A 144,179-nucleotide genomic window follows, 5' to 3' on the forward strand; every position below is an offset into this window, starting at 1 on the left:
ATTTTTGACTACTAAAATAAATCAATAAATATCTACAATATCAGAATTAATTGAGACTGTATGAGCCAATGACTTTTTCTCATCAAGTAGGTATTTCTATTATAATAGAAGTATATTATTTATTCAGAATTATTCAGACAAGGTATGGTGGTTTATTATATCTGTGAACTTAACTTCTTTTAGCCTCCATTACACCTTCCTTTTCCTGTGAGATTCCTCCTCATTCTTGCAAAAATGACTTCAGTATTTTTAGATATTATACCTGTGTTCCAACAAATAAGAGAGAAAAGAGGAAATGCAGGAGTCAAAATTTACAAGTGTATTCTATAGAATTTACCAACTCCACCACTCCAAAGCTAAAAGCATGAGGTATATTTTGGCATAAGACATTGAGATTAAGAGCCAGATAGGTCACAGAGAATAATAATTGGACAACGATTTGAAGAGTTAAAAACAACCTTAAGATTTACCACAACTGAAATTCAGAAGTATAAATAGGGAGTAGAACATTTCACATTCTCTGAAATCAGAAATTAGGCAAAGAAATAGAAGTTAAACAAACCTAGGTATATTGACACCAGAGTTCAAAGTATATAAGAATGCAGTTATTTGAAAATAAAATAAATAAAGAATGCACCTAGTTATGTTTGTGACTAAGGAAATTGAAATATTGTATATTAAATAAAAATTCAAATTTCATTTTGTGCATTGAAAATGGAAAATAAATGTATGTGGTTCACAATTGTTTGTAAGGGGAAGTGATAACTTCAATATACTTGATAGCTTTTTTTTTTTTTTTTGCCAGTAAGAGTACTACTGTAAACATGTATTTTCATCATGACTGGAGTGTTTCAGAATTACAGTACCAATATCAGACAGTGCTCAAGCTGATTTCAGTTTTTAGAGCCATTTTAGATTTATGGAAAAATTGAAAGTAAGGTACAGAGATTTCCTGTCTATCTCCTACATTCCAATGTGCATAAGCTTCCCCATTATTAACATCCTCCACCATAGTGGTACAGTCTTTATAATTAATGACCCTAAATAGACACATCAAAATTGTCCAAAGTCCATAATTTATGTTAGGATTCTTTCTTCGTGTGCATTCTATACATGTATCCTTTTAAAGAAAATGTAGGCTTTTTGACAGGGTGCTATGATGAAGAGATCTCACCTGTGTAAGTGGTAAGGAGATTTACTTTACTCTAACTCGTCTGTTGAGCCACATGATATTTCATCTATCACAAAGATAATATGACTATATATGGACAAGAATGTCAAAACAAAACAGCCCAAGATTTTTAAAGCATATAAAATTGAATATGTTCTAAAATTACTATGAATGTATGCATGTGTGTACACATTCATATATATTTTTAAAAGGAATAATTAAAATTTTATTTAAATGAAATAGTTCACTGAAAGTCCCAGAAAAGTTTCAACTTCATAAGCACTTCATAAGATTTAGTTCACTTGTAAAGAAAAACATCAATTTTCTTAAACAACAAAAAAAAGTATTAAATTGTTAATACTTTAGTTAGAAACTGGCATTTCAGAAGTTACCAGTTCTTGAAATTTGTTGGTCAAGACCCTTTTTAAAAAAAATTAGTTGTAGACGGACACAATACTTTTATTTATTTATTTATTTTTATTTAGCGTGGTGCTGAGGATTGAACCCAGTGCCTCACACATGTTAGGCACTGAGCTACAACCCAAGCCCCAGTCAAGATTGTTTGACAATAATATTTTATGCAAGATTCCAATGTATAAAGTGTAAGAAAAACTGCTCCAACTGAAACAGAAGTCTCTGGAACTCTGCTTCCTGTCTCCTGGTCCAACCAAATTGAGGCTTCAGCAGCAAGTTTCCTTAAAGCATTATATTAAAGTAGGCCATGAAAATAAGTACACCTCTATTTTATTTTATTCATTTGCAAGAGTATCAAATGATTTTATTACAGAACTTAATCCCATTAACTCACTTAAAAAAAACCACAAACATGAGAAAAGGATAAACAAATCCAAGGCTCACTAGCCCTTGGAGGACAGGAGGAAACCCTGGACAGGGAACCCACATTTTTCTTTATGCCTGATATCTCTGTGTCCCTGCTCACTCCAGGCTTCCACTTTCTGTCACCTCTGAAAAGGGGAGAAAATTGACTAGAAGAATCATGGACCAGAAGGTCACAACCAACTCTAAGGATATCTGATGCAAAGGGCTTGTACATTGTAGTCTGTAACTTTGAGAAAGAAATTGGATGTGCACTGTCAAATACCTACTCCTAAGTTTTACTGCCCTTTGATACTGGTTATGATCTTTCACTGTAGCTTCTGTTTATCCCAGAACACAAACCCTCAAATACATGTGCAGTCTCCATGTTCAAGTATCAAGTTGTTGAGAACCACCTCAGTGGTTGTAGTGTGCATAAACTGTAGTGTGTACTGGGTGTCACACCCTAGGACAAGCAGGTCCAGTGGCAGCCCAATGCAAGGGGCACACATGAACAACATTCTCACTGCTAAATTTCTTCCTGTTCTATTTGGGCAGTGCCTCACATTCAAGGTAGAAATCTTGAGTGCCACCCCTCACCCCCTCCCCTCGCCAAATGAAGTCATGCTGTCATGGAATGGAGATCCAAATCTTCACCATTAACTAAACAGAGCTTTCCAAGGTGCCAGGAATATTCTTAGAAGTGTCCTGGGACAGGGCTGGCAGATCCTGGCTCTCTGGCTAAAAGGAAGCTCAGCACACCTTCTTTTTTTCTGGGCCTCCAGGAACTTCTTTGATCTGTGGCCTGAAGCTGTCGTTGATCTTTGGATTCACCTACTGAGAAACAATCCTGTCTACTCCTCCAGCATCCCAGACTTTCTTGAACCACATTCTGCCTCAGCCCATTTGGTAACTGGTTCTGGTTCATTGTAGGATTCCATTTCTGCTTGTCCAGATGTGTCCACACAAAATCATCTTTTTGCAGACTGTGGTGTCTGCTTCGGGTACCTAGTGGGCAAAGTGGTGTAGGAAACAGCTGCATCCCGTGGGACATTGCAGGAGGGAGGGCATGGCGAGATTGAAAATATGCCAGCGCCAGGGGTCGGACCTGGGTGCGGGAGCTGCCTCTTCCAGCCAATCAGCCGCTGGCTGCGTGTGTGGAAGCCCGTGCGTGGGACTGTGCCTGGAGGAGGCCCTGTTACAGAATCTGCGTGGGGGAGGGCGCTCTTTGTTTTCAGCGCAGGCCTTGGTCACAAGTGGCTAGGGTGGTGTGCGAAGGGTTGTCCCGACAACTTCCCCAGGTCTTTCGCAGGCTTGGGATGCCTCCCATCAGCCCCGCGCCTCTCTCGGGAGGCCCAGGTCGTTCCTGCTCAATCGAGCGCCCTTGTCATTTGGCTCTCCTTGCTCCATGGCAGAGCGCCACCCCCTGAACCTGAGGGTACCCGGCGGCTACAGGGGAATGCTGTGGGTGACCCAAGCGCCGGAGAATCTGGGCCCCAGCAGAGGTGGCAAGCGGCAAAGTTCGCTTAGGCGATTGGGGATGGTGGGCGCTGCTAGAGCTCCAGCCTTATCAGTTCTGGTCGCTGGCACAAGGTAGGTGGGCTCTGGAGACGGGTGTTGCCGGGGGACAGAAGGGCACAGGCTCAGGTTGACACCTGCTGGGTGGTTTTGGGTGGGCACAGACCGCGTGGGCTCCGGATTTCAAGCCCTGTCCCGAGGGCTCAGCATGGCGAACTTTGCAAGCGGGAGCTCCTGGGTGTCTGACTTTCCTTCTGAGTCACCTGATTGGGAGTGTGCATTGCTAGGTCTGGAGGCTGTTGATGGGTTACTGCAGTGTGCCTTTAATCCATGCAGGAATTGGAGGAGAGGAAAACTGAGCTGTAGAGGGAAAATACTGGGAAGAACACCTGGCATACACAGGGTTGTTTTGAGTATTAAATGGACAATGCCCTTTCCAAATACATAAGGAGGACTTTCAAATGGCAATCATTATTAGAGTCTTACAGAAAGATAAGAATGAGACTTGACATTTAGACTACTGAGGAAGAGGGAGAACATCAGTATAGGGCAAAGCAAAGTCAGAATAAGAAGGCAAGAGGAAGAATCGTGTCATTTTTGCATGTAGGGATAAAGGAGCTTTATAAAATACTTGTTGTAACTAGGAATGTAGCTGAGTGACAGAGTGCCTGCCTAGCATGTGCAAATCCTGTATTCAATCCCCACTACTGCAAAAACAAAAACAGGAAAACGAAGAGAAAACATATTGGTTGACACTGTCAACTACTGTAATCAGTTAGGCAGTGGTGTAGAGGATTGGGTTGTGGGAAAAAGAGATTAGACACTGTACTGAAATGATAGCAAGGCTGCTCAAACATGAGTAGAGTACAAGGGAAAGCTCCAACAGCAGGAGAGGCCTTAGGGATTTCCAGTTGGCAAAATGGACTGTGTGCATATGGAGAATGAAGGAAAGAATGAAGTTGGAGATAATTCCTTGGTTTGTGGCTTGGAAAACCCTTGAAACTAATTATTAGAAATACTTGATTTTACTTAAGATGAATATTTTGAAATGGCTGTCAAGAAACTTAATGAAATATTCTATCTGGATTACTCAGAAAAAAACATAAGCCATTAGAAAAAAATCCAGCAGGTATGTTAAGTTTAAATGACTAATTAGATTTTTTTCACAGCAAATCATCTATTTGAAAGGAACCTCCTGATCTGATGATCAATAATAATTGATTTTATTTATTTAATATATCCTTGTTCCTCGTGATTTAAAATATTTGAAAAATAATGCTACCTGAAAAGCGTGGACCTCTTGGTGATCCTTGTTCTCCTTTAGTATTCATAGGTCTTGTTATCTGGGTCTTTGGATTACATTGAGGCCCAGTGAAAAGATGATCATTGTTGTAGAGTAATTGAACTTCATCTAATTTTATCTTTTCTTTTGCATTGTATGGATTTTTCAGATAATGAGAAAGAGTATGTTATTGCTTGGGAAAAGAAGTCAACAGTTGAAGAGAAAGCAAAAGCAGATTCAGTTAAAGCTCCCACCTACATTTTTTTGTGGAGTCTGCAGTGATACTGATTTGGACAATGGAAATGGGGAAGACTTTCAGTCAGAGCTTCAAATAGTTCAGGAAGCTCAAGTAAGAATGTCTTCATTGTTTTCCTTTTGATTCCATTGACTTTGTTGATGTAGTAAGCAGTAGAATGTTCTTAGCAAATGGAAATGATGGGTGTGGCTAGCAGATAGAGTGAATCTAAGTAAGTGGAGAGGTATATTATTTATGAATTGGTACACTCAAAAAATAGGATATTAGATTTTCTAAAATTGAGCTATAGATTTAAGGTGCAGTGTCAGTCAAAATTCACCAGGATTCTTTGAAGATATAAATAAGCTGATTCTCAAAATTTCTATGGAAAGTTATGATTGTATGTTTGTTGTTATTGATGAACCCACACTGAGACATTATCATCCAGAGTTTTGAGTTTTTATCTAAAATGGATATCCAATTTTGTCAAATTTTCTTACTCCATCTATTGTTGCAATCATGGAACTTTTTATTAAATCTATGAAGAATATTGATTTTTGAATGTTCAGGAAACCAACATTGCATTCCTGGAATAAACCTCAATCATGGTATACTAATTATAAATTTTACATGAATTCAGGTTTGAGTAAATTTTGTTACAACTTTTGGATTTCTATTTATCAGGGGTATTGGTCAGTAGTTTTTTTTTTTTTCTGGCATGTATCTCCTGCCCTCAACATAGACATGTTCTCCCTCATTAACATCCTATACCATGGGGGCATATTTGTTACAATCATAAAACCTGTATTCATGCATCACTACCCAAAGTTTATAGTTTACATTAGGATTCCCCCTTGTCTTGTACTTTCTGTGAGTTTGGACAAATACTTAATGAATGATGTGTACACCATTAGAGTGTCCTACAATGTGATTTTACTGTCCTGAAAAGTCCTCTCGTACATTCCTGATCCCCATTCCTATCTGTCATTGATCACATGGTTGTTGGGCTGTGTTTATTAATATCTTTTAGATATCAATGGACATTTATTTATTTATATGCAATGCTGAGAATTGAACCCATTGCCTCACATGTGCCTGACAGGTACTCTATCCCTGAGCTACAACCCCAGCCCCTCTTTGGTTAATTTCTAGGTTTGGTTAAGAAGTTGATTTTGATCATCTTTGTTAATGTTTTTCTTGTTTTTAAGAAGGAGTGTATTTATAATAGCCCACTCTCTACCATTTCAGAAGTGACAAATTGACCCCTTTGTCTTGACCATCCTTTCTTTTTTCCTTGTTATTTTTCTTGAATCTGCTTTATCTGGTAAAAAAAAAATTAACTGAACCATATTTTTGTGTTTAGGTATATGTATTTGTGTGGTATGATCTTTTTTTTTTAACCACCTATATCATAATGATTTTCTTTGGACTGAATTTTGGCAGTTTCTTTAAAAATCTAATTGGATAATGTTTTATTGGTGTTTAAACAATTTACATTTTATTTAATGTAATTGTCATGGTTAGACTTTTATCATTTCCTTTTTAGTTGCATTTATCCCATTTATTTTTCATTACTGTTTTCATTTTTTTTAATTATTTCAATATTCTTCAGAATTCTTTTACATTTGATTGTTGTACCATTTTTGTGGTACTAGGAAATAAAAAAAGAGCTTTGTGTGGTCTAGGCAAGGACTCTATCACAGAACTATGTTACTGTTGCTTTTTAAACTTTTAGTTTCAGACAGGGTCCTGCTAAATTACCCAGGCAATCCTACTTCAGCTTCCTGAGTCATTTGGGGATTAAATGTGTGTGACACTATATCCCATTGGCAATTGACTGTTGTGTATTCAGTTTTCAACATTTAAACTTGCTATTGCTTAGCAGTTCCAGGAAATTGTGTATTCTTTGTTTGTTTTTTTTATTTTTACATTTAAAATCATATCATCAGTAAACATAGATAATTTTATTTTTTCCTTTCCAATCTTTATATGTTTATACCTTTTATTTCAGTGTGTCTCATGAATTTCTAATGTATCTTCTGATATGAAGGAACATTCATACCCTGCTATTGTTCTTAATAAGAAAGCTCTTTTCTTAATGTTAAATATTATGTTAACTGTAATTTTTTGGTAGATGTTCTTTATCAAATTTAATAGGTTCCTTATTTATAATTTACAGAGAGTTTTTTTATGGTGTTGGATATTGGCAAATGATTTTTCTGCAACTTTTTTTTTTAATGGGTGCTGGGGATCGAACCCAGGGCCTTGTGCTTACAAGGCAAGCACTCTACCAACTGAGCTATCTCCCCAGCCCCTGCAACTCTTAATATGAGCTCAGGATTCTTCTTTCAGCTGTTTTATGAGTACATTGCTGTAATCAGTTTTCACATGTTCAACCAGTCTTCCATCCTTGGAGTAAATCTTAGTTGTGTATATAATTCTTTTCATATATTGATTTTTTTCTCTCATATTTTTAAAAATTGGTGAATTATAGTTTGTGCATGATGGGATTTGTTGTATATTCATATATGCATATAATATATTAGTGTAATTTGGTTAATATCACTCTCCAGCAAATCCCTCCCCCCCACCTCCCAATCCTTGATCCCTTTTCTCTACTGACCTCCCTTTGATTTTTAGGAGATTCCCCCTCCTCCACTTTTTCTTTCTTTCTTTCTTCTCTAGCTTCTGCATATGAGAGACATATGACCCCTAACCTTATGAGTTTGCCTTATTTAACTTAATATAATGGTCTCTGGTTCCATTCTTTTGAATAAATACTGAGGTGTGGTATAGCTGGGTCATGTGGTGGTTCCATGCCTAGTCTTCTAAGGAAACTTTATACTGATTACCACAGTGATTGTACTAATTTGCAGTCCCACCAACAGTATAAAATATTCCTTTTTCTCTACATCCTCTCAAGCATTTATTATTATTTGTGTTCTTGATGACTGCTATTCTGATTGGTGTGAATGAACTCTCAGTGTAGTTTTGATTTGCATTTACCAAATTGCTAATGATATTGAATCTTATTTCTTATATTTGTTGGCCATTTGTATTTCTTTTTTTGAGAAGTGTCTTTAATTCATTTGCCCATTTATTAATAAGATTATTTGGTTTTGGGGTGTAAAGTTTGGATGTGGTTTTTTTTTTTAGTGTAAAGCCTTTAAATAGTCTAGATATTAATTATCAGAAGAGTAGCTAGCAAAGATTTTTACCCATTGTTTAGGTTCTTTTTTCATATTCCTAATTGTTTCCTTTGCTGGGCAGAAGCCTTTTAATTTGATGCTGTCCTATTTCTTAATTCTTGGCATTATTTCCTCTGCTTTTGGGGTCCTATTGAGAAAGTCATTGCCTGTGCCTATAAACTGTAGTGTTGACTGTGTTTCATTCTAGGAGTTGCAAAGCTTCTTGAACCCACAGCCCTTTTAACATGGGTGGTACCACTAGCTAGTACACCCACCTACCCTGATTTTTTGGGGGATTTTGTTGGATTTTGTTTTTGTTCTCATGAGATAAACTGGTCTAGTTTTCCTTTGTTGTAATATACGACTTGGGTATTAGGGTGATGCTTTCCTCAAAGGATGAGTTAGGAAGCATTCCCTCTGCTTCTGTTTCTTGGTAGACATTGTACAAATTTGTATTGCTTTTTTGAATATTTAATAGAACTCACTAGTGAAACCATCTGAATCTGATGTTTTCTTTTTGGAAGACACTATTAATTCACTGTCTTTAACATACATGTACAGGTCTATTGAGGTTATTTCTCCTTGTATGCATTTTGGTAGATTGCAATTTTTAAAGTATCAATCTAAATAAAATTTTTAGATATACTGCTGTGCATGATATTCTTATTTTTACTGTTAATGTCCATGATCATTAGTTCTGAGTCCCGTTTCATTTGTGATGTAATATGTGACTCCTCTCTTCTTGGTTAGCATGTGACAGGTTTTTCAACTTTTATTGATCTTGACAAAAATTTTTGGGTTTTGATATCTTTTTCTTTCATTTGTTGATTTCCCATTTCACTGATTTCTCTTTTTCAAATTTTTATATTTTATACTTGTAGATGAACAGAATGCCTTTATTTTATTTTATTATTTTTATGTGGTGTTAAGGATTGTATTCGGTTCTTCACACGTGCTGGGCAAGTCCTCTGCTACTGAGCTACATTCCCAGCCCCATTTCCTTGGTTTCTGATCTTTTAATTCTATCTACTTGGTGTAGGTTTATTTTGCTCTTCTTTCTCTAGTTTCTCAAGGTATAAGTTTAGATTTTGATTTTAGGTCTTTTTAAATTGATGCATTTATTGCTCTAAATGGTCCACATTCTTGATTCTATGGCACTTCTCCAATTTTGATAAGTTGTATTTTAAATTTTATTCAATTCAAAGTATTTTTAATTTCTCTTGAAACTTCTTTTTTGACATGTTATGTTCAATTTCCAAGTTGTTTGGATTTTTTCCAGTGAATATTTTTGTTAATGATTTCAAGTTTAATTCCATTTTGGTTTGAGAGTATGATTTGTGTTTTTTCCATTCTTTTAAGTGACTTCTTTTTCTTTTTTTATGTGATGCTGGGTAGCAAACCCAAGGGACTTATGCTTGCTATCCAAGTGCTCTACCATTGAAGCATAACACAGGCCCTAGCACATGGTCTTTCTTGGTAAATGTTCCATGTAAGCTTCTGAAGAATGTGTGTATTTTACTTTTGATGATGAAGTGGTCTATAAAACTTCCTTCCTTCACTATAGGTTTCATTGTAAAATTCCCATTTGGTTCTTTTTTATAATTGCTTCTTTACTGAGAAAGTCAGTTTTCACTTGAGTGTCTGTCCTTACTTCTTAGAATATTGTCATAATATCTTCTTTAAAGTCTGTTTTGCATAGTTCTGACACATGAGTCATTTGATGACCACTCCCTCCTCTGGTCAAAGAGAACTGGCTTGAGACTTTGGTGTGTGTGTGTGTGTGCCATTGGCAGTTCTCCTTCATTGAACCATTGTAATACAAGGCTAGGATATAGAAGAAACAGAAAAAAATTCCACATGGATATCACACCAGATTTCCCATCTGGTTCTAAGATACTTAAGTCTGCTATGTTTAGCCAACTTTCAGAGCTTTTTATAGAGTTGCTTTGCATATTTCAGTCCGGGCATCTAGTTGTAGGTTTGAGAAGAGAAAGGGTGAAGTGTGCTTATTACATCTTTCCAGAAGTCCACATCCTCACTTTCTTGTAAAACAGGTTATGTGATCCTTTTTGTAAGTGGGTATTTTTTATAAGAAATAGCAACTTTTTATTTTAAATTATTTATTTTTTTAATTTTTACAGACTACATTTTGATTGATTGTACACAAATCAATACATCATTTTGTTTCTGTGGTTGTACATGAAGTAAATTCCTACCATTCGTGTAAGCATACATGTACATACGGTAATGATGTCTGTCTCATTTCACTATTTTTCATATCCCCACTTCTATCATAATCTAAAGTCGATATAATCTAAAATTCCTCCATTCTTCTCTCACTGACCCCCATGACCCCCATTATATATCATTTTCCACTTATCGAAGGAAACATTCGGCCTTTGGTTTTTAGGGATTGACTTATTTCACTTAGCAAGATATCCTCCAATTCTATCCATTTATTTGCAAATGTCATATTCTTCTTCTTCTTTATGACTGAATTATATTCCATTGTGTATGTATACCAATTTCTTTATCCATTCATCTGTTGAAGAGCATCTAGGTTGGTTCCACAATCTAGCTATTGTGAATTGAGCTGCTATGAACCTTGACGTGGCAGTGTTATTATAGTATACTAATTTTAAGTTCTTTGGGTATAAACTGAGGAGTGGGACACCTGAGTCAAAAGGGGGATCCATTCCAAGTTTTCTGAGGATTCTCCACACTTCTTTCCAGAGTGCTGCACCAATTTGAAGCTCCAGCAGTGTAAAAGTGTGCCTTTTTTCCCACATCCACACCAACATCTATTATTGTTTATATTCTTGATAATAGTCATTCTAATTGGAGTAAGATAAACTCTTAGAGTTGTTTTAATTTCTGTTTCTCTAATTTCTAGAGATGTTGAACATTTTTTCATATATTTATTAATAACCTGTATGTCTGCTTATGTAAAATGTCTGTCCAGTTCCTTGCTCCATTTATTGATTTGGTTCTTTGAATATTTGGTATAAAGTTTTATAAGTTCTGTATAAATTTTGGAGCTAACTGCTCTATCTGAAGTACATGTAGAAAAGATTTTCTCCCACTCTGTAGGCTCTCTTTTCACATTATTGATTGTATCCTTTACTGAAAAAAAGCTTTTCAGTTTGAGTCCATCCCATTTATTGATTCTTGCTTTAAATTCTTGTGCTTTGGGAGTCTTGTTAAGGAAGTCTGATCCTAAGCTGATATGATGAAATTCGGGTCTATTTTGTCTTCTATTTGGTGCAGCGTCTCTGGTATAATTCCTAAGTCCTTGATGCATTTTGATTTGCATTTTATCTAGGATGAGAGATAGAGGTTTAATTTCATATTACTGCATATGGATTTATAGTTTTGCCAGCACCATTTGTTGAACAGGCTGTCTTTTCTCCATTGTATGTTTTTAGTCCTTTGTCTAGTATGAGGTGACTGTATTTATGTGGGTTTGTCTCTGTGTCTTCTCTTATGTACCATTGGTTTTCCTATTTATTTTGGTGCCAATACCAAACTGTTTTTGTTGCTATTGCTCTGTGGTATAGTTTAAGGTCTGGTATTGTGATATCTCCTTTTTTTTTTTTTTTTGGTGCTGGGGATTAGAACCCAGAGCCTTGTGTATGCAAGATATAAGTCAGTATTTAATGGCATAATATTTTGTTGCTTCTTCTGTGCAGAAATCCCAGAGTGAGGAAATAAGTAGCACAACTGACGTGTGTATACAGGTGGGACTGAAGTGACTGCAGCATTTTTCTGTAAATCTGAAGAACCTGATTCTAATACCAAACCTATTAGTTCATCATCTGTTACCTCTAGAACTGTGGACAAACCTGTAGATTTGTCTACTAGAAAGGACACTGATACAGAATCTACAAGCCAAGGTAAAACTTAATGTGTGTCTATAATCTTGTATTACATAAAAGTACACCTGTATGTTTGAGAAGACATGAAGGGGCATAAGATATAAGAAGTACTAAAAAGGAAAGTCATACTGCCTTGTCAACAAAGAAAAACATGTATCTTTATTGTTAGACCTGTGATTACAGGAATTACATAGTAGTGTGACTCTTGACTTTTTGCCTGAGCATAAAAGATAATAGTTTACTTACATGGTGACTTTCTTTGTGATAATGTTTTCATTTCAGTATTGTTTAATGGTACTAAGAATTGTAGCCAGGCATGCTTTAACACACCCACAGTACTTTTGATTTCTTATTTTGAGACAGAGCCTTGCTAAGTTGCTGAGGCTGGTCTTGAACTGGTGTTCTTTCTGCTTCAGCTTCCTGCGTTGCTGAGATTATAGGCATGCATCACCACATGTGTGTATATGTGTGTGTACTCTTAACTGATTTTGGTAGTAAGATGATAGTGGCTTTGTAGAATGAGTTTCAAAGAGTTTCTCTTTCAGTTTTATAGAATAATTAAAGGAGTATTGGTGGTATTTAACCAATCTTGTAAATTCAACTGTGAATTCTTCTAATCCTGGGCTTTTCTTTGTTAGGAGAGTTTATTACTGCTTTAATTTCATTATTTGTTGTTGATCTATTTATACATTTTATATCCTCTTGGTTCAATTTCAGTAGGTTATTTGTGTCTAGAAATATGTCCATTTCTTGTAGATTTTACAGTTGTTGGTTAGAAATTTTCCAAATATTCCCTCATGATCCTCTGGATTTCTTTGGTATCTATTGTAATATATCTCTTTTCAACTTTAGTTTTATTTAATTTGGAGGTTCTCTTTATTTTGGTTAATTTCACTATGGGTTTGTTAATTTTTTTTATCTTTTCAAAGAACCAACTTTTCATGTACATTTAGTCTCTGTTTTATTTCTGCTTTGATTTTTATTATTTCTTTGTACTGCTTTGGGATTTCTTTTGCTCTTGTTTTTTAAAGACCATGAGATGCATAATTGGGTTACTTATTTGAGGTCTTTCTAGTTTTTTTTTTTTTAACGTATGCACTTATAAAGTTTTAAACCTACTTCTTCTAATTACTTTCTCTGTGTCCCATAGGTTCTGGTGGGTTGCATTTCCATTTTCATTTGAGTCTAGGAATTTTTTTTTATTGTAAACAACTGGGATACATGTTGTTTCTCTGTTTGTACATGGCGTAAAGGCATACCATTTGTGTAATCATAAATTTACATAAGGTAATGCTGTTTGATTCATTCTGTTATTTTTCCCCTTCCCCCCACCCCTCCCACCCCTCTTTTTCCTCTATACAGTCCTTCCTTCCTCCATTCTTGCCCCCCTCCCTAACCCTAACTCTAACCCTAACACTAACCCCTCCCACCCCCCTTATGTGCCATCTTCCACTTATTAGCGAAATCATTCGTCCTTTGTTTTTTGAGATTGGACTTATCTCACTTAGCATGATATTCTCCAATTTCATCCATTTGCCTGCAAATGCCATAATTTTATCATTCTTTATGGCTGAGTAATATTCCATTGTATATATATATACCACAGTTTCTTTATCCATTCATCAATTGAAGGACATCTAGGTTGGTTCCACAATCTGACTATTGTGAACTGAGCAGCTATGAACATTGATGTGGCTGTATCTCTGTAATATGCTGATTTTAAGTCCTTTGGGTATAGGCCAAGGAGTGGGATAGCTGGGTCAAATGGTGGTTCCATTCCAAGTTTCTAAGGAATCTCCACACTGATTTCCAGAGTGGCTGCACTAATTTGCAGCCCCACCAGCAATGTATGAGTGTACCTTTCTCCCCACATCCTCGCCAACACCTGTTGTTGCTTGTATTCTTGATAATCGCCATTCTAATTGGGGTGAGATGGAATCTTAGGGTGGTTTTGATTTGCATTTCTCTTATTACTAGAGATGTTGAACACTTTTCTATATGTTTGTTGATTGCTTGTAGATCTTCTTCTGTGAAGTGTCTATTCATTTCCTTAGCCCATTGGTCAATTGGATTATTTGCATTGTTGGTGTAGAGTTTTTTGAGTTCTTTAAAGATTGTGGAGATTAGTGCTCTATCTGAAGTATGATTGGCAAAGACTTTCTCCCACTCTGTAGGCTCTTTCTTTGCATTGCTGATAGTTTCCTTTGCTGAGAGAAAGCTTTTTAGTTTGAATCTATCCCAGTTATTGATTCTTGCTTTTATTTCTTGTGTTATGGGAGCCTGTTGAGGAAGTCTGGTCCTAAGCCGACATGTTGAAGCTCTGGACCTACATTATCTTCTATAAGATGCACGGTCTCTGGTCTGATTCTGAGATCCTTAATCCATTTTGAGTTTATTTTCGTGCATGGTGAGAGATATGGGTTTAGTTTCATTCTGTTGCATATGGATTTCCAGTTCTCCCAGCACCATTTGTTGAAGAGGCTATCTTTTCTCCATTGCATATTTTTGGCCCCTTTGTCTAGTATGAGAAAATTGTATTTATTTGGGTTTGGTTCCGTGTCCTCTATTCTGTACCATTGATCCACATTTCTATTTTGGTACCAATACCATGTCATTTTTGTTACTATTCCTTTGTAGTAGAGTTGAAGATCTGCTATTGCGATACCCCCTGCTTCTCTCTTTCTACTGAGGATTGCTTTAGCTATTCTGGGTTTTTTATTCTTCCAGATGAATTTCATAATTTCTTGCTCTATTTCTGTAAGGTACATCATTGGGATTTTAATTGGAATTGCATTGAATCTGTATAGCACTTTTGGTAGTATGGCCATTTTGACAATATTAATTCTTTCTATCCAAGAACATGGGAGATCTTTCCATCTGGTAAGGTTTTCTTTAATTTCTTTCTTTAGTGTTATGTAGTTCTCACTGTAGAGGTCTTTCACCTCTTTTGTGAGATTGATTCCCAAGTATTTTATTTTTTTAGACGCTATTATGAATGGGGTAGTTTTCCTAATTTCTCTTTCTGAAGATTCATCACTTATGTATAAAAATGCATTAGATTTTTGTGCATTGATCTTATATCCCGCTACTTTACTGAATTCACTTATGAGATCTAACAGTTTTCTGATGGAATTTCCTGGTTCCTGTAAGTATATAATCATATCATCAGCAAATAGGGATAGTTTGAGTTCTTCTTTTCCTATTCGTATCCCTTTAATTTCTTTGGTCTGTCTAATTGCTCTGGCTAGAGTTTCAAGGATGATATTGAAAAGAAGTGGTGAAAGAGGGCATCCCTGCCTTGTTCCAGTTTTAAGGGGGAATGCTTTCAGTTTTTCACCATTTAGAATGATGTTAGCCATGGGCTTAGCATAGATGGCCTTTACAATGTTAAGGAATGTTCCCACTATCCCTATTTTTTCTAGTGTTTTGAGAATGAAGGGGTGCTGTATTTTATCAAAAGCTTTTTCTGCATCTATTGAAATAATCATGTGATTCTTGACTTTAAGTCTATTGATATGGTGGATTACATGTATTGATTTCCTGATGTTGAACCAACCTTGCATCCCTGGGATGAAACCCACTTGATCATGGTGCACTTTTTAATATGTTTTGTATGCGATTTGCTAAATTTTGTTGAGTATTCTTGCGTCGTTGTTCATTAAGGATTTTGGTCTGAAATTTTCTTTCCTCGATGTGTCTGTCTGATTTAGGTATCAGGGTGATATTGGCTTCATAGAATGAGTTTAGGAGGGTTCCCTCCTCTTCTATTTTATGGAATACTTTGAGAAGTATTGGAATGAGCTCTTCTTTAAAGATTTTGTAAAACTCGGCTGAGAACCCATCTGGTCCTGGACTTTTCTTTGTTGGTAGGCTTTTGATGACTTCTTCTATTTCATTACTTGAAATTGGTCTATTTAAATTTGTGTATGTCCTCCTCGTTCAGTTTAGGCAATTCATATGTCTCTACAAACCTGTTGATGTCTTCGAAATTTTCTATTTTGTTGGAGTATAGATTTTCAAAATAGCTTCTAATTATGTTTTGTATTTCAGTCGTGTCTGTTGTGATATTTCCTTGTTCATTCTTAATTTTAGTGATTTGGGTTTTCTCTCCTCTTCTCTTTGTTAGTGTGGCTAAAGGTTTATCAATTTTGTTTATTTTTTTGAAGAACCAACTATTTATTTTGTCAATTTTTTGTATTGTTTCTTTGGTTTCAATTTCGTTGATTTCAGCTCTGAGTTTAACTATTTCCTGTCTTCTACTACTTTTAGTGTTGGTCTGTTCTTCTTTTTCTAGGGCTTTGAGCTGTAGTGTTAGGTCGTGTATTTGTTGAGTTTTACTTCTTTTATTAAATGCGCTCCATGAAATAAATTTTCCTCTAAGTACTGCTTTCATAGTATCCCAGAGATTTTGATATGATGTTTCTTTGTTCTCATTTACCTCTAAGAATTTTTTAATTTCCTTCCTAATATCTTCTGTTATCCATTCATCATATAATAGCATATTGTTTAATCTCCAGGTGTTGGAGTAGTTTCTGTTTTTTACTCTTTCATTTATTTCTAACTTCAATCCATTATGATCTGATAGAATACAAGGTAGTGTCTCTATCTTCTTATATTTGCTAACATTAGCTTTGTGGCATAATATATGGTCTATTTTAGAGAAGGATCCATGTGCTGCTGAGAAGAAAGTGTATTCGCTCTTGGTTGGATGGTATATTCTATTAATGTCTGTTAAGTCTAAATTATTGATCGTGTTATTGAGATCTATGGATTCTTTGTTCAATTTTTGTTTGGAAGATCTGTCCAGTGGTGAGAGAGGCGTGTTAAAATCACCTAGTATTATTGTGTTATGGTCTATTTGGTTTCTAAAATTGAGAAGGATTTGTTTGACATACATGGATGAGCCACTGTTTGGGGCATAGATGTTTATGATTGCTATATCTTGCTGATTTATGCTTCCCTTAAGCAGTATGAAATGTTCTTCTTTATCCCTTCTGACTAACTTTGTCTTGAAGTCCACATTATCTGAAATGAGGATGCATACTCCAGCTTTTTTGCTGAGTCCATGTGCATGGTATGCTTTTCCCCATCCTTTCACCTTTAGTCTATGGGTATCTCTTTCTATGAGGTGAGTCTCTTGCAGGTAGCATATTGTTGGATCTTTTTTTTTAATCCAATCTGCCAGTCTATGTCTTTTGATTGATGAATTCAGGCCATTAACATTCAGGGTTATTATTGAGATATGATTTGCATACCCGGTCATTTGGTTCATTTCTTAAATTTTATTTATTTATTTACTTTTTTGACACATCTTGGTTCCTACTTTATTTGACAGTTCCTTTGGGATAATTCCTCCCTTTGCTGATTTGCTTCTTTATTTTTTATCTCTTCCTCATGGAATATTTTGCTGAGAATGTTCTGTAATGCTGGCTTTCTTTTTGTAAATTCTTTTAGCTTTGGTTTATCATAGAATGATTTTATTTCATCATCAAATTTGAAGGTAAGTTTTGCTGTGTATAAGATTCTTGGTTGGCATCCATTTTCTTTCAGAGCTTGAAAAATGTTGTTCCAGGCCCTTCTAGCTTTTAGGGTCTGGATTGAAAAATCTGCTGATATCTGTATTGGTTTCCCCCTGAATGTAATTTGGTTCTTTTCTCTCACAGCCTTTAAAATTCTGTCTTTATTTTGTATGTTCGGTATTTTCATTATAATGTACCTTGGTGTGGGTCTGTTGTAATTTTGTGTATTTGGAGTCCTATAAGCCTCTTGATCTTGATTTTCCATTTCATTCTTCAGATTTGGGAAATTTTCTGATATTATTTCATTGAATAGATTGTTCATTCCTTTGGTTTATTTCTCTAAGCCTTCCTCAATCCCAATAATTCTCAAATTTGGCCTTTTCATGATATCCCATAGTTCTTGGAGATTCTGTTCATGATTTCTTACCATCTTCTCTGTTTGTTTAACTTTGTTTTCGAGGTTAAATATTTTGTCTTCAATATCTGAGGTTCTGTCTTCCAGGTGTCCTATCCTATTGGTTGTGCTTTCTATGGCGTTCTTAATTTGGTTTATTGTTTCCTTCATTTCTAGGATTTCTGTTTGGTTTTTTTTTCAATATCTCTAACTTTATTGAAATGATCTTTTGCTTCCTGTATTTGCTCTTTTAACTCTCTATTGGCGCTATCATTCAATGGCTGTATTTGCTCTTTCATCTCATCATTTACTTCCCTGATCATTTTAATTATGTACATTCTGAACTCCCTTTCTGTCATTTCTTCTGCCATGCTGTCGTTGGATTTTATTGACGTAACATCTAGATTTGTTTGGGGCATTTTCTTCCTTTGTTTTCCCATATTGTTCAGGAATCAGTGGGTCATTAAGATATTGCAGATTTCCACTACTGACTTATAATATCCCTGAAGATTGCTAGTATATCCCCTCTTATCCTTCAGTAGCCTGCAGTCTTGGAGGAAGTTTATAATGTGGTGCTCCACAAGGAAGCTGCCTCTCTAGGGTTGGTGACCCTCAGGTGGGTTATATTCCCTGCTAGTGGGCAGAGGTGCCTCCACTTGTTGACCACTGGTCATCCAATGGGGAACTAGGCTGCGGGCTGAGGCAAGGCCTGTTTGTTCCTGTGTCTCTGGTTTTACCAACCTTGTGGGAAAACTTCACCCGGCGGGGAAGACTCACCCTGTGGGGAGGTCTCGCTGGTCAGTTCCCCTCCTAGAGGTTCCCCTCAATCTACAACTACCGCCTGGGCTGGGCTGTCTTCCTCTGCAACATTCTCAGGGGCCCAGACCTACCTCCTGGGCCTGGGAGCCTCACCCTTCGCAGACGAGTCTCCTTAGGCTGCCTCTCCTCAGAGAATCTGCCCGCAGTCATGGAACCTTCGCTCCGCCCCTAGGCATGTCTCGGTGTGGCTCTTCCAGCAAGAAGTCGCCTAGGTCCTTGGACCCTGCTCTGCACCTAATCGCCTGGCTATGTGGCCCCTCCTCTGAGCCGCCACCTGGAGCCCCGTACAATACCTCCGAGACCCAGAGATCCACCACACACCTTCTCCTCCGGACAGCCGCTGGATTTCTGATGCAGTCACTAGGAGTCCAAGCAACTCACTTCACGTCTCCTCCTCCTGCCAACCACCCGTAGCCCTAGGCAGTTACTCTGAGTCCAAGTGACCCACCCTGTTCCTCCTCCTCTTCAGGGTAGCCCCCAGGGTGTTCAGGAGCGGTCGCTCGGAGACCAAGCGACCCACCGCGCTCCTCCTCCCAGCAGGCCACCAGTGTTCAGGAGTGGTTGCTTTGAGTCCAAACAATTCACCACCCACCTCCTCCTCTGGCAACCGCCTGTGACTCTGATGCAGTCACTCCTAGACCAAGCGAACTGCTGCGCTTCTCCTCTTCCTCCAGGCAATCCCCTGGTGCTTGGAAGCGGTCCTTCTGAATCCAAACAGCTCGCCACGCAACTCCTCCTCTGGCAACTGCCTGTGGCTCTGATGCAGTCACTTCTAGACCAAGCGACCCACCATATTCCTCCTCTTCCTCCAGGCAGCCCCCCCCCGGTGTTCAGAAGCGGTCATTCTGAGTCCAAACAGCTCACCACGCAGCTCCTCCTCTGGCAACCGCCTGTGGTTCTGATGCAGTCACTCCTAGACCAAGTGACCCGCCGCACTTCTCCTCTTCCTCTGGGCAACCCACCCCCGGTGTTCAGAAGCAATCGCTCTGAGTCTAAACAGCTCGCCACGCTGCTCCTCCTCAGACAGCTGCCCGGAGCCCCAGTGGTTGTTCCGAGTCCAAGTGCTGTGCTGAGCCGCCTCCTCTACGATGATCCCAGTTGTTCGTGTTTACTGCTCCAGTGGGGGGAGGGCCATCTCGCCGAGCAACTCTACTTCACAAAGTTCCCTGCGTTCCGGGGCTACTTCCCCATCCAGGGATGCCTCCCCAACGGGAGAGACTCACCCTGGCGGCTTTGAGTTGGTCCCAAGTCTCTCACTATCTCCTCTTTTGAATCCTGCATCCTGGAGCAACATGAAATGCAGCCGCCCTCTAGTCTGCCATCTTGAAAACCCTCTGAGTCTAGGAATTTTAAATCTCCCTCCTGATTTCTTCAATGACCTACTACTCATTCAGAATTATAGTTTACAATCTCCATGTATTTGTATAATGTCTGCAGTTACTCTTGCCATTGATTTGTAATGTCCTTCTGTTGTTATAAGATGCAAGAAGAATTTCAACTTGTTTGTATTTGTTGAGCTTGCTTCCATGCTGAAAATATGGTATATTTTAGAGAAAATTCTGTATAATGAAGAAAAGAATGTGTTCTCTACACCTGTTAAATGAAACAGTCTGAGATGTTAAGTCCATTTGATCTATACTGTAATTCTAATGTTTCTCAGTTGATTTTGGTGGCAGGGAAGTTCTGGAAGATCTATCTCTTGGTAATATTAAGGTATAGAAATTATCCACCATTATTGAATTGAGGCTTGTCTCTCCCTATAAGTTCTGTGATATGTTTTATAAAGTTGGATTCTATGACATTGGTACATCTATATTTAACAACGATTATATCTTCTTGAGATGGATTATTCCTTTTTTTCAGAGTATAATGACCTACTTTGTCTCATGACTGATTTGAGGTCAGTTTTCTTGTATATAAGTCTGGTTACTCTTGCTGGCTTTAGGGTTCCATTTGATGGGAATTGCATTCTCCATCCTTTCATTTTCAGTTTATGAATGAATGTTTTTGGTAGTGAGGTGGAGTTCTTGCAAGTAGTAAGCAGATGGACCTTTTTTTAAATTCTATTAGGTAGTCTGTGTCTTTTAATTAGAGAATTCACATCATTTTCATCAAGGATTATATTGAAAATATATTGAAAGAAATATACTAGTTCATGTCATTGCTAGTTTTCTTTTGGTTGGTTTGAAAATTTTGTGTTCATTTCTTTCTTTCTTATTTATCTTAATTTTTTGTTGATTTACAAATACAATCATGTTTGATTTTTACTTGTTCCTCATTTGCTTAACTCCCCTTCTAGTGAGATCTATTCTTCCTTATTCTTTTCTGGTTGTGCTGTGTGGTTCCTCATCTTAGTGTAGGATTATGTATGGTTTAGTAGACATGAATACTTTTAATTCATGCTTACTTTGGAAAGCCTATCTCTTCTTTGATTCTGAAAGTTAAGTTTGCTGGATATAATAATTTAGCTTGGCAGTTTTGTTCTTTCAGGTCTTGAAATCTATCAGTTCATACCCTCCTGGCCTACAGAGTTTTGTTGAGAAATCTGCTACTATTCTGATGGGTTTTCCTTTATAAATTATTTGGTGCTTCTCTCTTGCAGTTTTTAATAGTCCTCCTTCTGTATTTTTAGCATTTTAACTATAGTGTTCATGGAGAGGTTCTATTCTGGCCATTTCTATTTGGTGCTCCATTATCATTTCAAGATTGGGAAATTTTTTTGTTACTTCACTGAATAAGTTTTGTATGCCTCTAACCTGTATCACTATTCCTTCCTCTAGAACTATGAGTCTCTTTTTTTATAGGTACTTTTTTTTAACATGCTGGGGATTGAACCTAGGGCTTTGTGGTTGAAGGCAAGCACTCTACCAATGAGTTATATCCCTAGCCCCAAGTCTTTTTTGTTGTTGTTGTTTAAACTAATTTTTATTTGCTCTAATTTGTTCTACATGACAGTAGAATGCATTTATATATTTTGATAGATCATACATAAATGGAGGTAATCTCATTTTTCTGATTGATATATTGCAGGATCACATCACTCATGCAGTCAATACATGCACATGAGGTAATAATTTCTGTTTCACTCCACTGTCATTCCTTTCCCCATACCCCTTGCAATTTCTTCACTCCCCTCTACCCAATATAGAGTAACTATTCTTCCCTATTCCTCCCTTCTTCTTGTGAATTAGCTTCTGCATATCAGAGAAATATTCAGCCTTTGGTTCTTTGGGTTTGGCTTATTTTACTTAGCATGATATTCTCCAACTCCATCCATTTACCAACAAATGCTATATGAGTCTTAAGCTTGATCTTTTTAATGTTGTTCCAAAGTTTTTATATGAACAAACTGTTTATAGTTTCTTGGTAACACTTACTTTTTAATAAGTCCAAATGTTCTAGTTCATTCACCCTGTGTTCAAACTCTGAAAATTTGTTTTCTGCTTGGTCTAGTCGATTGGTGAGACTTGGAACTGGGGTTTTTATCTTGACTTATTGAGTTTTTTATTTCCACAATTTCTGTTTGTTTTTTTCCCAGAATCTCTCTTTATTAAATGGCTCTTTCATATTGCATTGTCTTCCTTAATTTCACATCTGTTGAACTAGTGATCTCTTCCAGTATTATGTGAGGGTCTTATTAGTGAGTAGCCTTCTTTTTATATTATGTCATTGGATATTGGTTTTTTGTGTAGTGTTGAGAGTCATTGCAAATGGAGTTTGTGCTGTAGTTTCCCTGAAGTTCCTTAGACTGTGTTTGGTGGATTTTGACTCTGAGTACTTTGTCAGAATCCGAGGGATTTGCTTTCTTTGTAGGCCTTCTGTGAGTATGATATAGACAGTGGAGTATACAAAGTATACTTTAGATGGCTGTTTCTCTTAGCACTGTACAGCGTAAGAGGACTTGGGTGCAGCCAATGCTAGGGCCCCTTAATAGTGGCATGGTAACAATAGTCATGTTATTTCTCTGTTGTTGCTCAGGGACTGTAGAAATCTTCAGCCCACCCCTGTCATCTGTGCATACTTGCAGCCAGATTGTCTGATGGTTGCTTTTCTCCACCCTATTTTTATGTTGAAGGATCCACCAAAGTTTGAGGAAGACTCAGTCCTGGATAGACTAAGGTACAATTTCTCTCAACTGGGTCAGGGCTAAAGCTCAGTGTCATAACATCCACTGTGTTCCAGGTGCTGGACTTAATCTGTAGTGCTAGTTTGAGAGCAAAAAATGACCACCAATAACAACAAACAACTTGAAAGCAAATCATATATCAACATACAGTAAAAACATATAAAAAAGAACTTCTCCAACCCCACTAACCAGAGAGAAGAAAGGGGTACTCATAATATAGAATTGGTTAAAAATTAGACCTTAATGAAAGTAAAATTAATATTGAAATAGCTGGGCACAGTGACTCACACCTATAATCCCATCTACTCTGGAGGCTGAGGCAAGACTATTACAAGTTTGATATTAGCCTGTTTGTTTAATGATACTCTGTATTTCTTTCTTTCTTTCTGTTTCTTTCTTTCTTTCTTTCTTTCTTTCTTTCTCTCTTTCTTTCTTGCTGTTGATGGACAGAATGCCTTTATTTTATTTATTTATTTTATGTGGTGCTAAAGATCAAACCCAGTGCCTCACACATGCTAGGCAAGCTCTTTGTCACTTAGCTACAGTCCCAGCCCTGATACTCTGTCTTAAAAGTAAAAAAATGAAAGACTTATAGCTCAGTGGAAGAGCAACATGGAGTTCAATCCTCAGTACTGTGCAAAAAAAAAAAAACATACTGGATAAAATTTTAAAGGGAGGAAGCAGAAGAAAGAAGAAAAGTGAAAAGACAGAAAAAGGAATAAAATGAGAAAGTAGAGACAAGAGTAAAACTGCAATTAAATAATTAAAACATTTAATAAAATTGGATAAAAGTATTTAAAAAAAGGAAAACAAAACAACAAAGAAAAAATTAAAATGAAAGGAAAATCAAAGAATGTCATATTTTTCCTTGCCAAGATATTTAAGATGGAGACACTTCTTAACAAGACCTCAAATTTTTATCATTTGCCAGGTATGGGGATGTTGTGGGTGATGGTGGCAGTATGATGTGTTCCTTTTCAACTCCAGCTCAGGCAGGCCAAACCAGTTAGGGCAGTGTGTGGACTCAGTCAGCCTCTCCTTGCCCACCAGCCTGGGCTAAGACAAAGTTACCTGCAGCAGGGCTAACTTCATGCCCAAGGTCTCTGATTTTGCATCAAGAATGGGGTTGCAGCGATAGTTGGAACCATGCACCAACCTCTCAGCCTTCATGCCTGTGAACCAGTCTGGTTTTCTCACCCATGGTCCCAAGTTCTTCATTCTGTACTCTTGGGCATGTGACAAATATCCAAACTATAGAGGTTTGTTGTCTGCCTATGAGCATGGAAGACCAAATCAGTGGAATCTGCACTGGGGTAGGGAGCCTCCTGAATGAAGAGATTTACAAGTTCAAGCCATGGTGCTCCTGGACCCAGTCTTTTTGTAAATCACTCCCAGCTGCTGTCCCTCCTTTTCAAGAGATCCAACCATACATTTTATGTAGAAGTGTCTTCTTGCTTCTCTCTGCCTCATAGACCATATTTCCCACTGCCTATAATTCTCAGCAGTCAATTCGTGGACCCAAACTGACTCTCAGAGTGGACACCTGCTGGAACAGAGAAGAGGAGAAGACATTGGAACTTGGAGATATAAAAAATGCAGGGGTTTCAGATCTCCCATGCAATAAATTCAGACAGAAGGACCCATCTTTAGATGGCTCCTCATGGCATTGATAAATTTCTTGCAAAGTGCAGGGAATCTCTTCTCTTTTGATAGCTTGCTATGTAGATTCTGAGTTTCTTTTTATTTTAAAGCACCATATTTTGGGGTTTTGCCTGATCACTGGCTCCCTGTGTTTGCACTCTAGTACTTTTCTCTGTCCCCTACCTCAACATGCAGCTGCACAGCTTCCATTTTGGTTCAGTCTCGTAGAGCAGTAGGTAAGCCTTGAATGCCTCTAATCTACCATATTCAGGAGTTCTTGATTCCAGTTTTCTCTAAAGTTGCATTTAGGTGAAATACAGTTAAGAAAGCATTTGGTGGATGGAGTCTTATGTAGGAGGCTAGGATTAGATAATTAGTATGTGATGTTAGTATATCTTTTTAATTGACAGATGATTTGGATATCCACTTCTCTAGAGATAAAGTTGGTTACTTGAAATGTTATCCTGATGAAAGAAAACTGTACAACACCTTTTTGCAATTTATTCAAGCACTTAAATGTGAATTGGTAAAGTATTCTGAATTATTACTGTTATTTTTCACTCAGTACTTCAAGAAACAGAAAGGGAAAAGGGCAAATTGTTCTTGTGTTTCCTTTTCCTTGAGGAGATGAATAAGCAGTCTGGGGGCCCCCTTATAAGTTGAAGAGACTAATTTATTAATTTTTGCTGAGAATTTCTTATTAAAGCATAGACAACTTGTGTTTAGTGGCATAATGGAAAGGTAAATTATTTGCCTAATTTAAGAGATAAAAAATTACTTATGTGTGTATTCATCCACACATAAGGAAATGAAAACTGTTCTCTTTTCTTTAAAAAAGGAACTCAGAAAAAAACTGTAGTATAGGATTTGGGGGTGGCGACATTCAAGTCAGTGTCTATTGTAAATCCAATAATATTAAGCACTGTACATGAAGTAGTTGGGAGAACCATTGAAGGGAATGTAGTAACCAAAAATATATCATGCAATACTGTACTAAACAGGATGATAGTTTTATTAAGGAGATAATGGTGAAATGAATGTTCAATTAAATATTTAATAAAAGTTTGTGGGTAGAAAAAATACTGTGGGTATCAAGAAGAAAAAACATTTTGAAATAATGTAAAACTATAAAATGTGTGCATATACAAAATGACATGTTGAAATAAACAATTGTGCTTAAATATCTCTATATTATTAACATAACCATATATGGGAGGTTGAATATTTTAAATAAATTGCCTCCTCTTTTTCTCCTTAAATGAGTTGATTCATGTAAAGCACTTTGAAAATCACTGGATACATAGTAAAATTCTCAAATATTAACTGTTTTCATTATTGAGAGTACTCTTTCATTTGTCATTCACAAAATAATCAATTCAAGAGCAGGACATGAGGTAGATTTAATGTATAATAAGAAAAGTAGAAAATACTTTAATAATTTATGTTTATATAAGTGACATGGGTGTAATTCCAAGTTCTAATTTGAATGTTTTGGATTATGAAGGTTTTCACACCATTGGAATTTTTTCACAGTTCCTGTCTACAATATATCTAGAAATACCCTGTCCAGCACAGTGGCTAAAAACCACATGTAGCTATTGAGTACTTGAAATGGGACTGGTCTGTATTGAGATACTGTAAGTCTAAAATACACATTGGATTTGAAAGACTTAGCATGGATAAAAGAAAGTAAAATGTCTTCTTAATAATTTTCTATATTGATTTATGTCAGAGTGGTAATATTGTAGTTATACCAAATTAAATAGAATATATTGTTAAAGTTTACCTCTTTCTTTGTTTTTAGTGTTCCACCAGGAAATTTTAAATGACCTACGTGTCTTGCATTGTATACCTTCTGAACAGTGCTTCTCTAGAAATTTCTAGTCTAAGATGATCTTTTAAGAGAAACCTGGGATTCTAATTCCATTTCAGTCTTTACTAGTTATGTCACTGTCAGTTATTTAACTTCTCTAGAGTTCAGTTTCATCAGGGTAAACTTTATTTCTTTACCTAAAATAGTTAACAGTATGTGCTGTATCTTTCTCACTGAATTATTGGGGATTAGATGAAAGAATTTGGCAGTTCTAGAGCATTCTACAGATATGTGTCATTTCTAATCAGGCCTATGTAATGACTAGAAAAGATTGAAGGATACTTAGTGGGTCATCAAAATCAATAATGGTTCATTTTTACTTTTTGTTCTTTTACATGTTTATTTTTGCATTTAAAAATGTCTTCTTTTCATATTTTTTCTCACTTATCATGCTGCTAATGTTTAAAAGGAAATTTTATTCATTTCAAATACTATAGTAAACTTCCAGGTTTCTGTGATAGACTTTTTTTTAAAGCCTAGATGATGAACTGATTCTTTTCATGATTTGAAGAATCAGGAAACAGAATAAGTGAATGAGAATGATCATAGAGTTAGTACCTCCAAAATAACCAGTCTTTAAAAAACATGGAAAAATGTAAATATATATATATATATATATATGTATATATGTATATAAATACACATATATATATATGTATTTTTCATTTAAATAGTAATTTTGGGGCTGGGACTGGGGCTCAATGGCAGAATGCTTGCCTAGTATGTGTGAGGCACTGTGTTCACTCCTTAGTACCACATAAAAATTAAATAAAGGCATTTTATCCATCTACAACTACAAAAAATATGTTAAATAGTAATTTTTTTAGCACACATAAAACTTGCCTCTTAATAATAATACTGGTTCTTAGGAGTATTTCTGTTTTCTGGGTATTTCTGTGTTCTGAATTTTTGTAAACCATGAGATGGTTACTGTGCTTGTTATTAACTAGAGAAGAGAAAAGTGAACTTCATTATTTTCCAGTTGTATGCCAGTGCTTTCAAAACTTCTCAAGATAATTTAGTAACAATACTTCTGTATTGCCTTCAATTCTTTTTCAAGTCAGTGTTTGTTAGAAAGTGAGGAAATGATTGTGGTAGTGTTTTCCTAACCCTAATATTTTGAGAGAACAGTACAGATTACTTATAGTATGGCTTCTTTAACAATGAACTAGTAGCAACTTTCTGTGTACCTGTCTTCCTTTCATAGGTTGTCAGGATTTCATGCAAAGAGGCAACCAGTGATGAAGCCTTTTGGCTGTAAGGATTCCAGCACTGTTGTTGGTTCTCTCTTTTTCTCCTGCAAACGTGTTGTCTGCACACAATAAATACTCATTTTCCCCTTTCTCCCCTCTCCTTCATCCCCTTTGCCATATGGATCTCAGTGTATGAAGGCAATGAAGATTCCTTCAGCTTGGACTTGGATCTTCCCACTAAAACATAGATTAAACTATTTTAAAAGTTAAATGTATGTGAAAGTTGACCAAAAATGTAAGGAGTGCTCAGGCCAGAAATTGGTGAGGTGGGAACTTGGAGAGGCAAGCATAACACTGAACTTTTCTTACTTTTAGTGTATTTACTGAACTGAATGGTGTGAAACTTTTCTTTCTTAAAAATTAATTCAGGGTATGTCTAAGATGCTGGGCTCCTTTAAGCTAATGCAAGTTAAAACCACTGCTAGAGCGCATTTTATACTCTAATTATTAGAAGAAAATGGATTCTGATGGTATAGTGTTGGCAGGAACATATACTAAGAGCAACTTACTTATCCACTGCCTTTGGGAGTAAATTAATGTAACCATTTTGGAAGAAAATGGCATCAACAGTAAAGTTGAACCTGTGCATATAGCATAGTACATGTATGCTACAGTCATATGCCCCAGAAAAACTCTTGAACTTGTGTATCAGATGCATGACTGTGTAGCATCTGTATAGCCAAAGCAGCTCAAATACCTCTCTGTAGGAGAAAGTTTTCACGTATTTATTAAATATGATAAATGTAGTGTAAGTGTTTGAGCCCATCATTCTGAAATCATCATGGGTAGATTTAAGAGAACTTATTACTATTTAAAGAAGGAGGTTATAGAAATTATTATAGACATATAGTTGAAATTGGGAAAAACAAACAAGAACTGTGTGTGTGGGTATGTGTTAAAATTGCTTTAATATTTCTTTTACTTTAGACAACTTTTGTTACAAATATTAACTCATTAATTTTTTAAATTAATGGATTTCACTGACTTTTCCATACATGCATATATCATGTTTTAATTGTGTGCACCTTCCCAACTACTTTCTCTTACTCTCCTCTTTCTTTCACTGTCTGTTTTTCTTCTCCTTTCCTAAAATACCTTCTCTACTTTCAGATTATCTTTTTTTCCTAATAGTTTCCATATATGAGGAAAAACATGTGACATTTGTCTGAGTTTTGCTTATTTCACTTAACATAAGAAACTACAGTACCACCTGCTTTCCTGCAAATGACATGTTTGTTTCTTTTTTATAACTGAATAATATTCCATATGTATATATGTCATATTTTCTTTACCTATCCATCTATTGACAGCACCTAGGGTGATTCCTTAAGTTAGTTATTATTAATAATGCCACAATAAAAATAGGTCTGCAAATATCTTTTTTGTATGCTGACTTCATTTCCTCCAGAAATATAGCCAGGAATGCTTTATAGTTGCATCATATGGTATTTCTGTTTTTAATTTTTTGAGGAACCTTCCTGTTGTTTTCATAATGGCTATACTAATTTACATTCACACCAACATTGAGTAAGTGTTCCTTTTTCACATCCTTGTCAGCATTTGGGCCTTGTGCTTACAAGGCAAGCACTCTACTGACTGAGCTATCTCCCCAGCCCCTATTTTTGGTTTTTTGACTAAGCCATTTTGACTAGGCAGGGTGGAATCTCAGTGTAGTTTTGATTTGCATTTCACTGATGGCTAAAGATGTTGAGCACATTTTCACATATTAATTGGTCATTTGTACTTGCTTTTAAGTGTCTGTGCAGGCTCTTTACCCATTTATTGGTTGGATTACTTGCTCTTTTGTTAACTTTTTGTGTATATAATTCTGGATGTTAATCTTCTGTCATGATGAATGACAGAATGAACAGTTGGCAAATACTTTCTACTATTTTGTAAATCTCTCTTAACTCTCTTCTATCTTTTGCTGTGTGGAAGCTTTAAAATTTTGTGTAATCCCATTTGTCAATTCTTGCTACCTTTTCCTGAACTATTAGGATTTATTTTGAGTTGATTCATGTACAAGGTGAGACATAGGGGTCTAGTTTCAATTGTCTACATTTGAATATTCAATTTTCCCAGTACCATTTGTTGAAGAGGCTATCTTCTTTCCAATGTGTTTTTGGCTACTTTGTCAAGAATCAGATAACTATAGAGGCATAAGTTTATTTCTGAGTTCTCTAATTCCATTGGTTTTTGTATTTCTTTTTTATGTCAATACCATGATATTTTTGTTACCATCTAAATGCATTCTAGTGTATTTGAAATCAGGAATCATGATGCCTCTAGTCTTGCTCTATAACTTTTTCTCAGGATTGCTTTGGCAACTTTGGGTCTTTTATGCTTTCTTCTGAATTTTAGGATTTTTTCCCCTATTTCTGTGAAGAATGTCATTGGTATTTTGATGGGAATTGTATTGAATTTGTAGATTGCCTTTTGATAGTTTGGCCATTTTAACAATGTTAATTCTCCTAGTATATGAACGTGGGGTGTCTTTTCATTTTTATCTTCTAGTGTCTTCAGTTTCTTAAGCATTTTATAATTTTTACTATAGATGGTTTTTTTTGCCTCATAAGTAAGGACTTTTTAGATATAAGTAATAGAAATTAAAAAGAAAAATAAGGCAATAATTAACATTCTATTTGGACATCTTGTTAGTTTAGTTACATAGAAGGGAATGTATTAAACTTCTGAAGTGATATTCCATTTCATATTCTAGGCAGTTAATATATAGTGTTCTCATGCATTTTAAAATAATTAATTCTGAAATAATTTCATACTTAGAGAAAAGTTGCATGAAGGTTTCCTGTATACTTTTAACTCAAATTTTCTAAATGTTAACATTTTACTGTATTTGCTATAACATTCTTTCTTTTCTGAAAATTTTCACAATAGTATAATTTTAAACTTAAAATAATTTTTTCTTGAAGGTTACTCTGAGATGTTTGGAGATATAATAAAGTTTATAATTAAAATTTTATTTACTTTGCAGTCAACCTGCCAACAGATAGGGCCTCATTAAGATCTCAGACTGAATGTTTCAATGTCAGTGACTCTTCTTTGAAAAGTTTCAGCTGTCCAAAATCCAAAGTGTCAAACAAGCAGACTTTACTTCCACATCAGATAAATCAGGTGTATGTTGAGTTATTTCAAATACATCTGAAACTGCAGGTAAGATCTAAATACTGATTTGAGAATTCAGAAATATTTATATTCTGGGCACTAAGTATTTGCAAATTTTGAATGCAATTTTAATTAGTATAGATAAGTGGGTTAAGGCAAGGTCAGAAGGGAACAACTCAATTTGTAGAAACTGTTGAGTGAGAAAATATAGAGAATGAAAGAAAAATATTGGGAGTAGTGATTTTTTTCTGTGGGCATGTTTCTTAGGCTTCAGATTATCCTATGTTTTATGTTTATCCTCAACCCATCCCATTCTACAGAAACAAATCTGCAGGTAAAATGTGCTTTGTGAATTAGGTGTTTGAGATTCATTGTTTTAAGTATTACATAGTAAGAAGTTTCTTTATCAACTCTAACTAAAATGTATTTTTGAACCTTCTTGCAGTTTATCTTTTCTTTGGTGTTTGTTTCTAAAGGGTGTAATTTATATATTTATCACATTTCCACTAGGAGTAAAGAAAGAAACATATGTAGTAATTTCTGTTTGCTACTCTTTTTATTGGAAACATTATATACACTTGAAATACCCAAAATATTTTAAAAACCAGTAGTTCATTTTGTTAAATTAATTCATGTTGTAATAATGTAGCATTTCAGAAAAAAAGTTTTTCTTAACCCGAATCACTCGGAATAAATTTAGAGAAAGACAAACTCTGGTTCTTGACTAAGAGGTACAATTTAGAAAGGAGAGCAATGGAAAGGTCAATCCAGGTACAAGGAATTAAGAGACAAGAGTTGTTTGGAAAGAAGTGATTGTCATATTGTGAATTTAGCTTCCTGTCTGGGAAATAAAATAGTGAAAACTGAGACTAGCTGTTTAATAGGTTTTTTTTAATCAAAGAAGTGACAGTAGAAAGATTTTTGATAATACTCTATATAATACAAAAGAAGCAAGGTTGCAAGGATAGATCATCTATGGTAAACAAGAAAAATATTTTTTAAAAAGTAAAGTACAAGGGATTAATCTGATTTCTTTAATCTTTAAAATATGCCTTGTAGTGTTAAGAGTTGTTGTTAAGCATGTACTTTTTTTTTGCTTTTACTATTTTTTTAATGGTTTAAAATTAAAAAAAAACATTTATTACCTATTATGGTATTGAGCGGTTTTTCTGCTTGTTGTGTGTGTTGTCTGTGGAGAATGGTATTAGAAACCAGCTGAAGATCTGAAGTAGCTCCACTCAGGGATAGCAAGTTGGTGCTGGACACAATCTGGGAACTCAACTGGACTTCGACCTACCCAGCCTCTTCCTATAGCCTTCAGGTGACTGGTTTGGGCCTCTCACCTGGCTACTTCTCCTAGAGTACAAAGGAGGCCTCATTAAGTCTTAGGCCCCAGAACTTGGCATACTGTCACTTTTGCTGCATTCCATTGGTTAAAGCAGTCAGAGGATCATTCCAAATTCAACAGGAGATGATTATATAAAAATGTAACAATCAGAAGGCCAGTTTCATCAAAGGCCACCAAAGTAATTTGGTGTACATTCAGTTTTTTCTACTTGCATTTCATTTTTTTTATGATTCTACACAAATTGGATACATGTTGTTTCTCTATTTGTACATAGCGTAAAGGCATACCATTTGTGTAATCATAAATTTACATAGGGTAATGTTTGATTAATTCTGTTATTTTTTCCCTTCCCCCCACCCCTCCCACCCCTCTTTTCCCTCTATACAGTCCTTCCTTCCTCCATTCTTGCCCCCCTCCCTAAACCTAACTCTAACCCTAACACTAACCCCTCCCAACCCCCATTATGTGTCATCATCCACTTATTAGTGATATCATTCTTCCTTTGGTTTTTTGAGATTGGCTTATCTCACTTAGCATGATATTCTCCAGTTTCATCCATTTGCCTGAAAATGCCATAATTTTATCATTCTCTATGGCTGAGTAATATTCCATTGTATATATATATATATATATAACAGTTTCTTTATCCATTCATCAATTGAAGGACATCTAGGTTGGTTCCACAATCTGGCTATTATGAACTGAGCAGCTATGAACATTAATGTGGCTGTATCTCTGTAATATGCTGATTTTAAATCCTTTGGGTATAGGCCAAGGAGTGGGATAGCTGGGTCAAATGGTGGTTCCATTCCAAGTTTTCTAAGGAGTCTCCACACTACTTTCCAGAGTGGCTGCACTAATTTGAAGCCCCACCAGCAATGTATGAGTGTACCTTTCTCCCCACATCCTCGCCAACACCTGTCGTTGCTTGTATTCTTGATAATCGCCATTCTAATTGGGGTGAGGTGGAATCTTAGGGTGGTTTTGATTTGCATTTCTCTTATTACTAGAGATGTTGAACATTTTTCCATATGTTTGTTGATTGCTTGTTGATCTTCTTCTGTGAAGTGTCTATTCATTTCCTTAGCCCATTTGTCGATTGGATTACTTGCATTCTTGGTGTAGAGTTTTTTGAGTTCTTTATAGATTGTGGAGATTAGTGCTCTATCTGAAGTATGATAGTCAAAGATTTTCTCCCACTCTGTAGGTTGTTTCTTCCCATTGCTGATAGTTTTCTTTGCTGACAGAAAGCTTTTTAGTTTGATCTATCCCGGTTATTAATTCTTGCTTTTATTTCTTGTGCTATGGGAGTCCTGTTGAGGAAGTCTGGTCCTAAGCTGACATGTTGAAGCTCTGGACCTACTTTTAATTCTATAAGATGCAAGGTCCCTGGTCTGATTCCGAGGTCCTTAATCCATTTTGAGTTTAGTTTCGTGCATGGTGAGAGATATGGGTTTAGTTTCATTCTGTTGCATATGGATTTCCAATTCTCCCAGCACCATTTGTTGAAGAGGCTATCTTTGCTCCATTGCATATTTTTGGCCCCTTTGTCTAGTATGAGAAAATTGTATTTATTAGGGTTTGGTTCCGTGTACTCTATTCTGTACCATTGATCCACCTTTCTATTTTGGTACCAATACCATGCCGTTTTTGTTACTATTGCTTTGTAGTAGAGTTGAAGATCTGGTATTGCGATACCCCCTGCTTCACTCTTTCTGCCAAGGATTGCTTTAGCTATTCTGGGTTTTTTATTCTTCCAGATGAATTTCATAATTTCTTCCTCTATTTTTGTAAGGTACATCATTGGGATTTTAATTGGAATTGCATTGAATCTGTATAACACTTTTGGTAGTATGGCCATTTTGACAATATTAATTCTTCCTATCCAAGAACATGGAAGATCTTTTCATCTTCTAAGGTTTTTTTAATTTCTTTCTTTAGTGTTCTGTAGTTCTCATTGTAGAGGTCTTTCACCTCTTTTGTGAGATTGATTCCCAAGTATTTTATTTTTTTCGAAGCTATTGTTAATGGGGTAGTTTTCCAAATTTCTCTTTCTGAAGATTCATCGCTTATGTATAGAAATGCCTTACATTTATGTGCATTGATCTTATATCCCGCTACTTTACTGAATTCACTTATGAGATCTAACAGTTTTCTGGTGGAATTTCCTCGTTCCTCTAAGTATACAATCATATCATCTACAAATAGGGATAGTTTGAGTTCTTCTTTTCCTATTCGTATCCCTTTAATTTCTTTGGTCTGTCTAATTGCTCTGGCTAGAGTTTCAAGGACGATATTGAATAGAAGTTGTGAAAGAGGGCATCCCTGCCTTGTTCCAGTTTTTAGAGGGAATGCTTTCAGTTTTTCACCATTTAGAATAATATTAGCCATGGGCTTAGCATAGATGGCCTTTACAATGTTAAGGAATGTTCCCACTATCCCTATTTTTTCTAGTGTTTTGAGCAAGAAGCAATGCTGTATTTTATCAAATGCTTTTTCTGTAGCTATCGAAATAATCATGTGATTCTTGACTTTAAGTCTATTGATATGGTGGATTACATGTATTGATTTCCTGATGTTGAACCAACCTTGCATCCCTGGGATAAAACCCACTTGATCATGGTGCACTATCTTTTTAATATGTTTTTGTATGCGATTTGCTAAAATTTTGTTGAGAATTTTTGCGTCGATGTTCATTAAGGATATTGGTTTGGAATTTTCTTTCCTCGATATGTCTCTGTCTGGTTTAGGTATCAGGGTGATATTGGCTTCATAGAATGAGTTTGGTAGGGCTCCCTCCTCTTCTATTTTATGGAATACTTTGAGAAGTATTGGAATGAGCTCTTCTTTAAAAGTTTTGTAAAACTCGGCTGAGAACCCATCTGGTCCTGGACTTTTCTTTGTTGGTAAGCTTTTGATGACTTCTTCTATTTCATTACTTGAAATTGATCTACTTAAATTGTGTATGTCCTCCTCGTTCAGTTTAGGCAAATCTTATGTCTCTAGAAACCTGTTGATGTCTTCGAAATTTTCTATTTTGTTGGAGTATAGATTTTCAAAATAGCTTCTACTTATGTTTTATACTTCAGTCGTGTCTGTTGTGGTATTTCCTTGTTCATTCCGAATTTTAGTGATTTGGGTTTTCTCTCGTCTTCTCTTTGTTAGTGTGGCTGAAGGTTTATCAATTTTGTTTATTTTTTGGAAGAACCAACTATTTAATTTGTCAATTTTTTGTATTGTTTCTTTTGTTTCAATTTCGTTGATTTCAGCTCTGAGTTTCACTATTTCCTGTCTTCTACTACTTTTGGTGTTGGTCTATTCTTCTTTTTCTAGGGCTTTGAGCTGTACTGTTAGGTCGTTTATTTTTTGAGTTTTACTTCTTTTATTAAATGCGCTCCATGAAATAAATCTTCCTCTAAGTACTGCTTTTATAGTTTCTCAGAGATTTTGATAGGATGTTTCTTTGTTCTCGTTTACCTCTAAGAATTTTTTAATTTCCTTCCTAATATCTTCTGTTTTCCATTCATCATAATAATAGCATATTGTTTAATCTCCAGGTGTTGGAGTAGTTTCTGTTTTTTACTCTTTCCTTTATTTCTAACTTCAATCCATTATGATCTGATAGAATACAAGGTAGTGTCTCTATCTTCTTGTATTTGCTGACATTAGCTTCGTGGCATAATATATGGTCTATTTTAGAGAAGGATCCATGTGCTGCTGAGAAGAAAGTGTATTCGCTCTTGGTTGGATGGTATATTCTATAAATGTTGGTTAAGTCTAAATTATTGATTGTGTTATTGAGATCTATGGTTTCTTTGTTCAATTTTTGTTTGGAAGATCTCTCCAGTGGTGAGAGAGGCATGTTAAAATCACCTAGTATTATTGTGTTATGGTCTATTTGGTTTCTAAAATTGAGAAGGATTTGTTTAACATTCATGGATGAGCCACTGCTTGGGGCATAGATGTTTATGATTGTTATATCTTGCTGATTTATGGTTCCCTTAAGCAGTATGAAATGTCCTTCCTTATCCCTTCTGACTAACTTTGGCTTGAAGTCCACATTATCTGAAATGAGGATGCATACTCCAGCTTTTTTGCTGAGTCCATGTGCATGGTATGTTTTTCCCCATCCTTTCACCTTTAGTCTATGGATATCTCTTTCTATGAGGTGAGTCTCTTGCAGGCAACATATTGTTGGACCATTCTTTTTATCCAATCTACCAGTCTATGTCTTTTGATTGATGAATTCAGGCCATTAACATTCAGGGTTATTATTGAGATATGATTTGTATTCCTGGTCATTTGGTTAATATTTAAAATTTTATTTATTTATTTATTTATTTTTTGACACATCTTGGTTCCTCCTTTATTTGACAGTTCCTTTAGGATAATTCCTCCCTTTACTGATTTGCTTCTTTGTTTTTTATCTCTTCCTCATGAAATATTTTGCCGAGAATGTTCTGTAATGCTGGCTTTCTTTTTGTAAATTCTTTTAGCTTTTTTTTTATCATGGAAAGATTTTATTTCATCGTCAAATTTGAAGGTAAGCTTTGCTGGGTATAAGAATCTTGGTTGACATCCATTTTCTTTCAGAGCTTGAAAAATGTTCAAGGCCCTTCTAGCTTTTAGGGTCTGGATTGAAAAATCTGCTGATATCTGTATTGGTTTCCCCCTGAATGTAATTTGATTCTTTTCTCTCACCGCCTTTAAAATTCTGACCTTATTTTGTATGTTAGGTATTTTCATTATAATGTGCCTTGGTGTGGGTCTATTGTAATTTTGTGTACTTGGAGTCCTATAAGCCTCTTGAACTTGATTTTCCATTTCATTCTTCAGATTTGGGAAATTTTCTGATATTATTTCATTGAATAGATTGTTCATTCCTTTGGTTTGTTTCTCTAAGCCTTCCTCAAGCCCAATAATTCTCAAATTTGGCCTTTTCATGATATCCCATAATTCTTGCAGATTCTGTTCATGATTTCTTACCATCTTCTGTGTTTGTTCAACTTTGTTTTCGATGTTAAATATTTTGTCTTCATATCTGAAGTTCTGTCTTCCAGGTGTTCTATCCTATTGGTTATGCTTTCTATGGAGTTCTTAATTTGGTTTATTGTTTCCTTCATTTCAAGGATTTCTGTTTGTTTTTTTTTTCAATATCTCTCACTCTTTATTGAAATGATCTTTTCCTTCCTGAATTTGCTCTGTTAACTGTCGTTTGTTGTGATCATTCAATGCCTGCATTTGCTCTTTCATCTCATCATTCAATGCCTGCATTTGCTCTTTCATCTTATCGTTTGCTTCCCTAATCATTTTATTTATGTACATTCTGAACTCCCTTTCTGTCATTTCTTCTGCCATGCTGTCATTGGCTTCTATTGATGTAACATCTAGATTTGTTTGGGGCATTTTCTTCCCTTGTTTTCTCATATTGTTCATTAATCAGTGGGTCATTAAGATATTGCAGATTTCCTCTTTTGACTTATAATGTCCCTGAAGATTGCTAGTAAATCCCCTCTTATCCTTCAGTAGCCTGAAGTCTTGGAGGAAGTTGATAATGCGGAGCTCCACGAAGAAGCTGCCTCTCTAGGGTGGTGACCCTCAGGTGGCATATATTCCCTGCTAGTGGTCAGAGGTGTCTCCACTTGTTGACCAATGGTCATCCAATGGGAAACTAGGCTGCAGGCTGAGGCAAGTCCTGTTTGTGCCTGTGTCTCTGGTTTTACCGTCCTGTGGGAAAACCTCTCCCAGTAGGGAAGACTCACTCGGTGGGAACGCCTTGCTGGTCAGTTCCCCTCCTAGAGGTTCCCCTCAATCTACAACTACTGCCTGGGCTGGGCTGTCTTCCTCTGCAATGTTCCCAGGGGCCCGGACCTACCTCCTGGTCCTGGGAGCCTCACCCTCCGCAGGCGAGTCTCCTTAGGCTGCCTCTCCCAGATAATCTGCCCACAGTCCTGGAAACTTCACTCCGCCCCTAGGCGTGTCTCTGTGCGGCTCTTCTAGCAAGAAGCCACCTAGCTCCTGGGACCCTACTCTGCACCTAATCACCTGGCTATGCGGCTCCACCTCTGAGCCGCCACCTGGAGCCCTGTACAATAGCTCTGATACCCAGAGACCCGCCACACAACTCCTCCACCGGACAGCAGCCCAGTGTTCCGACGCAGTCACTAAGAGTCCAAGCAACTTACTTCACGTCTCCTCCTCCTGCCAACCTCCCGTAGCCCTAGGCAGTCACTCCAAGCCCAAGTGACCCGCCCTGTTCCTCCTCCTCCTCCTCATGGTAGCCCCCAGGTGTTCAGGGGCGGTGGCTCCGAGACCAAGTGACCCACCGCGCTCCTCCTCCAGGCAGGCCACCGGTGTTCAGGAGCGGTCGCTTTTAGTCCAATCAACTCACCACTCGCCTCCTCCTCTGGCAACCGCCTGTGGCTCTGATGCAGTCACTCCTAGACCAAGTGACTCGCCGCACTTCTCCTCTCCTCCAGACAACCCCCCAGTGTTTGGAAGCGGTCGTTCTGAGTCCAAACAGCTCGCCACACAGCTCCTCCTCTGGCAACCGCCTGTGGCTCTGATGCAGTCACTCCTAGACCAAGTGACCTGCCACATTCCTCCTCTTCCTCCGGGCAGCCCCCGGTGTTTAGAAGCGATTACTCTGAGTCTAAACAGCTCACCACGCAGCTCCTCCTCAGGCAGCCGTCCGGAGCCCCAGTGATTGCTCCGAGTCCAAGCGCTGTGCTGAGCCTCCTCCTCTTCGATGTTCCCAGTGGTCCGTGTTTACCGCTCCAGCGGGGGGAGTGTCGTCTCACCGAGCAACTCAGCTTCAAATTCCCTGCGTTCCGGGGCTACCGCCCCATCCAGTACACCTCCCCAACAGGAGAGACTCACCCGGCAGCTTTGAGTTGGTCAAGTCTCTCACTATCTCCTCTTTTGAATCCTGCGTCCTGGAGCAACGTGAAATGCAGCCGCCCTCTAGGCCGCCATCTTGAAACCCCTGCTTTTACTATTAAAAAGGATTTTTTTGACAAAAGTTTAATAGGAACATATACATGATCCAATTTTTATGCCATAGTAAAATAGGCACCAGAAAGGCACCTTTAGAGAGCGTACCTGGATTTCTCTGAACAACCATTATTCATACTCATTCAAGTCTTCTAACTTGACAGTATTTGTCCTCATGTTGTCACCATTCCAATCTTGTTCTTTTGCCTACTAGTTGTCATCTCCCCACATTTATCCCAATATTTAAGGGGTCACGTCACTGCAATAGTTCTTGGTTATGTCTGTCACCATTTAATTTCAGTGATAATTTCATGGCTATAAATTTTTCAGCTTGTTGTCTATTCAACAGACTCAGAGATGCTTTGAAGTAGAATTGGTGGCCTCCAAGCATATACATTTTTGTTAACACTATTGATTTAATGTATTCAATAAATATTTGAGTACCTATTAATATGCATTTGTGTTGAGTACACTATATATGCCTCTTGCTACATGTAACTTATTAGAAGTAGTCATAAGTACCCATATAATTATAATTTTATAAACTTAAATGAAGGAATAATAGGTGTATACTGTAAGTTCCTGATGGAGGAGATTGTGATTGAGATTGGAGGAGATTGAGTCAAGATTTTTCTGAGAAACTAACATTTAAGTTAAATCCTGAAATATGAGTAGAGGTTAGCCCAGTGAAAGATTTAGATTCTACACTAAGACATTCCAGTATGAGAAGTTCCTGAGGCATGGTAAGTTAACATATTTATTCAAAGAAAATGTAATAGGTAGCTCTGAAGATTTTTAAAGCATGAAAGTTGCAAAATCTAATATGTGTTTTCATAAATGTCTTAGAGGGACAGGGGTATAAACTGAGAGACCAGAGAGCATTCTACTGCAGGATCCAATGTAAGAAATAAGGGTGACTTGGACTGGGGTCATAGCAGAGGAAAAGAATAAAGGTTATTGTAGAGGTAAAACATTCTGGATTTGGCATGATGAATTCAATGAAGTATAGGAAGACTAAAGTAAGTAAGTTGATTCTCACATTTCTGGTTTGTGCAGTGTGGAGAAAGAATGGATTTCAGGAAGAAGAGAAATATTTCTGTTTTAAATGAGTCAGGTTTGGTAGTAAAACATATTAACCTGGCTATAAGAAAGTAGATAGTGGGTGATTATCTAAATTGGGAGTCATCTCTGTGTTACTGTTCTATCACTGTTACAAAATACCAGAGATAATCAACTTATGAAGGGAAAAAGTTTATTTTGGCTCATCGTTTTAGAGATTTCAGTTCATGATTGATTGGCTCCATTGCTTTGGGTGGGTGGCAAGATAGTACATATGGCAGGAACATGGAGCAAAAAACATTGCTCAACTCATGGCCAGGATTCAAAGGATAGAGGCATCAGGGTCCCACAATCCCCTTCAGTGACACATACCCAATGATCTAAAGATTTTTCTTTAGGACCCAGCTTATAAAGATTCCACAACCTCCCACTTAGTGTCATTCTGTGGACCATGCCTTTAATATGTGGGCATTTGGGGTACAGTAAGCATCCAAATGTGTTAGTGTTTAACATTGTCAACAGTGTGAGAGGTTAGAGAAGTTGATGTGAAATAATGTTAATAGTCTGAAATGTCTTGTATTAGGCTGGGGACCTCAAGGATCAGAGAAGTGACTGGATTCTGAGGATATTTAAAAGGTGGGTTAAACAGGACTTAGAGATTGTTTGGATGTAGGAGATATGCTAGAAATTTTATCAAGGGCAAAATGCAAGTTTAGTTTTTGGACAGTTGGATAAATCATGCTGCTTTTTCCTTATATAGAAAACTGGAGGAAGAAAAGATTAGTTTATTCCTTTTTAACTCATAACTTAAAAGTTATTTTTTAGTATATAGTTAAATTATTTTTTTATTATATTCACAGAGTTGTAAACTGTTGTCACTATAACCAATTTTAGAATATTTCATCATCCCAAAAACAAACCCCAACCCATTAGAGGTTATTCTTCATGTTCTTTAAAATCCCTTCAGCCCTAGGCAACCACTGATCTACTTCCTGTTTCTATAAGTTTGCCTATTCTGAACTGTTCATAATACTGGAATCATAAAATATGTGATATTTTATAAATAACTGACTTCTTAGCATGCTAATTTTAAGGTTCATTCATGTTTTAGCATGTATCAGCCCATGCTTTTTATTCTTTTCCTTTTAGTACTGGGGGATTGAACCCAGGGGAGTTACATCACTAAGCTACATTCCCAACTTGTTTATTTTTATTTCACAGCAAGGTCTTGCAAAGTTGCCAGGTTGACTTTGAATTTACAATCCTTCTGCCTTAGCTTCCTGAGTAGATATAATTACATGTGTGCCCCCTGGTGCCTGGCTAGCACATGCTTTTTATTGCTCAGTAATATTCCATTATATAGATATATCATATTTCTTATTTTACTCATTAATTTCTGGACATTTGAGTTTTTCCCACTATTTGGCTATCATGAGTAATGCTGCTATGAATGTCTGTATTTAGGTTTTGTGTGGACATGTACTCCATTTTTTTTGGGGGGGGTGTATACCAACAGTGGAATGGCTGAATCATAGGATAACTGTGGTTAACTTCTTTTAGTAACTGGCAGACTGTTTTACATTTCCACCAGGCAGTAAACAAGGCTGCCATTTTTCCCACACATTTTCCATCATTTATTTTTCTGTTTTTAAGAAAAACATCCTTTATTTTTCTGGGTCTTATTATGGTTTTGCTTTATATATTTCTGTGATGTCTAGCTGAATTCAGTTGGACATGCTTATTTTGTGCTACCTGAAAGTATATAGGTAGAGATATTAAATAGACTGTTCAGACTTGAGTTTGGCACTTGAGAAAATCAACTGAACAGTTGCAGGTTGGGAACATATGGTAATTTTAGCCATTGAATAGATATAATCAAGCAGAGAGTGTAAAGAATGAGAAGAAAAATAACTTAAATGCAAATCCTGAGCAACCAGAGTAGTTACAGGATGGTAGAGACATGGAACCTGCAAAGGGGACTGAGAAGCCATGACCAGAGAAGGTGGTAGAAAACCAGGAGAACATGATATCATGCAAGCCATTGGAAGTATTTTAAGTTGAAGGAAAGAAATAGTCATATAACATGCTGCTGAGAGATTCAGTAAAATAAAAACTGAGAAGTTTTCTTTAAATTTCATAACAGGTAAGTCATTTTAGTAGAGCAGTGTAGGCTGAAGCCAGATTAAAAATGAATTGAGGAATGACTTGGAGGTAAAGAAGGTTCAGCAAATGTAGACAATGTTTTAGGAGGTTTGGTTGGGAAGGTAATATGGGAAGGAGCAAAAGATTTTATTTCAGATGTGAAAAGAGAGATTGAAAATATTTAGAGATAATCAGAGCAGTCTTCACAAAGGGGCTTAAGGGAATGAGATCCTGAACCTATCTGTGTACAGAAGAGAAGGGCATGAAACTGATGTTCCCTTCTGTGGTCTTCCCTATGAATTTGCCAGGCCATCCACAATGTTCCAAGAGTTGTGTTTCAAATTAGGAAAGAGGGAGATCCAAGATGGCAGACTAGAGGGAGGCTGCATTCCTTGTCGCTCTGTAACAAGCAGAGGATATCTGATTCCTGGTGAGGCATTTTTTGCTGCTTATTGATCCCCTGCTGTTTACCCCATTTGTCTGTTGTGATGACCTTGTCCAACAAGAGTCAGCAAACTGATTGCCGACCACCAGTGGAGCACCTGCTGCCTGTTGCTGCCTGGAAGTTCACTGTTACAGTACTTGCAGGTTTGATTACACATGGCTGCCACCATTTTGAGATGACACCCAGGCCCCGTAGGACCCCTGGCTGGACTGACTGAGCCTGGTCTCCAGGATGCCTCAGCCCAACCGACCACTCCCTGCCTCTGGGGCCCTTACATCATCTGACTGCTCCCTGCCGCCAGGACCCCCAGACCAACTGACTGCGCCCTATCACCGGGACCCCAGACCGACTGATTGCACCTGGCATCCAGGATCCCACAACCACATCAAACACACCAGAATTCCAGGACCCCTGCCTCACCAACCGCATCCCGCCTCCAGGACCTCCAGCTGACCACGTCCACCCATGAGCTGCAGCTCCCCATTTGCCATCACATTTCGAAGCCAAAACAGCCATCTTGGATAATCCTGGAAGCCACAGCTCCGATCTTTAGGTGGGGCAAAACCCATCCTGAGAGCCTGCTGGAGGCTTGAAGCTCATTGTCAGGTACCACTCATGCATCAGGCTACTGAACAGTGGGAGGTTTCATTACTACATGACTGTTATACTGTAGATTTTCTTTTTTCTCCTTTTTAAAAAATTTGTTTTTATTTCTTTACTTTTCTTGCTCTCTTATCTTTTTGTTTACCTGTTCCCTGAGAGTCTCTTTCTCCCTTTTTTACATAATATCCAATTTCTTTTGATTACATTCTCACCCTTTCTGTTTTCTATATATATTCTTATCTATTCTATCTAATTATGTATATTCTTTTCTTATCCCATTAACAGCCACATTTTACATCCCTCTGCATCCTCTTTGTCCTCCATTAGAAACTGCAGACCTTATTGCAAACCTGTTTCTTTTACTAAAGATAATATTTGAACTCATTCTGTTTACTATGACAATTTTGTTATTTTCCCCAAGGGACTATGTGATCTAGGATTGCAGAGTGTCTGAATTGGGCACTGCTAATATTGATCTCCCCTTAAAGAAAGGGTTTTGGAAACCTATAGGGCCACTATAAGCCTATAGGGGGAAAACTGCAATACCCCAGATCTGCACTGCTAGAGGGGAAGATACATGAACAACATGAAAAAATAGGGGAGGAAAATGATCCAAACAAATCAAGATTTTATATTAATAGAATCCAATGACAGTATGTTAGAAGACATGTCAGAAAAAGACTTCAGATTATGCATGATTAAGATGATTCATGAAGCATAGGATGAGATAAGAGAACAAATGCAGGCAATGAATGAAAATACCAATAAGCTGAAAGAGTAAGTGCAGGAAGCAAAAGATCATTTCAACAAAGAGAGATTCTCAAAAAAAAAAAACCAAATGGAAATCCTTGAAATGAAGGAAAAAATAAGCCAAATAAAAAACTCAATGGAAAGCATCAGCAAAAGACTAGACCACTTGGAAGACAGAACTTCAGACAATGAGGACAAAATATTTAATCTTGAAAATAAAGTGGCCAAAACAGAGAAGATGGTGAGAAATCATGAGCAGAATCTCCAAGAACTATGGGACATCATGAAAAGACCAAACTTAAGAATTATTGGGATTGAGGAAGACACAGAGATACAAACCAAAGGCATGAACAACCTATTCAATGAAATAATATCAGAAAATTTCCCAAGCCTGAAGAGTGAAATGGAAAATCAAATACAAGAGGCTTACAGAACACCAAATGCACAAAATCACAACAGATCCACACCAAGGCACATTATAATGAAAATTCTAACATTCAAAATAATTGGATTTTGAAGGCTGCAAGAGAAAAGCCTGAGATTACATATAGGGGGAGACCAATACGGATAGCAGCCGGCTTCTCAACCCAGACTCGAAAAGCTACAAGGGCCTGGAACAACATATTTCAAGCTCTGAAAGAACATGGTTGCTAACCAAGAATCCTATACCCAGCAAAACTAACCTTCAGATTTGAAGATGAAATAAAATCCTTCCATGATAAACAAAAGGTAAAAGAATTTACAAATAGAAAGCCTGCACTACAGAATGTTCTCAACAAAATAATTCATTAGGAGGAAATGAAAAACAACAATGTAGACCAGCAAAGGGAGGAACTACCTTAGAGAAAAACCACTCAAAGGAGTAACCAAGCCAAATTAAAAACCAAAAATAAGCCAAATGACTGGGAATACAAATCATTTCTCAATAACAACCCTGAACATTAATGGCCTGAACTCATCAATCAAAAGACATAGACTGGCAGAATGAATTAAAAAGAAAGACCCAACAATATGCTGCCTGCAAGATGCTCATCTCATAGAAAAAGATATCCACAGACTAAAGGGGAAAGGATGGGAAAAAACCTACCATGCACATGGACTCAGTAAAAAAGCAGGGGTTTCCATCCTTATATCAGATAAAGTGGACTTCAAGCCAAAGTTAGTCAGAAGGGTAAATAAGGACATTTCATATTGCTTAAGGGAACCATAAATCAGGAAGACATAATGATAGTAAATATTTATGCCCCAAACAATGGTGCATCCCTGTACATCAAACAAATCCTTCTCAATTTCAGGAATCACAGAGACCACAACACAATAATTCTGGGTGACTGTAATGCACCGCTGTCACCACTAGTTAGATCTTCCAAATAAAAACCAACCAAAGAAACCATAGAACTCAATAACACAATCAACAACCTAGACTTAATAGACATATATAGAATATTCCATCCATTAAAGAGCGGATTCACTTTCTTCTCAGCAGCACAAGGAACCTTCTCGAAAATAGAACATATGTTATGACACAAAGCAGCCCTTAGGAAATGCAAAAAAAATAGAGATACTGCCTTACATTCTATCTGATCATAATGGACTGAGAATAGAAATCAATGACAAAATAAAAAGCAGAAATTATTCCAACACCTGGAGACTAAATAATATGCTATAGAATGAAACATTGATAACAAACATCAGGGAGGAGTTAAAAAAATTCTTAGAGATCAATGAGAATGATGATACAACATAACAAAATCTCTGGGACACTATGAAACTGGTACAAAGAGGAAAATTCATTGCATGGAGTGCATTCTAGAAAATAATGAAAAGTCAACAAATAACTGTCCTAACATTACAGCTCAAAGCCCTAGAAAAAGAAGAACAGAATAACAGCTAAAGTAGTAGAAGACAGGAAATAATTAAAATCAGAGCTGAAATCGATAAAATTGAAACAAAAGAAACAATTCAAAAAATTGACAAAACAAAAAGTTAGTTCTTGGAGAAAGTAAACAAAATAGAAAAACCCTTAGCCACACTAACAAAGAGAAGGAGACAGAAAATCAAATAAGTAAAATACGTGATGCAAAAGGAAATATCATGACAGACAACACTGAGATACAGAACATAATGAGAAGCTAATTTGAAAATCTGTATTCCAACAAAATAGAAACTACTGAAGACATTGACAAATTTCTACAGACATATGCTGCTCCCAAACTGAACCAGGAGGAAATACACAATTTAAACAGACCAATATCAAGCAATGAAATAGAAGAAGACATTAAAAATCTACTATCCAAGAAAAGTCCAGGACCAGATGAATTCTCAACTGAGTTCTACAAAACATTCAAAGAAGAACTCATTCTAATACTTCTCAAAGTATTCCAGGAAATCCTAAAGGAGGGGACCCTACCAAACTCATTATATGAAGCTAATATCACACTCATACCCAAACCAGGAAAAGGCACATCAAGGAAAGAAAATTTTAGACCAATATCTTTGATGAATCTTTAACAAAATATTGGAAAACTGTATCCAAAAACATATTAAGAAAATTGTGCACCATGATCAAGTGGGGTTCATCCCTGGAATGCAAGGATGGTTCAACATTTGTAAATCAATAAACATAATCCATCATGTCAATAGACTTAAGGATAAGAATCACATGGTTATTTCAATTGATGCAGAAAAAGCATTTGACAAAATACAACACCCCTTCATGCTCAAAACACTAGAAAAAATAGGGATAGTAGGAACATACCTGAACATTTACGCTAACCCCATGACCAACATCATTCTTAATGGAGAAAAACTGAAACCATTGCTATTAAAAACAGGAACAAGACAGGGATGTCCTCTTTCACCACTTCTATTCAACACTGTTCTCGAAACTCTAGCCAGAGCAATTAGGCAGACCAAAGAAATTAAATGGATATGAATAGGAAAAGAGGAACTTAAGCTGTCACTATTTGCTGATGACATGATTCTATATTTAGAGAATCAAAAAAACTCCTCCAAAAAATTTCTAGACATCAACAATGAATTCAGCAAAATAGCAGGCTATGAAATCAACATGTATAAATCTAAAGCATTTTTATAGGCAAGTGACAAAACAGGTGAAAGGGAAATGAGGAAAACAACTCCATTTGCAATAGCCTCAAAAAAAAAAAAAAAAAAACTTGGGAATCAATCTAACCAAAGAGGTAAAAGATCTCTACAATGAAAACTACAAATCATTGAAGAAAGAAATTTAGGAAGACCTTAGAAGATGGAAAGATCTCCCATGTTCTTGGATAGGAAGAATTAATATTGTCAAAATGGCCATACTACCTAAAGTGCTATACAGATTCAATGCAATTCCAATTAAAATCCCAGTGATATACCTTACAGAAATAGAGCAAGCAATCATGAAATTCATCTTAAGAATAAGAAACTCAGAATAGCTAAAACAATCCTTAGCAGGAAGAATGAAACAGGGGGTATCGCAATACCAGAACTTCAACTATACTACAAAGCAATAGTAAGAAAAACAGCAAGGTATTGGCACCAAAATAGACAGGTAGATCAATGGTACAGAATAGAGGACATGGACACAAACACAAATAAATACAATTTTCTCATAATACACAAAAGTGCCAAAAATATGCAATGGAGAAAAGATAGCCTCTTCAACAAATGGTGCTGGGAAAACTGGAAATCCATATGCAACAGAATGAAACTAAACCCGTATCTCTCACCCTGCACAAAAATCAACTCACAATGGATCAAGGACCTCGAAATCAGACCAGAGACCCTGCATCTTATAGAAGAAAAAGTAGGTCCAAATCTTCAACTTGTTGGCTTAGGATCAGACTTCCTTAACAGGACTCCCATAGCAGAAGAAATAAAATCAAGAATCAATAACTGGGATAGATTCAAAATAATAGCTTTCTCTCAGCAAGGAACTATTAGCAATGCAAAGAGAGAGCCTACAGAGTGGGAGAATATCTTTGCCACTCATACTTCAGATAGAGCACTAATTTCCAGAATCTATAAAGAACTCAAAAAACTCTACATGAAGAATACAAATAACCCAATTAACAAATGAGATAAGGATATGAACAGACACTTCACAGAAGAAGATGTACAAGCAATGAACAAACATATGAAAAAATGTTCACCATCTTTAGTAATAAGAAAAATGCAAATCAAATCTACACTAAGATTCCAGCTCACCCCGATTAGAATGGCGATTATCAAGAATACAAGCAACAATAAGTGTTGGTGAAGATGTGGGGAAAAAGGTACACTCATACATTGCTGGTGGGGCTGCAAATTAGTGCACACACTCTGGAAAGCAGTGTAGAGATTCCTTAGAATGATTGGAATGGACCTACTATTTGACACAGCTCTCCCACTCCTCAGCCTATACCCAAAGGACTTAAAATCAGCATACTACAGAGATACAGCCACATCAATGTTCACAGCTGATCAATTCACAACAGCCAGACTGTGGAACCAACCCAGATGCCCTTCAATTGATGAATGGATAAAGAAACTGTGGTATATATATGCAATGGAATATTACTCAGCTATAAAGAATAATAAAATTATGGCATTTGCAAGGAAATGGATGAAATTGGAGAATATCATACTAAGTGAGATAAGCCAGTCTCAGAAATCCAAAAGATGAATGATCTTGCAGATAAGCAAATGATGACACCTAATGGGGGGTGGGAGGGGGGCAAGAATGGAGGAAGAAGGCACTGTATAGAGGGAAAAGAGAGGTGGGAGGGTGGAGGGGAAGGAAAAAATAACAGAATGTATCAAACATCATTACCCTGTGTAAATGTATGATTATGCAAATGTTATGCTGTTACTCCATGTAGAAACAGAAAGAACATGTATCGCATTTGTTTACAATAAAAATAAATTTAAAAAGAAAAAAATTTAGGAAAGAGTAAAAAGGTTTGAAGTAGACGTGTGGAGAACCGAATAAAGAGATGACCATGAGAATGTAGCAAGTTTTCTGAATAGCATTGATAACTTAATAGAGGATTGAGACCATGAACTTAAAAAATACCACTTTACATGGTGTGTGATTTTGCTCTGATGTTTTTTTATCTGTGTTATCCTCAGTACAGGGAAGATGGTAAGTGTGTTAACCCAGGCCTGGAGTCTTTCAGCCCTTGGTGATAGGAGAACAACAAACTAAGGGAGTGGAGGATATAGGTAAAATAATGGACCATGTCTAGCAACTACTTTAATCCCTATTTTATATACCAATGCATTTTCAAAAACCACTTGGTTGAACCACAGTGTCAGTTATAAAAATTTAATTTGCAGATTTTGTGAATGTTCTTTTTAAAAGTCATTCATATCTGGTATTTTGATAGAGTGTTAAACTGTAGCACAACAAAATTTTGTTGAAGAACTTCAAAAGTGAGAATTTTTTTTAGTTGAAAGAGAACAGCTGCATTTCAGACATGAAAATAGCTTAAATAAAATTAAAGGTGTTGAAGAAGAGGTTCTTACAAGATTTCAAATTCTAAAGGAGGTACTCATAAAGTCATAATTTTAGAGTAATATAACTTCTTTTTTTCTTAGTTTGTGTAATAATTAACATTTTGTCACATTTGCTCATTTAACCTTCTCCCTCCTTTTCTCAGACACACACCCACACAGATCCACACACACACACCTTATTTTCTGAACTATTTCAAGCTAGCTTGCAAAAATCAATATATAATGTCCCTATAGGCATGTGTCTTAGGCATGTGTCTCTTAAGAATAAGTACATTCTGTATAGCATTATATATCAGAAAATTGATGCTAATGCTCATAGGAAAGTATAAAGCTCCAGTTTCCATCCAGGGATCCACCCTGGGCCAGAAGTTTGAGAGAAAAAGAAGAAAAAATCAACAAAACAGGAAACTTCACCCCTTTGATGTTGTTTCTCCAAATTTTTACCCCCTTCTCTAATTCCTGATTCTTGTTTACTTTTCACAGCCATCAGGTGTCTGCTTTCTTTTTTGTCTTGGGTTTTTAGTGGACATCAGTAGGAAAAGCAGAGATGGGTTTATCCTGCCATATCTTATCATATGTCTTTAGTACATTTTGGATGTGAAAAAATTAAATAATAGAAATATTTAACTAGTTTTAAAAGTAACTACATATGACTGTACCCTCAGTTATTTAAGGGATCACTTAATATTAATAAAATTACATGAAAGTAATTTTTTCACATTGGATATTTTCATAGGGCTAAGGAAAGAATGTTAAAATTCTCAGACCTCTCCATGCTAATTTTATTCTTGTTTCTCTCTTTAGATTTATCTCCTATTCTTATTAATTATAAACATAACTGCTTTATTTTAATCATATTTATATAATTACTTAGAAGGAAATTTATTTTCTTGGTTTCCTGTAGATACTTGCTTGTTTTGATATTTTATGAATAAATGAAAGAATTTTATACCTTAAACCTAAAACATTTTATCCTATTTAAATTTAATTAGAGTAGCATTAGATATGAGTTTCTTATCTGATTATTAGAATGTATTTTTTCCTTCGTAGCAACATGATGCAGAAGTTGAACACTTAACTGCAATTCTTAAGAAAAGGAATAATAAAGCAAGAGAATAAGATCCTTTTAATGCATTGAAAGAATTGAATGATAAATTTAAAAAAAAACAGGTAAGACCTATTTTAATATATTTACGGTAATAAGACCTTCTAAAAACTATGTTTTTATATAACGAATAAGTCAATAGTAGAACATTTTGGCTAGAGAAAATTTTGGTTGGATTTATGTTAATTTTATTTTGAAACACAATTATAAGTAAAATAGTCTTAAACTGCTCTTGTATCCTTTTCTTCTATATGGAAAAGCAAATTAGATGTTTGAAAATTTGAAATTTTTTCTTTATTCTTTACATCAGGGTCTTCCTGTTTCCCAGACTAATCTGAAATTTATGATCTGCTTGTCTCAGCCTTCTGAGTGAGCTGGGACTACCACTGTGCCCAACTCTGAAATTTTCTTAAAATTTTTAATTTTTTTGTAGTTACTACATTACTAAATTAAAAATAAGTGAAAAAAAATCCTGATAAGCTGAAATAATTAAGTGTTAGACACTGATTTCTGGCTTCAAATCTTACTATTTAACTGTAATTACACACCTAATAGATGAGACACAGCAGTAGATAGGATTAGGGAACAGAAACCCTTTTACAAAAAGACTTCAAACTGAAGCATTAAGTAAAGAAAGAATAGAAAATTTGAACAGACATATGTGGGACATAGTTAATTTTAACATGAGAATTCCAGGAAGAGAACAAGAGAATAGAGCAAAAGCCTAATATGATAGCCCAGAATTTTCCAAAACTGGTGAAAGACTCAAGAAATTGTAACTGACAAGGATAAATTTTAAAGAAATCATACATAGGCACTCTATTTTTAAAACTGCTGGAAATTTTAGATGTAGGTTAGAGGGGGAAAAAATTAACAAGCTGTAAATCCAAAATTTGGCTTTTAAGGAAGAAATACCACTTATCTTAAACCTAGAATAAGAAGAGAGACAATTTCCCTTAATTATAAAGCCAGCAAAACCTTGAATCTAAATCTTGACAGTTTAAGAAGAAAAAAAAATGGGACCATTCTCTTAAAAATATACACACAGGCCTGGAGATATAGTTCAGTTGGTAGAGTGTTTGCATGGCCAGAACAAGGCCCTGGGTTCAGTCTCCAGTACTGCAAAAAAAAAAAAAAAAAAAAAAAAAAGAAAAAAAAGAAAAAGAAAAAGAAAAAGGAAAAAAAAAGAATATGCATGCAAAAAAGTTTTAAATTAACAAAGTATAATCCACTCATACAAAGAATAATACAGCTAAATGGGATTTAGTTCAAGAATACATGGGTGGTTTAACACTTGAAAATTAACATCTGATTAAAGGAGAAAATGCCATATGATAATTTCAATTGATATGAAATTCAGCAACAACAAATGGTAATAGAAGGTAATTTCTTAAGTTCTCACCGAATACCTACAAAAAAATTAAACAACCAAATAATACCTAATGGTAAATTATTATTGAAATCTTGTTTTCTGAAATGAGAACAAAATAAAGGTGATTGCTGTAAACACATTGTTGAACATTTTTTTAATTATTGGAAACAAATGGGATACATGTTGTTTCTCTATTTGTACATGGAATCAGGCATACCATTTGTGTAATCATACATTTACATAGGGCAATGTTGTTTGATTTATTCTGTTATTTTTTCCCTTCCCCCATCCCTCACACCTCTCTTTTCCCTCTATACAGTCCTTCCTTCCTCCATTCTTACCACCCTCCTTATCCCTAACCCTAAACCTAACCCTAACCCTAAGCTAAACCCTCCCATCCCCCATTATATGTCTTCATCTGCTTATCAGCGAGATTATTTATCCTTTAGTTTTCTGAGATTGGCTTATCTCACTTGGCATGATATTCTCCAATTTCATCCATTTGAATGCAAATGCCATAATTTTATCATTCTTCATGGTGGAGTAATATTCCATTGTATATACATATGCCACAGTTTCTTCACCCATTCATCAACTGAAGGGCATCTAGGTTGGTTCGACATTCTGGCTATGGTGAATTGAGCAGCAATGAACATTGATGTGGCTGTATCTCTGTAGTATACTGATTTTAAGTCCTTTGGGTATAGACCAAGGAGTGGGATAGCTGGGTCAAATGGTGGTTCCATTCCAATCTTTCTGAGGAATCTCCACACTGCTTTCCAGAGTGTCTGCACTAATTTGCAACACCACCAGCAATGTATGAGTGTACCTTTTTCCCCACATCCTTACCAACACCTATTGTTATTTGTGTTCTTGATAATCGCCATTCTAATTGGGGTGAGATGAAATCTTAGGGTAGTTTTGATTTGCATTTCTCTTATTACTAGAGATGTTGAACATTTTTTCATATATCTATTGATTGCTTGTATATCTTCTTCTGTGAACTGTCTGTTCATTTTCTTTTTTTTTATTTTTTTACGTTTACATAGGGTAATGATGTTTCTTTTTTTCCCTTCCCCCCACCCCTCCTACCCTTTTCCCTTTATACAGTCCTTCTTTCCTTCATTCTTACCGCTCTCCTTAGCCTAACTCTAAACCTAACCCTAAACCTAATGCTAACCCCTCCCACCCCCATTATATGTCCTCATCCGCTTATCAGCGAGATCATTCGTCCTTTAGTTTTTTGAGATTGGCTTATCTCACTTAGCATGATATTCTCCAATTTCGACCATTTGCCTACAAATGCCATAATTTTATCATTCTTCATTGCGGAGTAATATTCCATTGTATAAATATGCCACAGTTTCTTTATCCATTCATCAACTGAAGGGCATCTAGGTTGGTTCCACAATCTGGCTATGGTGAATTGAGCAGCAATGAACATTGATGTGGCTGTATCTCTGTAGTATGCTGATTTTAAGTCCTTTGGGTATAGACCAAGGAGTGAGATAGCTGGGTCAAATGGTGTTTCCATTCCAAGCTTTCTGAGGAATCTCCACACTGCTTTCCAGAGTGGCTGCACTAATTTGCAACCCCACCAGCAATGTATGAGTGTTCCCTTTTCACCACATCCTCGCCAACACCTATTGTTGCTTGTGTTCTTGATAATCGCCATTCTAATTGGGGTGAGATGAAATCTTAGGGTAGTTTTGATTTGCATTTCCCTTATTACTAGGTATGTTGAACATTTTTTCATATATCTGTTGATTACTTGTACATCTTCTTCTGTGAAGTGTCTGTTCATTTCCTTAGCCCATTTGTTGATTGGATTATTTGTATTCTTCGTGTAGAGTTTTTTGAGTTCTTTATAGATTCTGGAAATTAGCGCTCTATCTGAGGTATGGTTGGCAAAAATATTCTCCCACTCTGTAGGCTCTCTCTTCACATTTCTGATAGTTTTCTTTGCTGAGAGAAAGCTTTTTAGTTTGAATCTATCCCAGTTGTTGATTCTTGCTTTTATTTCTTGTGCTATGGGAGTCCTGTTAAGGAAGTCTGATCCTAAGCCAACAAGTTGAAGATTTGTACCTACTTTTTCTTCTATAAGATGCAGGGTCTCTGGTCTGATTCCAAGGTCCTTGATCCATTTTGAGTTGAGTTTTGTGTAGGGTGAGAGATAGGGGTTTAATTTCATTCTATTGCATATGGTTTTCCAGTTTTCCCAGCACCATTTGTTGAAGAGGCTATCTTTTCTCCATTGCATATTTTTGGCCCCTTTGTCTAGTATGAGAAAATTGTATTTATTTGTGTTTGTGTCCATGTCCTCTATTCTGTACCATTGATCTACCTGTCTATTTTGGTACAAATACCATGCCGTTTTTGTTACTATTGCTTTGTAGTAGAGTTGAAGATCTGGTATTGCAATACCCCCTGCTTCGCTCTTGCTACTGAGGATTGCTTTAGCTATTCTAGGTTTTTTATTCTTCCAGATGAATTTCATAATTGCTTGCTCTATTTCTGCAAGGTACATCATTGGGATTTTAATTGGAATTGCATTGAATCTGTATAGCACTTTAGGTAGTATAGCCATTTTGACGATATTAATTCTGCCTATCCAGGAACATGGGAGATCTTTCCATCTTCTAAGGTTTTCTTGAATTTCTTTCTTTAGTGTTCTGTAGTTCTCATTGTAGAGGTCTTTCACCTCTTTTGTGAGATTGATTCCCAAGTATTTTATTTTTTTTGATGCTATTGTGAATGGGGTAGTTTTCCTAATTTCTCTTTCTGAAGATTCATCACTTATGTATAAAAATGCATTGGATTTATGAGCATTGATCTTGTAACCTGCTACTTTACTGAATTCACTTATGAGTTCTAAAAGTTTTCTGGTGGAATTTCCAGGTTCCTCTAAATATATAATCGTGTCATCAGCGAACAGGGATAGTTTGAGTTCTTCTTTTCCTATTCGTATCCCTTTAATTTCTTTGGTTTGTCTGATTGCTCTGGCTAGAGTCTCAAGGACGATGTTGAATAGAAGTGGTGAAAGAGGGCATCCCTGCCTTGTTCCAGTTTTTAGGGGGAACGCTTTCAGTTTTTCACCATTTAGAATGATATTAGCCATGGGCTTAGCGTAGATTGCCTTTATAATGTTTAGGAATGTTCCCACTACCCCAATTTTTTCTAGTGTTTTGAGCATGAAGGGATGCTGTATTTTATCAAATGCTTTTTCTGCATCTATTGAAATAATCATGTGACTCTTAACTTTAAGTCTGTTGATATGGTGAATGACATTTATTGATTTCTGAATGTTGAACCAACCTTGCATCCCTGGGATAAAACCCACTTGATCATGGTGCACTATCTTTTTAATATATATTTGTATGCGATTTGCTAAAATTTTGTTGAGAATTTTTGCATCGATGTTCATTAAGGATATTGGTCTGAAATTTTCCTTCCTCGATGTGTCTCTGTCTGGTTTAGGTATCAGGGTGATATTGGCTTCATAGAATGAGTTTGGGAGGGTTCCCTCCTCTTCTATTTCATGGAATACTTTGAGGAGTATTGGAATGAGCTCTTCTTTAAAGGTTTTGTAGAACTCGGCTGAGAACCCATCTGGTCCTGGACTTTTCTTTGTTGGCAGGCTTTTGATGACCTCTTCTATTTCATTGCTTGAAATTGGTTTATTTAGGTTGTGTATGTCCTCCTCGTTCAGTTTAGGTAATTCATATGTCTCTAGAAATTTGTTGATGTCTTCGAGGCTTTCTGTTTTTTTGGAGTATAGATTTTCGAAATAGCTTCTAATTATGTTTTGTATTTCACTCGTGTCTGTTGTGATATTTCCTTGTTCATTTCGAATTTTAGTAATTTGAGTTTTCTCCCTCTTTCTCTTTGTTATTGTGGCTAAGGGTTTATCAATTTTGTTTATTTTTTCAAAGAACCAACTATTTATTTTGTTAATTTTTCCGATGGTTTCTTTTGTTTCAATTTCGTTGATTTCAGCTCTGATTTTAACTATTTCCTGTCTTCTACTACTTTTGGTGTTGGTCTGCTCTTCTTTTTCTAGGACTTTGAGCTGTAGTGTTAAGTCGTTTATTTGTTGATTTCTACTTCTTTTGTTGAATGCGCCCTATGAAATAAATCTTCCTCTAAGTACTGCTTGCATAGTGTCCCAGAGATTTTGATATGATGTGTCTTTGTTCTCATTTACTTCTAAGAATTTTTTTATTTCTCTCATGATGTCTTCTGTTATCCATTCATCATATAATAGTGTATTATTTAATCTCCAGGTATTGGAGAAGTTTCTGTTTTTATTCTGTCATTTATTTCTAATTTCAATCCATTATGATCTGATAGAGTACAAGGTAGTATCTCTATCTTCTTGTATTTGCTAACAGTAGCTTTGTGGCATAAAATATGGTCTATTTTAGAGAAGGATCCATGTGCTGTTGAGAAAAAAGTGTATTCGTTCTTTGTTGGATGGTATATTCTATATATGTCTGTTAAGTCTAAATTGCTGATTGTGTTGTTGAGATCTACAGTTTCTTTATTCAATTTTTGTTTGGACGATCTATCCAGTGGTGAGCGAGGTGTGTTAAAATCGCCTAGTATGATTGTGTTGTGGTCTATTTGAATTCTGTAATTGAGAAGGATTTGTTTGACGTACGTGGATGAGCCAATGTTCGGGGCATAGATATTAATGATTGTTATGTCTTGCTGATTTATGCTTCCCTTAAGCAGCATGTAATGTCCTTCTTTATCCCTTCTGACTAGTTTTGGTTTGAAGTACACATTATCTGAGATGAGGATGGATACTCCAGCTTTTTTGCTGTGTCCGTGTGCATGGTATGTTTTTCCCCATCCTTTCACCTTTAGTCTATGGGTGTCTCTTTCTATGAGGTGAGTCTCTTGCAGGCAGCATATTGTTGGATTTTTCTTTTTAATCCAATCTGCCAGTCTGTGTCTTTTGATTGATGAATTCAGGCCATTAACATTCAGGGTTATTATTGTGATATGATTTGTATTCCCAGTCAATTGACTCATATTTGTTTTTGACATGATTTGGTTTCTCCTTTATTTGGCTATTCCTTTAGGCTCGCGCCTCCTGTTGCTGATTTGCATCATTGTTTTTCATCTCTTCCTCATGGAATATTTTGCTGAGAATGTTCTGTAATGCTGGCTTTCTTTTTGTAAATTCCTTTAGCTTTTGTTTATCCTGGAAGGATCTTATTTCATCGTCAAATTTGAAGGTAAGTTTTGCTGGGTATAAGATTCTTGGTTGGCATCCGTTTTCTTTCAGGGCTTGGTAAATGTTTTTCCAGGCCCTTCTGGCTTTTAGAGTCTGGATTGAAAAATCTGCTGATATTCTTATTGGTTTCCCCTGAATGTAATTTGATTCTTTTCTCTCGCGGCCTTTAAAATTCTGTCTTTATTTTGTATGTTAGGTATTTTCATAATAATGTGCCTTGGTGTGGGTCTGTTGTAATTTTGTATGTTTGGAGTTCTATAAGCCGCTTGTATTTGGTTTTCCATTTCATTCTTCAGATTTGGGAAATTTTCTGATATTATTTCATTGAATAGATTGTTCATTCCTTTGGTTTGTTTCTCTAAGCCTTCCTCAATCCCAATAATTCTTAAATTTGGCCTTTTCATGATATCCCATAATTCTTGTAGATTCTGTTCATGATTTCTTACCATCTTTTCTGTTTGGCCAACTTTGCTTTCAAGATTACATAATTTGTCTTCAATGTCTGAGGTTCTGTCTTCCAGGTGCTCCATTCTATTGGTTATGCTTTCTATGGAGTTTTTAACTTGGTTTATTGTTTCCTTCATTTCAAGAATTTCTGTTTGTTTGTTTGTTTTCAGTATCTCTAACTCTTTATTGAAATGATCTCTTGCTTCCTGTATTTGCTCTTTTAACTGTTGATTGGTGCGATCATCTAATGCCTGCATTTCCTCTTTCATCTCCTCCTTCAATGCCAGCATTTGCTCTTTCATCTCCTCATTTGCTTCCCTGATTGTTTTAATTATGTACATTCTGAACTCCCTTTCTGACATTTGCTGTGCTGTCATTGGGTTTTATTGATATAGTATTTAGATTTGTTTGGGACATTTTCTTCCCTTGTTTTCTCATATTGGTCAGATGTCAGTGGGACTCTGAAATAATGCAGATTTCCTCTATTGACTTATAGTGTCCCTGTAGATTTCCAGTGTATCACCTCCCAGCCTTCAGTAGCCAGAAGTCTTGGAGATACTTGATAATGCAGTGCTTCCAAAGAAAGCTGCCCCTAGCCCACTACTGATTCCACGGCTTGGAACTGGCTCTGTGCGGAAAGGTTCTCACTGGGTGGTCTGCTCCAAGAAGCTAGCCTTGAAAGGCGCCTCCCGCCGGAGTGAGCCACGCTGCTTGGGGAAGTCCCTGGCTGCCCTGTCCTGGTCCCTGAAGCCACATGTGGGCTGGAGGTCGCCTCTGGCTCTGGGACTTTGAGCTGGTTCTGTGCAGAAAGGCTCTCACTGGGTGGTCTGCTTCGAGAAGCTGGCCATGTGGGAGGAGCCCACCGCCGGAGTGAGCCGGGCTACCTGAGGAAGACTCTAACTGCCCTGCCCTGCTCTGATAAGCTGCCCCTATCTGGGCCTGCAGCCCAGACCGAGCTTCACCTGGTTGGGGAGACTCACCCCGTGGCTCTATTTCAGTCCGAGTCTCTCAATGCCTCCCCTTCTTGAATCCTGGGTTCTGGAGCAACTGGAGATGCAGTCACCCTCTAGTCCACCATCTTGGATCACCCCGTGGAAAGAGCCTGCAGCTGGAGGGGGCAGGGCCCCCTGGAGAAGTCTCTGACTGCCCTGCCCTGATCCCAGAGGATGCTTGCGGGTCAGAGCTTTCCCTTGGCTCAGGGACCTGTGGCTGGCTCTGTGTAGAAAGGCTCTCACTAGGTGGTCTGCTCTGAGAAGCTAGCCTTGAAAGGCGCCTCCCACCAGAGGGGGCCAGGCTGCTTGGGGAAGTCCCTGGCTGCCCTGTCCTGGTCCCTGAAGCCACTTGCGGGCCAGAGCTCCCATTGTTGAACATTTTAATGAAGTTCTTGTTAATCCAGTAAAGGGAAGAAAGGATTGGAAAGAAAAACATTAGTCATTCACAGATGATATGATTATATACTTACATACATTACATAGATATCCAAAGAAGTATATAGATAAACTCTGAATGAATAAGCAAATTTAGCAGACTCTAGAAGTAAGATTACCATATGAAAATCAAGTGTATTTTTATATGCCAACAGCTACAATGAAGTATTAAGGGCTATTTACTGAAATATTCCATATGTAGTATCATAAAATTATAATTGATTACCCAGGAATAAATCTAAAGAAGATGTGTAGGACATCTACACTGAAAGCTATGATCAGTAAATTAAAAAATAAAACATAAATGGAAGGATATGTTATGTTCATGAATGAAACACTCATTGTTGTATACATTTCATTTCTTTCCATTTATTAGATACATGTTACAATCTGGTTACTCATGGTACTGCACACTGAAGATTTGTACAATTATATATATATATATATATAGTTGTTCAATAGAAATTTTACTTGGAAAACATTTCTGACTACCGTAAGTGCCTTTAACATGTTAGGGATCTTGCAAATTTTTCGTAGAATGAAGTAAACTTTCCTGGACATTACTAATGTTTAGGAGAATATAGTGATTTTTTAGCTGTGACCTATTTAATCATGAATGCTGCCTCTGTTTTGCTACATTGCTTGGTTAAGTAGACCAGATTGAGAAAATTTTTTAATATGAAAATGGTTTTAGTTTTATATTTGAAATATTTAACTTTTTTCTCCCTAGTTAAATGAAGTAAGTGAAGAAAACAGAAAGATGGAACTACAGGCTAAAATAGTTCAGGCTCATCTGGATAACTTACAGGTAGATTGTCTGCTCCTCACAACATCATTACATTTGGATTTGTTTACTTTTTATACAATCATTCTTTAACATATGGATATGTACTATTGCAGAGGAAGTATGAATTTATGACAACACAGAGATTGAAAGAAGATTCCTATGCTGCTCATGAAATGTAAAGTGTAAAACAAGAAAAAGTACCAGTTTCTAAAACTTCTAAGGTATGATGTGTCTGAAAATTTCTCCAGAGAAAAATTTATTTTGTCCTCCAGTCTTTTTCTTTCATTTAGCAAACATTCTATTTGGTATTCTTTTAAAGACAGATATCTCTAGAATATTACAAATATATTTCTATGTGCAAAAAAATATTTTAGCAGTGTTTCAGGTACAGTAACTCAAATCATAAAATCTTTTTGTTAATACTGACTTTATAATTTTGCATATCATGTTAATAGAATTTATAGTTATAAAGACAGAGAGTAACTTTTTTGGAAAGAAGTAAATATGAATTACCATAGTGGAATTTCATTACCTTTGGAAACCTTCAGATTTGTTAGAGTCTCTTAGATATAAGATGAGTTATACTGTAGAGTTAAAGCCAATTTTACTTTTCTGTCTTATCATACTTGAATCAAGAGCTTTCATGAAAATTCCTTATTTTGTTAATAAAGTTCAGTTCTTTTACTTTCATTTTTGTGAGTTTCTTGCTTATCTTAGCCAGCATTAATGTTTTCAATATTAGTTGGCCATATTTGATGTGGAATTTTTTTTACTTGTTTGGAGAAGCTCTGTCCTTAAAAAATATCTAAAATATGCTAAAAGCATATTAGGTAAATTCTTCTATAACTTTGTTGAGATTATAAATTGACATCATTGTTTGATTTAATTTTTGACATATAGATACCACTTAAAGGGCAAGTATATGAACTTCTAATGGTCTTCATGGACTGGATTTCACACCATCACCTTAGCAAAGTAAAACATGAAGAATCTGGTATGGATGGTGAAAAGCTGTTACTCAAATTTTCTTCTCAGTGAAATGATATTCAAGAAAATTGTGTAAAGGTTTGTTTTTAAATTTGAATTATATGGTTCAGTAGATATAAAAATTAAATAAGGGAAAGCCTTGGATATCTTATAAGTGAAAAATATTGAATGTATTTTTGATAGAAAATTGACCACACTAATAGTCACTTTAAAAAGTTTCCTTTTGGACCCTATCAAAACTAATTCACACTTATGTTTTTCTTAATGTGATCAGAATTTGTCTTTTCAAAAGTAGAGATAAGACATTAGTGGTGAAATAATTGTATATTAGAATTATAAATATTCAGTGGAGTGGACAATTCCACCTATCCATAATTTTAGGATTCAAAACCTACAACAACCTACCTGGTCTTTTGGCATGAAGGGCTAAAAACATTTATTTTCAAGAGGATTCTAAAATCAAAGAGAAAGAACTTCTTATATTACAGATATTAAATTGAATATTGATACTAATGATTTCTAAATAGGATAAAAGATATTTAGAGATTGATGGTTAGATTCCATAAGAAATACATGGAAAAATTGAAGAGTCAGAAGTATGAGTGATATTGGCTAAATTATATTGTTTTATTCTGTGTGTGCACAAATATGTATAACAAATCCCATCATATATACAACTATAATGCAATAATGAAAAAAGTTGAAAAATGAAAAAAAATAGAGGTGGAATTCAAGGAGACAACCTATCATTATTTCTGTCTTTGACAATGAAAGATCATGTGTGATGGAATGTGGGTGACTTCTAGAAGCTGGAAATCGCCCTTATCTTACAAGTTAGCAAAGATATGGTGATCTCGGTTCAACCACTTCAAAGCATTGTATTCTGCCAACATCCTGAATAAGCAAGGAACTGGATCATCTCCAACCTCCAGAAAGGAACATAATTTCTGTAGACATGATGATTATCATGATCAATGAAGTCTGAGATCCACATCAGACTTCCAGCCTACAGAACTATAACATAATAAGTGGGTTGTTTAATTAAGTTTGTGGTAAATTTTTATGGTAGTGATGGGGGACATATACCTTGGGATTTACTTTGTCATCTTTAAAGATACTCTTTTTTATTTATTTTTATAAGAAAATAAATGGGATACATGTTGTTTCTCTGGTTCTACATGAAATAAACGTGTACCATTTGTGTAATCATACATTTACATAGGGTAATGGTGTTTGATTCATTCTGTTATTTTTTCCTTCCTCCCCACCCGTCCAACCCCTCTTTTCCCTCTATACAGTCCCTCCTTCCTTCATTCTTGCCTCCCTCCCACCCCCCATTATGTGTCATCATCTGCTTATCAGCAAGATCATTCGTCCTTTGGTTGTTTGAGATTGGCTTAACTCCCTTAGCATGATATTCTCCAATTTCATCCATTTCGCTGCAAATGCCATAATTCTATTATTCTTTATGACTGAGTAATATTCCAGTGTGTGTGTGTGTGTGTGTGTGTGTGTGTATACAAGTTTCTTTATGCACTCATCAATTGAAGGACATCTAGGTTGTCTTGATTTAATTGGGATTTGCAATTTTTGCTGAGCATAGATTCTTATATCTAAAATACTGTTTCAACTTACTAATATGTTAATAAAGGTAAAGCAATCTTAAAGCATAAGAAAAGTATTAATAGAATAAGAAAAGGGTAAATAGTACCAAATTAATGAATTACTGAATTGAATACTTATGGCCAACATAAGCAAGTATTCATATAATTCATATTTTCTGATTTTAAAATAATGCAACCCTTTTTTAAAAAAATAACTTTTTCTTTGGTATGAGAACAAGAGGATTAAAGTATAAACCACTTTGGTGAGTCTTATATTTATTATAAGAATACAACTATAACTCAAGAGTAATTTCAAAGAGTAATCTCTTTTTTTATTTTTTTGTGGTACTGGGTATCGAACACAGGGCTTGTGCTCATAAGGCAAGCACTCTACCAGCCGAGCTATCTCCCCAGCCCAAAGAGTAATCTCTTTAGAAATTAACCTTTGGATCTTTCTGACACATTTGGTTATGTATTTTATCACAGTTGTGACCCATTATTATTGAAGGATGGGTTTAATATTTTAAAATGCAAAAAGCCACTGTGAACTAAATGTGGTCAATTAGATAGATGATCAGACTGGATATACCTTACAAAACTTAATTTTCTTGCATGATTCAAAAATAGATGAGTGGGATATTTCTAGAGAAATTGAGAATGGAGGACTGGGGATATAGCTTAACTGGTAGAGTGCTTGCCTTGCATGCACAAGGTCCTGGGTTCAATCCCCAGGACCACCAAAAAAAAAAAAAAAGGAAAGAAATTGAGAATGGAGAAATGTAGTAGCATGAAGTAGAATCTGCCAAGAATAGATGCATTACAGCTAATGTTTACAAAATTGTGGTTATAGGACTATGCATCAAGATGTTAAACTAGAAAGATCCAAACTCTCATAATCCCCTGGAAACACCAAATTAACTATAATATGTGGACCAGGACATGTTTGTGAGGACTCCAGAGACCAGTTGAAATGCTGTAGCAGACAGGTCAATGTGCAGCCAAAAAGGGAATCCATCAAAAGGAATAAGAAAAATTGTGGGATTTTGCATGTCCATGTCCCCTCCCCCCACAGTACAATACAGCTGGAAGAAACTCCCATATCTCAGTTCCTCCTTTGGAATGAGCAAAAGAATGGACTGTGCAGTCAATATTTTGACTTGTGTGGAGGCTGCTCACAGTAGTGGTGTCTTGTCTTGCCTATTGGTTTTTGTCTTGCTGAAGTAAATGATGGCATAGTTTGGAAACTGCACAAAACAGGTGAATGCTGTACCATGTTAGAGCTTCAGAGATGTGTACTTTTGCACAAAGAAGTAAGAAGAATTATGGGCTTCTGAGAAGAATTAAGAAAGGCTGAGGAATTCAAGACATTATAAAGTATACAGGCCTAGAGAAGACATATCTCTCAGAAAAAGTCTGAGAGGTCTTAAAGTCTTTAGCCAGGATGATTGATGAAATTCTTCCCTGCATGAAGTTAGTTGTATAGACTTGGAAAGGTGGTTGTTTTTCAAATGCCCAAACTGGGGGTGGGGCGTTGGGGTTGGTGAAAATCACAAGGCACCCAAAGAAACAAGGACATTGGTTCAATCAAATGAACAAAAACCATGTTCCAGATACTGAACTTAAGGGAATTCAGATCTCTGAAGTTTCTGAAAATTTTAAAACTGTCTTAAAGATACTCAGTGGATTAAGAGAACACAGATAAAACAAAATTGGGAAAATGATATATGAACTAAGTGAGTATCAGCAAAAGGATGGAAATTATAAGAAAGGATCTGTTTTATTCAGCTTTTTTACCACTGTGACCAAAAGACCTGATGAGCAATTTTAGAGGATGAAAATTTTAATTGGCACTCAAAGTTTTCAGAGATCTTGATTCATGGATAACTGACTGCATTATTCTGGGCCTGAGGTAAAGTAGAACATCATAGTGGAAGGGTGTGGAGGAGGCAAACTTCTCAGTACATAGCAATCAGGAAGCAGAGAAAGTTCCACTCACTAGGGGGAAAATATACCCCAAAGGAACACCCCCAGTGACCTACCTCCTTCTCCAGCCACATCCTAAGTGCTTACAATCACTACCCAGTTAGTCCATCCTAGTGGATTAAAGTATTGATTAGGTTAATGCTTTTAAAACCCCATAATTTCACTGCTAAACTTAGTTGTATTGTCTTACACATGAATTTTTTTGGGGGGATATTGCATATCTGAAAATAACAGGAATACAATGTCTGATCTGAGAAATGCACTATTAGACTTGATCAAACAAAAGAAATCAATTAAGAATGGTAAAAGAAAATCAATTAAGAATGGTAAAAGAAAAAGCAGAAGAAAGATAACTTAGAGGGCTCTTGGGATACCATCATGTGGACCAATGCACACAATATGGGAGTCACAAAAAAGAAGAGAGAGGGAGAAGAGTCAGAGAGCTTGACTGTAGAACTTATGGCTGAGGAGTGCTTTTTCTGAGGAAAGAAATAGGCATCCAAATTCAAGAAGCTTAAGACACTCCAGGTAAGAACCCCAGAGAACTACATCAAGACACAATATAATCAAATTTTCAAGTCAAAGATAAAAGGATCTTAAAAGTCAAAGACAAAGTTGCAAGAGAAAAGCAACTTGTCGCACACAAAGAAATCTGTGTAAGGATTTTATCAGATTTTCAGCAAAGCCCTTGCAAGCCAGAAGACATTAGAATAGCACATTCCAAGCGTGAAAGTTATAAAAAGACTGTCAAACAAAGTGTACTTTATTCAATGAAATTGTTCTTCAGAAATAAGGGAGAAATTAAGTCTTTCTTGGATAAACAAAAACATTAGAACTGCCCTACAAGAAGTTCTAAAGGGAATCCTTTAAGTTGAAATGTAATTACATTAGACATCAAATATAAAGCCATATGAAAACAAAATTCTCTGGTAAAGGTAAATATATGGACAAATATAGTAAGTAGCTCTATTGTAGTTTTGGTGCAAAGCATGAACTCTGAAAATGATAGAGGATTATTAAAATAAATTAATCCTTATCTGTAAGTTTTGAATTTATATTGTTTCATCCCATGTACAAAGCTGTTTTTTTCTACAAATGATTTTTTTTTGTTTTGTTTGCATTGGGGGGGTGTAAAGGAATGCAGAATGTTTTGTGAGTTTTGCTTCAGTGACTTTAGTACAAATTAAAAATTCTAAACTATAGTTAAAATAAAGTAAAATAAAATAAAAAGCTCTAAACAATGAATAGACATGATCAAGAAGACAATATTCTTAAGATGCCAGTACTCCTCAATTTAATCTACAACATCATTATTTTCTTTATCAAAAGCCCAGCTAGCTTCTTTGCAGAAATTGAAAGGGCAGCCCTGAAATTCATATTGAATTATTGTTGACCCAGATATCAACATCATGTTTAGAAAAGAAGTATACTTTCTTCCTATTTTTAAAATTAACTGCAGCAATATAGTAGTAAATAGAGTGGTACTGGCTTGAGGTTGGACATACTGATTAGTGGACTAGAATCAAAGTCAGAAGTGAACCTTCATGGTTACAAGGAATTTATTTTTGCCATAGTACTAAAGGAGTTCAGTGAGAAAAGAATAAATTTTCAAATAATGATGCTGAGACAGCTGGGTGACTGCATACAAAGAATGATTTACACTCCTGCCTAAACCATATATTAACAAACCTACTGAAATTCATCAAAAGTCTCAATGTGTAAAGAGGTTAAAGTATAATTCTTGGAAGAAAACATCTAAGTAAATCTTGGTGACCTAGGATTTGGCAGTGTTTTCTTAAGTATAACAAAAAGCATAAGCAACTAAGACAAAAACTAACAGAATAATTATACCTTTGAAAATAAAAATTTCTGTGCATCAAAAGATATCAAGAGCTGGGGTTGTAGCTCAGTGGAAGGGTGCCTAGCATGTGTGAGGCACTGGGTTCCATCCTCAGAATTACATATAGATAAATGAAGGTCCATCAAGAACCAAAAAAAAAAAATTAAAAAGAAAAAGATATCAAGAAAATTTAAAAAGACAACCCACTGAATATAAAAAATATTTTCAAATTACATATTGAATAAGGGACTTCCATTCTGAGTATTTAAAAAAACTGAGCAATAAAAATGATTAATAAGCCCAATGAATTTGAATAGACATTTATGTATAAGAGATGTATAACTGGTCAGTAAGCACATTAAACAGTATTCACCATTATTAGTCATCAGGGAAATGTAAATGGAAACCATGATATACCACTTCACACTTACCAGGATGGCCTATATAAAAAAGTCACATGATTATAGATTTGAAGAAATTGAAACTCTTACACAGTGCTAATAAGATTATAAAATGGTATAGCTACATAGAGAGATAGTTTGGTTGCTCATTCAAAAAGGATTGTCAGCAATTCTACTAGGTGTGCAGTAAAGAAAAATGAAGGCATTTGTAGACATAAAAATGTGTACATGATTGTTCATAGTAACATGACTTATAATAGCCAACAAATAGAACTAGCCCAAATATCAACCAACTAATAATCAATAGATTTTTATATCTATTATAGTGTTTACTGTATTTATAATAATATTACTATTATTGAAAAGGAATGAAGTTTTATGCATGTTAATACATGAATTTTAGCATTATGGAAATTCCTCAGAAAACTTAGAATGAACACACCATTTGACCTAGCTATCCCACTCCTGCATTTATACCCAAAGTACTTAAAATTAGCATGCTACAGTAGTGCAGTCACATCAACATTTATAACTGACCAATTTGCAATAGCTAGATGGTGGAACCAAACTAGATGCCCTTCAATAGATGAATGGATAAAGAAACTATGGAATATATACACCATGGAATATTATTCAGCCATAAAGAAGAATAAAATTTGCAGGTAAATGAATGGAGTTGGAAAATATCATGCTAAGTGAAATAAGCCAATCCGCCCCCCCAAAAAGGTCAAATATTTTCTTTGATAAGTGGATGATGATATGTAATGGGGGAGGAGGTGGGGGGGCTGGTAAGAGAAGAATGGAGTAACGTTGGATTGTGTAGAGGGAAATGGGGAGAGGGGGTGGGGCAGGAACTGAGACAGACATCATTACCCTATGTACATGTATGATTACACGAATGGTGTGAATCTACAGCATGTACATAGAAATGAAATGTTGTTCCCCACTTGTGTACAATGAATCAAAATGCAGTCTGTAAAAAAAAAAAACCACGAATTTTGAAAACATTATACTAAGTGAAAAAATTCATTCACAAAAGACCATATGGTATGATTCAATTTGTATGAAAAATCAAGAAAAAGCTATAGACAGAAAGTAGTTAGTGGTTGACTGGGAGACTTGGGGTAAAGTGTTGGGATGATGCTAATTGTAAGATTATTTTTGGAGTTGGAAAATGTTTTAAAACTGGTTGTGGTGGTGGGTTGCACAATTTTATTAATATTCTAAAAATCACTGGATTATACAGTGTAAAAGATTGGTTGTGGGTGAATAAGGTACTGAATGCAAATCCATTTACTCATCTCTGGTAAAGTTGATCAGTGAATCATGAAAAAGTAATTGGATTGAGGAAAAAGATTTTTTCAGTAAGCCAGCAAAACTGAGAAGATGGTAGACTACTACCCCAAAAGATCATCTTGACACAAGTTTCAGACTCCATTTATCTTTAGACAAGGGGAAAAGAGGGGGTAGTCTGGTTAGGAAGGGACTGATGCCTGGGAACTTCTAGGCACCAGTTTAATGGTCTGGAGTGGGATATTGCAAAATCTGGTAGTTGGCAATCTGTTCATCATGATGTCCCTGTAAAACTTAAAATGTCTTAGTTACCATTTTCTTGTTGCCTTTAGTGTTGAAATGGGAAGATAGGCATTAGGGAGATTTTGGGCAAATCAACCTTTTATGACCAGTTCAGAGCAAACATTCTTTAAGCTACTTATGTGTCTACATGTAGAGTTGAACAGAAACAATCTGACCCAAAAATTAAGGTAGCAAGGGAGAGAGATAAAGTGCAAAGGCAAAATTGCCAGAATTTTCACCCTGTTTAGTCACCCTTTGGACATCTGCTTAGGCCCAAGTGAACAGTTAGTGCTTTTCTTTCTTTCTTTTTTTTTTTTTAGTCATAAATGGACACAATGCCTTTGTTTACTTCTATGTGCTGCTGAGGCTAGAACACAGTGCCTCACATGTGCTAGTCAAGTGCCCTACCACTGAGCCACAACCCTAGTCTAATAGTTAGTTCTTTTGACAAAAGCAGCCTTCAAGTCCTTGAAAGTTAATATAGGCAACAGTTATCATCATAAACCCACATGTTGTAGGCACTATCTACAGCAGAACTAGCGAAAGACTAATAATATATTGATCAGTTCTCTGATTTGACCTTCAAAATTGGTGATTTTTAAAGTCAACTGCAGGTAAGTGAAGCTGGAGTGTTTATTTAGATTTTCCCTCAGTTACAAATTATGTCTCAAAAAAGCTATTGCTAAAAAACCCACAACCACAACCAAAACAATATAACCAGGGCTACATGGTACTCTTCGTCTTTGTGTCTCCTAAGTCTCTATATTTTGGACACTTTAACATCGCCTTTCTCCCCCTCCTCATGTTTTATGTTATTATGTTGAAGAGTCTGAATTTGTTGAATATCTTGTAGTCTTAATTATTCTGAATGCTCCCTTGTAGAGTTATGTAACCTGTTTCCTGGAAGGAATACTTTAGAGTCAGTCACATATTAAAATGAGGTGGGAGAGTTTAACACATGAGATTTTATTGAGATTGTGATCTTAACACAATATGTGGTTATCAAATTGCATTTATTCATGAAAGTATCCATAAAAGTACTATTTGGGCATTTTTCAAATTATGAAATGTCTGTAATTTTTTCTTTTTTGTTTGAGGTTTTATTGTTCGAATTAAAGGAAATGGTACCTTAACACTAGTAGGAAGCCAGTGAAGAACATTGAGGGAGAAAATAGTATCAGGTTTATTCTTTCAAAGGATTGTGCTGACTGTTACATGGAGTCAATCACGTGTCTGTGATGGGAGAAAAATTAAGAAACTCTTAAGTAATTAATGTGAAATAAGGTAGCAATTTAGATTGGGATGGTTGGTATAGAATTAGAACTGGACTGTTTTGAAAGGAGATAAAATTGAAGGGACTTGTTAATGGATTCCATGTAAGAATTGAAGAGTCAAAGTTGACTTTCAGGTTTATGACTTTTGCAACTGTATGAGTGTTGATAGTAGTAACTCAGAGTAGGAACTATTGGGGGTGGGAAATTTCAGTATGTAGGGGAATCTGACAAGATTCTTTTGGATATGTTGAGTTTGAAATGACTTTGAACAGCAAAATGGATTGTGTCTAGAAGCTATTGACATGAGAGACCCAGAACTCTTGGAGAAGTTTGATATGTTTGTATATATCTATATCTATATATATCTATATATATATATATTAGTTACTATAAATTGATGACTAATATCTATAGATATTAGTCATCAATTTATAGTAAATAATATAGAATCTTGAGTAACTCCAATATTTAACAGTCAGGCAAATGAGAATAAATAAGCAAAAGAGACTGGTAAGTAGTAGCCAGAGAAGTAGAAGGGAAACCAGGAGGAATTGATGCCACAGAATCTGAAGAGGGAGAATATTTCAAAAGGAGGATGTACCACATCTTGCTTCAAGAGGTCAAATATGCACTTTGAAACTAAGGTTTATTTTTATAACTTATTAGTCATGTCTGTTGTTGTATATATGATTTTTTATCCTGGATTTGCTTTAATTAATTTATCAGTAATGTGTTTCTATTTTCTCACTGTAATTTTTTTTTTTGTACCAGGAATTGAACTCAGGGGTACTTGACCACTGAGCCACATCCCCAGCCTTATTTTGTATTTTGTTTAGAGACAGGGTCTCACTGAGTTGCCTAGTGCTTTGCTTTTGTTGAGGCTGGTTTTGAACTCAGGATCCTTCTGCCTCATCTCCCAAGCTGCTGGGATGACAGGCACACACCATTTGTATTCTTTTATGATATTCTCAGTCAGATGCAGATAAATGAGAAAGCAGAGAGGCTCAAAGGAAAAAAAAAACAAGAGTTTACATATTCACAGGTCTTAGAGACAGAAGGCACTGCAGGTTATGCAGAGTCACATGAGAAACACCAGAGTGGTCAAGAGGCAGAAGACAGAAACAAAGGGAAAGCATTAGAAGGGAAGGACTAAGAAGGGTGAATAGGAGTGACTGACTACAATAATTTTCTAAGGCATGGATCACACAGAGAAAGTTTGACTCTGGATTGGTTAGATCAAAGGCATCATCAAGTATGCTTTTTGTTGTCTCAAAGAATTGGTGAGCTCAGGGACGGGCAGTCTTTCCCTAGTTAGAAGGTCTATTTTTTTTAATATTTTATCAAAATTGAAATTATTATTTTTTTATTGTAAACAAATGGGATACATGTTGTTTCTTTGTTTGTACATGGCATAAAGGCATACCATTTGTGTAATCATAAATTTACATAGGGTAATGTTGTTTGATTCATTCTGTTATTTTTTCCCTTCCCTCCCACCCCTCCCACCCCTCTTTTCCCTCTATACAGTCCTTCCTTCCTCCATTCTTGCCCCCCTCCCTAACCATAACTCTAAACCTAACACTAACCCTCCCACCCCCATTATGTGTCATTATCCACTTATTAGTGATATCATTCGTCCTTTGGTTTTTTGAGGTTGGCTTATCTCACTTAGCATGATATTCTCCAATTTCATCCATTTGCCTGCATATGCCATAATTTTATCATTCTTTAAGGTTGAGTAATATTCCATTGTATATATATATACCACAGTTTCTTTATCCATTCATCAATTGAAGGACATCTAGGTTGGTTCCACAATCTGGCTATTGTGAACTGAGCAGCTATGAACATTGATGTGGCTGTATCTCTGTAATATGCTGATTTTAAGTCCTTTGGGTATAGGCCAAGGAGTGGGATAGCTGGGTCAAATGGTGGTTCCATTCCAAGCTTTCTAAGGAGTCTCCACACTGCTTTCCAGAGTGGCTGCACTAATTTGCAGCCCCCCCAGCAATGTATGAGTGTACCTTTCTCCCCACATCCTCGCCAACACCTGTTGTTGCTTGTATTCTTGATAATCGCCATTCTAATTGGGGTGAGATGGAATCTTAGGGTGGTTTTCATTAGCATTTCTCTTATTACTAGAGATGTTGAACATTTTTCCATATGTTTGTTGATTGCTTGTAGATCTTCTTCTGTGAAGTGTCTATTCATTTCCTTAGCCCATTTGTCAACTGGATTATTTGCATTCTTGGTGAAGAGTTTTTTGTGTTCTTTATAGATTCTGGAGATGAGTGCTCTATCTGAAGTATGATTGGCAAAGATTTTCTCCCACTCTGTAGACTCTTTCTTTGCATTGCTGATAGTTTCCTTTGCTGAGAGAAAGCTTTTTAGTTTGAATCTATCCCAGTTATTGATTCTTGCTTTTATTTCTTGTGCTATGGGAGTCCTGTTGAGGAAGTCTGGTCCTAAGCCGACATGTTGAAGCTCTGGACCTACTTTTTCTTCTATAAGATGCAAGGTCTCTGGTCTGATTCCGAGGACCTTAATCCATTTTGAGTTTAGTTTCGTGCATGGTGAGAGATATGGGTTTAGTTTCATTCTGTTGCATATGGATTTCCAATTCTCCCAGCACCATTTGTTGAAGAGGCTATCTTTTCTCCATTGCATATTTTTGGCCCCTTTGTCTAGTATGAGAAAATTGTATTTATTTGGGTTTGTGTCCGTGTCCTCTATTCTGTACCATTGATCCACCTTACTATTTTGGTACCAATACCATGCCATTTTTGTTACTATTGCTTTGTAGTAGAGTTGAAGATCTGGTATTGCAATACCCCCTGCTTCTCTCTTTCTGCCAAGGATTGCTTTAGCTATTCTGTGTTTTTTATTCTTCCAGATGAATTTCATAATTGCTTGCTCTATTTCTGTAAGGTACATCATTGGGATTTTAATTGGAATTGCATTGAATCTGTATAGAACTTTTGGTGGTATGGCCATTTTGACAATATTAATTCTTCCTATCCAAGAACGTGGGAGATCTTTTCATCTTCTAAGGTTTTCTTTAATTTCTTTCTTTAGTGTTCTGTAGTTCTCATTTTAGAGGTCTTTCACCTCTTTTGTGAGATTGATTCGCAAGTATTTTATTTTTTTCTATGCTATTGTAAATGGAGTAGTTTTTCTAATTTCTCTTTCTGAAGATTCATCATTTATGTATAAAAATGCCTTAGATTTATGTGCATTGATCTTATATCCCACTATTTTACTGAATTCACTTATGAGATCTAAAAGTTTTCTGGTGGAATTTCCTGGTTCCTGTAACTATATAATCATATCATCAGCAAATAGGGATAGTTTGAGTTCTTCTTTTCCTCTTCGTATCTCTTTAATTTCTTTGGTCTGTCTAATTGCTCTGGCTAGAGTTTCAAAGACGATATTGAGAAGAAGTGGTGAAAGAGGGCATCCCTGCCTTGTTCCAGTTTTTAGGGGGAATACTTTCAGTTTTTCACCATTTAGAATGATATTGACCATGGGCTTAGCGTAGACAGCCTTTTAAATGTTAAGGAATGTTCCCACTACCCCAGTTTTTTCTAGTGTTTTGAGCATGAAGGGATGCTGTATTTTATCAAATGCTTTTTCTGCATCTATTGAAATAATCATGTGATTCTTGACTTTAAGACTCTTGATATGGTGAATGACATTTATTGATTTCTGGATGTTGAACCAACCTTGCATCCCTGGGATAAAACCCACTTGATCGTGGTGCACTATCTTTCTAATATATTTTTGTGTGCAATTTGCTAAAATTTTGTTGAGAATTTTTGCATCGATGTTCATTAAGGATTTTGGTCTGAAATTTTCTTTCCTCAATGTGTCTCTATCTGCTTTAGGTATCAGGGTGATATTGGCTTCATAGAATGAGTTTGGGAGGGTTCCCTCCTCTTCTATTTCATGGAATACTTTGAGGGGTATTGGAATGAGATCTTCTTTAAAGGTTTTGTAGAACTCGGCTGAGAACCCATCTGGTCCCGGACTTTTCTTTGTTGGTAGGTTTTTGATGAACTCTTCTATTTCATTGCTTGAAATTGAATCATTTAAGTTGTGTATATCCTCCTCATTCAGTTTAGGTAATTCATGTTTCTCTAGATACTTTATGATGTCTTCGAGGTTTTCTGTTTTGTTTGAGTATAGATTTTCAAAATAGATTCTAATTATGTTTTGTATTTCAGTCGTGTCTGTTGTGATATGTCCTTGTTCATTCCAAATTTTAGTAATTTGAGTTTTCTCCCTCTTTCTCTTTGTTAGTGTGGCTAAGGGTTTATCAATATTGTTTATTTTTTTAAAAAACTATTTATTTTGTTAATTTTTCAATTGTTTCTTTTGTTTCAATTTTGTTGATTTCAGCTCTGATTTTAACTATTTCCTGTCTTCTACTACTTTTGGTGTTGGTCTGCTCTTCTTTTTCTAGGGCTTTGAGCTGTAGTGTTAAGTCATTTATTTTTTATTTCTACTTCTTTTGTTGAATGCGCCCCATGAAATAAATCTTCCTCTAAGTACTGCTGGCATAGTGTCCCAGCGATTTTGATATGATGTGTCTTTGTTCTCATTTACTTCTAAGAATATTTTTATTTCCCTCCTGATGTCTTCTGTTATGCATTCATCATCTAATAGCATATTGTTTACTCACCAGGTGTTGGAGTAGTTTCTGCTTTTTACTCTTTCATTTATTTCTAACTTCAATCCATTAAGATCTGATAGAATACAAGGTAGTGTCTCTATCTTCTTGTATTTGCTAACATTAGCTTTGTGGCATAATATATGGTCAATTTTAGAGAAGGATCCATGTGCTGCTGAGAAGAAAGTGTATTCGCTCTTGGTTGGATGGTATATCTATAAATGCCTGTTAAGTCTAAATTATTGATTGTGTAATTGAGGTCTATGGTTTCTTTGTTCAATTTTTGTTTGGAAGATCTCTCCAGTGGTGAGAGAGGCATTGTAAAATCACCTAGTATTATTGTGTTATGGTCTATTTGGTTTCTAAAATTGAGAAGGATTTGTTTGACATATATGGATGAGCCACTGTTTGGGGCATAGATGTTTATGATTGTTATATCCTGCTGATTTATGCTTCCCTTAAGCAGTATGTAATGTCCTTCTTTATCCCTTCTGACTAACTTTGGCTTGAAGTTCACATTATCTGAAATGAGGATGGATACTCTAGCTGTTTTGCTGAGTCCATGTGCATGGTATGTTTTTCCCCATCCTTTCACCTTTAGTCTATGGGTATCTCTTTCTATGAGGTGAGTCTCTTACAGGCAACATATTGTTGGATCTTTCTTTTTAATCCAATCTGCCAGTCTATGTCTTTTGATTGATGAATTCAGGACGTTAACATTCAGGGTTATTATTGAGATATGATTTGTATTTTCGGTCATTTGGTTCATTTTTTAAATTTTATTTATTTATTTATTTTTTTGACACACCTTGGTTCCTCCTTTATTTGACAGTTCCTTTAGGATAATTCCCACTTTGCTTATTTGCTTCTTTATTTTTTATCTCTTCCTCATGGAATATTTTGCTGAGAATGTTCTGTAATGCTGGCTTTCTTTTTGTAAATTCTTTTAGCTTTTGTTTATCATCGAATGATTTTATTTCATCGTCAAAGTTGAAGGTAAGTTTTGCTGGGTATAAGATTCTTGGTTGGCATCCATTTTCTTTCAGAGCTTGAAAAATGTTGTTCCAGGCCCTTCTAGCTTTTAGGGTCTGGATTAAAAAATCTGCTGATATCTGTATTGGTTTCCCCCTTAATGTAATTTGGTTCTTTTCTCTCACAGCCTTTAAAATTCTGTCTTTATTTTGTATGTTAGGTATTTTAATTATAATGTGCGTTGGTGTGAGTCTGTTGTAATTTTGTGTATTTGGAGTCCTATAAGCCTCTTGATTTTGATTTTCCATTTCATTCTTCAGAAATTTTCTGATATTATTTCATTGAATAGTTGTTCATTCCTTTGGTTTGTTTCTCTAAGCCTTCCTCAAGCCCAATAATTCTCAAATTTGGCCTTTTCATGATATCCCATAGTTCTTGCAGATTCTGTTCATGATTTCTTACCATCTTCTTTGTTTGTTCAACTTTGTTTTCAAGGTTAAATATTTTGTCTTCAATATCTGAGGTTCTGTCTTCCAGGTGTTCTATCCTATTGGTTATGCTTTCTATGGAGTACTTAATTCGGTTTATTGTTTCCTTCATTTCAAGGATTTCTGTTTTTTTTTTTTCAATGTCTCTAACTCTTTATTGAAATGAGCTTTTGCTTCCTGTATTTGCTCTTTTAACTGTCGATTGGTGCTATCATTCAATGCCTGCATTTGCTCTTTCATCTCATCATTCAATGCCTGCATTTGCTCTTTCATCTCATCATTTGCTTCTCTGATCATTTTAATTATGTACATTCTGAACTCCCTTTCTGTCATTTCTTCTGCCATGCTGTTGTTGGATTTTATTGATGTAACATCTAGATTTGTTTGGGGCATTTTCTTCCCTTGCTTTCCCATATTGTTCAGGAATCAGTGGGTCATTAAGATATTGCAGATTTCCTCTTTTGACTTATAATTTCCCTGAAGATTGCTAGTATATCCCCTCTTATCCTTCAGTAGCCTGAAGTCTTGGAGTAAGTTGATAATGCGGTGCTCCACAAGGAAGCTGCCTCTCTAGGGTTGGTGACCCTCAGGTGGGGTATATTCTCTGATAGTGGACAGAGGTGCCTCCACTTGTTGACCAATGGTCATCCAAAGGGGAACTAGGCTGCAGGCTGAGGCAAGGCCTGTTTGTGCCTTTGTCTCTGGTTTTACTGTCCTTGTGGGAAAACCTCACCTGGCAGGGAAGACGCACCCGGTGGGGATGTCTTGCTGATCAGTTCCCCTCCTAGAGATTCCCCTCAATCTACAACTACCACCTGGGCTGGGCTGTCTTCCTCTGCAATGATCCCAAGGGCCCGGATCTACCTCCTGGGTCTGGGAGCTTCACCATTCACAGACGAGTCTCCTTAGGCTGCCTCTTCTCAGAGAATCTGCCCGCAGTCCTGGAAACTTTGCTCCACCCCTAGGCGTACCTCTGTGCGGCTCTTCCACCAAGAAGCCAGTCCTGGGACCCTGATCTGCACCTAATCACCTGGCTATGTGGCCCCTCCTCTGAGCCACCACCTGGAGCCCCATACAATAGCTCTGAGACCCAGAGACCTGCCACACACCTCTTCCTCCGCACAGCTGCCCGGTTTCCGACGCAGTCACTAGGAGTCCAAGCAACTCACTTCGGGTCTCCTCCTCCCGCCAACCGCCCATAGCCCTAGGCAGTCACTCCAAGTCCAAGTGACCCGCCCTTTTCCTCCTCCTCCTCAGGGGGTACCCCCCGGTTGTTCAGGAGCAGTCACTCGGAGACCAAGCGACCCACCATGCTCCTCCTCCAGGCAGGCCACCGGTTTTCAGGAGCAGTCAGTTTGAGTCCAATCAACTCACCACTCACCTCCTCTTCTGGCAACTGCCTGTGGCTCTGATGCAGTCACTCCTAGACCAAGCGACCCGCCATGCTCCTCCTCTTCCTCTGGGCAAGCCCCCGGTGTTCAGAAGCGGTCATTCTGAGTCCAAACAGCTTGCCATGCAGTCCTCTGGCAACTGCCTGTAGCTCTGATGCAGTCACTCCTAGACCAAGCGACCCACTGCGCTCCTCCTCTTTCTCCGGGCAACCCCCTGGTGTTCAGAAGCGATCACTCTGAATCCAAAGAGCTCACCACGCAGCTCCTCCTCAGGCAGCCGCCCGAAGACCCAGTGGTTGCTCTGAGACCAAGCGCTGTGCTGAGCCGCCTCCTCTACGATGATCCCAGTTGTCCGTGTTACCGCTCCGGTGGGGGGGAGGGGCGTCTCACCAAGCAACTCTGTTTCACAAAGTTCACTGCGTTCCGGGGCTACCGCCCCATCCGGGACACCTCCGCAACGGAGAGACTCACCCGGCGGCTTTGAGTTAGTCCCAAGTCTCTCACTATCTTCTCTTTTGAATCCTGTGTCCTGGAGCAACATGAAATGCAGCCGCCCTCTAGTCTGCCCTCTTGAAAACCCCCTAGAAGGTCTTTTTAAAGATATTGAAACATCATAATACATATACAGAAAATAAGTATACATTCAATACATTCATAATGTTTAGTCCATTGGATGTAAAGTTAACTTAAAATTTCCCTGTTAACCATTAAGTTATTTCAAGGTTTATGCTGTTATAAATTATCTTTGTACAAGTGGTTTTGCAGGGGTATATTTTAGGTGATTTCTTAGATTGATTAAAATTCCAGAAGTAGTGTTATTTTATCAGAGTATTAGGATATATCTTTATGGTCTTTAAAGTCTTTTAACAAAATGACCTACTTTTTAAGAAAAGATCATCAACAAACTTTTATATTTTTAAATTACTTTCACAAATTGACATTAATTATGATAATATAAATGTGTAAAGAAGAAAGTAAATACTGCTCAAGTTATTAAAATCCATCTGTTAATATTTTTAGAAAATATTCTTTCACATATATTTTCAATATAAATTTAAATATATATTTTATATAAATTGGATTCTTTTTTATAGTTGCTATGGAATGTTCTATGATAATAAGAATAATTCTAGGTTATCATTTTTAAAGGATATATGTTTATTTTATCATTTAAGCCTCAAATAATGTGTATATTTAGGTAAAACTTTTTAAATCCCTTGATGTGCTATTGCTGGATGAGAGCAAATATGCATACTTAAGTTTTTTGATGGAATAGTAACTGGGGATTGAACCCAGGAGCACATTAGCACTGAGCTATATCCCCAGACTTTTCTTCTTTTTATTCTCCCAACAGACTCTCACTGCATTACTTATAACTCCACTGAATTGCTGAGGCTGCTATGAATTTACGATCCTCTTGCTTTGGCCTCCCAGATCACTGGGATTCAGGCACTTGCATTGTACCCAGGACATACTTAAAGTTTCAAGTGCACATTGCCAAATTCTGTAGCATAAGGGAATTTTGAATTATTTTTATTAGAAATTATTTTTTCTTTAGTTAATTTTTGGAAAATTTTGGTAGTTAATTCCAGACATCTAAAACTGCTGCATCTTTCTATTTTTATCATTTTATGTTTATCTTTTACCTATGATGACAGAGCAGCTACAGTGGATGCCATTTGTAAATGCCAAACTTCATAAGCCTTTTGTAAAATTTATATATTGGTCTCTATGGCAGTTAGATGGTGGAACACAGGTAAATGACTATAGAAACTTATTTTCAGGTAATACTTCATTTAGTTTTAGTTTCCTTGATTTTGTTTATATATATAATCTTCTGTATTTATAAAATATCTTGCAGAGATTTTGATAAGAATAGCATTAAACTTGTATATCTAATTGACAATTGACTTTTTATTGTGTTGCATCTTCCAATTTATGAACACAAACCGTCTCCTCACTTATTTAAAACTTTAATTTCTTTCATTGGCACTGTAGTTTTTTGCATAGAATTCCTCTTTATAAGTTTTCAGCTGAGTATTTACTTTTATGTGATTTTAATTAGCATTCATTTAAATTTTGATGTCCATATGTTTGTCAATAGCATATAAAAATATAATTGATTTTTTTGTTGTTTATTTTGTGTCCTGTGACTTAGACCTTAGTAGTTTTAGAAATTTCTTAAGAGACTTCTTGGAATTTTCTACATTGTCATCTTATCTCAAATATAAACACGGTGGTTTTTGTTTTTATTTTCCTTTTTAATATGTATACCTTTAGCTCCTTTTCATGGTTTATTGCATTAGCTAGAATTTCTAGCACTATACTGATTGTACATGGTGGTGAGAGCAAATATCTTTGCCTTGTTCTCAACCTTAGGGTGCACCATTTAGTCTGTTGTCATTAAGTAAACATTAACATAGTATTTTTATAGATGATTTTTTTGATTTGTGTTAATTCCCCTCAATTCCTATTTTTCACAGGGTTTTATTATGAATGGGTTTATTATTGAATTTTTTAAATGAATTTTTTATATTGATTGGTAAGGTCATATAATGTTTTTCATCTTTAATTGCTTAATATGGTAGATTACATAGATTTTTAAGCATTGAATCAGCTGTGTATCCCTGACATAAAGCTGACTTGGTTGTGATGTTTAATTCTTGCTTATTGATGAATTCTATATGTTTGTATTTTGTTAAGGATTCTTCATTTACTTTCATGAGGAATATTGGTCTGTGGTTTTCTTTGTTTTGAGCTTTGGTTTTGTATCAGGGTAATGTTACATTTATAAAAATGGTAATTATCTCATCTGGAAGAAATTTTGTAGAGTTAGTGTTAATTCTTTAAATATTGGATAGACTTCTGCAAGTGAACTGTTTGGACCTGAGATTTCCTTTTTGGGGGGAGTTAAATTTTGAATTTTTTTTCTTAATTGTTATAGGACTATTCTAATTATATAATTTTACAATTATAATTATATAATTCACATTAGTGACTTATAGTTTTTGCTTTTTTGTGGAATTGAACAATTTTATCTACACAAATTTATTTGTGTATAGTTTATCACAATACTATCTTTTTGAAATCTTCAGTGTCTATAGTGACAGCCCTACTTTATTCCAGTTATGGAAATTTGGGTTTTCTTTTTTTTTTCTATAAGTTTGTCTTTTTCATTGTTCTTTCAGAGGATTATCTATTCATTTTTTTATTTTTCTGTCTTTTTTTATTCTCAATTTTGTTGATTTCTACTTGCTATTATTTTCTTGCTTCTCCTTGCTTTGAGTTTATTATGCTCTCCCTTTTCTAGGTTACTGAAGTGAAAACTTATTGATTCAAGATTTTTCCTCTTTTAATATATACATTTATTAATTTAGTGCTATTTTTCCATCCATTCTGTTTTAATCATATCCTACAGATTTTGATATGTTTTATTTTCATATCATGACCCATGAATTATTTAGTCTGTTATAGTTCTTTCTGTTCTTCATGTTTGGTTGTTTTGTTGATAATCATAAGTTGTTTTATATCTTCATTGATATTTTATCTAGTTCTATCAATTGTTAAAAGGTGGTTTTGAATATCTCAAAATGAGTAATGCATTCTACTGTCATGTGCAACTAATTAGAACAAATAAAAATTGAAAAAATTGAAAAAAGAAGTCTCTAGGGTTAATAGTAAATTTGTGTTTCTTCTGTTATTTCCATCCATTTTTATCTCACATAGTATATCTCTGTTGCTCAGTTCATATACATTTAGGATTGTTTTGTCTTCTTGATAGATTGACCCTTTTATTTTTATATAAAGTCCTTTTTTGGTCATTTTCTTTGCTCATGAAATCACTTTAACTGATATTAACATAGCCATTTCTGCTTTCCTTTGATTCATATTCTCATGATATATTTTTTCCTTTTTTTTAACTTTTGACCTGCATATATTCTCATATTTGAGATGAGTTTTTGTAGGCAGCATAGAATTGGGTTATGTTTGTAAATCAGTTTTGTCAATCTCTGTATTTTTTTTTGGTATTTAATTTGTACATGGTAGAGCTTAAACTGTCACCTTATTCCTTGTTTTTATCTCTTTTTCATTTTTTTGGTTTCCTTTTTCTACTGTCTTGTGGGTTACTGGAACATTTTTTAGAATTGCATTTTCATTTATCTATTTATCTATAATCTTTTAGCTCTCTCTCTCTCTCTCTCTCTCTCTCTCTCTCTCTCTCTCTCTCTTTCATCTCTCTCTCTCTTTGTGGTGCTGGGGATTGAATCCAGGACCTTGCGCATGTGAAGCAAGCACTATACCAACTGAGCTATGTCCCCAGCCTCCAAGGCTTATATCTCTTTGTTTGGCTTTTTTAGTAGTTCTTGGTATTATATTATATATGAATCACTTATTAGTCTAATCGGTACCATCATTTTACCAGTTTTTAGTAAAATAGATAAAGATGACATCTCTTAATCTCCCTCATCTATAATATAATCATACTAAATATTTCTTCTGTAGCTGGGCACGATGGCCTATGCCTGTAATCCCAGCATGGACTTGAGAGATTGAGGCAGAAGTATCTCGAGTTCAAATGTAGCCTCAGCAACTTAGTGAGGCCCTAAGCAACTTAGTAAGACCCTGTCTCTAACTAAATATAAAAGAAAGACCTGGGGATCTGGCTAGGTGTTTAAGTACCCCTGGCCTGGTACAAAAAGAAATTTAAAAAAAAATAAGTGCTTGAGATAATCTTATTGTTTTTGCTTCACCCATCAAACAGGTTTATAAACTCAAGAAGAGAATAAAAGTCTACTGTATATTTTTCTTTTCTGTGTTCTTCTTTCTGATATTCTTTTAGCCTTTTCTTTCTGTTTAAAAGAACTTTATATTCTTAGAGTAGATCTGCTGATGACAGATCCTCCTGATTTCTTCATTTTGACATCCTGATTTTCCTTTCATTTTTGAAGGATATTTGCACTGGGAATTGGATTTTGGGTGAGAGCTTTTTTTTTTTTTTTGCTCCTACTTTTGGCTTTTTAGAAATGCACCAGTTCCTTTTCACCTTCATGGTTTCTGATAAGAAATCTATTGTCATTTGAGTTATTTTCCCCATACATATAATATAGAGTATCATTTCTCATTTCTCTTTCTCCCTTTTTTTTGTGCTAGTTTTCATAGGTTTGACAATGATAGGTCTTAGTGTTGATCTCTTTGGATTTATCCTTTTTGGGATTTGTTCAACTTCTTTAATCTCTATGTGTATTTTTTCCCATGTCTGGGAAGTTTTTAGCCATTGTTTCTCAAGTATTTTTTTAGCTACCTTATTTTGCTTTCCTTTGAGGACTCTATGACATGACTGTTAAATTTCTTGTTATACTCTTAATTCCTCAACATCATATTTATTTGTTTTTCAGTTTAGTTTGGTTGTTCAGATAAACTATATTCTGTTTCTTTACTTTCTAGGTAACTAATTCTTTCTCTATGACCTCCGTACTGCTGCCCAGACTGTTTATTTTTATTGTGTTCATTGTATTTCCAGTTTTAAAATTTCCACTTGGCTTTTCTTCTGTATTTTCTTTGGTAAGATTTCCAGTTCTTCAATGAGAGTTTCTAAAAATGTTTATAAATGTTCATTTTATCAGAGCTGTGTTAAATTCTTTGTTGGATAAGTGTAATATTTCATCATATATTGGGATTGGCACGTATTGATTCTCTTTTTTCATTTGGTTTTGAGAATTTCCTAATTTTTGGTGTGTTGAGCATACATTTTCATCCAATATCAGTTGTAGATATTGGTGAAGCCTCAACAATAGTTTAAAAAATAATTTTTGTGGTTTTTTTCCTTTTTTTCAATTAAAGAGAAATAGTGTCCACACTTATTTGAAAAGTAAAGAATAATTTATTTTCCTATTATAAAAGAAGTATAAAGCATTAGAAATTTTTTAAACAAAAATAAGTAGAATTCACTAGTCTTAAAATATTTAATTTTAAATTGAGATTTAAATCTCATGTATTACTTTTTCCTAATGATATTATACTCTTATTAGCAGTGTATTTGAATTAGATTAACTGCTTCTACCACCCAGTCATTTGGCATTTGATACTCACAAAATCTCAGAGTATTTGTTTATAATTTAAAAGTTGAAGCTTGTGATATGCATTGCAGGATCAATATTGAGTCACAAATACCCATTCAGAGGCAGGTAAGTACTACAAACTCACTGACATGGGATTGAAGAATTAGATTCTTAACAAAGGGAAATTTAAGTTATTTCTTAGTCTGGCTTAGCAAAGCATACTCTCTGCAGCAGTCTGAAATGGTTTTCCTTCATTTGATTCTTGGTGAATATATGGAATACCACTAGAATCTTTTATATTAGAGGTAATTTTTTTCTATGCCATTAGTCCTATTTTACCTATTTTCTTGTTTCAGTTTGTTCTCCATGTGAATTTTCTATGATTCTAACCTAGTGTTTTAATCTTTTGAAATTGTTCAGTTTTCAGAGTCACTGAGGACATGTATAGTCAGATTAAATTGAAAATAGTGAGATTAGAGATGGTCATTTCCTAACCAAATAGAGTAAGAAACACCTGAGAAACTGGTAGTCAGTGATGGTGGAGCAATGGTAAACAGAGAACAGGCAGTCCACTTCTCTTCCTTTGATAATTCTCTGTTCCAGAAATATAGCTTGATCTTATGTTTTTACATGTTTTAGAAAAATACACATACTTAAGTTTCTTTTCAGTTGATTGTAACCTTCCAGTCTTGCATGTTTTCAATTGTTTTATTTTTTTAATTAACAAGAAATTCATTTACTTTTAGTTCATTTATTTGATTGCAGTATTTAAAATAAATGTTTCCTGAGTATGAGCAAATACACAAAGATTGTACATATTTTTAATAGCATTCAACCTTGACATCAGCATTGAGAAGATTGGGTGAAGATATATTTAAAGGAGTGGTAATTAAAAGAATTCAGGATAATTCTTCAGAACATTCTGTGGAAAATAAACCAAAGACAGCTACTGTCTTTAAGAACTCCAATTTGCCATTGAGATTTTTGTCAACCTTAGTTGTTCTTAAGACAGTCACACAAGGTAAGTTTTCAAGCATGCTTCCATAATAATTTTTAGTAACTAGGAGAGAGAACCATGTAATAAAGCAATTATTTTATAATCAAATATGTTTAAATTTTCAGCATGAGATTTTGGCTTATTTCATAATGGTGGCACATTATTTAAAATCAAATTTTATTTGATAAATTTGAGAGAACAAAGTCTTTTGTATTGTTTCTTCTTCCCAGAAGCCTGTGTTGATCCTCTTAGATCATGTTCTAATAGCACCCTTCACTTACAATTGTTGGCTTATTTGCCACATAAATTGGAATTGCTAGCTACTTTTCTATTTTCTGCTAGACAACCAAGTTGACAAACTATAGCTTATAGAGCATATCAGGTCCACCATCTGTTTTGTTAATAAAATTTTCTCACCCAGTCATTCTTGTGCACAATGTCTTATCTATGACTCTTTTTACCTTTGAACAGCAGAGTTGAGTAGTTGTCAACAGAGACTGTGTAGCCTCTAAAATTTATAAAATTATTACCTGGCCCTATACCATAAAAGCTTATCATTCCTGCATTAATTAGCTTACTGAGGATAAAAACTTATTTTGTTTATCCATCCATACCTAGCATAGTGCTTGGTATATAAGAATGAATTTATTGATATATAAGAAAATGAATCAATTAAATATAATTCTACATGCACAAAACCTGGGCTCAATCACCAGCAGTGCAAAGAAAAGAATAAATGAAGGGAGGGTGTGGCAAAAGAGAGAGAAAGAAGGAAATGCTTCAACTAAAGATGACCATAATTTTTTTCCCTCCAGTACAAGGGATTGAAACCAGGTGTGTTCTACCCTAACCCCTTTTATTTTTTATTTCAAGGCAGTATCTCATTAAGTTGCCATCTTTGACTCAAATTTGTGATCCTCCTGTCTCAGCCTCCTCAGTTGCTGGGATTTACAGGTGTGTAGTTTAATTGTATGTAATGTCAACTTAATTGATATACTTTAAATTATTACCTGTAACCAGTTGTCATTCTGAATCATTAAATAAGATAATTTTTGTTAAAGTGAGTAATGCCAGTGTAGTCAAGCAATAAATGTATCAGTTTTATATCTATTGTTTTTGCTAAATTATATGAGTCAGAATGGTAGTTTCTTTAAATGAGCAATGACAATAATTTAATTTGGCTTCTTTACCTAAGTATGTTCTGTGTCATTACTCCCAGTGATAAGTGAACTAATGAAAAAACAAAGTCATAATTCTGCCTTCTTAGTTATTTTTGCTTGGTTTCTGCTCTCAAAATTATGATAGACTGGTAACTGTTTGAAAGATCATTTATGAGCCAGGCATGGTGACTCATGCCTGTAATCCCAGCAACTCAGGAGCCTGAGGCAAGAGGATCACAAATTTGAGGCAGACTCAGCAACTTAACAAGAACCTCAGTAACTTAGCAAAACCCTGTCTCAAAATTAAAAAGGCATGGGCATACTCAGTGGTCAATTGTCCTGAGTACAAACACTAGTATCAAAAGAAAAGAAAAGAAAAGAAAGGCACAGTTAGCCCAAAGTAAAGTTTACTGAAGGCTTATTTCAAGAACTTATGTGTTTACATGCACACATAGATGAATAAAGTTTCATCAGAACATAGCCACTGTTTTAAAAATGTACATGTTCATCAGAGATCCAGTAAGGTTGATATCAGAAAATCAGTGCCACATTAGTACAAGAAAAAAATTTAACCATTAATAATTTAATTAAGAAAATTCAAAATCATTTATCAACATATAGCACAGTTTGATAAACTATCATTTTCATTCTTGATAACTGTAAAAAGGCAAAAATACAGTAAGGAATATTTATTTAAAATGGGGAAATAACAGAAGGGATTTATGTGCTCCTTGTCACCATTTTTGTTCGGTACATTATTGGACGTTCTGCTCATCTTTAAAGAGTCCTGAAATATGACAATTAGAAAAGAGTAAAGAAAAGTGTGAATTCAAGGATGCATATGTATAAAGCCTAAAACAACAAATAAAAGAGCCAGTGAGGGGCTGGGGTTGTGGCTGGGGCTCGGATTGTGGCTCAGTGGTAGAGCACTCGCCTAGTATATGTGAGGCACTGGGTTCGGTTCTCAGCATCACATATAAATAAATGAATAAAATAAAGGTCCATCAACATCTTTAAAAAATATATTTAAAAAAGAGCCAATAAAAGGAAAGAGGTATAGCTAAAAAGCCAACAAAGGAGATAATAAACACCTTAATTAAAAGATTAGTAAGGTTGTCTGATTGGATGACCAAGTAACTTCCAGAGTGAAGACTGTTATTGCAGATGAGGGTCATCTCATAGTGATTAAGTGGTCTTATCATCAAGAAAACATCATAGTTCTTTATGTACCAATAACATGAAGCAAAAACTGATAGAACTGAAAGAACAAACCATTGCTTTTTAATTTTGAGACAATGTTTACTAAGTTTCCCAGACTGACTTTTAATTTACAATCCTCCTACCTCAGCCTCCTGAATCACTGGAATCATAGGCATGTGCCTCCACATGCAACTATATTAAATTCTAACTTAATAGTAGCTATCTATTATCAGTATCAATAGACTTCATTATTGTTTATATTATTTAACTTTTAAGAGTTGAATTAAGGTATATTAGATCACATTAGCTGTCTATGGCTACACAAAAACCTTTTATTTACTAGCTCAAAATTTTTTGGATTGATAATTTGGGATGGACTCAACTGACAGGTTTTTCTGGACTGGGCTCCCTGTTCTTGGTTGGCCTTTTTCCCATGTGGCCTATTCACATGTGGCAGAAAATTTGGCAATGCAAGAGCTCTTGAGGCTAAGATCCTGAGCACACAGCATCATTTCTTCTGCACCTTGTTAAGAGCATAGAGTTAGCCTAGGCTCAGAGCTGGGCAGTGGAGCTCATCTGTAGATGGCAATTGTGGCAGAGTTTCTAATTGCTTTTTAAAGCTGCCATATAGACTAAATAAAGGAAAATTTTATCTTACACTGATTAAGATCAACAGATTGACTTTTGTTAAAGAATATAAATGTAACATTTCAATGACAGGACTTTGTTAAAAGACTCAATAATATAACAAATTTAGAAAAATAAATGTTTTGAAATAGTTAAAATTAATATTTTAAAAATATTCTTTTGGAAGATAAATTGTTCTTGTTTTTAGAAATAGCTTCACTACTGAATAAATTCAAATGAGAATATAATTTATCTCTAAGTTCATTCTTGAAAAAAGTAGTCAAGTACTATTTTTTACTCATAAAACTCATAAAGAACAATTTCTTCAACTTGTAAATTTTAACAAAAATCCCATATAGCATTCAGCCTATTTAAAATCAGATGATATGTTAATAAGTGAAGCAATTTGTATTAGATGCAGCAGGTGGTGCTGTGATAAAATTTTTGTTCCTTATAGAGTTTATACTTAATGTATACTCTGCTTGTGTAATTGCTAAATATATATTTATGTATATATATTCTAAACAATGCAAATATAAACAATCTAGCAACTTTGTTCTACTATTCTTTATTTCCAGTGTTTATTTTTTAGCTACAAAATTAAGAATAGTAATGTTAATGCTCCTTGAACTAAATTCTACAAAAAGAGAAAGGAGTACACTATAAAGGGATCCAGAGGCACAAATCATTTTTTTTAATATTTCAATATGTATTTTAATTTCATATGAGTTACTCTAACTTCTCATTCTTAATAACTAGGGTTTAGCTTTTTCCTTAATATTTATATAAGAAAATTCGACCCAAAAACCAAGAAGATAATAAATGTCATTTGGTGATTCTGTTATACTTTAGTGTATTCCAAGTCATTAAAGTAGAAATCTCAACAGAAAAAAAAAAATAACTCAGTATTATATGAACAGCATGAACATTTTAAAATTCCTTTTAATAGAGTTTTGAATGGAGAATTGTAGAAAACTGTTGTTAAGAGTAGTGACGTGGGTTTGTTTGTCATATTGAAGTATAATAATACAAGTATCTAATACTTTATGTGCATTGATTCTAAGTAAATTAGTGCTTTTCAATTCTGACTTTAGAAGCTTCCCAGGTACCTGTGGAACATCTTTAAGAGAATTCCAGGCAATCTAATCTTAGAGGTGTCTTTATAGTACTGGCCTTGGAAAAATCTTGCCATTCTTATTTTCAGATATATCAAGAAAAGTAACACACCAGAGCATATCTAAACTTCTGAAGTTGTCTTTCAGTGGTCTAATATCCAATTTTTATCCAGAGACAGAAATCCTTGTTTAAAATCCATTTGACAAGTTTATATAAAGGTACATTTTGAAATAACCATTCAGAAATAATTAAAGTAATGCCTTCAATTTTTGGGAAGCATATTACAGTTGTAATCAAATATGGAAAATAAACTCTCCTTGCTGTATTTAATATAAACCATGTTTTATTTCTTCATACCAGAAAGAAATAGGTCTTATTTGTTGTTTCAGTATAAAAAATTTAAAGGAAATTTACCCTGTCAAGATGTAATGCCTTTTCTTTCCCTTTCCCACTGAGTTCTAACAAATTAAGGGGAAATTAATCTAAATTTAGTCTGTGATCTCTTGTCATTTAGTTTTTGTTTCTCTTTTGATTTTGTTAAAGAGATGATGCTCTCTTTTTATCTTTCAGGTTACCAACTTGACCACTGATATGCAGATGATTTCACATTGTTTTTCAGCTTCTTACCTGACTCAGGCATTTCATTCTTTCTCTCTGTTTGTATTTGAAGACAGATGAAGGGAAAACATTGTTTTTGCAATATCAAGCAGTTCCAGTAATATTAGGTCATTTGAGAATATCCAGTAAAGGACTCCCATCCAATGTCATTGATAGTTTGCTTCAGATGACAGTAGAATCTAGTAAGTCTTTAAATTTTATAAATGTGAAAAGAATCAAACTGAAATGTTTTTCTATCCTCCTCTAGTCTGTAAATTCACATATCAGAGTGAAGTGATTTTACATATCAGACACTATTTTATTTTATAATTTAATGTGTTATAATTTATATAAATTTAATTATAATTTGTAATTTAAATTCTTAAAAATAATTTTGAAATGTGTATAATTGAATCAGCAACATCATTAAGAGTTAAAAACCCTGGCTGGCATTGTGTCTCAGTGGTAGGGCACTTGCCTAGTTTGTGTGAGGAGGAACTGGATTTGGTTCTCAGCACCATATAAAATTAAATAAAATAAAGATATTGTGTTCCTACAACTAAAAAAAAACAAATAAATGTTCATCAACAACTAAAAAAATCTTTAAAAAAATTTCTAAACCTTTGTCTTGATGTTCATTAATAGCACAATTTCTAGTTGTCATTTGTTTATGGGTACACGGCAAATGTTACAGATTTGAGCCTATTTCTCTATTCTCTTTAGTCCTGTTGTCCTAACAGATCTAATCATATAATCCTTGTTTTCTCCAGGGGAGTGAGATTATCAAATATATCTTTAGCTAAAGTGAGAATAATGACAGAGAGTTGTACCTGTTCTTGCCTGTTCTTCTTTACTGTTTTCTTGGAAGAATTGAGAGCAGGGCAGCAATATTTTGGCGGTATATGTGGCTAATCTGTTTAGCTTGCATTTGTGATATTTTTATGGTCTGTGAGTTTCATCTTGTAACTTTTCTATTTAACACATATTACATAGAAATTCGGAACATAAATGATTTAATTGGATATTGCTCTTTGAATCTCCTGTAACCTCTTGACATGTGACAAGTAGCCATTTTGCTTAAATAATTCTTTTTCATTTGTAGTGTTCTATTTCCTTTACAATACTTCTAAAAATAAAATGTTTATGCCTTCCAGAGGTGGAATCTCAAATGAGAATGTCATTGCCCCTCCTGATAGTAAGTGACCTTTGAATTTGATGCTGCTGTGGTTAGCTCTCTAGTGGTTGAGTAGAAAACATGTGTATGCACATTTGATGTATGACTTCACATTTTCAATTCATTTCTGTATATAGTCCTGCTTTTCTTTGAAGTAGGCCTGTTAGGGAAACTGAAGCCTAAAACAATTGGGTAACTTTTTCAGGGTACCCACAATATGCAATGTAAAACTGAGTCTTTGCCTCTATATATGAGGTTTATTCTACCACAGGAGTATAATTGGATTTCCAAGGTTTGTTTTTTCTCCTGCTCCAAAATATCATTTGTTTTGTGATATATTTTATCAATATATATAGCCATTGTTATTGTTCAAATATTAGATTTATAGTTCAGGATCTGACTACCTGGATGAGTAATCTTGGAGATTAGTATCTCAGATTACTAATGTAAAAAGTAGAACAAAAAGTTTAAAGATTACTAAGATTACTTGTTTATGTGACTAGATTTACAACTGCTTTGCAGAAAGTTTTTGTTTTAATGAGGTAAAAAAATTCTACCAGACTCAAATGTTTATGTTTTGGAAACAAATCTTTTTGAATATATCCAGTAGATTAACTCATTCTTGTTATTGTGAAGGGAAAATTAAATATAATTTTATTAAATAGTTGACCTACCTAGGTAAGATGACTGTGGCATTACAATTTCACATTTAGAGAAATTGTATTAATCAACAGGTGTTCAGCTTTTTGTGTTTGTTTTGTTTACCTTTGTTCAGGTTACCCTCAAAACCAATTCTTACTCAAGTTCAGTAAACAATTTTCTACTGCTGATTTCTATGAAAATGCTATAGTTAGTTTAGTAACAAAGTTTTAGTATATCAGAAGTGGCAAATCTTTGATATCTGACTGAAGCATATTTATTTGCCTTATATAGTCCCCTTTTTAAATGGAAATCTAGTACCTGATATTTGTTACTTAAAGGAATAGATCAAAATGGAGTAAGTATTTCCTGGGCTTTTTTATTATTATTATTTTGATTCATTGTACACTCATAGAGTACAACTTTCATATCTCTGGTTGTACACAAAGTAGAGTCACACTGTTTGTGTAAACATACATGTACATAGGGTAATGATGTCTCATTTTATTATCCTTACTTCCCCCTGTCCCCTCCTCACTCATTTTCCTCTACACAATCCACCCTTCATCCATTCTTCCCTTATATCCCCCCACCCTCCATTATGTATCATCATCCACTTATCAGAGAAATCCTTTGGCCTTTGGGTGTTTGGTATTGGCGTATTTCACCTAGCATGTATTCTCCAACTGCATCCATTTACCTGTAAATGCCATAATTTTATTCTTCTTTATTCCTGAATAATATTCCATTGTGTACATATGGCACAGATTCTTTATCTATGCAACTATTGAAGGGCATCTAGGGTTGGTTCCACAATCTAGCTATTGTGAATTGAGCTATGATAAACATTGATGTGTCTGTGTCACTGTAGTATGCTGATTTTATGTACTTCGGGTATAGGCTAAGGAATGGGATAACTTGGTCAAATGGTGATTCTATTCCAAGTCTTCTAAGGAATCTCCACACTGCTTTCCAGAGTGGCTGCACCAATTTGCAACCCTACTGGCAATGTATAAGTGTACCTTTTTCCCCACATCCTCACCAACACCTATTGTTGCTGGTATTCTTGATAATAGACATTCTAATTAGGGTGAGATGAAATCTTAGGGTGGTTTTGATTTGCGTTTCTCTTATTACTAGAGATGTTGAGCATTTTTATATATCTGTTGATTATAGATCTTCTGTGAAGTATCTGCTCATTTATTTAGCCCATTTATTGATTGGGTTATTTGTATTCTTGGTGTAAATTTTTTTGAGTTGTTTATGAATTCTGGATATTAGTGCTCTATCTGAAGTGTGTGTGGCAGATTTTCTCCCACTCTGTAAGCTCTCTGTTCACATTGTTGATTGTTTTCTTTGCTGAGAAAAAGCTTTTTGGTTTGAATCTATACCATTTATTGACTCCTGCTTTTATTTCTTGTGTTTTGGGAGTCTTGTTAAGGAAGTCTGATCCTAAGCCAACATGATGAAGATTTGAACCTACTTTTTCTTCTATTTGTTGCAAGGTCTGTGGTCTAGTTCCTGGAACCTTGATCTATTTTGAGTTGAGATTTGTGCAGGGTGAGAGGTACGGGTTTAGTTGCATTTTGCTGCATATGGATTTCCAGTTGGGCTATTGTTTTTTAAGTTTTGTTTTGTTTGTCTAGGTTTGAGACTGGAAACTCATTTCACTTTGCATAATTTTCACATAAAATTTTATTTGATTATACAGAAAGAAAATTTGTGGGAAAAGAAATCTCAGTGGAGTTTATTTGCAGGTGGCTGATGTTGTCTAACTAGTGAGCACTGGGTATCAGCTGTGAGTGAGTGTCATGTTGGCAGTGCTCCACCCCTGCCCCCACCAGGAAGAGGTTTCAGTGTACTGGAGATGCAGTAGGTCAGTACATAAACTGAAGGTTTTGGAAAACCTGTGGATTAATTTGATAGTAATTTCTCTATTATGTCATAATAATTAAACATATGAATTCATATTTTCTATGCCATTTTAAAATTTTCTAATAGTTTTTGAATGACATGTGTAAATGCGATATCTGTATTGAATTGGAAATGTAAAAAGACTGACCATTCACCACACTAGAAGCAGTCGGCTTTTTTTGAAATTGTTGATGGACATTTATTTTATTTATTTATGTGTGGTGCTGAATATTGTACTCAATGTCTCACAAATGCTAGGCAAGTGCTCTGCCCAGCTCAGCAGAAGGTTTTGAGTTAATCTTATTAGTGATCCTTCAGAGTGATTTTTTTCTCTTCTCTTGTGTCCCTCTCCCAGATGTATCAATTCAGTTATGAGAAATATCATCAAATGTAAAATTGTTGATTTTCAAAAGGTGCTAAAAACATTTCTTGGAATATAAATTAAAATTTACACCTTGATTTATCTAGCTATATATGTTATCAGCACTTTTTTTTAAGGTTGAGGGCTTCTGATTTTGTCTACTTTTAGTATGGGTATATAACTTGTAATAAGTTTGTGATGTTGCTTTTGGAAAATTACTTTGTGGTTTCTTTTTTTGTCAGTGTTTGAAAACTTATTTACTTTTCTAGGTTTAACTATATATGAGTTTGAGTAATTTTGTTACAAAGAATACTTTCCTTTTCTTGTCAGTCTTAGTTCAAAAACGGGGGTTTAAGTTGTATTTAGTTTATTTTCTCCTGTGGCCTAGAAATTGCCTTGTCTATGTAACCATGCTACTCTTAAATGACAACTGTATATTTGAGTATATTTTGCAGACTTTTTTAAAAAGTGAAATTCATTTTTACTATAAAAGTAATAGATACTTGGAAAACTGCAAATATGGAAAAAATAGTCTTTGTGGGTATTAGGGAGATATTGGTCAAAATATACAAAATTTCACTTAGGAATATATTTAGTTTTGTTGTATAATGTGATGAATATACTAATAACAATGTACTATGTACTTAAAAATTGCTGAGAGAAAATTTTAACTGCTCTCACCACACTGCCCAAAAATATATGTGACATATATGTTAATGAGCTTGGTTTATGCAGTGTGGGGATAAAACTCAATGGTAAGAGTATATGTCTAGTTTGTGTGAGGTCCACACCATCTCCAGAGAGGGGCCTTGATTTAACCATTCCATATTGTATACATATTCCAAAGCATCATGTTCTACAACATAAATAATACAATTTTATTTGCTAATTTTTAAAAAAATTCTAGAATAAAAACACTCAAAAATATGCACATTTACTTCCTGTGAACTTTGACTTCCTAATTTTTTTTTGCTGTAAATGGTTTTTGTGATGTTGGTTACCTTTATCTTTCTCTTTTCTTTTTCTTTCTTTTCTTTTCTTTCACATGGTTGGATCCTAGGTTTGTTACCAGAGATTTAGGCCATAGGGGTCCTAACTTCAAGGAGTTCCAAAAAATTAGATGGCCACTCACTCCAGAAGTCAAATGGGAAAAAGTAATGGAGACAGACAATTTAATCAATAGAGCCAAATCAGAAGGACAAGCGGAATCAAAGACCAGCCTGCCTTTGAGGATATTGATATGAGCTTTAGGTTCAAATAGAAGAAAATTTGGGGCAGAAAATAGGAGGTATGCATAATTGGATAGTCTTGGTCAAATTGGTCTGGTTGGTCATTATCTCAGAATTGGTTCTGTGAACCTCAAGAATAAATCAGTCTCATTGTGATTTGTCTGTTTCTGGAACATTAAGAATAATGACTGGAGACTCTTTGGTACCATTCTGAGGGACTGAAACAGGATTGCACAGAAATCAGCAGTTAACAGACTGTTCACATTACCTTTGTTCTTTTATTGGTCTCCCCAGTCTTGGAAGAGATGGGATAGGTTAGATAAGCTGAAGGATAATCAAACTTGTATTACCAGATTTTTAAAAACTCCTTAAGTGAATAGTATGCCTGTTTGCAGAGCTGATCTAAGGTTTAAGGTGATAGAAGAGACAATGGAGGCAGAGATGCCAAGCTTTTTTTTCTTGCTTTTAGTTACCCATTGGGAAAAAGCAGCCTGTTAAGTTCTTGTTTCCTACATACAGTTGTGTATTTGAACATTCAGGCATGTTTATTTATTTAAAATACCTAAATGCAAGAAAACCTTTGGAGATGTTGCATAGAAATATTTTTGATTTCTTCTGTTTAAATTCTGTTGTGGAGGGGGGCCAAGATGGCGGACTAGAGGGCAGCTGCATTTCACATTGCTCCAGGACGCAAGATTCAAAAGAGGAGATAGTGAGAGACTTGGGACCAACTCAGAGCCGCCGGGTGAGTCTCTCCTGTTGAGGAGGCGTCCCGGATGTGGCGGTAGCCCCGGAACGCAGGGAATTTGTGAAGTAGAGTTGCTCGGCGAGACGCCCCTCCCCCCGCTGGAGCGGTAAACACGGACCACTGGGATCATTGTAGAGGAGGCGGCTCAGCACAGCGCTTGGACTCGAGCAACCGCTGGGGCTCTGGGCAGCTGCCTGAGGAGGAGCTGCGTGGTGAGCTGTTTAGACCCAGAATGACCGCTTCTGAACACTGGGGGGTTGCCCGGAGGAAGAGGAGAAGCCCGGCAGGTCGCTTGGTCTAGGAGTGACTGCATCAGAGCCACAGGTGGTTGCCAGAGTAGGAGCTGCGTGGTGAGCTGTTTGAACTCAGAGCGAGCACTCCTGAACACCGGGGGACTGCCCGGAGGAAGAGGAGGAGCGCGGCAGGATGCTTGGTCTAGGAGTGACTGCATCAGAGCCACAGGCGGTTGCCAGAGGAGGAGCTGCGTGGTGAGCTGTTTGAACTTAGAACAACTGCTCCAGAACACTGGTGGCCTGCCTGGAGGAGGAGAGCGGTGGGACACTTGGTCTGGGAGTGACTGCATCAGAGCCGCAGGTGGTTGCCAGAGGAGGAGGCGAGTGGTGAGTTGATTGGACTAAAAGTGACTGCTCCTGAACACCGGTGGCCTGCCTGCAGGAGGAGCATGGTGAGTCACTTGGTCTCGGAGCCACCACTCCTGAACACCCGGGGGGCTACCCCGAAGAGGAGGAGGAGGAACAGGGTGGGTCACTTGGACTTGGAGTGACTACCTAGGGCTACGGGTGGTTGGCGGGAGGAGGAGACCCGAAGTGAGTTGTTTGCACTCCTAGTGACTGCTTTGGAAACCGGGCGGCTGTCTGGAGGAGGAGGTGTGTGGCGGGTCTCTGGGTCTCGGAGCTATTGTACAGGGCTCCAGGTGGTGGCTCAGAGGAGGGGCTGCATAGCCAGGCGATTGGTGCAGAGAAGAGTCCCAGGAGCTAGGTGACTTCTTGCTGGAAGAGCCGCACAGAGACACACCTAGGGGCGGAGTGAAGTTTCCAGTTCAGCGGGCAGATTCTCTGGGAGAGGCAGCCTAAGGAGACTCGCCTGCGAAGGGTGAGGCTCCCAGGCCCAGGACGTAGGTCCGGGCCCCTGGGATCATTGCAGAGGAACACAGCCTAGCCCAGGTGGTAGTTGTAGATTGAGGGGAACCTCTGGGAGGGCAACTGACCAGCGAGACGTCCCCACCGAGTGAGTCTGCCCGGCCAGGGGAGGTTTTCCCACAGGGACGGTAAAACCAGAGACACAGGCACAAACAGACCTGGCCTCAGCCCACAGTCTAGTTCCCCATTAGATGACCATTGGTCAACAAGTGGAGGCACCTCTGCCCACTAGCAGGGAATATACGCCACCTGAGGGTCACCACCCCTAGAGAGGCAGCTTTTTCCTGGAGCTCTGGATTATCAACCTACTCCAAGACTTCCAGCTACTGAAGGATAAGAGGGGATATACTAGCAATCTTCAGGGACATTATAAGTTGATAGAGGAAATCTGCAATATCTTAATGACCCACTGATTCCTGAACAATATGAGAAAACAAGGGAAGAAAATGCCCCAAACAAATCTAGATGTTACATTAATAAAATCCAACGACAGCATGGCAGAAGAAATGACAGAAAGGGAGTTCAGAATGTACATAATTAAAATGATTAGGGAAGCAAACGATGAGATGAAAGAGCAAATGCAGGCATTGAACAATCGCACCAATCGACAGTTAACAGAGCAAATTCAGGAAGCAAAAGATCATGTCAATAAAGAGAGATATTGAAAAAAAAACAAACAGAAATCCTTGAAACGAAGGAAACAATAAACCAAATTAAGAACTCCATAGAAAGCATAACCAATAGGATAGAACAGCTGGAAGACAGAACCTCAGATATTGAAGACAAAATATTTAACCTCAAAAACAAAGTTGAACAAACAGAGAAGATGGTGAGAAATCATGAACAGAATCTCCAAGAACTATGGGATATCATGAAAAGGCCAAATTTGAGAATTATTGGGATTGAGGAAGGCTTAGAGAAACAAACCAAAGGAATGAACAATCTATTTGAAGAAATAATATCAGAAAATTTCCCAAATCTGAAGAATGAAATGGAAAATCAAGTCCAAGAGGCTTATAGGACTCCAAATACACAAAATTACAACATACCCACACCAAGGCACATTATAATGAAAATACATAACATACAAAATAAAGACAGAATTTTAAAGGCTGTGAGAGAAAAGAACCAAATTACATTCAGGGGGAAGCCAATACGGATATCAGCAGATTTTTCAATCCAGACCCTAAAAGCTAGAAGGGCCTGGAACAACATTTTTCAAGCTCTGAAAGAAAATGGATGCCAACCAAGAATCTTATACCCAGCAAAACTTACCTTCAAATTTGACGATGAAATAAAATCATTCCATGATAAACAAATGCTAAAAGAATTTACAAAAGGAAAGCCAGCATTACAGAACATTCTCAGCAAAATATTTCATGAGGAAGAGATAAAACACAAAGAAACAATCAGCAAAGGGAGGAATTATCCTAAAGGAACTGTCAAATAAAGGAGGAACCAAGATGTGTCAAAAATTTTAAATATGAACCAAATGACCGGGAATACAAATCATATCTCAATAATAACCCTGAATGTTAATGGCCTGAATTCATCAATCAAAAGACATAGACTGGCAGATTGGATTAAAAAGAAAGATCCAACAATATGTTGCCTGCAAGAGACTCACCTCATAGAAAGAGATACCCATAGACTAAAGGTAACAGGATGGGGAAAAACATACCATGTACATGGACTCAGCAAAAAAGCTGGAGTATCCATCCTCATTTCAGATAATGTGGACTTCAAGCCAATGTTAGTCAGAAGTGATAAAGAAAGACATTTCATACTGCTTAAGGGAACCATAAATCAGCAAGATATAGCAATCATAAACATCTATGCCCCAAACAGTGGCTCATCCATGTATGTTAAACAAATCCTTCTCAATTTTAGAAACCAAATAGACCATAACACAATAATACTAGGTGATTTTAACATGCCTCTTTCACCACTGGAGAGATCTTCCAAACAAAAATTGAACAAAGAAACTATAGATCTCAATAACACAATCAATAATTTAGACTTAACCAACATTTATAGAATATACCATCCAACCAAGAGCGAATACACTTTCTTCTCAGCAGCACATGGATCCTTCTCTAAAATAGACCATATATTATGCCACAAAGCTAATGTCAGCAAATACAAAAAGATACAGACACTACCTTGTATTCTATCAGATCATAATGGATTGAAGTTACAAATTAATGAAAGAGTAAAAAACAGAAACTACTCCAACACCTGGAGATTAAACAATATGCTACTATATGATGAATGGATAACAGAAGATATTAGGAAGGAAATTAAAAAATTCTTAGAGGTAAACGAGAACAAAGAAACATCATATCAAAATCTCTGGGACACTATGAAAGCAGTACTTAGAGGAAGATTTATTTCTAGGAGCGCATTTAATAAAAGAAGTAAAACTCAAAAAATAAATGACCTAACACTACAGCTCAAAGCCCTAGAAAAAGAAGAACAGACCAACACCAAAAGTAGTAGAAGAAAGGAAATACTTAAACTGAGAGCTGAAATCAACGAAATTGAAACGAAAGAAACAATACAAAAACTTGACAAAATAAATAGTTGGTTCTTGGAAAAAATAAACAAAATTGATAAACCTTCAGCCACACTAACAAAGAGAAGATGAGAGAAAACCCAAATCACTAAAATTTGGAATGAACAAGGAAATATCACAACAGACACGACTGAAATACAAAACATAATTAGAAGCTATTTTGAAAGTCTATACTCCAACAAAATAGAAAATTTCGAAGACATCAACAGGTTTCTAGAGACATATGAATTGCCTAAACTGAACGAGGAGGACATACACAATTTAAATAGACCAATTTCAAGTAATGAAATAGAAGGAGTCATCAAAAGCCTCCCAAAAAAGAAAAGTCCAGGACCAGATGGGTTCTCAGCCGAATTCTACAAAACTTTTAAAGAACAGCTCATTCCAATACTTCTCAAAGTATTCCAGAAAATAGAAGAGGAGGGAACTCTCCCAAACTCATTCTATGAAGCCAATATTACCCTGATTCCTAAATCAGACAGAGACATATCAAGGAAACAAAATTACAGACCAATATCCTTAATGAACATCGACACAAAAATTCTCAACAAAATTTTAGCAAATCGCATACAAAAACATATTAAAAAGATAGTGCACCATGATCAAGTGGGTTTCATCCCAGGGATGCAAGGTTGGTTCAACATCAGGAAATCAATAAATGTCATTCACCATATCAATAACCTTAAAGTCAAGAATCACATGATTATTTTGATAGATGCAGAAAAAGTATTTGATAAAATACAGCACCCCCTCAAGCTTAAAACACTAGAAAAATTAGGGATAGTGGGAACATTCCTTAACATTGTAAAGGCCATCTACGCTAAACCCATGGCTAATATCATTCTAAATGGTGAAAAACTGAAAGCATTCCCTCTAAAAACTGGAACAAGGCAGGGATGCCCTCTTTCACAACTTCTATTCAATATCATCCTTGAAACTCTAGCCAGAGCAATTAGACAGACCAAAGAAATTAAAGGGATATGAATAGGAAAAGAAGAACTCAAACTATCCCTATTTGCTGATGATATAATGGTATACTTAGAGGAACCAGGAAATTCCACCAGAAAACTGTTAGATCTCATAAGTGAATTCAGTAAAGTAGCGGGATATAAGATCAATGCACATAAATCTAAGGCATTTTTATACATAAGCGATGACTCTTCAGAAAGAGAAATTAGGAAAACTACCCCATTCACAATAGGTTCGAAAAAAATAAAGTATTTGGGAATCAATCTCACAAAAGAGGTGAAAGACCTCTACAATGAGAACTATAGAACACTAAAGAAAGAAATTAATGAAAACCTCAGAAGATGGAAAGATCTCCCATGTTCTTGGATAGGAAGAATTAATATTGTCAAAATGGCCATACTATCAAAAGTGCTATACAGATTCAATGCAATTCCAATTAAAATCCCAATAATGTACCTTACAGAAATAGAGGAAGAAATTATGAAATTCATCTGGAAGAATAAAAAACCCAGAATAGCTAAAGCAATCCTTGGCAGAAAGAGTGAAGCAGGGGGTATCGCAATACCAGATCTTCAACTCTACTACAAAGCAATAGTAACAAAAACGGCATGGTATTGGTACCAAAATAGAAAGGTGGATCAATGGTACAGAATAGAGGACACGGACACAATCCCAAATAAATACAATATTCTCATACTAGACAAAGGGGCCAAAAATATGCAATGGAGAAAAGATAGCCTCTTCAACAAATGGTGTTGGGAGAATTGGAAATCCATATGCAACAGAATGAAACTAAACCCATATCTCTCACCATGCACGAAACTAAACTCAAAATGGATTAAGGATCTCGGAATCAGACCAGAGACCTTGCATCTTATAGAAGAAAAAGTAGGTCCAGAGCTTCAACATGTCGGCTTAGGACCAGACTTCCTCTACAGGACTCCCATAGCACAAGAAATAAAAGAAAGAATTAATAACTGGGATAGATTCAAACTAAAAAGCTTTCTCTCAGCAAAGGAAACTATCAGCAATGTGAAAAAAGAGCCTACAGAGTGGGAGAAAATCTTTGCCAATCATACTTCAGATAGAGCGCTAATCTCCAGAATCTATAAAGAACTCAAAAACTCTACACCAAGAATGTAAATAATCCAATTGACAAATGGGCTAAAGAAATGAATAGACACTTCACAGAAGAAGATATACAAGCAATCAAAAAACATATAGAAAAATGTTCAACATCTCTAGTAATAAGAGAAATGCAAATCAAAACCACCCTAAGATTCCATCTCACCCCAATTAGAATGGCGATTATCAAGAATACAAGCAACAACAGGTGTTGGCGAGAATGTGGGGAGAAAGGTACACTCTTACATTGCTGGTGGGGCTGCAAATTAGTGCAGCCACTCTGGAAAGCAGTGTGGAGATTCCTTAGAAAACTTGGAATGGAACCACCGTTTGACCCAGCTATCCCACTCTTTGGCCTATATCCAAAGGACTTAAAATCAGCATATTACAGAGATACAGCCACATCAATGTTCATAGCTGCTCAGTTCACAATAGCCAGATTGTGGAACCAACCTAGATGTCCTTCAATTGATGAATGTATAAAGGAAATGTGGTATATATATACAATGGAATATTACTCAGCCATAAAGAATGATAAAATCATGGCATTTGCAGGCAAATGGATGAAATTGGAGAATATCATGCTAAGTGAGATAAGCCAATCTCAAAATACCAAAGGAAGAATGATATCGCTAATAAGTGGATGATGACACATAATGGAGGGTGGGAAGGGTTAGTGTTGGGGTTGGAGTTGGGTTTAGGTAGGGGGGCAGGAATGGAGGAAGGAAGGACTGTGTAGATGGAGGGGAGGGGTAGGAGGGGAGGGGAGGGGGGAAGGGAAAAAAGGCAGAATGAATCAAACAACATTACCCTATGTAATTTTATGATTACACAAATGGTATGCCTTTATGCCATGTATAGACAGAGAAACAACATGTATCCCATTTGTTTACAATAAAAAAAAGAAAGAAAAAAAATAAAATAAATAAAATAAATTCTGTTGTGGAACACAGATAAGAAAAAGTAATAAATTTAAAGATGCCAAAGAATCATCAAATATTTTGGACTCTGATGCATGCATTAAGTGTGTCCTGTAGACCTAGAACTTATTTATAAGACATGTCCTTATTTCTTAGTTGGCATAACTAACATTTTTCATTGGCAGTTAATTTTCCTTGATGTGGGTAACATCATTTCTTCCCTTCTTGCCTTTTTTCTCTTTCTGTGATCTTTTTATTAAGGAAATTGAAACAAGAATAATCTAATAAAATTATACATATGCTATTTCCAACAAAGCACCAATCTAATGCACACTGTTTCTAGTCATTACACTTTCTAGTCCATGTACATACAACATGATTTCTCAGTATAAAATTTTTATATGGGGAAATTTCCTTATAAGGAAACAGAGTAAGAAGATTTATTTTTAATAACTAAAGAATATACTCTATTTTTTTAAAGTTTTAAAAAGCTTAGATGGCAGCATATATGGGAAATATACTTTTTAGCTTCCCTGTGACTCAGAATCGAAGCAGCTGAAGAACAGCTACACAACCAGGCAAGTGACTGAGGGAGTTCACTGTTAGAAAGACATGAAGAGACCCAGAAAGTTTGATCTTTGTCATAGAGTTCAAGAAAGGATACATCAGCATTCTGCCTGATGGCAGTGACAATACCAAGGCCTGGCAGGCAGGCATTGTGGGTTATTACACAAAGGAAAAGAGAAAAACATAGTGGTCATATTTGGCAAAAAAGAAAAACAGCTGTAGAGCAGAAAGGCAGTCTGAACTTAACTCACAAGTAATCCACATTTCTCAACTTGTGAGCAGAGGCCTGTGGCAGAGAGCCATCTTGTGGAGGTCACAACTGAGTTCACTGCTGTGAAAACAGTAAAGTGCCTACCATGTGGCCCAGGGTGACCCTGGTGGAATGCTATTGATATAGGCACAGAGAAGATTACACACAATGAGATACAGAAGGGAGTGCAGCCTGTTTTCCTTTTGAGTCTGGTAGTGAGGACAACCAGTTGAAGAGGTTGGGAGATTGAATGGGAACAAGTGATTGCTTGTGAGAACTGGACCTTGGAAGGTCACATTGTGTGAGTGTACTGCGCAGGATTTGATATAACCCCCACCCCCACCAAATGAGATGTTTGGTCACTCCATCCTCTAAGTAGAAATATTGGTAAGTTTCCAAGATCCAGACACACAGCAGTGACAGATATCAGCCAGGCTGTAGGGGTATGTCTATCTGATCTCTCCAGAGTAGACTTCAGCTAAGAAAATATCTATGCAGAACTTGGTGTCTGATGCTGAAACTTTCCACTTAGAACTCCAAAAATCAGCAGCCCTCTGGGAGTGCCTCAATCTAATCTGTCAAGTGTAAACTCAAGAGGATAGTACTTTTCTCATTCCATGCTACCAAGTGCTGATGAGCAGGAAAGCTGAGAACCATTTAAGTCAATTTTATTCCCTGACTACTCCAGCTGAGAGCATGGCAAGTGACCCGAAAGGAGAAGGGTTAATAGCCCCCAGCCCATCCTCTTTCCATTGCATGAATAGCTCAAGAAGACATGGTAACATGTGTAGATTGGTATAGATAGTCTGCTCTTATCCACAGGTTAGATGACATTCATACTAACAACCTGAGCCTATTCTAATTACAACATATGCCTGCCTTTCTTGCCCCCTGGCCTCCATGCTCACTGACATCATTTTATGCTCAATGATAAGCTACAACCCTTTTCCTCCTTCAATAGACAGGGATAAAGTTTTCCCCTCATGACCTACCCCTAGATTGTGGGTCATGACGTGCACAAAATGTTCCTTGCAGGATTACTGGGAAAAGAAAAATGAAGAATGCGTTAGAAATTATTTGGCTTTGTCTAGGGTTGTTTTATCTGCATGGAATTTCAGAGACTCAGATCCATAGAGGATCTAGCGGGTACCTAAAAGGGGTTCCTCCAGTGCTGAAGAAATAGGTCATTTTGTAGAGCATTTGTCTAGCATAATGAAGGACTGTGGTTTGAATCCCATGCAGCTCAGGGAAAAAGAAATAAAAATTAAAAAGCTCTTTTGAATATGCTATCCCTCACTGATCTCAACTTTTCCTCCTCTTTTCATCAAGTGAATTGGCACATTTGAAAAAGTACCAGTTGGACATGCAAGACTTTTCCAATCAGACTTTCAGCATGGAGCTGTGGTCAAAGTTAGCAGTGCTTACCCGGTCACCTGAATTTATTAAGAGGAGGTGTTCCTTGATGTGAGTCAACTCACAGGAACTCATAGGTTAACTCCTTCTGATGAGTATGCTCATGGGGTTATATCATCAGCAAGTTTTTGAAGAAGACAATATTCACCAGTTTGCAATGGCAGGAATCAACTACTCAGTTGCTAAGATCCAGTATATCTTTGCTATAGTGTTTTGTTTTGGTCATACACAAAACCTTTATACAAGTGCTTGCTTTGGCAGCACATATACTAAAATTGGAATGCTACAGAGATTAGCATGGCCCTGTACTAGGATTACACACATATTCATGAAGCATTCCATATTTTTAATCAGTTAATAAAAATATGAAAATACATGCTTTTTATCTTCACTTTCCCAAAGCATTAAAATAAAGATATTTCTCAAAAACAAATCCACCACCAAAAGTTTATACAATTCTGGGATTTTATAAATAAAAGCCAGAGATAATACTTTAACCACTGAATCAAATTATTACTTATCCCAACTTATTAAGATCCATTATTTGTCTGTGTGTGTGTGTGTGTGTGTGTGTGTGTGTGTGTGTGTGCACACGTGCCTGTTGTGTTGCATTTGCTGGGGGCCACACTTCAGTCATTGCACCTGCTAAGCAAGCACTCTACCACTGAGCTCTACCCTCAGCCCCAAGACCATTTTTAAGTAAGTAATTCAAAACCTGCTAACAAACAGTTTCTGCCAGCTATTTGGAGAACTAAAGGAAAAACATACAAGTTATCAATTTTGTCTTTATAAGCATTCATAAGAGAAAGATATTGAATTACCTGTTTTTCTCTAATCAATGTGAGAAAATTCCATTTAAAAAATTAACAATGGCTTTGGCATAGAAGAAACTTAAAAGAAAACTACCTCTCTGAAATTGTAAATCCTTCCTAATTACAAAGATACTAACAATAAACAATCACTTGGTTCTTAAAAGAGGTCTAGTATAGAATGAACAAACATCACTTTCTGTATTTTTTTTAAACCTTAAAATTTTTGTACTCTGTAACTGAGTTGCTAAGGAGTACATGTAGAGGGACTACAATTTCTTGTGTTTTCCAAAGCTTATATAGTGAACATTAAGATGAAGGAGAAAGTAAGGATGGTATTCATTATTGACCTTACACCAACTGAATTTACTCTTAACCCATCTTTTGAATCTCCTCATGACATGCACAGAAATAGGCAGCAAGTTTTGTCATAAGAGAACAAGGATAGCACCACATATTTGACAGGACTTTTGACCTCAGGTCTTCTGTAAATCATGTGAATACTTAGCCCTCAGAACAAAGTATAGAACTACTTTGGACTCGAGCCACTGTTTATCCATTTATTAGGCTATTATAGGAAGATTCCCAAGGTCCCCAAAAATCAAACTAGCACTGAGTGAGAGTTAATCTAACATGGCCTGTTGGGCAAGAATGGCCCAGCACTGAGGAGAATTTCTAAGGGTCTGGGTGAGTGATAGCAGCCAGTGGCAGAAAAGGCTAACCTCGTGCATTCCCCAAGCTTATAGAGAAGTACAGTAGTTTTGGTTAAAACATGCTGCTTAGAGCAAAATAGAGAAAATATAAGAGGACCTATGTTTTATAAATATTGGGAAAAGAGGAAATAGAAGAGGACCTCTGTTTTGTAAATATTTGGGGAAATGGAACAAGTAGGTAAAGTGCTGGTTTTAACCCAATGAGAACGTCTGATGACCATGTGCAATTCTGGCAATTTAGCCATTTCCAAGTTGATGTTTTGATGCAGATAACTGCCTTTTCTTGTGTTTTTGCAGGTACAAAGGGGTCAGTATGGAGTTCAAAGGACAGTAATCTTGTCTGGTGACCAGGACAACCTGGCTGTTGAGACCCAGAGTGGCCCATAAAAGCATGAAGTAACTGGCTGGGTGCTGGTGAGCACCAAGAACTGGCAAGAATTTTGTTCTTAGTATTAGACACACACACACCTGACAAAGGTACCCAATGTCTTGCCAGCCTGAAAGTACTTCCTTTTCCATATCTCTTTGGAACAGTCTGACCAAAGATTCACTGGTCCCATTCAATGGGAACTAAAGTAAATGTTGAAGTTGGATGTTTTAGAAACAACCAATGAATTAATGAGAACTCAGGTTTTTTCCTAAAAGTTCAAAGCAAAATTATATGGGAAACTGAATGACCTAAGTATTATTTTGAGTAATGATTAATAAATATTTTATTTGACCTTTGATAATTAGTTGTTACTCAGAAAATATCACCTATGAAGGTTTCCCTCAAACTGCATATGCACCTACCCAGTTTTTAACTTCAACAATATTTCAAAAGTTAACCACAAGGGCTGGGGTTGTACCTCAGTGGTAGAGCACTTGCTTAGCATGTTGTCAGACACTGGGTTTTTATCCTCAGCACCACAAAAAAAAGTAAATAAAAAATAAAGGTATTGTGTCTATATAAAAAATTAAATTGAAAAAAGTTGCCTGTGACATTTCCTGAGAGTATGAATCTTCTCAACAGACAGTAAGGCTCCCAGTACAGAATTTGGACTACTTCTAGCAGTGTCTTTGCTACAAATCCCTTGGTCATCTTAGGAAATTATGATGTCATGGAAACTACTAGGGAAAAAATAAAAGACTACCGGAGGAAATAAAGATGCTTCTTTCCTCCACAGTTATCTTCCCTAAGTAAGGAAGATGCTGGAGAATGAGTGCCATGCATCAAATTCCCAAGGACATGCTTCCACTTAAGAAAAAATTACAGTGGTTGATGCTTTACATAAAATACCAGTGAAAAAGGTATGTAATCAATCTCACAGTCACTCAAAATAATGACTAGTGCTTTTGCTTAATAAACAGAACCATGAATCAAAGCATTGAACACAACTATTAATAAAAATTTAGTAAAGTCAGGAATCCCCAAGGGCATTAGGTATGCCTTAAAAATGTAGATTACATGGTTCCAAAAGAGTATTTGAATGACTGACAAAGGCCAATATTATGAGTTAGAGGCTTTCAATTTATCTTTCATGTAGAGTCAAAACTCAAATTTGACTGAAATGGCTTCTATTTCCCATAAGTTTTTCTACCTACATGGCATTTTTTAATGAGAGCTGGTCCTTAGTCTTGCTGGACTTTATCTTGGTGTTTGTGAGATGTACTCTTCCAGGCCTATAATAAGATCCTCTTTTGTACATAGACCAATACAGCAGAACTACCTTCCATATCTAACTTTGTACAACTAAAATTCCTCAGAGGACTTCAGCATGTCATTTATACTATTACCCATTTATCCTTTATCCTGATGTTTTTCTTTTGCTTTCCTAAAGAGATAGGGTCTTGCTATGTTGCCCAGGCTGGCCTTGAACACCAGGGTTCAAAAGACCCTCCTGTTGCAGCCTCCAAAGTAACTGGGACTACGTGCAAATGTACATCACCACACCCTACCCTTTATTCCTGCATTTTAGCATCTTTATTTATCTGTAACACTGAATTAATTGCTAATAAAAAAGTCAACCATATTCATATAAGTAACTAATTGTTATCTTTTTAACAAGTGAAGGTGCTGAACTATAAACCTAAAAAAATATTACTCAACAATAACTAAAAGCAGTCACAGATAACTACAACCCTGTTCTTGCCTAGTAATGAGTTTCTGTAATCAAATCCACTAATGCTTTAGTTATATTCACTTGTTTTAACATAGAGAAATACTAATAAAGATAACACATCAGGACTATCTAGAAGACTCTATTGTCTATTTACAGAAGAAAAGAGTGCATATTATTAAACAAAACAAATAAAATGCTTTCTATCACAACTCAATACATTGTCATTCTTTTAAAGTTGTATCATAGAAATAAGACAGGATTTTTGTTATTTTTCCTGGTACTATGGATAAAATCCAGGGGTGCTCCACCATTGAGCTACATCCCCAGTTCTTTTTTTAATTAATTTATTTATTTAGAGATAGAGTGTTGCTAAATTATTTAGGCTGACCTTGAGCTTGCCATTCTCTTGCCTCAGTCTCCCCACATTGCTGGGATTATGGTCCTGTACCACTGTGCCCAGCAAGACATGGACATTTACAAGAATCTGGTTGAGAAGCCTTTAAAGATCTAAATACTCATGATTTGAGGTGCCATGCTCATAGGCCTAAATTCCTGCAACAACAGCTTGCATGCATAAGTTCATTGAAGTACAAAGAGTGAAATGTGTACCTTAATTTAACTTCATCATAAAGCCTCACAGAGAAACAGCAATTATTAAACTTTGCAAACTCCATTTTTCATTAAATGCTTTGTAAAAATATATAACTCTAACAAATGATGAAATGCTAGTTTATATTATATTCATCTAAATAAAGCTTAAGTTTAGCTGTCACACTATAAATAATAATAATTTTAAATTTCCTTTCTGGTTACCATGTATGAAAGTCTACTTTTTCAATTCAAATTTAATAATTTAAATTTTAACTATTATTTTGTAATGTTTTAAAATAATGTTACTAAACTTTTTCAGATCAATTAATAAAAAATAGTCACCAGGATCCAAGGGACATTCATTTAACTCACAAAGATCATGATCTGTTAAGCCATTCAACAGGCAGTAAGTTGAATGCAACATAATTGGAATTTTTCCTATAAAAGTTTTCTGATGCTGAGTCTGAAGTTGTTCTTCACCTTCTTTAATGACTGTTTTTGTTATGTAAACATAAAGTAGAGCAGAACACCTTTGAAAATAGAAGTAGATCACAGTTGAGCAATAGTAGGGTATTTGCTAAAACATAAATCCTCACCTGGTTAACATATTTTCTGAATTTTATTTCAGTATCATCTGATGACAAAAAAATAAATATTTCTTATGTAAGATTTCTTAATCTGGCCTCATTTGGCATCATTGGTGAAGGAGCACCATCTCTTTCCCAATGGGTAGGTTTGGAGAGGTAAATTTGTTCAAATTTTAACAAATACATTGGCTAAAATTAAACAAGAAACAGGAAAAGGGAAAATAAATTTTCCCATAAACACTTTATTGATTCTGACATTAATAACTGACATTAGTATTTTAAGTAAATTTAGCTCTTCAAATTGGCAAAATTAATCTATTTATTGATATAAGGACTCTTCAAAGTCAACATACACACTACATATATGTATATTTTTACACCTAATTGCTTTATTAAGGCAAAAATAAAATGACGTATTATGCTGTAGGTACATAAAAACTGCTTACAGGTTTATTACTGTCAAAATAATTTTTATTAATGATCTATACAATTTCATACCCCCTCTCTGGTTAAGGTCAAAAGTACAAAATGACCAGAGAATAAAAATAAATTGACATTTAGAACTTCTCAAATCTAATCAATATTAGAAAAAATAAACCTAGCTCTTCCATTAAACAACCAAAAAATAAATAAAAGGGCAGGCATAGTGGCACATGCCTATAGCCCCAGTGAGTCAGGAGGCTGAGACAAGAGGATGGCAAGTTCAAGGACAGCAACTTAGCAAACTCCTAAGCAACTTAGTGAGACCCTGTCTCAAAATTGTATGAAAATTTTTAAAAGACTTGGGATACAATTCAGTGGTAAAGCATCCTTGGGTTAAATTCCCAGTACCAAACACACACACACACACACACACACACACACACACACACACACACCAAAAAAGAAATCCTAATCATTCTCAATCTGTATAAAGTATTAAACATTTCCAATCCTGACTGACTATAGCTCAGCCCACAGCAAAATACAAACAAACAAAAAGTTCTCAAACATCTGTTGCTTAACTAAACAAGATCCATGAATATAACTCTTCAGAGAGAAACAGATACAGGATTTCTCTTTACATTAAATCTCATAGAAGATGGGACCAAGCAGATCCTTCACTAAGGGAAAATTATTGATATCCAAGACTCCCAAACTGGAATAGATAAAGAGAAGAGAATTGGTAGGAGTATTGAACCAAGGGGAAGATCCCTCCATTCCTTATTTCCATCATCTAATTTAGGAAACTATCTTAGACCACTCTAAGATTTTCAACTACTTCCAACCTCTTTCCCTTTAAAGTAAATACCATTTCCAAAGTGACCTTTCTTAAAAATGCTTTATGCATATTCTCTGATAATTTTTCAATAGTTCCTCACATTATCCAAACTCTCTGATAATCTGGCTCCATCTTACCAAGTAAGATCTAAAGCAGAAACTGAGCTGGGTGCAGTGACACACATATGTGATCCCAGCTACTTGAGTGACTGAGACAAAAGCTGCCTGGGCAACTCATTAAGGCCCTACCTCAAGATGGAATAAAAAGGTCTGGGAATATAGCTCAGTGGTAGAGGACTTGCCTCAGCACAGGTGAGGCCCTGGGCTAAGTACCTAGTATTATGGTGTGGGAAGTGGGGGGAAGATAAACTATAATTTAGAGGTTGATTGCTATGGTTCCCATCCCAATCTCAGACCAAATGCATCAAATATTTTCTTATGGAAATGCCTAAGCCTCTTTCTCCTCTGCTCTTCTTTTCTATAAATCTCTGAAAACTAAGTTTTACAGACCACTTCTACTGGTACTTTGAATATACTGTTATACTATTATCTCTCTACTTATGCATAAACCATGAAGAAAAACAAGAAAAAAGAAATCTTATGTCCCTTTTTCCATCACAGCCCCTGAAAAGTCAATTACTTTTGCTGTTAAGAGCAAAATTTAGTGTAGCATGTCCATTTAGAATCAGAACAAACCAGCCCTCTTAATATAAACTATGGAGAAATAAGACTGAAATGGCTAGAAATAACCACTTTTCCCACTATCTAACTCTACCTCATTTTGCTTTACAGTTTTCCCTGTTAATCAAAGTCCAACATTATTTCACAGCTGCCTCTCTACATTTCTAAAACTGGGGATAGACAATGCATTATTTTGGACTTTGCAATCATTATATAAAACTAAAATAATACATTTAACAATTTTATAATTTTAAGTTCTAATTTTAACAATGCTTAAAAATGCTCATATGTGAATAAAACTTCAAAGAATTGAAAAAATAAAAAAGGCTAATAAGTTTTGATGATTTTCCTTTTTGTCTTTTGTTTGTATTTTGAGAATGGTCTCCCCTTCTTACCCAGGCTGGGCTCAAACTGGAGGTCCTCCAGCCTCAGCCTCTGAAGTAGCTAGGATTACAGACAGGCACCCCCATGTTCAGCTTGTGATTTTCCTTTTTTTAGTCTCATATTGTTATGATAATGCATCCCATGTAATAAACAAAAATCAGGAGAAAAAGCCCTCCTAACACTTTCTTTTTATCCAGGCATGATGGCACTGCCTGTAATCCTAGCTATCTGGAAGTCTAAGGCAGGATGGTTTTCAGGTTTGAAGACAGCCTTTTCAATGAGAAAGAGTGTTTCAATATAAATAGCTCATGTGTCGAGTGCCTTCCTATTATGTACAAGGTCCTGGGTTCAATCCCCAGAACTGGAAGGGGGGAAAAAGAGGCAAAAAGTAAAATTATCTAAAGTAATTATTTCTGGCTTGCTTCTCTTAGTTGTTCATCTTTGTGTTGCTTCTTTCCAAATATTAAATACCCCCATCTGCATAACGATTATGGTTTTGACTTACTTACAAAACATATCTCTAGTAAGAATAAATTAGAAGTTGACTAAAGATGCTGTAAGTACACTGCTAAAAACTCTCACTGACTTTTAAACTTTAAGCCAAGTGTAAGCAGGGTTGAAATTTCAAACTATCTTCTATCCACGTAACTTATTAGAATAATCATCTTACCACTTTTTCGACTTCTCCACTAGCATGTTGAGCTCCAGCTTGTAGGTCAGTAGGTGGAGCATCTTCCATGATTCTTTGAGCAAACATCTGAATAAACTCATCAAAAGAATCCACAGTTGTCTGACCAAGACTTTTTCATCAAAATAAGAACTAGAAAAATAATGAAGTCCAAAATCAGTTTCAACTTGGTTTGTTTTCTAGCATAGTTCTTCATTCTCCTTATAATTCAATTCAAATTCAAATTAGGAATCAATCACTATATGCCAACCACTAAATAAGATGTTATGACGTACCTAAAAAATAATAATGTCAGCACTAGGTATTATATAGACAAATTTTATTCAAACTCTTTAAACATTTCTTGAAAAAAGTGTCAAAGAAAATGGAGAATGAAACATAATATTAAAAATTTTAATTTGAATAAAAGGGAAGATGGTGATATTAACAAATAAAATAGGTGCCAGGAACAGTGGTACATGCCTGCAATCCCAGTGGCTGGGAGGTAAGGCAGGAGGATTGGAAGTTCAAAACCAGCCTCAGCACTTTAGTGAGGCCATAAGAACTCAGGAAGACCCTGTTTCTAAATAAAATACAGTGGTTAAGTGCCCTGAGTTCAATGCCTATTTCAAAAACAAAAAGAACAAAAACAAACAAAACTAAAATAGGAAATGTTTATGAATTTTAGGTTAAAAATCATTAGTTCTGGGGCTGGGGATATTGCTTATTAGCACACACAACGTTCTGGGTTAGAACCTCAGCACCAAAACATTAACAAAAACAAAGATCATTAGTTCTCTTAGAATATGTTAAAGGAGAGATGAGAGTAAGTCATTTCAGTGAAAATACTCAGAAAACAACTGGTGATAAAAATGAAGCATGTGTGAGAGTTGAGTTAGTAGTATAGATACAGAAATTAGAAGGTTCTAGAGGAGGATGGACCTTAATAGTTATAAGAAACAGGCCCTTGTTCAAGAAAGGGACAGGGAAAGAAACACATAAGACAGAAAGAGATAAAAATGAAAGTGAAATATCAGTAGATGACTCCCCAGTACCACCCAGGAAAGCTGCAGTTAGTCATCAGAGACTGGAGAGCTCTAAGATCTAGCACAACCCTAAAAACTGGATTGCCTCATCAGCCCTCAGCAGTAGGAAGTACCCCATCACATCTGTCTCAATTCCTCAATTCCCTCTTATATCAATTCCCTCTTCCTAGTAATTACTGACTGACTCTCATGGATCCTTACATCAAATTTCTGAGATATGATCACCAGCCTCCCATTTTGGCATCATCAAATTACCTAGGTCATTGGCAGGCCTATAAAATGTCTGACTATGTAAGAAAACCTTAACCTGATCCAATCAATTATGACCACCAATAAAAAGGTCTTATGGGAGAGAATAAAGCATACAACAATCCTTCTATAAAGCACAACCTAAAAATGGGGCATTTTCTTTTCTTTATATTTTTAATATTTATTTATTTTTATATGGTAATAAGGATTGAACCTAGTGCCTAAAATGTGTGAGACAATAGCTCTATCACTGAGCTACAACCCCAGCCCCTTTCTTTTTATTTATTTTTTTAAGTAGCTGGGGGATTTTCTTTCACTAAACTGTGGGATAGCAAGAAAAATTTCTCAACTATTTGGGACATCTACTGATATGTAAAAATCACATGGAAGGCATGGTCTAATATAGGTAACAATGGTTGTTATGGAGACTTTAAGATGAAACATCTTCACAAAACTACAAATGTTTCACTACTTCAGGACACTGAATCATTAGAAACTTAAAAATAGTACTTTATTAAATTGCTGTTCTGTTTGTGAACATAGACCAGTGGTAGAGCAAATGTCTGTCTAGCACACATATGAATCTGAAGTAAAATTTTATGATTTGGGGATACATATGGGTTAGCTCCTGCTGATAGCATTCAGGAGGAACTGGGAGAATTTGCAACCTAGTCTCCCAGGTTCATTGGAGGTCCAGTGTCAAGAGGAATGAAGCCCTTTTATAGAATGTTGTTACCTTGGATGGAGGTTCTGAAGAGATGCAGTGTAGTTTTGGGTTTAGGATATGGTGTTCCCATGTGCACCATGGTCCTAGGAATGAGTAGATTGTGCTTTGCAGGGTCAAGAATGACAGAAGAAGCCCTATTTGAAAGAAGTCACACTGAAAGAAGAAAAGCAGGGACACTAGCACATGGCATGTTGGTGGTGTATAGAGGCAGTTTAAGAATTAAAAAGAATGCTAAAATTTGAAAATGCTTGAGGATATACTTTTCCTGCTCACTAAGGCCTATCACACTTTTGGATGTTCTTTAAAGTGTCCTCTTTTGATATTCAGGTTTTTCCCATTTTGAGTATTCATGTTTACTATTGAGCAGGATGGTTTTGACTAAATGTCTGATATTGAGGTGCACTATTGATTTCAAGAGCCATGCTTCAGTGCTTCATATCCCAACGTGAAGTCTTTTACATCGAAGGTCAATGGAGTAGAGGGTATGGTTTAATGAAAGCCTTTCCTCAGAGACCTTTTGCTGGAAAAACTAAAAACCAGCATATAGATCATCAGCTATCACTTGAAAGCTACAGGAAAGAGCCAGGAATTGGCAAGGACATTGATGTCCTTGCAAGGGGAATTAGGGTCATTCATGATGGTTGCTCACAGAATGGTCTCACACTGACTACCTCCTGTACCTGTACAGTGTGTTAAAGCTGAAGAAATGTCCTAAAAATTGGATATAGACCTTATACAATGCCCATTTTGTTAGTGTTCCTTCACTGAAGTTTGTTTTCAGCACCAACACCCTTCTGCACTTCATGACCCCACAGGTCCTTACACTTCTTTTAGGAATATTGAGCCTGAAGCTTTGTGCCATTCCTCTTTCAGCACAATGCATGCTCACCTTTGGAATTATACCGTGTGAAAAAGTGTTCATCATGCCAAGACCAGGCCCTTGTTTCACCCACTGATTTGTGTTCTGCATATTACAGAGGTTGGTAATATGACTCCTGGTCATCTCTCAGGGGGCCTTGTGACACATAGGAACTAGTGTGGTCAAGGGAATGAATCCTTGGGTGAACAGAGATTGACTAAGTATTTCTGCATCTGAAGGTGAGTTGAAGAACCTCTGGAAAAATCAAGACATGCCAAATTCTGACTGAAGGCCAGTTGTAAGGCAGCAGCCAATGTGGTTGGCCCTGGCAGGTGGAGTGAGCACAGAACATCTCTTCTTGACTGGCAGTTCTCTACTGTCCTCCTTCCAACATGCTGAGTGAATGACTCCCTTGTCTCCTCATGAACCATCACAGCATCCCCCTACCTCCTCTTGGAAAACCAACTCCCCAGGTTGCAGCTGTCTCCTGTTAGGACTGGCTGGAGAAAGAGATGCAACCAACCAGACTGGGTATGATGTTACCCAGTTCAAGAGCACCTAACCCAGGGTGCTGGGCTTCACACTCCCCTGCCCTGATCTGTCAGCAACCATCATGCCATGTGGTTGCTAGGATCCTAGGCAATTTACCATACTCGTCAAATCATGGGTGTGACCAGACCTGGAGGAGTGGTTTCTGAGGACAATGCTGATGGGGCTGGTGCTAACCATGTTGCAGTTGAGGGACTGAGAGATCCTGGATATGACTTTCAGCCACATCTCACTCCCTTGAATCTTGAAAGAGCTGCAAAAGTAACTAGTGGCAGGTGGACATTGAATTTGGAATTTTTTTCCTGCCAGCAAATATTGGTCCTTGGACCCAGAACCACATGAACAATCACCACTTCCCTTTACCTGTTTAGATTTACTTACAGGGTCAGGTTGTGTTCCTGAGGCATTCCTTCATTAAGGGAAAAAGTCTTTGCCCAAGAGAAACACCTTTCTCTACCTCACACATAAATGAGATGGAATGCATTATCACACACCTCGACTGGGTTGTGAATTTTGTCCAGATATCTCCTGGTTAGAAATTGACCAAGAAAAATGCCCGGAGGAAAAAGAGGAGTGAGGAAGGAATCAGCGAATTGTGATTGAAAGGACTAGGGATCCAGGTGTGAATGATTCCAGAATTCTCCCTTGATACTAACAACTTAAGCATATTCTGATTCCCACATAGGCCTGCGTCTCCTCCTGCCCCCCTGGCCTCCATGCTCACTGACATATTTTTCTGCTCAGTGATCATCTACAAGCCTTTTCCTCCTTCAACAGACAGGGATAAAGTTTTCCCCTCATATTGAACATCTAGGTTTTGGACTTGACTTGCACAAAATGTTCCTTGCATGATTTTTGTGAAAAGGAAGATGAAGAGCTCTTTAGGAACTTGTTGGTTTTGTTTGGTGCTAGGATTTCTGCAGAGTAATTGGCAGAATTAGAACAGTATTTGATCTATAGAGTACATCAAGGGGTCTCTTGCAAAGCTGAAGAAATAGCTTCTCTTGAAGTGAGCTCACATAGCATGCCCAAGGACCATGGTTCATAATCCCTGGATCCACAGACAGGCCAGGGACAAAAAAGCTCTTTTGAATATGCCAACTGTCTCTCTCTCTTTTTCTCCTTTTCCAATCAGACTTTCAGCATGGAACTGTGGTCAAAGTTAGCAGTACTTTCCTGGTCACCTGCATTTCTTAAAAGGAGATGTTTGTTGACATGAGTCAACTCACAGGAACTTACTGCTTAACTCCTTTTCATGAGTATGGTCATGGGGTTATATCATCAACAACTTCTTGAAGAATATGATGCTCACCAGGTTTAAAATGGCAGGAAATTCAAAATGATAACTACATTAGTCTTCAGCAAATATCTGTCTTCTTGGACACACACTCCAGATGCTGTGCAACTGACATGAACTTGCAAAGCTCAGCACATTCCATGTGAATCTCCATGTCATCTGGAGAAGCAAGAAGTGAGGACCAAAGACAGACAACCTTGGCCCTGGCTTTTCTTGCTCAGTTTTCCTTGGCTTCGTGTGCAAATGCCTTGAAGTCAAATTGTATGATTTGGGGATGCATATGGGTTAGCTCCTGCTGATAGCATTCAGGAGGAACTAGGGGAATTTGCAACCTAGTCTCCCAGTTTCATTGGAGGTCCAGTGTCAAGAGGAATGAAGCCCTTTTATAGAATGTTTTTACCTTGGATGGAGGTTCTGAAGAGATGCAGTGTAGAATGGGTGAAGTATATGGTGTTCTCATGTGTGCCATGGTCTTGGGAATGAGTGGATTGTTCTTTTCAGGGTCAAGAAAGACACAAAAAATCCTATATAAAAGAAGTCACACTGAAAGAAGGAAAGCAGAGATACTAGGCACGAGTTGTGTTGGTGGTGTATAGAGGCAGTTTAAGAATTAAAATGGATGCTAAAATTTGAAAATGCTTGAGGATATACTCTTCCTGCTCACTAAGGCCTGTCACACTTTTGGATGTTCTTTAAGCTGTCTTCTTTTGATATCAAGTTTTTTCCTATTTTGAGTATTCACGTTTGCTATTGAGCAAGATGGTTTTGACTAAATGTCTGATATTGAGGTGCACTCTTGATTTCGAGTGTCATGCTTCAGTGCTGCATATCCCAACATGAAGTGGTTTACATTGAAGGTCAATGGAGTAGAGGGTGTGGTGGAAGGAAAGCCTTTCCTTAGATGTCTTGTGCTGAAAAAACTAAAAATCAGCATACATACTATCAGCTATCCCTTGCAAGCAACAGGAAAGAGCCAGGAATTGGCAGGGCCATTGATGGCCCTGCAAGGGGAATTAGTGTCAGCCCTCATGGTTGCTCACAGAATGATCTTGTGCTGACTACCTCTTCTACTGTACACTATGTTGTAGCTGCAGAATTGTCCTTGAATTTGGACATAGAACTTATACAATGCCCATTTTGTTAGTGTCCCTTCACTAAAGTTGGTTTTCAGCACCAACACCCTTCTGCATTTCAAGCCCCCCCAAAGGTCCTTACACTTCCTTTTTGAGTATTCAGCCTTGAAGCTCTGTGCCATTCCTCTTTCAGCATGATGCAAGTTCACATTTGGTATTCTGCCCTGTGAAAATGTGTTCATCATGCCCAGAGTAGGATCTTGTTTCCTCCACTGGCTGGTGCTCTGCATCTTACAGGGGTTGGTAATAGGACTCTTGTGCCACAGATGCACTAGTGTGGTCAAGGGAATGAACACTTGGGTGAAGGTGAGTTGAAGGACCTCTGGAAAAATCATGGCAGGACAAATTCTGAGTGCAGCCCAGTTGTAAGGCAGCAGCAAAGGTGGTTAACCCTGGCAGGTGGAATAGCACAGAACATCTCTCGTTGCCTGACAGTTTCCTCCTGCCCTCCTTCCAATATGTTAAGTGAATGACTCCCTGGTCTCCTCATAAGCCATCACAGCAGCCACCCACCTCCACTTGAAGATCAACTACCCTGTTTGCAGCTGTCTCCTGTTAGGGCTATCTCAGAAAGAGATGCAACCAACAAGACTGGGTGTGACATTTCCCAATTCAGGAATCACCTAAGCCAGGGTGCTGGGCTGCACGCTCCCCTGCCCTGAGCTGTCATCAGCCATCATGTGGTGTGCCTGCTAGTACCCTAGGTGAGTTGCCTGGCTCGGCCAAATCTTGGGTGTTCCCAGACCTGGAGGAGTGTTTTCCAAGGGAAATGCCAATGGGGTTGGTGCTAAGCTGGGTGACCCACCTGTCCTCATGCAGTCCTCTGTCCCTGCCTAGTAGCCCAGACCTCCATGGGGGCTCACTGCCCACAGCAGGAGCTAGGTGACCTGGCTGTCATGATGCCTGGTGCGGTCACCCAGTACACCACCTAGCATCCCTGAAGGGTTGTGTGAGCTGTAAGGCTTCAGTGGGGACCCCTGTCCTGCTTGAACCTGGAACAAGCCACAGCCCGTACATCTGCACCCCACACACCCCATAGCTCCACTTCAACTGGGCCAAGAGGTTAGGATCCCATTTCCTGAATATTCAGGCCCCTGGCCCTCACTACCTTCCTCTTTCCTCTTACCATTACTATGGAGCTGCTGCTTCATTTCAATCTCGGTCTGAAGCAGACAGGTCCAGAAGCTTCTCTGGTTGCCTTGGGAACCATGACACCACCACGCTGTCATGCCACCCTTGTATGACTTCAGGCACTGTCTGAGGTACAGGCACAAGGTCACAGAAGCCACTCCTCAACATCCATGTGGCCCAAGGCCCAGAGAAACCCTCTGGGGCAGGAGAGAAAGTGCGTACTCCTACCGCAGCCTAGAAACTCCATACCCATCACACCCGCCATGCCCAAAGTCTGCCCCGTCCACTGAGAATAGAGTCATTCTCCCTTCTTTTGATCACAGGGCACTCAAGCACTGGGGAAAAAAAGTGAGACTGTTTTCAGAGAGAACCGGATTGCAGTTGAGGGACTGAGAGATCCAGTTTATGATATTCAGCCACTTATCTCACTCCCTTGAATCTTGATAAAAAGAGCTGCAAAAGTAATGAGCCGCAGGTGGATATTGGATGAGGATTTTTTTTCCTTGCCAGCAAATATCAGTCCTTGTTTCCCAGAATCCATGACCAATTACCACTTCCCTTTGCCTGTTTAGATTTCCTGACAGGGTCAGCCTGTGTTTGAGGCATTCCCTCATTAAGTGAAAAAGGCTTTGCCCAGGATAAACACCTTCCTCTACCTCACCCATAAATGAGATGGAATGCAAGATCCAGCACCTCAACTGGGTTGTGAATGAATGCCCAGATATCTCCTGGTTAGAAATTGTCCAAGGAAAATTCCAGGAGGAAAAAGAGGAGTGAGGAAGGAATCAGTGGATTGTGATTATAAGGGCTAGGGATCCAGGTGTGAAAGATCCCAGAAGTCTCCCTTGATACTAACAACTTGAGCATATTCTGATTCCACGTAGGCCTGCATCTCCTCCTCCCTCCCCAACCTCCATGTTACTGACATATTTTTCTGCTCAGTGATCAACAACAATCCTCTTCCTATTTCAATAGACAGGGATAAATATTTCCCCTCATGTCCCACATCTAGAGTTTGGTCTTGACTTGCACAAAATGTTCCTTGCAGAATTGTTGTGAACATGAAGATGAAGATATCCTTAGCAACTTTTTAGCTTTGTTTGGCTCTAGGATTTCTGCAGAGTAACTGACACAATCAGACCAGTAGTGGATCTATAGGGTACATCAAATTATCCCCTCTGAAGCTGAAGATGTAACTACTCTTGGAGAGCCACTCACCTAGCATGCCCAAGGACCACGGTTCAAATCCATGGACCTTCAGATGGTGTGGGGACAAAAAAACTATTTTGAATATACCTACTGTGCCTCTCCTCTTTTTCTCCTCTTTCACCAACTGAAATCAGCACAGTTGAAAAACAACCAGTTGGATATGCAAGCCTTTTCCAATCGGACTTCCAGAATGGATCTGTGGTCAAAGTTAGCAGTGCTTTCCCAGTCACCTGCATTTCATAATAGGAGATGTTCCTTGATGTGAGTCAACTCACAAAAACATATCTTAGCTCCTTCTCAGAAGTATGCTCATGGGGCTATATCATCAGCAACTTTGAAGAAATGGTGCTCACCAGGTTGCAAATGGCAGGAACTTCAAAATGACAAGTGCACTAGTCCTCGGCAAATAACCAGCTTCTTGTCCACACTCCAGACACTGTACAACTGAAGGGGACTTTCACCTTTCCATGTGAACCTCCATGTCATCTGGAAAAGCAAGAGTTGAGGACCAAAGACAGGCATCCTTGGCCCTGGCTTTTCTCCCTAATTTTTCCTTGGCATTGTGTTGCAAATGACTTGAAGTCAAATTGTGTGATTTGGGGATGCACACAGGTAAACTCCTGCTGATAGAATTCAGGAGGAATGGGGGAATTTGCAACCTAGTCTCCCAGTTTCATTGGAGGTCTAGTGTCAAGAGGAATGAAGCCCTTATATAGACTGTTGTTAATTTGGATGGAGATGCTGAATAGATGCACTGTATTTGTTTACATTGAAGGTCAATTGAGAACAGGGTGTGGTGTAAGGAAAGCCTTTCTTCAGAAGTCTTGTGCTGAAAAAATTAAAAATCAGCATACATGTCATCAGCTGTCCCTTGCAAGCAACAGGAAAGAGCCAGGAATTGGCAATGGCATTGATGTCCTTGCAAGGGGAATTAGGGTCAGTCATGATGGTTGCTCACAGAATGATCTAGCACTGACAACCTCCTATACCTGTCCAGTATGTTGAACCTGCAGAATTGTCCTTGAATTTGGACATAGACCTTATACAATGCCCATTTTGTTAGGGTCTCCTCACTAAAGTTGGTTTTCAGCACCAACACCCTTCTGATTTTCAGGCCACTAAAGGTCCTTACTCTTCCTTTTTGAGTATTCAACCTTGAAGCTTTGTGCCATTCCACTTTCAGCATGATGCACGTTGACATTTGGTATTCTGCCCTGTGAAAATGTGTTCATCATGAAAATAGCAGGCTCTTGTTTCCTCAACTGGCTGGTTCTCTGCATCTAACAGGGGCTGTTAATAGGAGTTGGCCATTTCTCAGAGTGCCTAATGCCACAGGGCCATTAGTCAGGTCAAGGGAATGAACTCTTGGGTGAACAGAGGTTGACTAGGTATTTCTGCATCTGAAGATGAGTTGAAGAACCTCTGGAAAAATCATGACACAAAAAATTCTGAGTGCAACCAGTTGTAAGGCAGCAGCCATGGTGGTTGCCCCTGGCAGGTGGAGTGAGCACAGAACAGCTCTCCTTGCCTGGCAGTTCCCTCTTGTTATCCTTCCAACATGCTGAGTGAATGACTCCCTGGTCTCCTCATGAGCCTTCAGAGCAGTCACACACCTCCACTTGGAAGACCAACTCCCCAGGTTGCAGCTGTCTCCTGTTAAGGCTATCTCAGAAATGAGGGGCAATGACCAGACTGGGTGTGACATTTCCAATTCAAGGATCACCTAAGCCAGAAAGCTGCCCTGCACCCTTCCCTTCCCTGAGCTGTCATCACCCATCATGGCATGTGCCTGCTAGGGCCCTAGGTGAGTTGCCTGACTAGACCAAATTCCAGGTGTTCCAAGACCTGGAGGAGTGGTTCCTGAGGGCAATGCTGATGGGGTTGGTACTAACCTGGGTGACCCATGTGTCCTCATGCAGCCCTCCATCCCTGCCTGGTCACCCAGACCTCCATGGGGGTTCACTGTCCACAGCAAGAGCTAGGTGACTGAGCTATCCTGTTGCCCCATGCGGCCACCCAGTAGAGTGCCACCTAGCAGGCCTGGAGGGTAGTGTGAGCTGTCAGGCTTCAGCAGTGTCCTCTGTCCTGCCTGAACCGGGAACGAACCTCGGCCCAAGCAGGTGCACCTCACACACCCCATATCTCCACTTCAACTGGGCCAAGAGGCTAGGATCCCATTTCCTGAAAGATCAGGCCCCTGGCCCTCGCTACCTTCTTCTTTTCTCCTATCGTCACTGCAGAGCTGGTGCTTCTTTTCAATCTTCGTCTGAAGCAGCCAGGACCAGAATCTTCTCTGGTGACCATGGGAACCTTGTCCGCACCACGCTTTCATGCCGCCCCTCTGTGACCTCAGGCGCTGTCTGAGGTGCAGACATGAGTTCACAAAAGTCACTCCTCAATATCCAGGTGGACCAAGGCCCAGAAAATATCTGGTGTGGGTGAGAAATGCGTGCTCCTACCGGAGTCAGGAATCTCTGTGCCCTCCACACCCCCCGTGCCCAAAACCTGCCCCTTCCACTGAGAATAAAGTCACTCTCCCATCTTTTGCTCTCACGGCACGGGATCACTGGAAACCAAAAGTGAGGTTGTTTTTAGAGAGGACCAGATTGCAGTTGAAGGATTGAGAGATCCTGGATATGACATTCAGTCACTTATCTCACTCCCTTGAATCTTGAGAAAAAGAGCTGCAAATGTAACTAGCGGCAGGTGGACATTGGATGATAATTTTTTTTTAACCAGCCAGCAAATATCAGTCCCTGGACTCCAGACCCCATGAGTCCACTTCACTTTGCTCATTTAGATTTACTGACAGGGTAAGGCTGTGTTCTTGAGGCATTCCCTCATTAAGGGAAAAAGACTTTGCACAGGAGAAAGACCTTCCTCTACCTCTCACATAAATGAGATGATATGCAAGTCCCAGCACTTCTACTGGGTTATGCATTTTGCCCAGATATCTCCTGGTTAGAAATTGTCCAAGGAAAATTCCAGGAGGAAAAAGAGGAGTGAGGAAGGAATCAGCGGATTGTGATTGTAAGGGCTAGGGATCCAGGTGTGAATGATCCCAGAAGTCTCCCTTGATACTAACAACTTGAGCATATTGTGATTCCCACATAGGCCTGCCTCTTCTCCTGCCCCACCAAACTCCATGCTCACTGATATATTTTTCTGCTCATTGATCAGCTACAACCCTTTACCTCCTTAAATACACAGGGATATATTTTTCCCTCACAATGCACTGCTTGATTGTAGGTCTTGATGTGTACAAAAGTTTCCTTGCAGAATTGCTGTGAAAGGATAATGAAGAGTTCCTTAAGAATTTGTTGGCATTTTTGGGGGCTTCGTTCTCTGCAGAGAAGTTCTCAGAGTAAAAATAGTAGAGGACATATAGGGTATGTAAAAGAAAATCCTGTGAAACTGTAGAAATAATGCCCCTTGGATAGTGCTCACCTAGTATGCCCAAGGACCATGGTTTGAATCCATGGTCCCTTAGATTGGGCAGTGACAAAAAAAAAAGAAAAAAAAAACTTTTCAATATGCCAACCCTCCCTCCACTCATCTCTTTCTCCTCTTATCAGCATCTGAATCGGCACAGTTGAAAAACAACCAGTTGGATATGCAAGCCTTTTCCAATCAGACTTCCAGCATGGATCTGTGGTCAAAGTTAGCAGTGCTTTTCTGGTCACCTGCATTTCATAATAGGAGATGTTCCTTGATGTGAGTCAACTCACAAAAACTCATATCTTAGCTCTTTCTCAGAAGTATGCTCATGGGGTTATATCATCAGCAACTTTGAAGAAATGATGCTCACCAGGTTGCAAATGGTAGGAACTTCAAAATGACAACTGCACTAGTCTTTGGTAATTACCAGGCTTCTTGGGCACACTCCAGATGCTGTGCAGCTTAAGGGGACTTTCACAGTTCAATCCTTTCCATGTGAACCTCCATGTCATCTGGAAAAGCAAGAGGTGAGGACCTAGGACAACTGCCCTTGACCCTGGCTTTTCTCACTCAGTTTTCCTTGGCATCGGGTTGCAAATGACTTCAAGTCAAATTGTATGATCTCTGTATGCATACGTGTTATCTCCTGCTGACAGCATTCAGGAGGAACTGGGAGAAATTGCAACTTAGTCTCCCAGTATCATTTGAGGTCCAGAGTTATGAGGAATGAAGCCCTTTTATAGACTGTTGTTAATTTGGATAAAGGTTCTTAAGAGAGACAGTGTTGAATTGATGAAGGATATCGTGTTCTCACGTGCACCATGGTTCTGGAAATGAGTAAATTGTGCTTTTCAGGTGAAGAATGACACAAGAAACCCTATTTGAAAGAAGTAACAGTGAAAGAAAGAAAGCAGAGATACTAGGCACATGGCATGTTTGTGGTGGATATAACCAGTCCAAAAATTAAAAAGGATGCTAAAATTTGAAAATTTGGGGGGATACACTCTTCCTGCCCACTAAGGCATATTACAATTTTGGATGTTCTCTAACGTGTCCTCATTTGATTTTCAGGTTTTGCCCATTTTGGGTATTCACTTTTGCTTGTGAGCAGGAAGGTTTTTACTAAATGTCTGATATTGAGTTGCATTCTTGATTTTGAGAGCCATGCTTCTGTGCTTCATATCCCAACGTGAAGTTGTTTACATTGAAGGTCATTGCAGTAGAGGATGTGGTGCAAGGAAAACCTTTCTTGAGAAGTCCTGTGCTGAAAAAACTAAAAATCAGCATATATATTATCAACTGTCCCTTGCAAGCAACAGGAAAGTTCCAGGAACTGGCAAGGGAATTGGTGTCCTTGCAAGGGGAATTAGGGTCAGTCATGATGGTTGCTCACAGAATGATCTGTCACTGAGTACCACCTGTATCTGTACAGTTTGTTGAAGCTGAAGAAATGTCCTGAAATTTTGGACATTGACCTTAAACAATGCCCATTTTGTTCGTGTCCTTTCACTGTAGTTTGTTTTCACCATGAACACCCTTCTGCTTTTCAGGCCCCCAAAGGTTTTTACTCTTTCTTTTTGAGTATTTAACCCTAAGCTTTGTGCCATTTCTCTTATGATGCATGTTCATGTTTGGTATTCTCCCCTGTGAAAATGTGTTCACAATGACAAGAGCAGGCTCTTGTTTCCTCAACTGGCTGGTTCTCTGCATCTTACAGAGGCTGGTAATAGGATTCCTGGCCATTTCTCAGAGGGCCTTGTTCCACAGAGGCACTGGTGTTGTCAAGGGAATGAACTCTTGGGTGAACAGAGATTGGCTAGGTATTTCTGCATCTGAAGGTGAGTTGAAGGATCTGGAAAAATCATGACATGACAAATTCTGAGTGCAGCCAGTTGTAAGGCAGCAGCCATGGTAGTTGTCCCTGGCAGGTGGAGTGAGCACAGAACAGCTCTCTTTGCCTGGCAGTTCCCTCTTGTTCTCCTTCCAACATGCTGAGTGAATGACTCCCTGGTCTCCTCATGAGCCATCACAGAAGCCTCCCACTGCCTCTTGGAAGACCAGCTCTCCAGGTTGCAGCTGTCTCCTGTTAGGGCTATCTCTGAAAGGAAGGACAATTGATCACACAATGTGCAATGTTTCCCAATTCAAGGAGAACCTAATCCAGGGAGGTGCGCTGCATGCTCCCCTGCCCTGAACTGTCAGCAGCCATCTTGCTGTGTTTCTGCTAGAACCCTAGGCAAGTTGTCTGACTTGGCCAAATCCCTGGTGTGCCCAGACCTGTTTTTGGACAGCAAGGCCTCCATCCCTGCCAGGTTCCCCAGACCTTGTGTGAGCTCACTGCCCACAGCAGGAGTTAGGTGCATGGGCTTCCATAAGGCCCAGTTGTGCCAAACTAGCACAGCCCCACCTAGCAGGGCTGGAGGGCAGTGTGAGTTGTCAGACTTCAGCGGGGTCCCCTGTCCTGCCTGGGCCCAGAGCGATCCACAGCCTGCTTGTCTGTGCCCCGCACACCAAATAGCTCCACTTCAACTGGGCCAAGAAGTTAGTATCCCATTTCTTGAAAGATCAGGCCTCTGGTCCTTGCTCCCTTCCTCTTTCCTCTTACCATCACCGTGGAGCTGGCACTTCTTTTCAATCTCAGTCTGAAGCAGTCAGGACCAGAAACCTCTCTGGTGTCCATGGGAACTATGACACCATTGAGCTATCATGCCGCCCCTCTGTGCCCTTGGGCGCTGTCTGAAGTGCAGGCACGAGGTCAAAACAGCCACTGTTCAACATCCAGGTGGCCCAAGGCCTGGAGAAAGCCTCTGGGGAGAGAGAAAAATTGCGTGCCCCTACTGGAGCCTGGAACCTCTGCGCCCTTCACACTCACAATGCTCAAAGCCCATCCCATCCACTGAGAATAGAGTCACTCTCCCTTCTGCTCTCATGGCATGGGTGCACTGGAAACCAAAAGTGAGGCCATTTCCACAGTGGAAGGAATTGAAATTGAAGGATTGAGAGATCCTGGATATGACTTTCAGTCCCTCCATTGAATCTTGAGAGAAAGAGCTGCACACATAACTAGAGGCAGATGGATATTGGATGAGGAATTTTTTTTTTCCTGCCAGTAAATTTCAGTCCTGGGAACCCAGACCCATGAGCAATCACCACTTTCTTTTGCCTGTTTAGATTTACTGACAGGGTCCTAAGGCATTCCCTCATTAAGGGAAAAAAACTTTGCCCAGGATAAACACCTTCTTCTACCTCACCCATAAATTAGATGGTAGGCAAGATCCAGCACCTCCACTGGGTTGTGACTTTTGCCCAGATATTTCTTGGTTAGAAATTGTCTAAGAAAAATGCCCAGAGGAAAAGAGGATGAGGAAGGTGTCAGTGGATTGTGATTGTAAGGGCTAGGGTTCCAGGTGTGAATGATCTCAGAAATTTCCCTTGATACTAACAACCTGAGCATATTCTGATTCCCACATAGCCCTGATGCTCCTCCTGCTCCCCCAGCCTCCATGCTCATTTTTTGCTCAGTGATCTCCTACAACCCTTTTCCTCCTCCAATAGACAGAGATAATGTTTTTCCCTCATGACACACCGCTAGATTGTGGGTCTTGAAGTGCACAAAATGTTCCTTGCAGGATTGCTGTGAAAAGGAAGATGAAGAGCTCCTTAGGAACTTGTTGGCTTTGTTTGGACTGGGTTTTTGCAGAGAATTTGACTGTCAGACCAGTAGAGGATGTAGTGAGTATGTAAAATGGGCTCCTGCGAAGACAAAGAGATAGCATGGGCAATGACCATGGTAGGAATCCCCAGACCCTCAGAGATATAATTTTATAGAACCAAATTTATTTTCTTTGTACCACGGATTGACCCCAAGAGTGCTTAAACACTGAGTTATATCCCAAGTTTTTTATTTATTTATTTTTTATTTGAGACAGCATCTTTCTAAGTTGCTTGGGACCTTACTAAGTTGCAAAGGCTGGCTTTGAACTCATGATGCTCTTGCCTCAGCCCCCCAAGTTGCTGAAATTACAATTGAGCACCAGCATGCCTGGACCAATCTTTTAATAACAAAAGAATTCTAAAACATCTTTAAGCTAATGTAAGTACAAATTTTATATTTAAATATATACCTTTGAAAAGAATACTTATTATAAAAAGTAACTCAATGTAAAGAAAATAATTTCTTGTCAACAGAAAGTTGACAAAGTTTTATGAGAGAATTTTGCATAGACTTCAGGGAATCCCTATGCTATACAATCCTTTACAGAGAATTTTTAAGAGTCTGGGCTAGATGTGATTAATTTGCAATCAATTGATTTTAAGTAATCAATGAGGGTGGGCCTCTTTTAATCTGAGGAAGATCTTAAGAACAAAAAACTAATGCCTCTAAAAGAAGCAATTCTGCCTTAAAATCACAACATGGAAACTTGCCCAAGTTTCTACCTTCCTGCCCTGTGAAATTCAGACTTAATACTGCAATATCAAATCTTATTGGAATTTCCAGACTGCTGATTTCTATACAGATTTCAAATTTGCCAATCCCCATAATTATGTGAACCAGTTCTTTAAATAAATAAATCTTTCTCTAAAAAAAGGTATCTGGACTACAGAATGCATTGTACTAGATCTGGACTACATGCTTATTACAGAACTTTTTGTGGTTTGAGACAAATAATCCTGTTTAACAGCACACTGAAGTTTTGAAAATTTAACCTTCAAAGACAACCTGCAATCCTGGAGTTGAGAGTCTGAGAGTGAAAAATTCAAAGGCTTCAGTACCTCACCTGATGTCCAGACAAGTGCAGATATGAAGCAGCAGGCATGACAGGACATGACTGGGAGCCCAGAACCTAAAAATTCTTGGCTAGGTAAAGAAGGGACCAAATGAAGAAGATGGAATTGAGGATGTTGTCCTCCTCACTATTGTTAAGAATGTCTCAAGGCAATGGCCAATAGATTCTGAGAGTTAGGGACTAGAAGAGCACAAAGGCCAACCTAAGAGCCAAAAATTTCCTGCTCTCTGGAAGTCTTAGCCATGGTTATTTTCACAGAGAATTAACAGGAAATAGATAATCCAGAATTCTAGTAGATAAGAGAGAATGATATTGATGAAAAAACAAAACACAAAACATTCAAACAAAAACCAAGACCTGATAACAGACTGTTATAATGAACTCCAAAGAAATTTCTATGCCCACAAAAATTGCCATCAGGTGGAGAAATGCAATAGAGAATTGATAGGCAATGATTCATGTCAGGGAGAAAACTAGGGGAGGGCTGCCAGTCTGGTCAATGGAGGAATTTGTTTCACTCCCAGGTCATGGTCTCCTCATTGTTCTTCTCCAGTAGAATTTAGTAATCTCTCAGCAAATACTAATAATACTGGTAACTGCTGAAACTTCCCATTCTCTCTTGTCTGTAAGTAGGAGTTTTTACTGCAGCTGTCTCCAACTTTCTCACCATTGATTTTGGGTGTCCTGGACAATAGCAATTTGTCTTTAAGTTTTCATTGCAGGACTTTGAGAAGTCAAGTTTATATGTGATGAAGAGGATGGCACTCCAGTCATATTTCCTGGACATGGTTCTTGGATGGTTTTTGGACATCTCCCTAAGGGAAGGAGAATGTATACAGAAAACTGTGAGGCAGTAACTAGAGGTGGTCTGATTCAGTCTCAATTGCTAACCCACTAATCTTTTGCCTGCTAGATTATACAGGCTGTAAAGTTATTATATGTATTAAAAATAAATGTTTAGGCAAAGCAAATTTAACATTTTGTGTGAGGAAAGAATAATTCATGAATAGGGCTGCACTCAAAAGTGAAAGAAGTTCAGAGTGAACAGTGAGCTCTGAGAGTCTGAATATTGAAGTAAAGCAAAGAAATAACTTAATTAGCTATAACCAGGCCTTTGCCTTATTTGAGTATGGTACAAGAGGAGGTCAATATTTATATAATTGATCAGCTTGTCAGCTGTTTGTGATTGGCTGGGCCTCAGTCTTTGAGATTTTCTTTTTTTTTTTTTGGTTTTGTTTTTAAGTCAATTATAAGAAGTGCTTCTAAGTTTAATTTCTGTTTACTAAATTCTAAGGGCTCAGTCACAGAGACAACCTCAGGGTAATCACCTTCTTTTTACTTTCTTTAATATTACTCTTCCTTGATGACAAGGGTGGCATGCAAATATTTTTTTTGAGTGTGGAATAAGTAGAAATATGCTGGGGACTTGAGAAAAGTTTTTACATATTTTTATTCTTAAAATAAACTAGGTTTCTCGATGATCCAAAGGCTAGTCCTGAAATCGTGGGCTCAAGGGTTCTGCCTGCTTCAACAGTGCAAGTAGTTGGGATTACAGGTGCATGCCACTGTGCCTAGCATAGACTTACTTTCTTGGTACATGATTTCCCTTTCTCTTTCTTCTGGCCTAGAATACAAACTTGAAGGTAGAGGTGGAGAAGCTATCTCCCACCTATATGGAACAAGAAGAAAATACACTAGAAATGTTGGGAAAAGAAGGAAGAAAAGGAGATGTAAGAGAGAAAAAAAATAAAGAGTAAGCCAAGCCCAAGTTCTAAATGCCTTTGCTCTAAATGTCATTATTAAGTAGCTACATCAGCTCAGGACAATTTATCAACTTATTGTATTAAAATGCAATAATAAAAAGCTAGGAATAGTGGTGTATACCTATAGTTTCAGCTACTCAGAAAGCTGAGACCAGGAGGATTACAAGTTTGAGACCAGCCTGAGCAACATAATAAGGCCCTGTCTCAAAAAAAAAAAAAGTACCCCACATCAATAATGATGATGTCAAGTATTTAAGTCTAGTAAACCTTAATGTTCAACACTAACATTCAGGGTTATAAATAAGAATAGTGAAGTGCCCTTTCATGTTCATCAGATGGATGGGAATTAGAAAGTCTAATTGTATTTGGTGTTGACAAGGAAGTGGAGAAACAAGAGTTTTCATACATTGCTGTGGAAGCGAAAACTGGTGCAACCACTTTGGGAAATAAAGTGAGAAAAGCTAGAATAGTTGAAGATGGGCATAAAAAATCCACTTCCAAAAAGATGTAAACCCTAGGCCCTTACTATTTAATAAGTGGTCTGTGGATTGACCACCTATTAAACAAGAACACAAGAAGACACAGGTAAGCATGTTCATTGGGGCATTGTTTCTAATAGAAGAAAAAGAGAAGGGGACACTTACTGCCCATGAAATACATATATAAATGTTGTTAAACTCATTAAACAGTGTTGTTATTTCCCATTTATACCCATTTATATAAATGTCTAAAACTTTCAAAATCATTCTTTATCTTGCTTGTTGTTATTTATATACAATAAGCGTAAGCACAAAAAGTGTATTGGAAGGACTGGGGATGTAGCTCAGTAGTAGAGCATTTGCCTAGCATGTATGAAGCACTGGGTTCAATCCCCAGTACTACACATACACACACACACACACACACACACACACACACACACACACACATAAAATTCAGGATAGTAGTTAAATATGGGGAAGGATATAAGGTAATAGCATAGGGCTTTAACCATGTCCTTTATTTTTTAAGTAACTTTGAAGCAAATAGATAAAATAATAATGGTTGATAAAGGTTGGTTGCAGATACCATAATTTATTAATGTCCCTGTTTTCTCTGTGCTGGTAATATTTCACAATGTAAAAAGTGAAAGATTCAAGGCAAAGACTAGAACAGGAGCCACGTATCTCAGAATAAAAAATACACAGAGACTGTCAGATGAAGAAAACCACACTGATTAGGAAAATGACAATCACCAACATCAAATGCCAATACTTCAAATGCTCTAAATGCTGAAAACCATAAACCTTCCAGTCAATTATCTCAGTCTCTTTCTGTGATTTTCCTAGATCAGAGAAAAGAATAAAGGCCTTTTGATGTTAAACTCTATTTGAGCCCCAGAGTACTTGAGGCTTGAACACACTCTGGGGAAATTTTTAGATGCAACCATTTATTCAACAAACTTGATAATAACTAACATTTATTTTGCACTTACTAAATAGTAAGTACATAAGGCACTATGCTAAGAACTTTGTGTGGACTATCTCATTCCACTTAATAACATCCCCATGTAGTAAGTAGTGTTATTATTCCCATATGAAAATGAGGAAACCAAGGCTAGTTACATGGCTGGTAAGTGGTGGGGCTGCGATGTACACTGACCAGTTAACATCCAGAGGCCTCATTCTAAACCACCTTCCAATGTGCCAGGCACAATCAGGTGCTGAGATTCGTGCATCCCATTAAGTTTCAAATAAAAGTCAGCCATAAAGAATAAAATTATGGCATTTTCTGGTAAATGGATGGAAGTGAAGACTATTGTGCTAAATGAAATAAGCCAATCCCCAAAAAACCAAAGGCCAAATATTCCCACATGTGGATGCTGGCATACAATAAGGTGGGGAAGGGTGGGGAGAATAGAATTTCATCAGATTAGACAAATGAAAGGGTGGAAGTTTGGAATACAGAAGACAATAGAATGAATGAATCAGACATAACTTTCCTATGTTCATACACGAATACATGACCAGTGAAATACATTATATACTACCTGGAGAATGGCAATTAGAATAAGTTATACTTCATGTTTTAAAAAGAACGACTAAATAGCAAACTTTACTAGCATGCTCAATTCTATTTCAGAATCCTTCTTATTCAATGAAAGAGTTACATAAAGTTTTAAAAGATACAATACTAAAATATTTAACAACACATATGTAATAACAAAGCAAACAAATCATTAAAATGGAGGTGACTCTGTGAGTTTGTCTATGTGTGTTCTGTCCTACTACATTGTTCTTGGTCTTCCTGTTTTTGTCACTATATCTCTGCAGAATATTTTGAAATCAGGTGTTGTAATGTCTTCAGGTATTGTGATGCCACCAGCATCACTCTTATTGCTCAGTATTGCTTTGACTATTCTGGGTCTTTATTTTTCCATATAAACTTTAGATCTGGTTTTGGTTTTTTATTTTTTTTTATTTTTTATTTTTTTAGTTCTATGAAGAATATCATTCTTATTTTCATAGGCTTTGTGAATTGAATCTGTATACTGCTTTTGATAGTAAGGTCATTTTGACAATATTAATTCGGCCTATCCAAGAATATGGGAGGTCTTTCCATTTTCTAAGGTCTTCTTTAATTTCTTTCTTCAGTGTTTTATAGTTTTCATTTTAGAGGTCCTTTAACCTCTATGGTTATATTTATTCCCAAGTGCTTTTTTGGAGACCATTGTGAATAGAATAGTTTTACTCTTTTCTTTCTCAGTGGGCTAATTATTGGAATATAGGGAAACCTATTGATTTTTGTGTGTTGCTCTCATATCTTGCTACTTTGTTGAATTTTTTTATCAGCTCTAAAAGTCTTCTGGTGGAGTTTAACATGTCTTCTATGTATAGGATCAAGTCACCAGTGAACAAACACTGTTTTTAACAAATGGTACTTGGAAAACCAGATATTCAAAATAAAATTAGATCCCTATTTTTCACCATGAACAAATTTCAACTCAAAGTAAATCAAAGGCCTAGGAATTATAATGGAAGCTTTGCAACTGCTAGAGAAAAACAGGGTTCACACTCATTATAATTAGCATAGGTACCAATTTCCTTAATACGATCCCTAAGACTCAAGAAATAAAACTATGAATCAATAAGTGGGATGGCATTATATTCAAAAGCTCCTGCACAGCAAAGGAAGCAGTCAAGAACATGACAAAAAAGCCTACAGAATAGGAGAAAATGTTTGCTAGCTATTTGTTCAAAAAGGAGTTCATATCAAGAATATTTGAAGAACTCAAAAAACACCCCAAACACAAATAACTCAATCAATGATAGGACAAAAGAATTAAACAGACACTTCTCAAAAGAAGAAATACAGCTGGGCATGGTGGGTCATGCATATAATCTCAGTGACTTGGGAGGCAGAGGCAGAAGGATTATAAGTTTGAGACCAGCCTCAGCAAATTAGTGAGATCCCAAGAAACTTAGTGACATCCTTTCTCAAATAAAAAATAAAAAGATCTGGTGATTTAGCTCAGTGGTAAAGCATAACTAGGTTCAATTGAAGAAGGAAGAGGAGAAGGAGAAGCAGCAGAAGCAGTAGCAGGAGGAGGAGAAAGAGGAAACAGGAGAAGGAGGAGAATGGAAGGGGCAGTAATGAGGAAAATTATGGGGTGGGGGAGAGTAAGAAGGAGAGAAAGAAGAGAAAGAGAAGGAGGAGAACTACAAGTGGCCAACAAATATATGAAAGAATGTTCAATATCTCTAATAATCAGGAAAATGCAAATCAAACCAAATTGAGAATTCATCTCAGTCCAGTTAGAATGGCAATCATCAAAATAGAAATAATATTAAATGCTGGCAAGAATGTGGTGATAAGGTACACTCGTACATGGTTGATGGATCTGATTTCTTTGATTCTTTGAATATATTTAAATTAACTGACTTAAAGTCTTTATCTAGTATATCCAACATCTAAGCCTCCTTGTGGAGTGTCTCTATTGAATGTTCTTTGCTTAAGGGCTCTGTTCAAGTGTAAAGATGTGACTTTAACACTCAGCTAGGCAGTTTTCAACTATTCCTATACCTTCAATTCATTCTTGGATGAGGCATCAGAGATAGCCAAAGATAAGAGTTTAGGACAATCTCAAGTCTTTCCTGAGCATGTACACATACTGGGATATGTGCACAGACCTATGCATGAGTATGTTCTTCCAGAATACAAGGAATGTGTTAAAGCTTTTCAAAGGTTTTTAGTTAGCCTATCATGAGCTCCAACTATTATTCACTGCCATAGACAGCCTGGTGTTAAACAGTACTTCTTATTGTTTTGAACAAACACACAGGGAAAAGATTATATACATTGGGTAAATATTCAGTCAGGTTAAATAAAGAGTATTTTTGAGTAGTGTTCCATAGGAAATCATGATATATGTCAAACAAATATCATTATCTGGGAATGGGACTTTGAAGAAATCCCAACCTAGTTCTTCTCTCTCGAGCAGTTACTAGGCAGCTGGTTTTTTCAGGGCTACTGTGGAACTGGGAAATGGGAATGAGAATAGAGACAGTTAGAATATCACAAAACTCACTGTTCTTATAAATTTCCCTGGTTGCAGCAAACTCTTGGTTAATTTCCAGAATTCTGAAAAAGTTTATTTTGACAATTTTTACCAAAGTTCTAATTGCTTTTATGGAGGATAGGATTTTAGAGGAAATTACTGTACCATGTTGTTACTGATGTTACTTATAATCATAGATAAAAACATTCTAAGATCCTGGTATTGTCCAGAAGAGTAATAGGTATGTTAGTCAGTTTTCTGTCACTGTGACGAAATATCTAAGATAAGCAACTTAAAAGGAGGAGATATTTATTTTGGCTCATTGTTTCAGATGCTTGGTATGACTGCTTTTAGGCCTGTGGTGAGGCAGTACATGATGGCAAAAGGACACGGTAGAGGAAAGCTGCTCACCACATGGTGTTTATGAAGCAAAGAGATACAGGAAGGGCCAGGGTACCAATGTCCCCCAAGCACATGTCCCAGTAATCTCACTTCTTTCCACTGGGTCCTATCTCCTAAGGTTTCTACAAACCTCTCAATAGTGCCATAAACTGGGAATCAAACCTTTGACACACCAACTTTTGGGGGACGTTTAAAAGATCCAAACCATAACAGTAGAGATACTGATTAACTTTATACTTTACTAAATATATACATTAAACTTTATGCATGTGTGTGGTGCTGGGGATTGAATTCAGGATCTTGAGCATGCTAACCAAGTGTGCCACCACCAAACTATAACTCCATTCCCATATATTAAAAATTTATAGAAAACTACTAAGAATAATAACTAGAGTCTATACAAATTAAAGTATTAGGATAAAATTGGAAATAAAAGTTAATTATTTCAACAGAATATAAGAAAAAAATAAGATATAATTTAAGAGGAAGTAAAAATAAACCAAAATAATATCATATTCAATTAATTAGCATGACAATACTAATTGGATAAAAGCAGATAGTTTGCTTTTTTAAAAAGCTTTATGTCACTTTGGAGATATACCTAAATTATAGGTATACTAACTATTGAAAATAAAATGATGGAAAACAAATATTCTAGCTCACTATTAACCAAAAGGAACTTAAGTGTAACATCAAACAAAATAGACTTTAAGGCAAAAAGATACAAAGACATCATTAGGAACAGAAACGGTATACTTTATTCTCTTGGTATCCATGACATTGTATTCTTAGCTTTTTATTGCTTTACTGTTTCTTCTTTCTCATTGCCTTTTATGGACACTATTTTTTTCTGTGACCTCTAAATATTAAAGTTTAGACTCAGATCTCAACTCTTTTCTCTTAACCACCTTTACCCTAAATTTCCTGTATCTGGATATGAGTATACAAACTGCCAAACCCTTTTTCAAAAGGGTTATTCCCTTGTACACTGCATCCTTGCCAACTTTCCTTTGATCTTCTTGTTTAAGAACTAGCCATGTAGGTGGGAGTATAGTGGTATTTCATTGTAGCTTTAATTTACATTTCCTTCATAACTAGTGATATGGAGGATTTTTGTGTGCCTATTAATAGCATTCTTACATAGTATGCAACTCTCTTGCCATTTTAAAAATTGGACTGTTTATCTTTTTATCATTAAGTTATAAAAGTTATAATATTTGTGAGTTAATATATTTGTGACTATATTCTCCAAGTCTGTGGCCTGATTATTCATTTTCTTAAAGTTATCTCTTTTTTTTTTCTTTTTTTGTACCAATGATTGAACTCAGGGGCACTTCACCACTGAGCCACATCCCCAGCCCTATTTTGTATATTACTTAGAGACAGGGTCTCATTGAGTTGCTTAGCACCTCACTTTTGCTGAGGCTGGCTTTGAACTCGTGATCCTTCTGCCTCAGCCTCCCGAGCTGCTGGGATTACAGGTGTGCTCCACCTTGCCCAGCTTAAAGGTATCTTTTGCAGAATAGAAGTTTTATATTTTTATTTTAAAATGTCCACTTTATTCCATAACACTTAGTCGGACACCATTTACATCTGAAAATGTGAAGGCCATGAGACTGATCTATGGTAAAACACTAAGAAGTTTTAGTTCAATTTTACATATTCCCAGGAATTCCCAGACAAGAGTACCACCATGCAGAAATATGTGTGCCATTACTATATTTTACATAAGAAAGAAGTGTCAATATATTTCAGAAAGTTGGAAATTCACCTGGCAGTATATGCAATTGTTACAAAGGAACAGGAAATTATTTTATAAGATGTAATTTTATTTTATGTTACTCTGCTGTTACATAGGGCATAACTTTTTCACATGGCTTTTTGGGGACTATGGTCAATGATTAGCAATGCACAATAGTGCATTGTAAATGTACTCTGTAAAGAACAATGACTAGACAAACTGGATACCCTCTCACATGTGTACAAATCTGCATGGAACATTACTAAACTTTTAAATTTGGACTTGTACTTTTATTTCCCCTTTCTAATATATTAAGAAATGACATATGTGTGAAAAGTTTGCTTGGAGGGAAGGATGACACCCTGTTTGTATTTAATTGTTGGTCCCTTCTCCTGTTCTGTCTGATATGCATAATGTTAAGTTGTCTTTAATTTGCCAAAAGCAATGCTTGTATTATGGCAGCAACATGCTACTTCTATTATGTAATAAAGTGAATACTAGAACTACAAAGGCAGGAGGCATAAGTGAATTTTTAATGGGAAGGGAAGTTGTCAGCTTAAACAAATGAAGAATGAAAAGGAAACTTCCTGTTGTCACAGACAAACACAACCTCCCATAATGTGATAATTTGTGACTCCCAGCTCAGAAATGTCAAATACTTTCCCATTCAATCTAATATTTCTGGATTCCTACTAAAAAAGGAATACAGTAAGAGTATGCAAAGATTGCATAGTGGGGAACAAAGAGCTCAAAGAAAAATAAGGAATGGAATGTAGAAATTAAGAAGTTAAATAGAACACTATTATTTATTTTATCTTTGATACTGGGATTGAACCCAGGGGAACTAAACCACTAAGCCATATCACCAACACTTTTTCTTTTATCTTTTGAGACCAGGTCTTGATAAGTTGCTTACGGCCTCATTAAGTTGCTAAGACTGATCTTCAACTTGCAATTCTCCTGCTTCAGCCTCCCTGAGTTGTTAGGATTCCGGACATGCACCACCATGACTTGTTAGAACACTCTTTAAATTATAATTAACTACATTTTGATATCTTCACAGTAATGCAAATCACAGTCATTTGCAGAACTTGTTCAGATTACTTAAATACCAGATTTTTAGTTTTCTACTAATTGTTTAGAAGTTACTTATGTTTATGTGAAATGAAGCTATTAATACTTATCTACTGCAGTAATTGCACATGAGGAAAGTCAAGACAAACAAATCAAAGAACATAGTTTACTCAAAGCTGCAGTGTTAAAAGATTATAAACAGTTGATTCCATATATGAATGGGTTTCTTTGTTGTAGGAAATCCAAGCACAATAAGGAATGGAGATGTATGAAAAGGTTTCTTGGAGGGAAGGATGACACCCTGTTTTTATTTAATTTTTGGTCCCTTCTCCTGTTCTGTCTGATATGCATAATGTTAAGTTGTCTCTAAGCAGTGGTAGACAAGGATGCTCTCCTTGTATGAATCTTGTTTATCAGGTTCTGCAGTGGCCTCATCAAAAGTCAATTGAGCACTGTGCAGGAAAGATATAGGTTTTTAGGAATCTCACAATCAAAAACAGAAAAGTTAAGAGCAAGCCTGAGGCAAGCTGAGTGTGTGCACTGCATGTCTTCCTTGCTTATGTCAAATGCCTCTTGATAAGTTACTTAGGAATTATCTATCATTTGTTTCTGATCATCATCACATGCAACTTTAGCAAGTTACAGGAAGTAATTTACCACCATTTTCAGATAGAAGACATTTCTCTCTGGATTAGCTGCATTGGCTATTAAAACTTACCAACAATTCTGGGACAAAGGTGCAGATGGATCTCAGTTCCAACTTCACTTTCTCTCAATAGTCTTTAATCAGTTGCAACTCCTTGTTAAAGGTGTGAGTTTCATGCTCAATGCTGACCCTCCAGGAAAACCTGTGGCCCCCCACCATTTTATTATAGGCCTCTTGAGAATAAGCTGCAATCCTAGGTGGAGAGTTCTGCACCCTGCTGGGTCAGACTTCATGCAGATGGCCACATTGTCATAGTGCTTGGCCTACTTGGCTAGTAAAGCCTTCTTAACTTGACTAGATCAGCTCATACTTCTCATTGGTGCAGGAGCCACGGCCTCTTCTCTGTGGCCACCACCTTAAAATTTTATTGTCTAACTTATCACTCTGTTCTTTTATGGCTAGGTAAGTCTGTGTTCTCAGAACTTTGCTTACCTACAAGACTCTTAGGTCTTCTTCTGATGCTTTATCATTTTAATTTTTGTATTTGAGTTTATAATCAATCTAGATTTCTTTTTTGTGTATGATTTGAGGTAGGTGTTAAGGCCCAATTTTTCAAACTAATGTTGAGTTGTGCTAGTGCAATTTGTTGAAAAGACTTTCTTTTCATTTGTCATCTTTGTAGAAAATCAAACAAGTAAGTGTAATTCTGTTTCTGGAATTTCTCTGCAGTTCTGCACATCTATTTGTTGAACTTTTTGCCAGCAGTGCAGCACCTTCATTATTTTAGATTTATTGTAAATACCAAAGTCAACTAATGTAAGTCCTCCAACTTTGTTGATCTTTTGCAAGGTTCCATTGGGTATTCTTGAACCCCTGCCACCTTTTTTTGCTTTCATATAATTTTTAGAAAAAAAGAAAGCTAGTGGAATTATAATTGTGATTTCATTGAATCTATGGATGTATTTGGAGGAGAACTGACACTTTAACAATTCTGAATCAGTCAACTCATGAATCTGTTATTTTTTCTGATTTATCTAGGACTTTTAAACATTGTTCCAGTAATGTTTTGCAATTTTTAGCATAGAAATTTTACATACCTTTGGTTTATTTCTAGGTATTTTAGGTTTTTGTTTGTTCTGAATATCAGGATTGAACTCAGGGACACTTGACCAATGAGTCACATCCCTAGTCCTACTTTTTATTTGATTTAGAGACAGGGTCTCACTGAGTTGCTTAGCACCTCACTTTTTCTGAGGTTGATTTTGAACTTGCTATCCTTCTATCTCAGCCTCCCAAGCCACTGGGATTAGAGGCATGAACTACCACGCCTGACCTTAGGATTTTTAATATTATTATAAATGCAATTTTTAAAATTTCATTTTCCAATTGTTTGCTGTAGTATATAAATATACAGTTGATTTTTGTTCATAACCTTATATCTAGGATTTTGCTAAATTCATTCATTAGTTCTAATGATTGCTTTATGGGATCCACAGGACAGTCTTCATATTCAATCACTTTGTGGGATCCACAGGACAGTCTTCATATTCAATCATATTATCTGCAAACTTAGACACAGTTGCAATTTTATATAAAATAAGTATTTAATCCTAAAGTTACATCTCTACTACATTTCCTCACTGGTTTGCTCATTGTATATCCATTAGAAATTCTGAATTCTTGATATTTTCCCTAGGCATTTTTTATGTATATATTTTAGTTGAACACAATTTTATGTGGTGCTGAGGATTGAACCCAGTGCCTCACCCATGCTAGGCAAGTGCTCTACCACTGGGCCACAATTCCAGTCCCTTCTTCTGGATTTTTAACATGAAATTTCCATAACATCCACCATTCTAACAGTTTCCACAATTCAGTTGGTTTTCATGTATTCATAAAGTTATGCAACCAACACCAACAATTAATTCCAGAACATTTTCATCGCACCAAAACAGAGATCCTGTACCCTTTAGCAGTTGTTTACTGTTTCCTCTTCCCCTAAATCTCTAGCAACTACTATACTACTTTATGTCTCTATTTATTTATCTATTGTGGATATTATGGACATTTTATATAAAAAGAATCATATAACATATAGCCTTATGGACCTGACTTCTTTCATTTAGCAAAATGTTTTCTAGAGTTCGGGGTGTAGCTCAGTGGCAGAGCACTTGTCTAGCATGTGTGAGGCCCTGGGTTCAATTCCCAGCACTACAAATTTAAAAAAAATTATCTACGTAACCATGTTATAGAACGCATCAGTATTTCATTTTTTTATGGCTGGAAAATATTCCATTATGAGGATAGAGTGCATTCATCAGCTGATCATTTGTGTTGTGTTTCTTGCTATTATGAGTAGTACTGAAAAGAATATTCATGTACAAATTTTTGTGTGAACATGTTTTCATTTCTCTTTGATATATACCTAGAGGTAGAAATGCTGGGTCATATGGTGAACTTAATTTAACTTTCTCATAAATTGTTAAATTGTTTTTCATAATGACCACACCACTTTACATTACCACTAGTGAAGTATGAAAGCTACTTTTCTCTACATTCTTTTCAACATTTATTTTTTTCTGGTTGTTTTTAATGATTGCCATGCTTATGAATGTGAGTTGGTATGTAATTGCTGTTTTAATTTGCATTCTTCCTAATGACTAATGATGCTAAACATATTTTCATGTGTTTACTGGTTATTTACTTATCTTCTCTGGAGAAATTTTCATTCAAATTCTTTGTCCATTTTAAAATTGGGTTTTTTATTGTCAAGTTGTAAGAGTTGTTTATATATTCCATATTCTGGATTCTTATGAGCTATGTGATAGATAAGGAAATACTTTCTCCTATTTGGTGAGTTAACTGTCTTTTCATACTATTGATGGTGGCATTTGATAAACACAAGGGTATTTTTGTTGTTTTATTTTTCTTTTCAGGGCTGAGGACTGAACTCAAGGTCTTGCACGTGCTAGGCAAGCGCTCTACCACTGAGTTAAATCCCCAACCCCTATAAGTTTTAATTTGGTAACTTCTAGTCATCTCTATTTTCTTTGGTTGGTTAAGTTTTGGGTGTCATATTTAAAAAAAAAAACATTGCTTAGTCCAAGGTCATGAAGATTATACCTGTATTTCCTCCTAAGAAATTTATAGTTTAGCTTAAACTTAGATCTTTAATACATTTTGAGTTAAGTTTTAAATATAGTATAAAGTAGGGACTAAAATTTATTGATTTACATATGGCTAACCAGTTGTTTTACCACCATTTGTTAAAAGGATTATTATTTCTACTGAATTATCTTGACATCTTTGTTGGGAAAAAGCAAGACCAGTGATGCACAGGTTGCCCCTAGGCTTTGAATAGGTCAGTTGTCCAAAGAAGAACCCCTGATTTCCAGGTCCAGGTCTGGTTCAACAGATGGCAGGCAAAGCATAAAGCTCACACACTAGCACAAGCAAGCTAGTGAAAAAACTAGGAGAAAAATACAGCAGAGAATTGGATGAAAAAGATAAGAATAGCAAGAAAGGGAGGTCTGGTTTATATCAGACCTTTTAGATCAAGATTGCAATTTGGGTTTTATTCTAAATGCATTAGGAAACCATTGGATAATTTTGAGCAGGAAAGTGATAAAATAAAATGATACACATTTTTAGAAGATCTTTGGCCTGACAGGTAAACTCTAGAACATAAAGTGCTAAGTTTGCTGAAATTCAGCTCCTTACCCTTAGTGATTTACTTCCTGGTGTCTAAAAAAATCATCCTCAGGGTCGTCTTTGCCAACCTGTGGCCCCTTTGAGCCTTGTCTTCAGTCTGATGTATGATTTTTGCCAATGTGTTTGTCATAAATTTCTGGGCTGTATGGTACTTCCTTCTTAAAACAATATGTAAAATAAGAATTTGACACATATTGCCAAGTTTGAAGTTATGTCATGAATGACATATTTTCTTTCCTGTTCTTTAAGTTTAGCATTCATGGCAATAACAATGCCCTTGGCCTTGTGATTGTCATCTGTTTTCCATCCAAATGTTGACTTGATGGGTTTTCCTATATGCTGGAGGTAAAAATGTTCATTTCTACATAGGGGTTAGCTGGGAATCTATGTAAGCTCAGCCATCATGGAGATCAGACAGCTAGCTCTGAGACTTCCCAATTTCACTCAGCACTTCCAGACACACAACAGGGGTGAGGTGTATGTGTTGCAGTGGGGTCTTTGTGAAACTGATTCCTCTCCTCACAGTCATGGATATTCTACTATGATGCATGGACACCAGAGGGGAGTTGATACATGTGTTAGCAAAATGCATGTCCCCTTTCCCCATATTCCTAGTGCTGGAATCCCAAATCAACTTAAGGTGCTTTTTCTCTTAAGGTAATGTCACTCTGAGGCCTGTTTCCACTGAGGTGCCCAATGCCTTTGTGCATTCTCCCCTGCCAAGAGGATATTTAGCCTTATTTCCTTGGGTGGTTTCCAGTGAATAGCTGTTTTGCCACACTTCTAAAGAGTGGGAACACTTGAAGAATTTCATCAAAATAGACTTCACGGCAGAATATGGCCATTTGCCCCTGACATACACTCTTTCGTCCACATTTTCCTCTCTCCTGAGACTTTTCTGAGCAAGAACAAACTTTTCATCGAGCAATTCTTGTTCATGGAAACCTTTCCTTAAGACATCTTGGTTTTGTTTTGGTTTTACCCACATTAATCAATTAGCCCCACCCCTTCCCTTGAACAAGTTTCCATTTCAATAAGTCTCTTAAGTGTATGAAGATTTTCTTTTCTTCCAATTGCTTTTAAAATTCAATTAGGACTTAAATTTAACTCAATCCTGTAACAATTTGGGGTGGATTGTTTACTGAAACCAGAAGCAGTTAGTGAAATATTTCAGCTCTCTGCGAGGGACTGAGAACTCAAATTTTTGCTGGACTCTGCCCAAAGATAATGGCTCAGGTTTATGTACAACACTGTTAACCATTGAGATCCAGGCCAAGAAAAGGGCAGTAACATAGAAAACTGGTGTCCTCCTTGAAAAGACCCTTTGAGGGCAAAGCACAGGTGGCACAGTGTGACAGGACACATTGCCATCTCTGTTGTTGTTAAGTCAGTTTTGAAATAAGATTCAAATTTATTTCAAATAGAAACAGAAGCTATGTGACTTGAGTTAGTGAATTTCTTTCCACAATGTAGGGGAAACTGTTTATATTTATGAGAAGAAATTGTCCAGTGGGATTCAGGGTTGGGGGAATAGAATATTCACAAAAACCAGGTTAAAAAAAGAACTTTTTAGTCTCTAAAACACATTATTGATGATTAACAATAAAATATCTATACCATAGAAAAGGGCATCATTAATGCTGCTTTAACTTATTTTTAGCAAAATATTGGTTGCACAAACTATTTATAGTGGGTCATTTCCTTATTGAGGAAAAAGTAATACTTATCTAGAATAGCCATTTGATTTTCATTGTATGACTATTAGTTTTGAGAACTTTGTATGCCCAGGGTAAGTAGGATGAGAAAGTATTGTGGAATGTGTTCCAATAAATTTAATCCCCAAGACAGGTAAACATATTTATGATTCCATAAAATCTAGTTAGGAAGCATTATGAATATGATTTCCAAGAATCCATTTGTACTTTGAGTGAAATAATGTTTAAGAGATGTTTTGTTGTGTTTATAACATATAAGATTATTTTAAATGATAATTATAATGGAAATGTAACACTGAGTACATTGGTGAGTGATATGATGAAATTTCCTG

The 144,179-nt window shown here is 36.8% G+C and overlaps 1 non-coding gene and 1 pseudogene across 1 annotated transcript; both read left to right on the forward strand.

Annotated features, from left to right (window-relative positions):
• Window positions 1-3,527: 3,527 nt before the first annotated feature.
• Window positions 3,528-105,948, forward strand: LOC124973081 (coiled-coil domain-containing protein 138-like; annotated as a pseudogene).
• Window positions 104,285-104,387, forward strand: LOC124973087 (U6 spliceosomal RNA). Its single transcript, XR_007106611.1, has one exon. It is a non-coding gene; the product is annotated as a U6 spliceosomal RNA (small nuclear RNA).
• Window positions 105,949-144,179: the final 38,231 nt, after the last annotated feature.

Source organism: Sciurus carolinensis (genome assembly GCF_902686445.1).
Source record: "Sciurus carolinensis chromosome 14 unlocalized genomic scaffold, mSciCar1.2 SUPER_4_x, whole genome shotgun sequence".
Lineage (NCBI taxonomy): Eukaryota > Metazoa > Chordata > Mammalia > Rodentia > Sciuridae > Sciurus > Sciurus carolinensis.